Source organism: Neomonachus schauinslandi, chromosome 12, assembly GCF_002201575.2.
Source record: "Neomonachus schauinslandi chromosome 12, ASM220157v2, whole genome shotgun sequence".
Taxonomy (NCBI): domain Eukaryota; kingdom Metazoa; phylum Chordata; class Mammalia; order Carnivora; family Phocidae; genus Neomonachus; species Neomonachus schauinslandi.
Genome location: NC_058414.1, coordinates 55,016,885 through 55,154,993, shown reverse-complemented (window position 1 = coordinate 55,154,993; position 138,109 = coordinate 55,016,885). Strand labels below are relative to the sequence as shown.

The following is a 138,109-nucleotide window of genomic DNA, read 5'->3' as shown; positions in this document are numbered from 1 at the left end:
AAAGAAAGAAAGAAAGAAAGAAAGAAAGAAAGAAAGAAAGAAAGAAAAGAAAAGAAAGAAAGAAAAGAAAAGAAAAAAGAAAGAAAGAAAAAGAAACTTACAACCTGGGATAATATAAAAAAGATCTATGCCTCTCTGCAAATGAGAGCTGGCAAGGGCAAAATGAGAAACAGTCATCGTACTCAGCAAAGGGGACCCTGCATCATCTATAATGAGGCAATGGTATCACCAAGACCTTCAGAAACATCCCTGGAATTAATCTACTTAATATAAGCAAACTGGACATTTTGAAACTTGCTCCTGGTGGGCATGTGGGACTTTTCTGAGTTTGGACTGAAAGAGCTTTCCTCAAGTTAGATGATCCATATGGCACTTGACATAAGGCTGCCTCCCTCAAGAGTAACTACAACCTTCCCATGCACAAGATGCTTAATACAGATCTTAGCAGAACCTTGAAAAGCTCAGAGATCCAAAAAGCCCTCTGAGCACCATGCAAGAAGAGTCATCGCAGAGTCCTAAAGAAGAATCCACTGAAAAACCTGACAATCATGTTGAAGCTAAACCCACATGCAAAGACCATGCACTGGAACACCATTCTTTGCCAGACCAAGAATCACAAGTTCCAGATGGATAAGACAGTGGCAGCCTTAGAAGCCAAACGAGATAAGAAGGGGGATCCAGGCAAGAAGCTGTGGGAGTGAAGAAAGGAAAGAAGGTTGTTTGTGTTCAGAAGCCAAAGAAATGTTTGGTGAGAAAAAAGGCTGCAGCTACCAAGAAACCAGCAGCTGAGAAGAAGCCTGCAGGAAAGAAAAAAAAAAAAACCATCACAGAAAAAAAGAAGCCTGCTGCATAAACTTTGTTTACTCCATAAATGTCAAATCACTATGGGCAGCTAATTTTGAATAAAGACCTGATCAAAGGCAGGAGAAACATGAAAAAAATTAATAAATCATTTTAAAATAGATTAAAATAAAATCATTTTAATCTATACACATTCAATTCAGAAAGTAAAATTCCCTTTAAGAAGATGAGAAGGAAATAAATAAAAATATGGCTGGTAAAACTGAGACTTCATTCTCCCAGAGCACTGGTTTTAAATGTGGTCCTCCCCAATAGATGCATCAGAGATACTTAAGGGAACTTGTTATAAACATAGATTCTTCAGTCCTATCTCTGAAACACTGAAGCAGAATCTCTGAGTACGGACACTGGGAAACTTTCATTTTTTAAAAAGATAACCAGATGATTCTCATGCAGATTTAGGATCGAAATTACAAATCAGGAGCAAGATTTTGGTGAGTCATGCACATGGAATTATTAAGATGCCTGAAAATCAGGAGACACTCAAATACAGTCTGCATGAACACATACATGCATTTTTTTTATTATAGGATAGTTTTTTGAGGTATAATTCACACACAACAAAATTCAACCTTTTTAAAAAGTGAATAATTCAGTGTTTTTCATATATCCAGAGTTGTGAAACCATCACCACTATCTAATTAGAGAATATTTCCATCACACCAAAAGGACACCCATACCCATCAGCAGTCATACCCTCTCCTACTACTCCCCATCCCCAGGCAATCCCTAATCTACTTTCTATCTTGATAAATTTACCTATTTTGGACATTCCATAATACCCAGAAATGAAATGTTCAGATAAATGAAATCATACAGTATGCAGTCTTTTGTGACTGACTTCTGACATTACACTTTAATGTTTTTAAGGTTCATCCATGTTGTGGCATGTTTTAGTATTTCATTCCTTTTTATTGCTAAGTAACATTCCATCGTATGGATACACAACCATTATGTTTATTTTTTCATCAGTAGATGGATACTTGGATTGTTTCAACTTTTTGGCTATTATAAATATGCTGCCATGAATGTTCATGTATGAGGTTTTTGTGTGAACATAACTTTTCATGACTATTAGGTCATTAGCTAGAGTTAACTCGCCAGGCTATAAGGTAACTCCACGTATAACATTTAGAGGAATTGTCAAACTGTTTCTCAAAGCAACTGTGCCATTATACATTTCCACCAGCATTACCAGTTTCTACCAGTCCTCCTCAACAGTTGTCATCTGACTTTTCAATTCTAGCCCTCCTAGTGGGTATGAAGTAGTATCTCATTATAGTTTGATTTGCATTTCTCTAATGATTAATGACATTGACTATTGTCTCATGTGCTTATTGGCCATTTGCATATCTTCTTTGGAGAAATGTCTATTCAGACCCTTTACCCATTTTTACATTGGTTTGTTTTTTATTATTGAGTTATAAGAGTTCTTTATACTAAATACAAGTCCTCTAGAAAATATAGGAATTGAAACTACTTCTCCCATTCTGTAGGTTGTCTTTTTACTTTCTTAATAGTGTCCTTTGAAGCACAAAAATTTGTAATTTAATAAATTCCAATATATCTAATTTTTCTTCTCTTGTGCTTTTGGCATCCTATTTCAGAAAACTTTGTCTAACCCAAGATCACAGAGATTTACACCTATGTCTTCTTCCAAGAGTTTTATAGTTTTAAAGTTTTATTGCTTTACATTAGGTCTGTGAACCATTTTGAGTTCATTTTTGCATGTAGTATGAGATAGGGGTGCAACTTCATTCTTTTACATATCCAGTTGTCTCAGCATCATTTGTTGAAAAGACTTCTTTCCTTAGTAAATTGTCCTAAGACACTTGTCAAAAATCAGCTGACCATTATGAAATTTATAATAGAAACTCTCAATCCTATTCCATGGATCTATATTCTATCCTTATGCTAGCACCCACACCATCTTGATTACTATTGCTTTAGAGTAAGTTTTGAAATTAGGAGTGTATTCCTAGAAAAATTAGATTTTTTTTATTTGTTTTGGTTATTCTGGGTCTATTTCATTTCCATATGAATTTTAGGATCAGCTTGTCAATTTCTGTAAATATAGATGCACAGATTTTGATAGAGATTGTGTTGAATCTTTAGATGATTGGGGAGTATCTCCAACTTGCCAGTATTGTCTTCCAATCCATTAACATTACTTTCACTTTATTTTGGTCTTCCTACTTTCTTTCACCAATGTTTTGTAGTTTTAGTGTACAAGTCTTATGTTTCTTTTGTTAAATTTTTCCTAATTATTTCATTCTTTCTGATGCTATTGTAAATGGAATTTTTTTTTATTTTTACTTTTTTTAGATTTTATTTATTTATTTGAGAGAAAGAGAGAGAAAGGGAGAGCAAAGAGGGAGAGGGTGAGGGAGAAGCAGTCTCCCTGCTGAGCAGAAACCCGGACACGAGGCCCAGTCCCAGGATCCTGGGATCATGACTTGAGCCAAAGGCAGACACTTAACTGACTGAGCAACCCAGGTGCCCCTGGAATTGTTTTCTTAATTTCACTTTCAGTTATAGAAATTTCTAGAATGCAATTTATTTTTGCGTAATGGTCTTGTATCTGTAACCATGCTGAACTTATTAGTTCTAAAAGTTTTTTAATGGACTTAGATTTTCATTTTTAAGATTTTTAAAAGATAAATCTAAGTCTATTTTTAAGATTATCTATGTACAAGATCATGTCATCTGCAAATAGGGACAGTTTTACATCTTCCTTTTCAATCTGTATGCCTTTTGTCTTTTTCTTGTCTAATTGCCCTGGCTAGAACAAAATAGTCCAATGTTGAATAGAAGTAGCAGGAGTGGACATCTCTGTCTTGTTACTGGAAAGCATCCATAGTGTTTTACCATTAAAGTATAATGTTAACTGTGGATTATTTATAAATATTATTTATCAAGTTGAGGATGTTCCTTACTATTCTTAGTTTGTAGAGTGTTTTTATCATGAAAGGTTGCTGGATTTTGTCAAATGCTTTTTCTGTATGTATTAACATGATCATTGAGTTTTGCCTTTATTTTGTCAATACAGTATATTATATTGATCGATTTTCAAACATTAAACCTGCCTTGTGTTCTTGGGATAAATCCCAGTTGTTCATGGATATAAATAATCCTTTTTAAATGTTTCTAGATTTGGGAGGAGAGAAAATGGCAAAAGAGAAGGATCCTGAGCTTACCCTGTCCCAAAAGACACACCAAGGTAATAGCTACCTTTAGGCAACTAACGCTGAAAATGACTTGAAGACTGGCAGAACAGACCTTCCATAGCTAGTTGCAGAGAAAATGCCACATTAAAAAGGGTAGGAGGGGCAGAGATGCTGTTGGGAAACAGACCCCCAGAGTGACCAACCACAAATGGAAGGGACAACACAAGCAAAGAGAAGAGGATCAGACCCCACACTAGGTATCCCCAGCATTGGAGAACTGCATTGGGAAGATGAGTCCCCATAATGTCTGGCTTTGAAAACTAGGAGGGCTTAACTCCGTGATATTTAAAAATCAATGGGCTTGACTCCAGGACTCCAGGAGGCAATAGGAAACCAAGTTCCTGCCTTTAATAGCCAGCATACTAAATAATTCAGCCCAAGATACAGCACAAAAGCAGCACCTGGAGTATACATAAAGGAAATTTACTAATATCAGGATGTGTGCCAGAGGGGCAAACACCTGCAGATTTCTACAGGAATGAAAGTGCTAGTGGACACCATTTCTCCTCCTCTCCCCAAGCCTAGATAGCCAGACGTTTGCAGGAGCCAGGGCCAACACTCTCCATCTACCTTACCAGCGCCTCATACCCTCCCCCACTGTTCCCTTGTTGCCCCACCTCAACCCACCCACCTCAGCAAGCATCTCTCCAAAGTGGCTCCTACTCTACCACACACAGCAGGAAGCCTCAGCCAGGACCAGTGCCACTCCAAAGTGACTCCTCCCCTGGGGAGGCAGAGACAATAACTACACACATCAGTGTACCCCGTTCCTGCAGCCAGACCTCTTAGCTGGGTGTGCAGGGAGATATCCCTGTCTTTCTGTGGGCATGCAGCTATGGCAGAAAGGCTAACTACAGATGGCTATGCTGCCTGCTGGACTCACCTACCAATGAACCTGCAGCAGCTTCAGCCAATCCATTCAAGAGTACAGGGAGCAAAACATGCTCAGTATACCTATAGCAGGCAAAGCAGGCCATTGAAGCAAGCTGGGCTAAAAACAATCATGGCTTAGATACAAGAGGAGAGCACATGGAGCCCACACAGGGGACACCCCTGGAGTACCTGATTCTGGTGGCTTGGGGGGATTGCACAATAGGGTACCACAAGACCTCTTCTACACAAGGCCACTACTTTCAAGACCAGGAAATGTAGCTGACCTATCTAATACATAAAACAAACACAGAGAGGGGCGCCTGGGTGGCTCAGTCATTAAGCGTCTGCCTTCGGCTCAGATCATGATCCCAGGGTCCTGGGATCAAGCCCCACATCATGCTCCCTGCTCAGCGGGAAGCCTGCTTCTCCCTCTCCCACTCCCCCTGCTTGTGTTCCTGCTGTCACTATCTCTGTCAAATAAATAAATAAAATCTTCAAAGAAAAAAAAAAACACAGAGAGTTAGACAAAATGAGGAGACAAAGGATTATGTCCCAAATTAAAGAATAAGACAAAATCAACAGTCAAAGAGCTAAATGAAATGGAGATAAGAAATATGCCTGACAAAAAATTCAAGGTAATGGTCATAAAGATACTCACTGGATTTTAGAAAAGAGTGGATGAACTCAATGAGAACTTCAACAGACAGATAAAAAATATTAAAAAAAAAAAAAAAAAGAACCAGTGAGAGCTGAAGAATTCAATAACTGCAAAGAAAAAATAAACTAGAGGGACTCAAAAGTAGAGTAGAGGATGCAAAATGGATCAGCGATGTGGTAGACAGAATAATGGAAAGCAACAAGTCTGAGCAACAAAAAGAAAAATAATAAAACATGAGAATGGGTTGAGGGAAATCTGTGGCATCATCAAGAATAATAACATTCACATTATAGGGATCCCAGAAGGAAAAGAGAAAGGGAAGAAAATTTATTTGAAGAAATAATAGCTGAAGACTTCCCTAATCTGGGGTAAAAAACAGACATCCAGGTCCAGGAATCACAAAGAACCCCAAATAAGATAAGCCCAAAGAGGTCCACATCAAGACACATAATAATTAAAATGCCAAAGATTAAAGATAAAGAGAGAAGTGTAAAAGCATCAAGAAAAAAGCAACTAGGGTGCCTGGGTGGCTCAGTTGGTTAAGCAACTGCCTTCAGCTCAGGTCATGATCCCAGAGTCCTGGGATCGAGTCCCACATTGGGCTCCCAGCTCAGCAGGGAGCCTGCTTCTTCCTCTGGCCCTCTTCCCTCTCATGCTGTTTCTCTCTCGCTCGCTCTCTAATAAATAAATAAATAAAATCTTTTAAAAAAAAAAAAGAAAAAAAGCAACTACTCACATATAAGGGAAACCATATAACCTGATTTTTCAGCAGAAACTTTGCAGGCCAGAAGAGAGTGGCATGATATATTCAAAGTGCAGAAAGGAAAAAACCTACCACCAAAAATACTCTACCCAGCAAGATTACCATTCAAATTAGAAGGAAAGATAAAGAGTTTCCCAAACAAACATGTATTAAAGGAATTCATCACCACTAAATCAGCTTTAAAAAAATTTTAAAAAAAATTTTTTTTTTTTTTTTTTTAACTTGTACTGATACTACTTTATTTTTTTCAGTTGAGAGGTAAGTATACACATGATCATTGTTTTGGGGGTTTTCTTCATCTTTGCATACTTGGAAAACAATCTTTTTAACTGAAGATATTAGAAATCCAGCTTAACATCTATCGTTTTCAGATAGAAATTATTCTTAAGCTCTTCTTCTTCCAGGGAGCACACCCAGAAGCAGATAACCTCCCTCCTTTACACTGTGGTCCTTCTCCACATTATGTTTAAAGTCACAATAAGTCCTTCCCATGCTGTCACCTGGAACATATAAGGTTAAGTACCATATGTCACATTTTTCCTCATGTCATGAGGCACACTGCAGAACAGAAGACTTATTTGATGTTTTGTTGGCTTGCACCCTGAAGCTTTCTTTACAATACCTTCTATCCAGGAGCACAGAGAAGGATCTGATATTTATTTTCCCCTGTTTTGTTTCCCCTGGACCTTCCACGAGATATCTCAGCAGTAGAGCAGGCAACCAAACATTTAATCCATGAATCAGGAAAACTACTAATGTTTACCCCTCAAGTACAACTGAGATACTGGAGCTAAAAAGAATTCTTTAAGTGAAAAAGAAAAGGGCATAACTAGAAGAAAATTATAAAAGAAAAAAATGTAATGGGTAAAAGCAAACATGGTAAAGGTAGTAGATCAATCACTATTATAAAGCTAATATGAAGGTTAAAAGACAGAAGTATTAAATCAATTATATATAAAATATTAGTTAATGGATTCACAAAATAAAAAGCTATAAAGCATGACAATATATATATATATAATGTAGAAGGGAAATTTAAAATGTACTGCTTTTAGAATGTGCTCGAATTTAAGCAACCATCAGGTTAATACAGACTGCTGTATACTTAGGATGTTATACATGAACTTCATGGTAACCACAAATCAAAACCTGTAATACATAAATAAAAAATAAAGAGTAAAAAGCCAAGCATAACACTAGAGAAAGCCATCAAACCTGGGGGAAGAGAACAAGAGAAGAAAGGAACAGAGAAGACCTACAAAACAACCAGAAAACAATTAACAAAATGGCCATAAGTACATACCATTTGTAATTACTTTAAATGTAAATGATCTAAATGTTCTAATCAAAAGACACAGCGTGGCAGAATGGTTAAAAAAGAAAAAGACCCATCTATATGCTGCCTGCAAGAATCTGACTTCAGACCTAAGGACATACAGACTGAAAGTGAAGGATGAAAAAATATATTTCATCCAAATGGAAGAAAAAAAAAGCCAGGATAGCAATACTTATCAGACAAAATACTTTTTTTAAGATTTATTTATCTATTTTGAGAGAGAGAGTGAGCAGTGGCAGGGGGGGCACAAAGGAGAGGGAGAGAGAATCTCCAATAGACTCCACACCGAGCATGGAGCCCCACCATGTGGGGCTCGTTCTCATGACAGTGAGATCATGACCCAAGCCAAAATCAAGAGTCAGACGCTTAACCAACTGAGCCACACAGGCTCCCCCAAAATAGACTTAAAACAAAGACTGTAGGAGAGACTTCAGGTGTTACATATTGATAAAGGGATCAATCCAGTAAGAGAATATAACAATTGTAAAGATCTATGTACCCAACATAGAAGCACCTAAACACCTAAATGTAAATATTAACAGACATAAGGGAGAAATTGACGATAATAAAATAATAGTAGGAAACTAACACTCCACTTACATCAATGGATAGATCACCCACACAGAAAATCAATAAGGAAACAGTGTCTTTGAACAACACATTAGACCAAATGGACCTAACAGATACACACACAGAGTATTCCATCCAAAAAGAGAGTACATATTTGTTTCAAGTGCACATGAAACATTCTCCAAGATAGATCACCTTAGGTCAAAAAACAAGCTTCAATAAATTTAAGAAAATTGAAATTGTATCAAACATCTTTCCAACCACAATGCAATGAAACTAGAAATCAATTACAAGGAAAAAACTGAAACCTCTTCTTTAAACATTTGGTCAATTCACCATGAAGTCATCTTAGCCTGACCTTTCCTTTGTAAGAATTTTTTTTCTTCTTTTTTTTTTAAAGATTCATTCATCCATTTTGAGAGAGAGAGAGATCAGAGAGAGGGAGAAAGAGAATCTCAAGCAGACACCCAGCTGAGCACAGAGCCCGAAGCAGTGCTCAGTGCTCACAACCCTAAGACCATGACCTGAGCCGAAATCAAGAGTTGGATGTTCATCTGACCAAGCCACCCAGGTGCCCATGTAAGAATTTTCTAATTACTAACTCTCTTTCCTCATTATTGATCTACTGGGATTTTCTGCTTCTTCTTGTGTCAGTGTCACAGGTTTGTGTCTTTCTAGGAATTTGTCCATTTCAGCTAGGTTATCTAATTGTTGGCATACAGTTATTAATAGTATTCCCTTATAATCCTTTTTAATTCTGTAAGGTCTGTAGTGAAGTTTTTTTCATTTCTGATTTTAATAACTGGAGTGTTCTTTTTCTTGGTCAATCTAGCTGAAGTTTTCTCAATTTTGTTGAAGTTTACATAGAACCAACTTTTGGTCTCACGGATTTTCTTTATTGATTTTCTATTCTTTATTTCTGTTCACATCTTCATTATTTCCTTCCTTCTGCTTGTTTTGGCTTTACTTCGCTCATCTCTTTCTAGCTTCTTAACTAGATAGAAACTAAGGTTAAGTTAGGTTAGATTATTGATTGACATCTTCCTTTTTAAGTAAATTGTGGTCCAGCAGGTCTCAGGTCTCCACAATTGCCATGGTGTTGCTCAGCAAGCAGATAGCCCACTGGATTCTGGCCACATTGCCTCCTGGCATCATGGCTGAATGTTGCTGAAACTAGCTGGAAACCAATCTACAAACTGAACAAAAATCCTTGACTTTATTACTGCAATTCCAGAATTCACATCCTTAGGGACCACATTCCCTCTGTATAGTAAGCAGCAGACCATATAATTGCCAAGTTGAAAATCACACTTGACTAGCTGGTTAGAGAACTTAAAGAATGTAGTGGTATATCTGACAAAGAGCTACTCACAGTAGGTTTTGTCAGCAGAGATGATGAGGGCAAAGGTTGTCATGGGGAAATGTATTCTCAGATTAGGTACAGTGTTGGTCTGGAACTCAATTATTAGGTCTACATTCAAGGGCCCTTCAAACCAAGGGAAATAGTAATGGAAGACCTATCAGCCTATTTATGTGGGAATAAGAGGGGTGTTTTACACCAAGTATATGATGCCACATGTCACAGATGGTCATGGATGGTGAGGATTGAGTTGTAAGGCTCTACAGCAGTGGAGATCCTTAGGGCTGGATATACAGAGAACTCCAGTTTAATCTTCCTGCTATATTCCATCAAAAGCCACACCATTGGGGTGCCTGGGTGGCTCAGTTAGTTAAGTGTCCGACTCTTTTTTTTTTTTTGGTCTTTTATTCACCTCATTGTCTGACTCTTTGGAAAGACTTACCTTTTTTTTTTTTTTGTTAGTTATTTTTTTTTTCTCCTTAAGCGTCTGACTCTTGATCTTAGCTCAGATCTTGATCTCAGGGTCGTGAGTTCAAGCCTCACATTGAGCTCCACACTAGGCATGGAGCCTACTTAAAAAAAAAAAAAAAAGCCACACCATTAAGAGAGATATAAATCTTGACTCAATACCTCCTCCAAAGCTTCAGAAAATTAAAAATCCCTTAAGTTCACTGCAGTGTTCTGCCAGCTTTTTGATTCTCTCTATTTCAAGATTGACAATTTCTGATGCCACAGAGTTGTGAACTCAGGCATGGTTGCTTGCAGGATCTTCCTTTATGCTAAGAAGATGCACTGGGTAGAAGAGTGAATAGTAGTTCTCTGCAAGAATCCCATCTATAGCAGTTGGTCTAGGTCTGGGAGGAGTTCTCTGGGCACACATGTCCCAGCTCTTGCCTCACAAAAGAAGGTATCAAAAGGCATTCATATTCTCCATTTTAATATTTTCCAACTGATCCTTTCTATTGTCAAAAATGATGTCACCTGGCTGTATTCCACATTCCAGGCAACAGTGTTCCCAGAAAGTGCTCCCAATCTGAATGCCAGCTTTGCCAATGTTAACAGAAAGGCATTTCCTCATGCTGATCTGAAGGTGTCAGCACCATGTGGTAGTAATTCTAAATTGTGTCTCTTACAGACAGTACATAATTTAGTATTTTTAAATATACTCTTCCAGTTTCTATCTTTTGCTTAGAAAGCTTAATACATTTGTACTTAATATATTAGCTATGGTGCATTTTACATCTTTCATTTTGCTTTCTGTTTTCAGTTATGTCTTATAACTTTCCTGTCTCTCTGTATCCCCATTACTGTCTTCTTTACTGTCAGATATTTCTAATATACCATTCCCTTGTTTCCCCTTTATCACATTTTTAATTTTCTTAATAGTTTCCCTGGTAATTACAATTAAAACCTTACTTAAAGCAATCTAGTTTGGGTTAATACCAACTTAATTTCAATACCCACAATTTCAATGTTCAATAGCAAACAAAAACTTTGCCGCAATATACCTCCATTTGCTCCCCTCTCCTTTGTGCTATAATTGTCATACAAATTGTATCTTTACACATTATGTAAGCCCCTTAATACAGTTTTATAATTAATCAATGCTTTATGCAGCTTTCTTTTAACTCTGATAGAAGAGTTACAAACAAAAATATACTTATACTGTGGTCTATATTTACCTATAGTGTTACCTTTACCAGTGTCTTCATTTTTGTGTGTGGATTGAAGTTACTATCTAGTGTGCCTTCATTTCAGCCTGTATGTTTTTTGTAGGGCAGGTATTCTAGCAACAAATTCCCTCAATTTTTGCGTATTTAAGAATATCCTAGGGGCACCTGGGTGGCTCAGTTGGTTTAGCATCTGCCTTCGGCTCAGGTCATGATCTCAGGGTCCTGGGATCGAGCCCCGCATCAGGCCCCCTGCTCTGCGGGGAGCCTGCATCTCCCTCTCCCTCTGCCTGCCCCTCTGCCTACTTGTGCTCTCTGTCAAATAAAAAATCTTAAAAAAATATATATATATCCTAATGTTACTTATATTATTATGCCTTAATGCCTTAATATCACCTTCATTTTTGCTAGATATAAAATTTTTGGTTGAAAGGGTTTTTTTTTCTTTCAGCACTTTGAATATGTCATCAAACTGAATTTTAGCCCTTATTATTTCTAATGAAAAATCAGCTGTTACTCTTACTGAAGATACCTTGTACTCAATGAGTCATCAGTCTTGCTACTTTTAAGATTCCCTCATTAGCTCTAACTTTTAACAGTGTGATTATGACATCTTTGGTTGTAGATCTCTTCAAGTTTATCTTACTTGGAGTTTCCTAAACTTCATTAATATGCAAATTCATGTTTTTCATCAAATTTGGAAATTTTTCAGCCATTATTTCTTCAAATATTCTTTCTACCCCTTTCTCACCTCTCCTTCTAGACTCCCACTAGGCTGCTGGTATCCTTGAAGGTATCCCCACAAGCCTCTTAGTCTTTTTGGTTTTCTTCCTTCTTTTTTCTTTCTGTTCCTCATTCAAGATAATCTCAATTGACTCATCTTTAAATTCACTGACTTTTGTCAATCCAAATCTGCTCTTGAGCCTAATGAATTTTTCATTCCAGTTATTGTACTTTTCAGCTCCCTAATATCTATTTGATTATTTCTTATAATTTCTCTTTATTGATATTCTTTATTTGATGAGATATTGTTCTCATACTTTCCTTTAATTTTTTTCCCAGAGAGGGAGGGGGGAGGAAGAGAGGGATAGAATCTTAAAACAGGCTCCATGCCCAGCATGGAACGTGGCATGGGGTTTGATCTCACAACCCTCAGATCATGACCTGAGCTAAAATCAAGAGTCAGATGCTCAACCAATTGAGCCACCCCAGCACCCCTTCCTTGGTCTTCTTGTAGCCTTCAACTGTATCTTCAACCACCAAAGGAAGTTCAGGAACTTACTCAGTATGATGACCTTTAGACATGACCTGCACAGGTAAGGCTGAGGCAGCCAGGGCAGAGCAGATGATACATTGCTTAACCAGCTCAGCCACCCAGGCACCCCTCCTTTAATAATTTAGATATGGTTTCCTGTAGTTCTTTGAACATATTTAGGATAGATGATATAAACTCTTTGTGTACTAAGTCCAACATCCAGGCTTGCTTTTAGACAGTTTTTATGGTTTGCTTATTTTTTCTTGCACATGGACCATACTTTCCTGTTTCTTCACACATCTTTTTCTTCTTCTCAAAAGTGGACATTTTAAATATAACAATTTCCAACTTTGGAAATCAGACTTCCCCCTCTCAAACCTTTATTATTTTAGTTTATTATCTGGATTTAGTTTATTACTGTTTTATTGAAAATAATGATGATGATTACTTAATGACTTTCCTGGACTAATTCTATGAAATCTGTATTCTTTCCATGTTCAGCTTAGCTTAGTGGTCAGCTAATATTTGGACAGACATTTCCTTAAAATGCCTGAAGTTTCCCAACCTTTGCTGAGAGGCTGTATTTTGGAGCACACCTTCAACACCCTGGCAGTTTACCACTCTGCCTTAGACTTCACATCCTATTTTCCAGAACCTCAAGGTCAACTAGAGATGAAAGATCAGAGCCTTTGCAGGACATGCTGATAGCCCTGAACATGTCTACAGCCTTTTAGAACCCCAGGAATTCATTAGAGCTTTTCAATGCAGCCTATGAACATCATTCCCTGATTTTCCTATTAAATTGTTTTCCCTCAACAGGTGTTGCCACCTCAGACAGCTGTGATGTTAAACAACTGCCATAATTTTTTTCAACAAATGCCCTGGGAAAAGAGTTTTTCCAATGAAAAAACTCTGAGTCAAGTCAAATAAGGACAAACCCTATGCATGGGGCCTTCCCAGAGAGCTGCCAAACCGGTCAAATAGTGACAGTTCTCTGGCAATCGTGCTTTTTGAGGAGCTCGAAACATTCTGCCACTTCCATTGGCTGTTAAGCCACTGGTTTTCACAGCTAACATGACTGTGAGGCTGTTGGTTTACAAGGCTACTGCAGAGCTTGGGACAGGGAGATGGGATAGAGCAAGTTAAACATGACAAAACTTGCAATTCTTACCAAGATTCAGGTGTCTTTCCTTAAATATGTTCTTCAAATTGTTCCAAGTCCTTGATTAATTCCCAGAGTTCTGAAAAAATTGATTTTGACAACATTCTGCCAGTATTCTTGTTGCTTTTATGGAGGAGATTTTCAGAAGTCTTTACTATGGCCAATCCAGAACTGCTTCCACATGTAGTTTTAATGGCAGAAGATAGGGTTATACCAATAACTAAGAAACAATAAAGCATGTCATTTGCTGAGTTAAAAGAGAGATGCTAAGGAGAATTTAACAAATGTTGACATTTAAATACACCCTGAAATGACTTAGTACTGACACTATGAAATGGACGAGAAGCTTCCCATAAATTTTTAAGATTTTATTTATTTATTTACATATTTGACAGAGAGAAGTGAGTACGAGTGGGGAGAGGGACAGAGGGAGATGGAGAGGGAGAAGGAGACTCCCCACTGAGCAGGGAACCCGATGAGGAGCTCAATCCCAGGACCCTGGGATCATGACCTGGGCCATAGGCAGACAGTTAACCAACTGAGCCACCCAGGTGCCCCACCCATAAATTTCTTTTGAGAAGAAGTTTATATTCCTAGTTCTCTCCTTTTCAGTACCTTGATCTAAAACAGGACATTTTCTTCGCCTCCTTTACTTTAGTGAAATGTGCCATCCTTAACTCCTTCCTCACCTCCTTTATTTCCCTGCCCAAATCATACTCTCTGGTTAGCCATTTTACTCAAAAGTATAGGACTGTGTGATTCAGCTGCTCATAAGTTTATAGTAGTCTCATCTCTTATATAGCAACTCACAACTTCTATGATCTGTCCCCAAAATACTCTTCCAAGCCTATTTCTCAGCTCCACCATTAATGTCTTATACTCCGGCCAAAATCGTGCCTGTTCCTAAATCTACCCTTTGAGCTCTCTTAATTCCCTTGGCCCAATTCCAAACAAGTAAAATCCTACTGCTCCTCTAAAATGTTTCAAATGTCTATTCCTCAACCTCATCATTCTTCTCTTGCCTTCCTTTCTTGTAGTGCCATACATTATTTCTTTTCTTACAGCTTATTATATACTGCATCATTCTCAAACTGCCCATAGGGCAGTGAACATATCTTCTTGGCCTTTGCATTGCCTTTACACATATATATACACATATTTCAAGAAACACTTGTGGCATTGAAGAGATACTTAAAAATCTGTCTTTCCATCACACATCATCACTTGCCATTTTAAAACAATAAATAAAAATGCTAGCTTCGTATGCCAAAAAATCTGATTCTCACCCGTTTCACAAGAGATAAGTAGCTAGGTATTTGTGAAAAAAGGGAGCTCATCAATTTTGGCAAACACTAAATAAAACTAAACAGGTTTCAGGGGTGCCTGGGTGGCTCAGTCAGTTAAATGTCTGCCTTTGGCAGAGGTCATGATCCCAGGGTCCTGGGATCAAGCCCACACTGGGCTCCCCACTCAGCCGGGAGCCTGCTTCTTCCTCTCCCTCTCCCTCTGCTGCTCCCTGTTTGTGCTCTAATAAATAAAATCTTTAAAAAAGAAATAACTAAGCAGGTTTCTTTTCTAGACAAGTTTCTAGAAACTTCCTATCTAATATGCATAATCTCGAATTTACCATTATTTTCCAAACAACTAATCACAGAACTTTTTGTGCTGAACATCCCAAGGGTCTAGTGTTCAGCAAAACACATTTGGAAAATGCTGGTCTAATTCTTTATTTTAAACACTGGTATAAATAAAGTGATCTATTCTTTGTTGTCTTTAATTATCCAACTTTACTTTAAACCTAACTACTGTGTCTTTACAACTGAATCAGCTAAAATTAAGGTCTACTATAAAACAGGAAACCCAAAAAGTAGCAATGGCTTGAATATATGGCAATGGTTCTCTTTAGTATGCATTAGAATTACTTAAAGTGCTTGTTAAAACACAGATTTTCAGGCTCTACCCCTGGATTCTCATGTAGTAAATCTGGAATGGAGCCAAGAATTTGCATTTCTATTAAGTTCCCAGGTGCTGTTGAGGCTGCTGGTACAGGAACCATATGATGTAAGGCTTTATTCTCTCAACTAATATAAAAACCTGAGGCTAGTACAGAGGTTCCAGAATGATTAAGGACATCACCTCCTCCTAACTTGCTGCCCCGTCATCCCAGTCATGGGTTTCATCCTCAAAGTCACTTCATGATACAAGGAGGCTGCTTAAATTCTAACTGCCGTATTCACTTCTAGGCAATAAAAAGGGGGTAAAGGCAAAAGGGGTCATCTCCCAGGTAAGTCAGCTCCTTTAGGAGTCTTATCTGTAGGAACTTATTCAAAAGGCCTCAACTAATGTAGGAAATGGTAAATATAGTCTTTTAGCCAAGTACACTGGCATCCCAAATGAAACTGGAATCTATTACCAAGGAAGAAAGGAAGGCTGGGTTTTAAATAGGCAACTAGAGACTCTACCATACTACTTTAGTCTACATACACTTCAATCACCACGTTCAACTGGTCTGCCTTCTAATTATTTCATAAAATTTGTCGTGTATGTTTCATCACTATCTCTACTCCCCTAGACCCTGTTTTCATTATTTCTCATCTACTTTATTGTATTAGCCTCCTAAACAGTCTCCCTACCTCCTATCCTGGTAGTAGGTAGGTGGATTTTGAAGGAGCTAAAGCTGTTTAAAATTCTTCAATAATTCCACATTTTCTATAAAATGATTAGGTAGGTCTGAGCGTTTTATTATTTTGTACAAAGCCTTTATTCACCTATTATATGACTATTCCCTGCCTTCTATTTTATACTTTTAAGATTTTTTTTTTTAAGATTTTATTTATTTATTTGAGAGAGAGAATGAGATAGAGCATGAGACGGGGGAGGGTCAGAGGGAGAAGCAGACTCCCCGCTGAGCAGGGAGCCCGACGTGGGACTCGATCCCGGGACTCCAGGATCATGACCTGAGCCGAAGGCAGTCGCTTAACCAACTGACCCACCCAGGCGCCCCTATTTTATACTTCTAAATACAACAAAAAGTTTCTCCCTTCAGTGCTCTTATCATGCTTTCTCTGCCAATTAAGATACTCTTGCTCTTTCCACTTTATTACTCATTCTATAAAATGTAATTAACGTACTATATCTTCCAGAAAGCCTTCCATGACATCCCTCTTCCACAGTATGAGTACCCTCCTGTGTACTCCTATAAAGCTCCATACAAAGCTATCACTGATTTTTCCATATTGTATTATAAAGATTTGTTTTTATCTCTGACTTTCTCAATAGATTGTGTGCTTTGGAAATATAAGGACAATGTTTTAATTACCTTTATGTCCCCAGAATTGGGTACAAGGCCAATTATTTGTTGAATGTACCACCATCAGCGATTCATATAACTGAAAATCTGTATAGGATTTGTCCAATATCTAATAACCTTTTCTATTACAAGTATCATAGTCTACGCAATTTCAAAAAGTACTATAGACAGAAAATCCTTCCTTAACAACTCCAGTTAATTGAAATTTCAAACTACACAATTTTTTGCATAGCCAAACATCTTTTATTTTTCACAACTGGAATACCAAAGACACAACCCAACTAGCTCCAGAACACTTCCAGATTTTTTTGTTTATTTAACCAAACTAAACAAAGTTTTAAAAGGAACATCTGTAACAACAAAAAAATTACTAATCTATCAATCAAAGTTGGCTTCATCATTTCTTGTCTTTTCCTTATATTTATCCAAGTTCTCCATCTTTAATTCTTCTTTTTCTTTATATTGGGTATATTCAGTATCTTTCTCTGGGTTTGGAGTTGATTTCCCCTTTGGCACCAAGAAACATTCAGCATTCAAAACTTGCTCAGCAGTCATTGAACTTCTACAATAGATCAGGCTATAGAGGAGGGATTTGACATTATAATCCTGCAAGGAAAAAGACAGGTTACAAAACAAAAGTAAAACCAAAACAAAAGGACAAACCTGAAATAAGGAAGGAGGATCCATTTCAAAAACACTTTTAATCAATAATACAGAGCTAACATCAATTTTTCCTATTTAGATTTTATAAGATTTCTATAAAATTCAACTACTTTTTATTGGAATTATTACTCCAATAATAAAACAATGGACTTAAATCACAAGGAAAAACTGTAATAGGAAAGATAATCACAGTTGAAATATCTCAAAAACAAGTGAAATTCAAAAACAAAAACAAAAACAAAAAAAACATTTTAAGACTACCCTTTTTCCTCTTTTTTATGGCACTGATCAGTTTGACACTGAAAATTTTACAGTGAAGCTTCTTTGGAAGGGCAACCTTCTTTACTGGTCAACTGCCTATGGTTTCAGTTTTGAAGTGATCTCCAGGAACTCCTCTACCACCACTACCATTATCATCATCATTATGGGGAGCCAGAATTTATTAGGTACCACTATTTCAAGGAACTATTTCAAAGTTGTTTCTATTACCACATGTAAACAACACGTTAATACTGCTCTTTCATTATTTCCACCTGACAGAGCACCTGGGTATGCCTTTTTTCGGTCCCTCTATGATGACTGCAAACAGAACACACTTCACACTGAATAAAAATCACCTGTTTATTGCTACTGTCCTCATTAGACTCTAAGATCCTTAAGATCAGAAATTTTAATTTACCACTTCATCCCCAACAACTAGCACAGTGGCAGGGATACAGCAGATATTCAGTAAATACTTGATGAATGAATGCCAATGCCCATACTGGACTCTACAGAATATGTTTCTAAACATATTTAAAGACAGCACCTTCAGCAGGTATAACTAAAAATTACAAAATCTAGGGGCGCCTGGGTGGCTCAGTCGGATAAACATACAACTCTTGGGGACGCCTGGGTGGCTCAGTTGGTTAAACGTCTGCCTTCGGCTCAGGTCATGATCCCAGGGTCTTGGGATCGAGGCCCGCACTGGGCTCCTCACTGAGAGGGGAGCCTGCTTCTCCCTCTGCCTGCCGCTCCCCCTGCTTGTACTCTCTCTCTCTGTCAAATAAATAAATAAAATCTTTAAAAAAAAGAAAAAGCATACAACTCTTGATTTTGGCTCAGGTCATGATCTCAGGATTGTGAGAATGAGCCCCACATCAGGCTCCACACTAGGCATGGAGCCTACTTGAGATTCTCTCTCACCCTTTCCCTTTGCCCCTCTACCCCCGTGCTCACTTGTGCACGCTCTCTCTCTCTCTCTCTAAAAAAAATTTATATATATTGCTGGGAAGGTAAGCTGGTACAGCCACTGTGGAAAATAGTATGGAGGGTCCACAAAAAAATTTGAAATAGAACTACCATATGATCCAGCAATTCCACATCTGGGTATTTATCTGAAGAAAACAAAAACACTAACCCAAAAAGATACATGCACCCCCATGTTCACTGCAGTATTATTTATGATAGCCAGGATATGGAAACAACCTAAGTGTCCATCAACAGATAAATGGATAAAGAAAACATGGTGTAAATTAAAGAAGCAGCCCAAGTGTCCACCCATAGATGAATAGATAAAGAAGATGTGGTATACACACGCACACACACACACATACACACATGGGAATATTACTCAACCATAAAAAAAAATGAAATCTCACCATCTGCAATGACATGGATGGACCTAGAGAGTATAATGCTAATAAGTGAAATAAGTCAGTCAGAGAAAGACAAATACCATATGATTTCACTCATATGGAATTAAGAAACAAAACAAAGGAGCAAAAGAAAGAAAAAAGAGAGACAAACCAAGAAACAGACTCTTAACTATAGAGAATAAACTGATGGTTACCAGAGGGTCAATGTGGGTAGCGGAATGGGTGAAACAGGTGATGGGGATCATGGAGTTCACTTGTCATGATGAGCACTGGGTGATGTATAGAATTGTTGAATCACTATATTGTACACCTGAAACTAATATAACACTGTATGTTAACTATACTGGAATTTTTAAAAAATAAAGTGCTATTCTATGGCAAAAAAAAAGAAAATATGGTATGTGCATACACACACACACACACATACATACATACATACACACACAAACAATGGGAGCATTATTCAGTCATAAAAAAGAATGAAATCTTACAATTTGTGACAACATGGATGGATCTTGAGCATAATATACTAAGTGAACTAAGTCAGAGAAAGACAAATGCCACATGATCTCACTTATATGTGGAATCTAAAACAAAACAAAAATGAAAACTAAGGTCACAGATAGAGAGACCAGACTGGAGGTTGCCAGAGGCAAGGGGGTAGGAGGAGGGTGGGCAAAACTGGTGAAGGGGGTCAAAAAAGTACAAACTACCAGTTACAAAATAAATAAGTCATGAGAATATAATGTACAGCAGGATGGTGACTACTTAACAATACTGTACTGCCTATCTGAAAGTTGCTAAGAGAGTAAATCTTAAAAGTTCTCATACCAAGGGAAAAAAATGTTTAGAACAATGTATGCTGATGGATGTTAACTAGATGTTATTGTGGTAATTATTTTCCAATCTATACAAATATCAAATCATTATGAAACTAAACTAATATTATGTGTCAAACTAATGTTATGCATCAATTACACCTCAATTTTAAAAATGGAAAAATAATCAAGTTTTGCTACATGATATACGTACTTTTGAATATAATTAAACCACTTATGAAATTGTTTTTAAATAAAATCTATCTTATAATCAATGCAATACAATAAAGAGTAAAATAATAATATGTCCTTAAAAAATGGAGAGGTATTATTTTCCCAACTACAAAAAGTTTATCATTAAGACAGCAATTCTCCTTCAAATTAACCTATTCAAAATACTTACAAAGTAACAATGTTTTTCAGAGGACTTAACAAGTTGGTGCCAAAATTCATAAGGAAAAATAAAATGACAAGAATAACCAAGACAATGTGGAAGAAAACATAAGGAAGGAAAGTCAAAGCCCTCTCTCTATAAAGATACAATATTTTAAACCATGGAACCCCATAGTGTTGCCACAGGGATCAATAAACAAGCCAAAGAACAGAATAGAGCCCCAAACAGATTCCTGAGTACATGAAAACCTGGCACAGCATAGAGTGGCATTATTAATCAGCAGGGATAGACTGACTATTGAATAAATGGTGCTGGGTCAACTATCTGTCCACATATAAAAAAATTTTTTGAACCTTACTTCATATATACAAAAATGAATTCCTGAGAGGTTGAAAATATAGGGGGGGAAATAGAAGGAAAAGGCAAGTTCAAAAAATGGTAGATGAAGAATATTTACCAGAAAAAAATATAGTAAAGATTCATTCATTCATTCAAAAAATATTTATTTAGGTCTTACTATGTATCAACTACTGACACTGGGGATACAATGACGCATAACACAAAGCTCCTGCCCTTACTGAGGGTACAGGGCAAACAGAATTTTTTTTTAAACTTAATAAAATAATAACCTGTTTTTTAAAAGGACACATACATACATAGACCTTTCTATGTATGTATCTATGATGTATCTATGACTTTGGTTTTGGTTTTGGTTTTGTTTTAGATTCCACATATAACTTTCTGCAAAGATTCACAAGAAACTAGCAATACTTAAAATCTTTAAAAAAAAAAAAAAAAGGGGGCACCTGGGTGGCTTAGTTGGTTAAGCGACTGCCTTCGGCTCAGGTCATGATCCTGGAGTCCCTGGATCGAGTCCCGCATCGGGCTCCCTGCTCGGCAGGGAGTCTGCTTCTCCCTCTGACCCTCCCCCCTCTCATGTGCTCTCTTTCTCATTCTCTCTCTCTCAAATAAATAAAATCTTTAAAAAAAAAAAAAAAGAAAGAAACTAGCAATACCACTGGGAGAAGAGACTTGGGTAGCTGGGGAACATATCAATAGGGATGTGCTTCTTTTTGTAACTTTTGAATATTATATCACACACATGTTATATGAAGGAACATCTACTTGAAGGAACTACCTTCAAATAAACATAAGAGTTGTACAATAGAGAATGAATTTATCTGAACTTAAAAAGCACTTAAGCAAAGGCTAAAGGCCATCTGTTGGACCTATTACTAAAGAAATTCTTCTGGGGGCTGGGAATTAGTGAATTAATTATCCTCTAATATCTGTCAGTTACATAATTTTATTATTTCTCTCTACTTTTCATATGGCCCCTGTAATGTCTAAATTATAGTTCCCTTATATGTTTGGTAACTACATGTGATTACAAAATACACATAAAGAAAACCCCATTCCCAGCAATAACAGCTGCCTCAGATCACACAAATACTACATAAGCCAAATATTCTTCTAATTTGATCTCAATAAGCAGCTACCCACATTAAATAAGAACTTCTTATATTTATTCACCTTCTTTATACATAAACCTAGCAGAGGGCCTAGCACACAGCTAACAGAATATAACTGTGGTAGGCAACTTCTAAGATGTTGCCCATTGATCCCTACTTCCTGGTATTCACATCCTTACATAATCCCTTCCTCTTGAGTGTATGATTGACCTAGTGAGTTGGTTATGAAAAAACTATTTCAGTCTAGCTAACAGACTTTCTACTCCTTTCTCTGCTTATACACTTTGATGAAACAAGCTATCATGATGGAAATAAAGCAAAGAATTGAGGGCAACTTCTGGTGATCTAGAGGGGAAATGAATTCTACCAACAATCATGTGAGCTTGAAAGCAGATCTTCCTTAGTCAAGCATTAAGACAGCCCAGTCAACAGGGCGCCTGGGTGGCTCAGATGGTTAAGCGTCTGCCTTCAGCTCAGGTCATGATCCCAGGGTCCTGGGATTGAGTCCCGCATCGGGCTCTCTGCTCCTTGGGAGCCTGCTTCTCCCTCTGCCTCTCTCTCTCTCTCTGTCTCTCATGAATAAGTAAATAAAATCTAAAAAAAAAAAAAAAAAAAACAGCCCAGTCAACAACTTGATTGCAGTCTTCTCTGTACCCTGAAGCAGAGAACCCAAATAAGCTATGCCCAGATTCCTGACTCACAAACTGTAAGAGAGCAAATGTGTGTTAAGTCGCTAAATTTCAGGATAATTTATTACAATGTAATTTTTATATCAAGTCTGAAAAAGCAGGAGTTTCAAGTGTTCTCTTTGGATGAAGCTACAACCTCTAAGGTAGCAGTACTGGTATTTTTTTAATGACAAGAAATCTGTATCCTGTTTTTCAGAAATATAAAGTATTATCTATCACCTTCTTTGTTATCCCATTCTACACTACAGCCAGTAAGTGTAACAAACAATTTCATAGTCTCCCAAAAGTTGTCTCCAATGTTTTTTACTCTTATCCAAGAAGTATGGCAAAGCTCCTTAGTAATCATTTCTAATGTGTGCTTTTTAAAAGCTAACTTCATGGGACATTAGATGTTATAAAACACAGTTATTTCTGGGGTCAAATAAGTTAAAGGACTACAGAGTTAAATAAAACTGTATGTGTTCCTTCATTACAGTCCAAATAATCAAAATGGCATGAGACCATGTTAATCTGGAAAGAAGAAATAAAACTGTTTTTGTTCATAGACAGATGACATGATTGTCTATGTAGAAAATCTGAAAGTATCAGAAAAAAAACTCCTGGAATTAGTAACTGATTGTAGCAAGGTTGCCACATATAAAGCTAATATACAAAAGTCCATCACTTTCCTATATACAGCAATGAACAAGTGGAATTTGAATTTAAAAACACAGTACCATTTACATTAGCACACCAAAAAACAAAATACTTAGGTATAAATCTAACAAAATAGGTATAAGATCTACATGAGGAAAACTACAAATCTCTGATGAAAGATAATTAAAGAACTAAATAAATGGAGAGATATTCCATATTCATGGATAAGACGACTCAATATTGTCAAGGATCAATTCTCCCCAACTTGATCTATAGATCCAGTACAATCCCAACCAAACTTCCAGCAAGTTATTTTGTGGATATGAACAAACTGATTCTAAAGTTTACATGGAGAGGCAGTAAGACTCAGAATAATCAACACAATCTTCAAGAACCAAGTTGTAGAACTGATACTACCCAACTTCAAGACTTAGTATAAAGCTATAGTAATCAAGACTGTGATATTAAAGAATAAACCAATAGGTTAATGGCACAAAATAGACCCATAAAATATAATCAACTAATATTTGACAAAAGGGAAAAGGCAATACAATGAAGATAGTCTTTTTTTTTTATATTTTATTTATTTACTTGAGAGAGAGAGAGAGCACGTAGGGAAAGTGAGAGGGAGAAGCAGACTCCTTGCTGAGAAGAGATCCTGATGCGAGGCTTGATCCCAGGACCCTGAGATTATGACCTGAGCCAAAAGCAGACACTTAACTGACTGAGCCACCCAGGCACCCCAAAGACAGCCTTTTCAAGAAATAGCAGTGGAACAACTGGACATCCACATGCAAAAAATCAATCTACACAGAGACCTTATACTGTACACAAAAATAAACACAAAATGGATCACAGATCTAAATGTGAAATGCAAAACTATAAAATTCCTAAAAGATAACATAGGAGAAAACCTATGGGGCGCCTGGGTGGCTCAGTCGTTAAGCATCTGCCTTCAGCTCAGGTCATGATCCCAGGGTCCTGGGATCAAGCCCCGCATTGGGCTCCCTGCTCAGTGGGAAGCCTGCTTCTCCCTCTCCCACTCCCCCCTGCTTGTGTTTCCTCTCTCGCAGTCTCTGTCAAACAAATAAATAAAAATCTTAAAAAAAAAAAAAAAAGAAGATGACATAGGAGAAAACCTAGACGAAGTTGGGTCTGGTGATGACTTTCTAGATATAACATCAAATGCCATGAAAGAAAAAACTGATAAATTAGACTTCATTAAAATTAAAAATTTCTGCTCTGCAAAACACACTGTCAAGAAAATTAAAAGACAAGCCACAGATTGTGAGACAATATTTGCAAAAGACATTTCTGATAAAGGATTGTTCTTCAAAATATACGAACTCTTAAAACTCAACAATAAGAAAACAACATGATTTAAACATGGACCAAAGACCTTGCCAGACACCTCACCAAAGAAGAGACACAGATGGCAAATCAGCATATGAAAAAATGCTCCACACGTCATGTCTCAGGGAAATGTAAATTAAAACAAGATACCACTATACATCTAGAATAGTGACAATATCAAATGCTAGCAAGGATGTGGAGCAACAGGAATGGTAATGCAAAATGGCATAGCCACTTTGGAAGACAGTTTGGCACTTCCTAACAAAACTAAACACACTCTTACCATACAAGCCAGCAACTGTGCTCCTTGGCATTGACGCAATGAAATAAAAATTTATGTCCACACAAAAACCTGCACATAGATGTTTATTCATAACTGCCTTAAAACCCATAAAGCAACCTAGATGACCTTCAGTAGGTGAATAGGTTAAAAAAAAAAAAACGTGGTACATTCAGAAAATGGAGTATTATTCAGCACTAAAAAGCAATGAGCTATTAAGCCATGAAAAGATCTAGAGGAACTTTAAATGCATATTACTAAGTGGAAAAAAGTCAATCTGAAAAGGCTACATACTGTATGAGTCCAACTACATGACATTCTGGAAAAGGCAAAACTATGAAGACCGTAAAAAGATCAATGTTAACCAGGGGTTTCGGAAGGCAGAGATGAACAGGCAAAGCACAGAGGATTTTTAGGGCAGTGTAAATACTCTGTATGATTCTATAGTGGTGAATACGTGCAATTATACATTTGTCCAAACTCATAGGAATGCACAATGCCAGAGGGAACCCTAATCTAAACTACAGACTTTAGGTGATAATGATGTATCGATATAGGTTATCAACTGTAACAAATGTACCATTCTGGTGGGGGATGTTAATGGATAGACTATGCATATGTGGGAGAAGGAGGTATATGGGAAATCTCTGTACCTTCCTCTTAATTTCGCTGTGCTAAAACTGCTCTTAAAAAAATAAAGTCATAAAAACAATTATAAGATATTTTTAAATATTTTCTTTCTTAAAAAAATGGCATGAGAACTTTTAGAGCTTGATTATTATACTTCCATAAACTCATTTACTGCCATATTTATAACCTCTTAATATCTAGTCATATGGGACTATTCCATTCAAAAGAATTTAATATTTTCATGTCTTAGTGCAGGTTATTTATTGTCTTTACCTGGAATACCACCACTTCATTCTATCTCTTATAAACTCCTAATTCAATCTTGAAGATTCACCTCAAACTACTTGGTGGCATTTTCTACCTACGTCTCTTCTCTCCACCTTTCTCTGCAGAATTAAAAATTAGGTTCCTCCAAAGTACTTTCTTAATACCCTACTTAGAGATCTTGGTTGTTTACCTGTTCACATTTCTAAATTATTCATTTATTCAATGCTGCAATCCTGGTAATCCATCATCTAGTTCAATTCCTAGTGTGGAATAGATCCTTCAAATATGTTTGCTGAATACATACATAAATGGCAAAGCAATATGAATGACAGATGACAAAGAAAAGACACAGCTAGACACTTATATAAATTAGCAAAACATTAATTTTAATATAATATCTTGAAAGATAAAGCAAAGACTATTTTTCTTTAATTATTACTTACAATATTATATAATTTGTGTGACAAATGTACAATCCAGCAATATTCTCTAGCAGTAATTCTCTGGCAGTGGTCTAAGTAAGGCATTTGAATTTTTTTCAATATTTCTTTATTATGAATGCTATTTTGCATTCTTACAAAAAGCAGAAGTTATCTTCAGTCAAATATTTATGTTTACATTACTGTTACAACTACACCATATGTTTCCAACCAGTAAATGACAAAAAGGTCACATACCAAATGAAACTGATCCACTTTCGGGATTCCATCTTCATTTGTTTCAAATTTCTGATTTTGAACAGAAAGCTGTTAAAGAAAATGAGAATGGATAAATTCCCAATGTAACAAAATACCAATCCTACAGCACAGTCAAACCTGGAATTCTTCATATTCTGGAGAAAAGAGAAGAGCTCACCCAACACACATTAGCTCTTACAGGATAAAAACACTTTCATGTTAATAACTACTTGTTCACAGGTAACTAAACAGTTCTTGGGGCTCCTCAAATATCAGTCAGAGTTGATGAATACACTATAAGCAATTTCAATGCTTCCTCACTTAGTAGCTTATACAATGTTGATTTCATACATTAAGTACAAGGAAAATAAACAAGCATGTTTCTTTCCTCCCTAATACTTAACCTATGTTCAAGAAAAACACATTAAACTTTTAAAACTATTAAATATGGAGATTTCTTACATACACAAAATATTCTGAATCCTATGTATTCATCACCCAGCCCCAACAACCATCAACCTTATGCATAAACCTATATAAATTATTTTTGAGGTAAATCCTATCCATCTCATAATTTCATCTCTAAATATTTTAGTACGTATTTCTTTTTTTTTTTTAAAGATTTGATTTATTTATTTGACAGAGAGACACAGCAAGAGAGGGAACACAAGCAGGGGGAATGGGAGAGGGAGAAGCAGGCTTCCCGTGGAGCAGGGAACCCGATGCAGGGCTCGATCCCAGGACTCTGGGATCATGACCTGAGCTGAAGGCAGACGCTTAACAACTGAGCCACCCAGGTGCCCCTTAGTTCATATTTCTAAAAGTTAAAGTCTTTTATTTTGACACAGTATCGTCACACTAAAAATTCAGTAATTTTTTTTTTTAGTAATTCTTTAATACAGGCATACCTCAGAGATATTGTAGATTTGGTTTTAGACTACCACAGTAAAACAAATATCACAATAAAGCAAGTCAAATAAATCTTTTGGTTTCCCAGTGCATGTAAAAGTTGTGTTTATATCATACTGCAGTTGATTAAGTGTGCAGTAACATTATGCCTAAAAAAGCCTATATACATACCTTAATTTAAAAATATCTTATTGCTAAAAAATGCTAACCATTATCTAACCTTCAGTGAGTCATAATCACTGATCACAGATCACAATAAGTATACTAATAATCAAGAAGTCTGAAATATTTTGAGAATTACCAAAATATGACCCAGAGACACTATGTAAGCTAATGCTGTTGGAAAAATGGCATCAATAAATTTGCCTGACACAGAATTCTGTACCTTCAATTTGTTAAAAAAAAATGCAGTACCTGCAAAATGCAATAAAGTGAAGCACAATGAAACAAGACATGCCTGTATAAAATATCTAGTTTTCAAAAATTTTTTTAAGCTTTTATTTCTGAGTAATCTCTACACCCAACATGGGACTCGAACTTAGAACCCCAAGATCAAGAGCCAGCCAGGCACCCCCAGTTTTCAAATTTTTAATCATCCCATAAATATCAGAAATTATTTTACTTTTATATAGTTTACTTAAATCCAGACCCAAATAAATTCCATACGTTGTAATTTAAAAATGAGCAAAAGGACTTATGGTTTCTTCCTGCTCCTCACCACTAAGTAAAACTATGTCGGAAGTAACAGAACACAACCAAAGGAGGTCTCTGAAAGAGTAAAGAGGAAGACAAACTGGTTAAAGACCCCAGGACTGGAGTGTCTCATGATCCCCACATCCAAAACAACAAAAAAATGACTCAACTAGGATAAACTCAAATTAATGAAACTTCTGAAAACTAAGAACAAGACAAAACTTGAAAGCAAACCAAGAAAAACATTACCTACAGAGAAATATCAATTTGAATAACAAAAGATTTCTATGTGAAACCATGGAAACCAGAAGGAAGTGGCACAACATTTTTCAACTGCTAAGAGAAAAGAACTTTCAACCACAAATTCTATACCTAGTGAAATTATCCATGAGGAAAAAAGGGCTAAAATCAAAATGTTCACTGATGAAGGAGAACTAAAAGAATATGTCACGAGAAGACACATTCTTAAAGACTGGCTAAAGGAAGTACTTCACCCAAAAAAGAAATGAATTTTTGGGGCATCTGGGTGGCTCAGTTGGTTAAGTGTCTGCCTTCAGTCATGATTTTAGGGTCCTAGGATTGAGCCCCACATCGGGCTCCCCACTCAGTGGGGAGTCTACTTCTCCTTCTCACTCTCTCTCTGCCCCTCCCCCCACTCATGCCCTCTCTCTCTAATAAATAAAAAAAATTTTTTAAAAAAAGGAAATGAATTTTAAAAAGAGTATTGGAGCATCAAGAAGGAATAACAATGGAAAGAACAGAAATATGAGGGAATGCCAAAGATTATCCTTCTCATCATAAGTGTCCTAAATCAGATACAATGACTGAAACAAAAGTTATTACATTATACTATCTGATGCTTAAGACAATGATAGTTAAAAGTGGGTAGGGTGGGGGCGCCTGGGTGGTTCAGTCGGTTAAGCGGCTGCCTTCAGCTCAGGTCATGATCTCAGGGTCCTGGGATCAAGCCCTGCATCGGGCTCCCTGCTCAGCGGGAAGCCTGCTTCTCCCTCTCCCACTCCCCCTGCTTGTGTTCCCTCTATCGCTGTGTCTCTCTCTGTCAAATAAATAAATAAAATCTTTAAAAAAAAAAAAAAAGTGGGTAGGGTGAAGGAACCTAAACAAAAGGCTTCTACACTTCACTCAAAGTATTGAAACACTGATACCAATAGAATGCGATAAGATACATACATATATCGTAATATCCATACCAACCACTCAGAAAACTATAGAAGGCAATACACTCAAAACACCATAAATAAATCAACTCTTAAAAAATGTTCAAGTAACTCAAAGAAAGGCAAGAAAAATCAATGAATAAGAAACAGAACAAAACAAATAATAAAATGGTAGGTTTACCCCCAACATATCAATAATCACCTTAAGTGTTGCAACAACATGGATGGACCTAGAAAGTATTATATGAAGAAATAAGTCACAGAAAGACAAATACCATATGATTTCACTTATATGTGGAATCTAAAAAACAAAACAAACAAAACAGCGTTACATGCTGAAATAGATTACTATTTCCCTTATCTCTATTATCCTACATCTTCCAATGTACATGAAAGCTTTAAATTCCTATATTAAAACCCTTATAACTGAAATATGTAAACTGTGGCTTCTGTTTTCCTGACTGAACCCTGACTAACAGAGTCCTCACACTATGTCCTATCATGCATCAAAGCAAAGCAAACTGCAGTTTATAAATTAGAAGGCATTAAAAAGAAAAATCACAGGCTCAAAAAATGGAGTCACTCAGGTTAAGGTCCCATGTCACTAAACCATGACTTACTACCTAATTTTAGTAACTGCAGTTTCATTCACTCCCCCAGGAATGTAACCTCTAACTAACCCACATGGGAATTTCCTCGTCAGCACAAAGAAATTTACTGACAGATCCTCTCCATTCCCTATAGGAGGATGATCTTGCCTAAAACAATGGAATCTTTGCAAATAACTTTTTTTCCACTCCCTCTTCACCTTTATTTCTACTCCCTCTTCACCTTTAAAAGCCTTTTCTGTTCTGTAACACTTTGGAGCTCCCTTCTACTTACTAGATGGGATGCTGACCGGCTAGTGAACTGATTAATAAAGCTAATTAGATCTTTAAAATTTACTCAGTTGACTTTCAGTTATTTAACAAAGTCTTATCTTCTAAAAATCCTTATCTTCTAACAAGCTCTTACTAACAAGATACTGAACTAGTTTAAGAGATAAAAGAGAAATTTGAGAAGTCCTAAGATAGTAAAAATGCCAAAGCATGATTAACTAGAAGGGCGGGATGAAGGAGATGGAAGAGTCAAAGAAGACTACAGTTGTCAGCTTAGATGACTAGAAGAGACTGTTCGGGGAAGGCTGGGAGAAATGGGATAGTGGTAAAGAGTGCGCCTTCTGGAGACAGACTGGCTAGATTTTAATCTTGGTTCCATCTCTTAGCAGTCACTGGATCTGCACAAATCACCTAATTTCTCTTTGCCTCAGTTTCCTCACTCATAAGGCCACTGCAAGAATTAAGTTGGATAAATACTTGCAAAGTAACTGATACATAGTAAGCACTCAATAAGTGTGACCTATTTTTGTTTTTTAAATTTCAGGTAACTTGGGACATCTGCATTAGCAATGTGAAATGCTGTCTTTATGAGAGCCCCTAGTTTTATCACTAAGAGTAGTATGGTAATTAAACATTGACAATAGCTGAATCTGACTGAAGAGTATAAAGGGTTTCATTATTTATTCTTTGTTTTTGTGTAAAACTTTCCACAACAAAACAAAAACTAAGACAACAGCTTTACTTGTCCTAATTGGCCTGCTTTTATCTTAGATATAATGGTTGGTATGACAGACTAGATTTCCTTTCTTATAATTGCTAGAAGAAAGATTACAGCAATCCTAGTGATTTATCCACAGAAAATATATTCATCAAGGATGGGAAATAGGCTTGTTTTTCAGTCAATACTATCCCTCACGGATGCTATTTTGAGGTCATACCCAAGCTCAGTGAACATGAGCACGCTCACTTGACAGTGTCTGCTACAAGGAAGGAACGGCAGCACGTGAACTGTGTATTAGCAGCTCTCAACAGGTTTCTGTGGTGTGCATTTTGTTGTTGCTGTTGTTTTTAGATTTTATTTATTTATTTAGAGAACAGGGAGAGGGGCAGAGAGAAGGAGAGAGAGAATCTTAAGCAGACTCCACACTGAGCGCAAAGCCCAATGCGGGGCTCGACCCAGAGATCATGACCTGAGCAGAAACCAAGAGTGAGACGCTTAACTGATGGAGCCACCCAGCCATCCTGTGGTGTGCATTCTGTAGTACTCTCATTCATGGTTCAACTCTATATTCACACCCCCTTTTTTCTTTCTTTCTTTTTAAGATTTTCATTTATTTATTTGAGAGAGAGTGAAAATGTGAGAGATCACAAAGGGAGAGGGAGAAGCAGACTTGCCTTTGAGTGGACAGCCTGATGTGGGGTTTGATCCCAGAACCCTGAGATCATGACCTGATCCAAAGGCAGACGCTTAACCCGCTGAGCCACTCAGGAACCCCCCACACGTTTTTTCCTTTCTTTTTTTTTTTAAAAGATTTTATTTTTTTGACAGAGACACAGCGAGAGAGGGAACACAAGCAGGGGGAACGGGAGAGGGAGAAGCAGGCTTCCCGCAGGGCAGGGAGCCCGACGCGGGGCTCGATCCCAGTGCCCTGGGATCATGACCTGATCCGAAGGCAGACGCTTAAAGACTGAGCCACCCAGGCGCCGCCCCCCCTTTTTTTTCTTTCTTATCTACTTTCAATTTATCATGTCTTGCTCTGTTTTAAAGCACTTCTGTGAACTGATTGCCTTGTATCCTTTCTGGAACAAGATAAAGTATCTAGTAAATTAAGGTAAAGTTAGCCAGCAGGAAGGCATATGTACACAATTGGAAACTCTAGCAAGAGCATCAGATTACTGCCATAAATGTGGGAGCTACTAACAAATAAATGGTACTAGACACTATAAAAGTAAGTAAGAACACCCAAGGAAAGGGTACACAGTGAAAATTTTAGTAGAATGTGAGCAAAATCCTTGGGGACACTAACAGTTAACAGGAAGTAAAAAAAAGAAAAAAAAAAAAAAAAAAAAAGCCTAATCACAAGGGTCAAAAAAACTAAGAAGATGTGTCACAGAAAACAATGGGTAAAGGAATTACTGTGGAGTTTTTGTTTTGTTTTTTGATATACCAGACTTAATAACCCTATTTTTAGGCTGAAGGAAAGATGCAGAATAAAAAGAAATACATTGAAGATACAAGCAAGATAAAAGTTGGGTAAAAGTGATGTTCTAGAATAGAAGAGGAGAAAATGGGGTCAAGGCCACATGTGGATGGCTTGCACTGAAGGAATATTTTCTCTGAAACTGGACTAGAAGACAGAAGACGGGGTAAAGAAATGATTAGTTTGTAAACAGAAGAAATGAAATTTGAGAGAAAGCATATATAATCTCATTTTTTTAAAGAATGGGGCACCTGTGTGGCTCCGTCATTAAGCATCTGCCTTCAGCTCAGGTCATGATCTCAGGGTCCTGGGATTGAGCCCCACATCTGGCTCCCCACTCCACAGGAGGCCTGCTTCTCCCTCTCCCACTCCTCCTGCTTGTCTTCCCTCTCTTGCTGTGTCTCTCTCTGTCAAATAAATAAAATCTTAAAAAAGAAGAAGAAGAAAAGAAGAGGCAAGGTCTACTGAAAAGAATGAGGGTATGATTTCAATAGGTGCTTGAGGAAAGCAGTAAAAGTTTTAAAGTAATCTTTGAGGGAAATATGAGAATGAGCTGGCTGTGGGCAAGTAAAAGGACTAAAAGAAAGCACTGAGGACCCAAAAGAAATGAAACTGATGTGGTGGTGACATTGTGCAAAAGCATTCAGCTTCCAAGGTATAAAGGCATTCAAGGGATTCCAGCCAAATTAAGTAGTCCCATTCAGCATCAGTCCTAAAAAAGAAAATCTGGATATAATAGAACACACAAACATAAGAAGACTCTGAAAAGTTGAAAGAAGAAGGTGAAGTAGCTAGGGACACCTTGGAAGTTGAGGACTGACACAATAGTGAATTTCCTGAGTTTTCCTTTTGATCCTCCTATATCCCAGAGGAAGTGCTAGAGAAGCCTGCAATTCAGAAACACCAAGAGCGACGGATCCAAAAAAAGCCCATAGAAAAGCCTGCTCCCTCTAGCCAAAGAACTGGGAAGAGAGTGGTCCAGCAGCAGAAAAACTTTTTGGTAATATTCCCTACTCCAGCCAAATACCAAATGAAAAACTCTCCCCTCCCATCCACTGTCAGCGGGGCTGAGTGGGAAGCTGGACTTCCACCCCCACCATTAACAAAGAGGCAGAACAAGGCAGTGTGAGATGGCATTAGCTGGCACTCTAACTGGTACTGTCAGTTAGCAGGGAAGCTAACTTCCAATCCTACTCAGAAGCAACAAAGTGGAACAAAGCAATGTGAAGCAGTGTTAGTGAGACTCTATTTTCCCTTCTCCACTCCCCAAGTGTCAGCAGGACCCAGTGGAAAAGAGAACTTCCATGCTTACCAGGTAGCAACAAGGCACAAGGAAGTAAAACAAGGTGGTGGTGGTAAAGCAGTAATTTAAGTATGGTTCCTGCTCCCCAGTGTCAACAGGACTCAATGGAGAGATGAATTTCCACCACCACCCAGCAACAATGAGAAGAGGCAAGGCACTCACTGCAAGTCGGCATTCTGTTTTTGCTGGGGGGTCAGCAGAGCCCAGAGAGGAGATGAAGATCTAACCATATCTGAAACTGTACACTACACCTAACTGGGGGCCTGTCTGCAAAAAATGAAGGTTAAATAGGATGCAGAGTCTCAGAACATAATACCCAAATGTTCAGGATATGATCAAAAACCACATGTCAAACTCAGAACCAAAAAAATCCCAACCTGAGTAAGACAACCAACAGATACCAAGATGACACAGATGCAGGGATTATCTGACAGATTTTAAAGGAGCCACCATAACAATGCTTAGAGATCAATCACAAACACTCATGGAACAAACAAAATAATAACTCAGCAAAGAAAAAAACAGAAGATATAAAGAAAACCAAAAGGAAATGTTAGAACTGAAAAAGAACAGAATTTTTTTTTTTTAACTCATTGGACTGGCTCAATGGCATGAGGAGTATGACAGAGGAAAACACCAATGAAATTTAAAAAAAATAGAAAGTACCCAATTTGAACAGCAACCAAAAAATGGACGGAACCTCAGGAACCTGTGAAACAATAAAAGATCCAAAATGTATGTCATCAGAGTTTCAGAAAAAAAGAAGAGTGTAAGGCCAACAAAATACGTGAAGAAGTAATTGCTGAACCAAATTTTACAAATTTGGTGAAAACCATAAACCCACAAATTCAAGATGAGCAAGCCTCAAAGAGAGTAAACCCAAAAAATATATGCCAAGATACATTATAATCAAACTGCAGAAAACTAAAGACAAGGAAAAATTGTAAAAGTGCTAAAGAAAAACATCACATTACCAAGAAACAAATGATTTAAATGACAGTGGGTTTTTCATGAGAAACCATGAAGCCTCAAAGAAGGTGGCACAACATTTTTCAAGTGCAAAAAGAAATATAAACCTAGAATTCCATACACAGCAAAAAGTATTCTTCAGAAATGAAGGTGAAATCAAGATGCTCTCAGATGAAGGAAAACTAAGAATCTGTCATTGGCCGACTTATCTTAAAGAAGTGGTGAAAAGAAGTTCTTAAAACAAAGGAAATGACAAAAGAAGAAATACTGAAACATCAGGGATGAAAAAACAATAAAAAGTAAAAATATAGTTAAACAGAATAAACTATCCTCAAAAATAACACACTTTGGGAGGTGAACTCCTCCAAGCTCTCTGCACTTGGATCCAATAAAAAAGGAATGATGAGTCTCAGGTTCTTGACTGGGTCTCAAAGGAGGTCCAGAAACAGGAAATTTCTGTACAGAGGAGAACACTAGAAATATTAGTGGGTCCACTGAGTCTGGAACCCTTAAGTCTCCAGTATCCCATCTGCAACAATGAGATCAATTCCACTCAATCTGCTTATAATGTTAGAATCACTTCCAGATTTTAGGGGGCTGCCACCACCCCTTTTCCTTCTCCTAAGATTTCTTTCTTATTGGAATGTTCCTGACATGCACACATCACAGGCCACATAAGCTAGATCTAAAGCAATGACAGGATATGGAATATTATTTTTCCCACTGTCTCTTACTTTTGGATTAAGCATCAAAACAAAGCATAATGTGTGAAAAGTACACCTAAATTCTAAAAAGAAGTGTTAAACAAGTCCATGCAAGGCTTTCTAAGAAGAGGATTTCTCACCAAACAGCTCATAGAAGATAAGGTTAGCTATGCCTCGAAAAGCAGATTATATAAGAGAAGAAAAGGAGTAAAAGAGAATACAGTCTGTATGTTCTATGATGGGGTTCAAGGTTGATGAAGGAAAGAAGAGAAGCTAGGAGGTTGCTGATACAAGTGCACAAAACATTGGAGATTTAAGAGCAGTTATAGTAAAATGAGAGATTAGGGAATCCTGTCAAGATAAAAATGCACTGGATTGGATTCTACTTCTGTAAAAGAAAAATTACAGAGGATCACAAAATCGTGGTTTTAGAAAGTAACTGAAATTGCAAGAAGGTATGCATCTCAAGTTGTTAAGAAGGTCCAGAAAACCCAAGGTTAGTTGTTGAATGGATCAGTATGATTACTAACATCTCCTAGAAATACATTGAGTTGGAGTTTTTAAAAAATCTTCAAACAAGGCTCCAAAGAAATGTACAAGGAGACATAAATAAGAAATGAGTAGATGAACTCACCAAGAAAACATGGTATACTTAAAAAAAAAAAAAAGCCTACTACTTCAGTACATAATTGTGGCTAAAACTTAAACATTCATTCTGATACCATAAAGACATGCATTCAGTCAATTAATATGTGAGTGTCTCTTCTGCACCCAGCACATTGCAGATATAGCAGCAAGTAAGACACACAAGCTGCCCCCAAGAAGCTCACATTCTATTGGCAGAAGCAGAAAATAATAAACATAAATAAAAGAAATATATAGTATGTTGAGAGAAAACTAAAGCAGGGAAAAGGGTTGCATTTTAGCTAAGAGTAGGCTGAAAAAGTGTCATTTGAATAAAAGAAATGCACCATTTACTTCTCTTTAAATTATTCAGCTTCCTCACAGCACCCACACACAAACACAATTTTTGTGTTTTGAAAACGTTTTTTCAATATAACAATGTCAGAATTGCTCTAATTTTTACAACTGGCTTCCAACAAAGCCTTTAAGGATTTCACTGTAACCGGGGCCCCTGGGAGGCTCAGTCAGTTAAGCATCTGACTCTTGGTTTCGGCTAAAGCCATGATCTCAGGGTCATGATCTCAGGGTCATGAGATGGAACCAGTAGCGGGCTCCACGCTCACTCCAAGTCTGCCTTAGATTCTCTCCCTCTCCCTCCCTCTCCTCTTCTGCCCCTCCCCTACTCGCATGCCCACACACGCGCACTCTCTAAAATAAATAAAATCTTTCAAAAAAAGAATTTCATTGTAACCTAAAAAGAATTGAAGAATCTTTTTTTTTATCTTTTTTTTTTTTTTAAGATTTTATTTATGGGGCACCTGGGTGGCTCAGTCGGTTAAGCATCTGCCTTCAGCTCAGGTCATGATCCCAGGGTCATCAGGCTCTGCACTCAGTAGGGAGTCTGTTTGTCCCTATCCCTCTCCCTCTGTGCTCTTTCTCTTTAAAAATAAATAAATAAAATCTTTAAAAAACAACAAAACAACAACAAAAAAAAGATTTTATTTATTTATCTGTCAGGGAGAGGGAGAGAGAAAGCACAACCAGAGGAAGCAGGAGGCAGAGTGAGAAGGAGGGTCCCTGCTGAGCAAGGAGTCCAATGCGGAACTCAATCCCAAGACCCTGGGATCACGACCTGAGCTGAAGGTAGATGCTTAACCATCTGAGCCACCCAGGCATCCCAAAAATTGAAGAATCTTAATACAAATGACTTTAAGACAAAACAACCTTTCAAATGTACCAGTGAAAAGTTATGGTTTACTGGAGGTAGAAGGGTCATGAACACTCAAACACTAGTTTTCTGTAGTTGAAAGCAGTCTTCAGAATATTTGCATCATTTAATCTGGGTATCATAACAAAAAATAACTCAAAACCAAAATATCTTATGATGTGACCAAAATATCTAGTCTATTTTACAGTTTTAATATCAAATAAGCTGTTATTTTTATTTTTGCTAATTCTAAAACTTTTAAAAGCCAGTAATAGTCATCCATTCATGGCCGTGGAAATATGATCCTTTGATAATGAATGGTTCCCGTTTAACTCTGAATAATGCCTTTTCAAACACAGCCCGTAGGTCTTGACTTCCTGTCATTTCATAAATTTTGCACTGTATGTTTTTGCTATAACTTGCCTAATTCTTTGAGAAGATCAAAGTATATATAATCTTTAGTACTAAACTAACTTTCCTATCAATAAAATAATTATTTTGAAATAAAAAGAACTTGAACTAAAAAAAATAAATAAAACTTTTTTAAAATATCACAATAGCTCCAAAAAATGAAATACTTAGGTATAAATCTAATAACAAACATATAGGATCTCCAAGCTCAAAATACCAAAAGCCGATTAAAAAAAAAAAAAATCAGGGCGCCTGGGTGGCTCAGTTGGTTAAGCAACTGTCTTCAGCTCAGGTCATGATCCTAGAGTCCCAGGATCGAGTCCCACATCAGGCTCCCTGCTCAGCAGGGAGTCTGCTTCTCCCTCTGACCCTCCCCCCTCCCGTGTGCCCTCTCTCTCTCTCATTCTCTCTCTCAAATAAAATCTTTAAAAAATAAAATTTAAAAAAATCAAAGAAAACCTAAATAAATGGAGTTCATGGATCAACCTGGTAAAGATGTCAATTCTCCCCATATTGACCTACAGATTTAATACAATTCCAATTAAAATCACAGCAGGGTTTTTGGTACATATAGGTAAGCTGTTTCTGAAAATGTATATAGAAAGGTAAAGATATCCAAATAGCTAAAACAATTTGATGAAGAAATTCACACTAATTATACTACCCAATTCTTTTTTTTTCTAAATGGGGTGATTTAATGAATAATACAACCTAAATATAAGGACTCCAAGCCAAGAGTATAAAATTAAGGCAGCTATTTTATTTTGAACAAGAAAGTGGCATAAGCAACTCCACGTATCCTCCCACTAATATGAGAGCTTGCCCCCAACAGCACTCCCCGCTCAGTTCTGGAAGAGAAGTGTCTTCTACCTGGCAAGTACCATCATCAACTATGACACCTTCTTACAAAGTAGGCATGGCATCAACCAACATCTGCTTACAAAAAACCAGGTCCAGATGGAGCAGCGTGGCACTTACATTTGGGGAGACGACTCTCATTCAGGTTAAAGGTGAACACATGTGCTGACACAGGGTTGCTGACCACTGATCTTGAATTAGGTAAGATGAATGAGATTTGTCCACATTCTCAGTTTCTCCCACGTAAAAATCACTTTTATAATAAAGTTCCTTTCATTAAAACATACTCTAATCAAATAATCTTGCAAAGGAAAGCTCACCTAGCCCCAAGTCTACAATATAAAAGCAAGGGAAAAGGACTGGTTCTCTGTTGTGATCATGTTCAGGACATTCACAAGGGCAAAGGGTGAGCTAGGTCCCAGAAGCACCTCTACATTGTCTGATCCAAAATTTCCATGTACTGCCCTCGAAATGGTCAGCCAGCCAGTTGTACACCATGCACACCAGTTCTCCCACAAATAGCCCCATGGCCTTCATGTAGCTCCTTTCCTCCAGTGTGAAGTGGCGATAAATCCCTGCAGAAAGAGTTATCATGTTTCCTTCTTCCATGAAAATGAGGTCCACTGGTCCTCTTTATCTCTCACATCAAAATACCCACTGCCATCCAAGATGTAGCAGATCTATTCATCATCCAGGTGCAAATGCTCCTCATAGAACATCTTAATCTTTTCTTCATAATTTGGTAGTTTATCTTCACATATGGTTATTATATCCATCCAGGAGTAGTTTCTCTCTCTTCAGATCTTCTCTAATTCTTGATCCTTCTCATATTTGTCAGCAGCCAGCTTCCAGTAAAGAACTCTGAGCCAGCACAGCTGCTCCAGGCTGACGAGATGGCCGGGCATGGTGTGGTGGGGCCTCCTCTGGTGGCTGGTGGACTCATCCATGTACCAGGCCTGCACCATGGCTGGGCCGGGCTGCCACAAGCAACCGCACCTGCACAATGGCCCAGGCCCAGACCACTGACCCTGTACCTACTACCCAATTCTTAAGACTTACCATAAAGATACAATAATCAAGACTGTGTGGTATTAGTAAACAGATAAATATATAGATCAATGGAACAGAATAAAGAGTCCAGAAACAGACTTACACAAACATGACCAACTAATGCTTTACAAAGATGCCAAGGAAAGTCAGTAGAAAATAAGTCTTTTTGGCCATCTTGGAGTCTGTGGAGGCCTGCTGGGAACAGGACTCCTATAACACCAAATAATGTCTAGAAGGCTGTGGTCCAAGGCCATTTTTGCTGGCTATAAGCGGGGTCTCCGGAACCAGAGGGAGCACACAGCTCTTCTTAAAATCGAAGGTGTTTATGCTCGAGATGAAACGGAATTCTATCTAGGCAAGAGATGTGCTTATGTGTACAAAGCAAAGAACAATACAGTGACTCCTGGTGGCAAACCAAACAAAACCAGAGTAATCTGGGGAAAAGTAACTCGTGCTCATGGAAACAGTGGCATGGTTCGTGCCAAATTCTGAAGCAACCTTCCTGCTAAAGCCAGTGGCCACAGAATCCGTGTGATGCTGTACCCCTCAGGGATTTAAATTTAATGAAAAGTAAATAAATAAAGGTGTAGATTTGTTCTCTTGTATTTTTGTTTAAAAAAAAAGAAGTCTTTTTAACAAATGGTGTTGGAACAACTGGACATCCATATGCAAAGAACACAGACATTGACATAAACCTCACTCCTTAAACAAAAACTACATTAAAATTAATCCTAGATCTAAATGTAAAGCATTTAACTATAAAGCTTTTAGAGGGAAATAACAAGAGAAAATCTTCAAAGGACTGTATGCCAAAAATAGTCAACTATATTACATGTTAGTTAAAAAATAAAGTTTTAGAGGTGCCTGGCTGGCTCAGTTGGTAGAGCATGCAACTCCTGATTTCAGGGTTATGAGTTCAAGCCCCACATTGGGCACAGAGATTACTTTAAAAAATTAAATTAAATTAATTTTTAAAAGTCCTTAACATTAAAGAAGAGCAGAAATTCAGTACAATAGTATACGGACTCATATAGAGCTCTTTACTACCATTTGATGAAGAAAGAAAATAGATGAAACAAAGACTATTACCATACATAAATGATATTTTATGACAGCTCTGAGGAACACAAAAATATACAACACATTTACTTTCATCCCTTTGATGTAAAGAAGAAACAGATTACTGAAGCAATGATTAAAATGATGCCAGTTTAATTATTTCTATGACTATGATGGTTCTATGAAACTGAGCTCTAAATACACAAGCCAGCAAAAGGCTAAAACTTGTAAATAATTAAATGGGGAGATTCCCAATGATTTTGGTAACAGCTTTACTGAGATATAATTGATGTTCAACAAACTACATATATTTAAAGTAATATGATTAGTTTTGATATATGTATATACCTACAAAATCACCACAATCAAGCCAATGGAACTCAGTGATCATGCCAAAAAATTCCGTCATGCCACTTTGTAATCCATCCCTCCCCCTTCCCCTCTACCCTCAGACCCCAGAGCATTAATGATCTCCTTTACGTCACTATAGGTTAAGTGTACATTTTTCACAAGTTTATATGGCTTCTTTAGCTTGGCAGGATTATTTTAAGATTCTTCCATATTATTGGGTGTATTAATAGTTCTTTCCTTTTTATTGCTAGTAGTATTCCAATGGATAGACAGCAAACTGTTTATCCATTCATCTAGTTGATGGATATTTCAGTTGTTCCTAGTTTTGGGCTATTACAAATAAAATGTCTTTGAATATTTGCATACAACTCTGTGTGGACATATGCTTTCATTTCTCTTGGCTAACTACCTAGGAGTAAAAATGGCTGGGTCACATGGCAGGTATATGTTTAACCTTTTAACAAACTGCCAAATTTTGTTTTCCAGAGTGGTTGCTCCACTTACACTCCTCTCAGCAATATATGAGAGATGCAGCTGCTCCACATCTTAGTCAACACTTGGTATGGTCACTCTTTTTAATTTCAGGCATCCTTGTGGGGGTGTAGTAGTATATTATTTCAGTTTTAATATGCTTTTGCCTAATAACTAAAGATACATGTTTATTTACCATATAGATATCTTATTTCATGTCTATTTAAACAATTTTTTTTAAACTGAGTTGTCTTATTTTTGAGTTTTAAGAGTTCTTTGTAAACGAAATACAAGTCTTTTGCAAATACTTTCTCCCAGTCTGTATGTCTTGACCTTCATTTTTGTAACAGTGTCTTTTGAAGAGCAAAGTTTTAAATTTTGATCAAATCCGAATTACTGATTTTTTTCTTTTATACTTGATGTTTTTTAATATCCTATTACAAGAAATCTTTGCCAAACTCAAAGTCAATAAAATTATCTCCTATGTTTTATTCCAGTTTTAAAGACTTAGGTTTTAATAGTGATTCTAAGGGGCATATGCACCCCAATGTTCATAGCAGTAATGTCCACAATAGCCAAAATATGGAAAAGAGCCAGATGTCCATCCACTGATGAACGGATAAAGAAGGTGTGGTATATATTATTACTCAGCTATCAAAAAAATGAATTCTTACCATTTGCAACGACGTGGATGGAACTAGAGGGTATTATGCTAAACAAAGTAAGTCAATCAGAGAAAGACAAATATATGATTTCATGCATATGTGGAATTTAAGAAGCAAAACAGATGAACATAGGGGAAGGGAGGGAAAAATAAGATGAAATCGGAGACAAATCATAAGAGACTCTTAACTATAGGAAACAAACTGGGGGTTGCTGAAGGGGAGGGAGGTGGGGAGCTGGGGTAAGTGGGTGATGGGCATTAAGGAGTGCACTTGATATAATGAGCACTGGGTGTTATATGCAACCAATGGATCACTGAACTCTACATCTGAAACTAATAATATACTATCTGTTAATTGATTTTAAATAAAATAAAAGACTTCAGTTTTACCTTTAAATCTAATATACACTTAGAGTTAATTTTTATAAATTGTGCAAGGATTAAATCAGTTTTTTTATATATAGATATCTAACTGTTACAGCACCATTTGTTGAAGATGATCCTTTTCCTCACAGAATTGCCTTGAAATCTTTGTCAAAAGTAACTGATCATATATTTCTACTATTTCATCTATTTCTACTGCCTTTATTCTGTTCCATTGATCTGTATGTCTAACTTTACACCAACATCACAATGTTTGATTCCTTATAATTTTATTAAGTCTTAAAATCAGGTAGTTTAAATTTTCAAAACTGTTTTAGCTACCCCAGTTCCTATGTATTTTCATATAAATTATACCTGATTGTCAATTACTGTTGAAAAAATAAAAGGGCCTAGAAATACTTTTGTTGAAATTGTATTGAATCCATAGACCTATTTAAGAATTCACATCCAGGGGTGCCTGGGTGGCTCAGTCCGTTAATTGCCTTCGGCTCAGGTCATGATCCCAGGGTCCTGGGATGGAGCCCCACGTCAGTCTGACTCCCTGCTCACTGGGGAGTCTGCTTCTCCCTCTCCCTCTGCCCCTCCCCCGCTCATGCTCTTGCTCTCTCTCTCAAAAATAAAATCTTAAAAAAAAAAAAGAATTCACATCCATACAACATTCAGTCTTCCAGTCCATGACCATGATGCAGCTCTCCATTTATTTATGTCTTCTTTAATTTCTCTCAACAATACATCATAGTTTTCAGGGTATAGGTCTTGCAAATTTTTTGTCATATTTAGCCCTAAAAATTCCAAATTTTTGATACCCATGTAAATGACTTTTTAATTTCAATTTCCTATTGTTTGTTGCTAGTATATAGAAAGTTAATTATTATACTGATTTTGCATCCTGCAACCTTGCTAAACTTGTTAATTCTAGTAGCTCTTAAGTATATTCCTAAAGTTTGCACATAATTAATCATGTCATCTTTGAATAAAAACAGCTTTACTTCTTCATTTTTAAACTGTGTGCATTTTTATTTCTTTTTGTTGACTTATCATACTGGCTAAAACCAGGATCAGCAAACTATGGCCTGCACACCAAATCTTTGCCACTACTTTTTGTGTATAGCCTATAAACCAAGAATGGTTTTCACATTTTTAAGTGTTTAAAAGAAAATTAAAGAATACTATTTCATGGCACATGAAAATTATATGAAATTCAAATTTCAATGTCCATAAATAAAGCTTCATTGGAACAGAGCCATTCATTCATTTACGTGTATTTATGGCTACTTTCCACAGCAGCAGAGACCATATGGCTCCCAAGGCCTAAAATATTTACCATTTGGCCCTTAATAAAAAACTTTGCTGACCCCTGGGGTAGAATCTCCAGTACAATGTTAAGCAAAAGAAGTAAAAACAGACATCCCCTCCTTGTTAATACTCAATCCCTCATAATTTGTAGGAAGAAGAAATTTAAGCCATGGATAAAAAAGCAGCTACTTGATTTATAGTGAAAGCAGGAACACTTACTCAAGGCTCATTTAACATTTCTTTTCCACATGCATGAACCGTTTATAGATTAATATAGGACAAAATCATCTTTACTGTTAATCTTGACTTTAATAAAACAATAGCATGATATGTAAAATATGTATCAAGCCAATTGGTAGTAAGTATACAATAGATGATAGGAAGTATATAGCTTATGATAAAACTTTTTTCAAAAAGGGAAGGAAAAAAACAATTTTCTACTAATTTTTTTTTTACTAAAAAGCTACCACTGCTTTTTATCCAGAGGAGTATGTTCAGGAAAACCACTATAAAATCATCACTTTATATACTTAAATATATATAAATATATTTACACATATTTATATATTTTTTTATATATGACTAATCTATTTCAATAAAAAAATAACATACCCATAATAAAAGACAGCCATAAGCATACAAGTCAGAACTTGGAGAAGCAGGCTTTCCCATTTTCAGTTCAGGTGATATCAAACTCAAGTCACCGATTACCATGTTCACTGAGGCTCGCTGACTCTACAAAAACAGTAAGTTAAATATTTTAGAGGCAATACAGATGAGGTAGCTTCTGTGAAGTCCTCTGCATTTAATCAACACAAAAAACATTCATTTGAAATATTTTGTTCTCTCTTGCTTTCAAATATTTTTACCCAATATCTGCTATTACAAATTGCTCTTAAAATCAGTCTCATAAAATTAACAGTGAGACTTTGGTTACATTTCACATTACAGCCTCAAGTAGATTCAAAACCAAGAAACACCGATTATTTAAACATTTGGAACCTCTTTTAAAAATAAAGTTCATAAAGGCAAGAAGGAGTGCTATTTTCTAATTTTGAAAATTCTAAATAGCTTTTTTAAAAACTGGAAGTCTACAAAGTACTTTCCTTCTTTATTGATTATTTTCTAAGTATACCATTTCTTATGTGTCAAAAGATGTTCAGTGATAAGAACATGTCTGGACTCAGACAGACCTTGGCGGCAATTCCCACACTCCCACTTACTTGCTGTGTGACCTTGGGCTTTAACCTCTTTGAGCCTAAATTAACTGTAAAATGGAAATAATATCTATCTTACAGTTACTGTAAAGATAAAGATAATTAGCACAATAATTACCTAGTACATATCACTAAGAGTTAATTATCTCTTCTCCTCCCACTACCTCTATCCTTGCTTCTTACAGCGTAGTCAAAAGTCCTGTAGCTAAGGCATAACCTGAGACCTTGTTAGAAATGCAGACTCTCGGGCGCCTGGGTGGCTCAGTTGGTTAAGCGACTGCCTTCGGCTCAGGTCATGATCCTGGAGTCCCGGGATCGAGTCCCACATCGGGCTCCCTGCTCAGCAGGGAGTCTGCTTCTCCCTCTGACCCTCCTCCCTCTCATGCTCTCTGTCTCTCATTCTCTCGCAAATAAATAAAATCTTAAAAAAAAAAAAATTTAAAAAAAAAAAAAAAAAGAAATGCAGACTCTCGCCCAGAAATTTGCATATTAACAAGATCCCAGGTGATTCATATGCACTATAAAGTCTGAAAAGCAATGATCGTGACAACAGACTATCTCTCAAATTTTTCTTCCTGATTAATACTTCAATCTGAGAGCAGTAAGAAAAGAGTGGAGCAAAGGTGAGTTTAATAAGTATTTCAGAGTAAGTAATTTTAAATGAAGATTAAAACGATGTTTTGGGAGGGGCGCCTGGGTGGCTCAATTGTTAAGCGTCTGCCTTCGGCTCAGGTCGATCACCACATCTGGCTCCCTGCTCAGCGGGAAGCCTGCTTCTCCCTCTCCCACTCCCCTTGATTGTGTTCCCTCTCTCGCTGTGTCTCTGTCAAATAAATAAATAAAATCTTAAAAAAAAAAAAAACAACGATGTTTTGGGAGATAATAACAGTTGACAAATCAGCATAAAAGAGGAAAAATAATTCTTGGAGTAGTCATGTGTGTACATAGTTGTGCAAATGGCATGCTCAAAAGGTAAACTAACTATGATCTCTAAGAGTTGAGAACTTTTTTAAACTCCTAATTCAGTCATTTTTCTTAGGATATTACCTTAATTTTCAGATAAATTAATATGATAAAAAATATTTCAATAAGTCTACTTTGTATAAATCTTTCTTAATCCAGCATTTCATTATAGTTCTACATTTTCATTTTCTCCTTTTTTTTTTTTTTAAAGATTTTATTTATTTATTTGAGACAGAGAGAATGAGAGAGACAGAGAGCACATGAGAGGGGGGAGGGTCAGAGGGAGAAGCAGGCTCCCTGCCGAGCAGGGAGCCCGATGCGGGACTCGATCCCGGGACTCGATCCCGGGACTCCAGGATCATGACCTGAGCCGAAGGCAGTCGCTTAACCAACTGAGCCACCCAGGCGCCCCCATTTTCTCCTCTTTTTGACTACCATATGAAAACCACTAAGACTACATATACACCAATGGCATTACCCTATGACTTGCAAATGACCAAAGTATAAAGCATTAAGACTTACACTAGTCAAAAGGGAACTGCTCAGACAATAAAATGTTAGCAAGAATGTAGAGAAACTGAAATCCTCATACATTGCTGATGAAAACGTAAAAAGATGGAGCCACTTTGGAAAATAGTTTGGTTCCTCAAAAAGTGAAACACAGAGTTACCATAGAGCAAAACAATTCCACTCCCAAGAGAAATGAAAACATATGTCCACACAAAAACCTGTATACTAATGTTCACAGCAGCATTATCCATAATAATCAAAAAGTAGAAACAACCCAGCTGTCTACCAACCGATGAATGTAAAAACAAAATATGGTATATCCATACAACAAAATATTTGGGCATTTTTAAAAAGGAATGAAGTTTAGATACATGCTACAAGACACCTGAACCTTAAAAATGTTACACTAAATGAAATAAGCCAAAGGCCACATATTGTATGATTCCATTTAAAGGAAAGGTCCAGAATAGTAAATCACAGGGACACAAAGTGGATTAGTGGTTTCCAAGGGGCTGAGTAAAGGAGGAAATGGGGAATGACTGCAAATTTGTATGGGGTTTCTTTTTGGGGAGCGTTAAAGTTGTTCTGGAATTAGATAGTGGTGATCAATACACAACTTTGTGAATATACTAAAAACTAGTACTGAACTGTACACATTATGTGAATTGCATCTCAATAAAGCTGTTATTTTAAAAAAGAAAACTGCTTGCCCATTCTACGAAAAAAAAAATGACAGTATGCTCTTCCATTGTCTAAAATCTCCTATCTTTAGGGGTGCTGGGTGGCTCAGTCAGTTAAGCATCTGCCTTTGGCTTAGGTCATGATCCCACATGAGGCTCCTTGCTCAGCAGGGAGCCTGCTTCTCCCTCTCTTCCCCACTCTCTGTCTCTCTCTCAAATAAATAAACAATAAAAATAAACTTTAAAAAAAACTATCTTTACTAATTGCCTGTTCTGAGGCGCTAAAATTATGACACCAAATTAGCAGCTAACATAGTTGAACCATCACTTAAACTAAATGGAAAAGTCCAAGGTTCCCAAGTTTCTAAAAATATCCCATTAATCAAAAATTAGCGAAATATGTATATCCATATTTAATCTACTGGTGGGAGAGGGCACCAGCAGAAGGGGATAGGAGATGGCCACCTAGTTTTCCTTGTGTATTTACAAGCAATTAAATATTTCTTGATGATGATAAAATAATTAATCATTAGTGCTGTCAGTGCCATTGACTGTAATGTTAGGTTGCTCCTAATACTTAGAGTTAAAAAATATAATGCACAGGGGTGCCTGGGTGGCTCAGTCATTAAGCGTCTGCCTTCGGTTCAGGTCATGATCCCAGGGTCCTGGGATTGAGCCCTGCATCGGGCTCCCTGCTCCTCGGGAAGCCTGCTTCTCCCTCTCCCACTCCCCCTGCTGGTGTTCCCTCTCTCGCTGTGTCTCTAACAAATAAATAAAATCTTTAAAAAATATATATATATATATATAATGCACAGATTTAGAAACTCTTGTCCTAGCACCTAGCTGGTAACAGTTAGTTGCTTACACTACATGACACTACATACCTTAACCAAGACAGAGGTCTTATAATAAATTACCATATCATGTAAAAGGCTGAACTAATGTCTAATAATATTAATGAGGTCTAGAACCTATTTGTAAAACCACAATACTTTACCACAGATTTGGTGAAGTCAAAATCTCCAACAATTCCTTGTTCACGATTTAAAGCAAATACATTGTTCTGATGAAGTGATCCATGAATTATGTCAGCCTTGTGCAATATATGCAGGCCCTGGGCAACACCTTTCATGACCTTTAAAGCTTCCTACAGATAAGTACACACAAAAGATGTCAGGAAGTCGGCAAATCATTTTAATATCTGAACCTTTTCTTTAATTAAAAGACTTTTCCAGGAGTGAGTAAAGCTTCTTCCAAATGAACCTTTAATAAGAATACAGCATAGAGAAAAAATAGAAGACCAGAAGCCCTGATTATGTAATATCATACACATATAACTTAAAACACTGAGTCTCTAAGAAGACTTAGATTACAAATGAGCATATATAGCATCTAGAAAAGAGACTAAATACTGTTACCAGGTAAGAAGAATCAAGGCATCCTCTATTTTTATTACTAATTCAAATTCACAATGTAAATTAAAGCTGTCACTTAAGCACTTATAATATCAAGTGCTATACTACACAATTTACATACAGCACAGCTTCATGGTTATAAGCATGGACTTTGGTACCAAAAGACCTAATTTCAATTCCCATCTCTGCCTCTTATTGAGGACCCTGTGCAAGTCACTTAATCTCTGTGAGCCTCATTTTTCTCATCTATATATAACAGGATAACTCACATCACAGGATTGATGTGACAATTACATAGCATAATACCAGTCAAAATTTTACATAGTATATAAAGCATATACTATGCCCTCTAATATTAGGGGTTATTTTCTCATTTAATATATCCATGGAAATAGTGTTTTTTACTTACTTCTGAAGTTAAAGGCACACTGGCTTGAACAGCACTCAGGTTTGCCCTAGGGTAGTATGGGACCATCAGATAAGCCATAGGATCAGACTAAAAGCAAAACAGAATGAAACTCAAAGTGAAAAATTCTTCAATGTATTTTTAGTATACATCAATTATACAAGGTAACTTTTTCTTTATGTTAAAAGGAATGGACTACCTCTCTAAAGCTTGGAGCTAAAACTTATTATAAATAAAATGTTTTCTGCAAGAGATTAGCTAAGAACTTTACCTTACACAAAAATAGGAATATCAATGGTAGTAACCCAGACTCTTCTTTAGCTTCTCTCCAAGCTCTGTGATAGGCGGCTGCTCTCTGAATCACCCTAGCTTCTGTGTCCACATCTACAGAATAGCCCTGGTACCAAAAAGAGATGCAATGGTAATTCCAACATTAAAAATCTTACTCTAATTACACATTATTTCAACTTAAACATAGTGATTTTTATATAATTTAAATTATATCTAATTTTATTTTTTAATTATATAAGTACCTTTTCTATTTGCCTTGAATGCTATAATTTAGAAAGGAAAGAACAATTCTACCTATACCTTTTTATTTTATGTTAGTCATCATACATTATATCATTAGTTTTTGATGTAGTTTTCCAGGATTCATTGTTTGCATATAACACCCAGTGCTCCATTCAATATGTGCCCTCCTTAACACCCATCACCAGGCTAACCCATCCCCCCACCTCCCTCCCCTCTAAAACCCTCAGATTGTCTACCTATACCTTAATATACATTCTATAATGCATTGCTACTAGGGCCAAATTAATTATCCTATTATGATTAACAGTTTCCCAGCTCAAAAAAGAAATCAAAGAACAGAAAATTGTACTGGCAAAACAGTTGAAATTTCAAAGAGCAGTGTAAGTAAAGCAAGAATTTTAAAAGGCTGTTGGATAGAATGTAGTAAGTTCACCCAAAAAAGAAAAGCCAAGTATATCCTATTAAAGATACGTATTATTTAGGAAAATGAGGGAAACTCTGAATTCAAAATTAGTTCTGGCAACTAAGTAGGAAACATAAGCATCATGCCAGTTAACTCATATAATTTTTTTAAGGGGGGGAGGAGAGAGAGATGTGAGGGGGAGGAGGGGTAGAGGAAGAGGGAGAGAGTCTCAAGCAGGCTCCATGCCCAGGACCTTGAAATCTTGACCTGAGCCGAAATCCAGAGTCAGATGCTTAACCAACTGAGCCACCCAGGCGCCCCTCAACTCATACAATTTAGAAAACAAGCAGTGGATTTTTACTTTCCTGAAAATAATACCACCAACTCCTCTTTATACTTCTGAGTCTTCCACAGGTCAGAACTTAAACTTACCTTTAAAAGAATTATCTGCCCATTAACCTCAGAACAAACTAAAGGACGCTTGCTGCTAAGTTCCTTCATGGGCTCAGCATCAAGAAGATCCCGTTCCAAACTCATAGTAAGAAGACCACCAGAGTTCTAGGCACAAATTTTTATTACAGTTAAAGAATCCAAACCATCCCAGTACTTTTAAATCATCAACATAACTAGTTACATGCTATGAGATGATTTGGACATCATCAACCCTACTGGAGAAACCAGTAAAATAAAAATACTGAAAGCTTCCTGATTTTTCCAGTTCCTGGCTCTTGAAGTCCTCTCACCCAAATTGTAATCAACATACATTTAGCGGCTGCTACAGTTGTAGAACAAATTCCGAATATGATTGGGATTAACCAGATATGTATCCAAAAACCCTGATGTTTACTTGGAAGACTTCATGTGTTTCCTAAAAATATTAAAATGATGACAGATAAAAAGAAGGCTGTAGAATGGGAATGAGAAGTATAAAAATTATGACTACTATGAAGTAATTCTAACACCTCTGCCTCTGTTTGAAGTGGAATCCTTGAAAGTGAAAATGGTTTTCAAATATTTTAATTCTATTAGGTATTTCTGCCACTTTTTAAAAGGAATACATTTTTTGGATAAAACCTATCAACAATTTAGATCAAGGTAAATTTTATTGTGGTGTAATTTTAGTAAGAGGGGCTGTGAAATTATTTTCTGGCTTTTATTTTTATGTGTTGTCAATATTATTTAAGTAAACCACAAAATATAATCAACCTACAGAGGTTTCCTGGGCATACATCACTCAAACATCTTAAAATCATTAAAGGAGTCCATGAGCTATGATTAAAACATTTTATAATCTTTCACAATAAAGAGATCAGCACACTTCTAAAAACTAATTTTCAAGTCCTACACAGCACCACATACTCACTCATCCATCCTACATGAGTGTCTAAGCTAAAGTTAAAGAACTGTGAAGAAAATCCCACATTATTTTAAAGTCTAGTCTGGAAAAATTTTACAGTAATTGCTTTAACAATTTAAGGGGACTTTAATCTTACATATTCATGAGTTCATAACTCTATAAATACAGCCATTTCTGTACTACCTTTAAGCTATTATCATGAATTTAATGACAATATTAAAGAATAGATCTTTCACTAGTCCTTCATCCTTAGCAGGCAATATAAAACACAGAGCTAACAGATTCTGCCCTGAGAGCCAGAGTTTACTAATCCTGCTCCATACAGGCCTTCTGTCCAATACACTGATTTCCCAGGCTTTGAATCCTGCCTGCCTAGAAAACTATGCCCATGTCCACATCTCTACTTAACCAATTCTCTAGAATTCCCAGCCTGCTTTAACCTAAAAGATATATTCTGCTTAAATTCCTCATGACTGGCAGTGTCCTGCCTTTATTCTAACTCTTGAAACAATAGCTAAAATTGCTTTATCATTTCAAGAAATAAATACCTGTAATTCAAACAAGTGTCATGCAATGTACTGAATAGACATGAGGAAAAGAGAAAAACATGCAAATGAATACAAACGTTAGAATACAATACGCCAATACTAAAGATAGTCTTGAGGAAAAGTTCTAACAATACCCAGAAACTATTCATCAGGAAATCTTCATAGTAAGGACAGCATAAATTTAACATTGACACACAATTTAATATCATCACTTTTCAACCCTCTACAGAGTAGTAATTCTCAGGGGCAACAAAGCTTACCATGTACTTAAGTAACCCTATTTCAGGATAAAGCAGAGGCAGCTCAGGGAACCATTTCTGTACCAGGCTATTCAGCTTCTCCTAAATTTAAAAAATATTTTTTATTATAAATCAACATATATTCAATTGTGACATGTTGCTCTTCAGGAAAAAATAACATACCACTATCTCCCTCACTATAAATCTAACAAGATACACAATCTAATAAGATGTATAATCTAATAAAATATATAATCACTGATTTTGCCTTCTACTACAAGAGATATCAAATGAGGGGCGTCTGGGTGGCTCAGTCATTAAGTATCTGCCTTCGGCTCAGGTCATGATCCCAGAGTCCTGGGATCGAGCCCCACATCGGGCTCCGTGCTCAGCGGGAAGCCTGCTTCTCCCTCTCCCACTCCCCCTGCGTGTGTTCCTTCTCTCGCTTTGTCTCTCTCTGTCAAATAAATAAATAAAGAGATATCAAATGAAAACCAAGAGTCATCCTGGGTCAAAGTTACCAGCTTACTACCAGAACAAAAACTTAATTATCAATTTTATATTGGTATATATATATAGGCACAATATCTTGCCTAAGATCAAAGTACACACTCACTTCCAAGATAAAATGAAAATGTATGTTGATAACATCAATTTGCATCATAAAATTGTCATTTCTCAGAATATTAAGAATACACTGACATTTTAAAATAATAGCTATTTCATTTAGGAGGGGGAAAAATCATAAAAGCCTTGAAAGAAACAGCAAATATGCAGCTCTACAAAAGCCACTTTGAAGTAAATGTGAAAACTGAGGATCCTTAGAAAAGTCATTTGTCACAATTATTAAGTAAAACTTCTAGACACTTGTCAACTCACTGGGAGATAGCTATTTTATCCAAGGTTCATAAGGTGAGTAACTAAGCACACACAGTCAGATGAATTTGCTAAATAAAACATAACACTTAGAATGTCTATTATTTTTTTTATTTTATTTAAATTCAATTAATTAACATATAGCATATTATTAGTTTCAGAGGTAGAATTCAGTGATTCATCAGTTGCATATAACACCCAGTGCTCATTACATCAAGTGCTCTCCTTAATGTCCATCACCCACTTACTTCATCCCCTGAACCCCCCCCTACCTCTATCAACCTTCAGTTTGTTTCCTATAAGTTAAGAGTCTCCTGTTTGTCTCCCTCTCTGACTGCCTATTATTTTCATTGTATTTTTATTGTTCAAAGCAGTGTCCACCTTACTTGTTCCCCCATAACATCCCTGAAACATAAAATGTATCACTTCCATTTATTTATTTATTTATTTGTGAGATAAAGAGAGGCTGTATACCGAGCAGGAGGGGAAAGGCAGGGGGAGAAAGAATCCCAAGCAGGCTCCACACCCAGTGCAAAGCCTGATGCAGGGCTTGATCTCACAACCCTGAGATCATGACCTGAGCCAAAATCATAAGTCTAACGTTCAACAGACTGAGCAACCCAGGCACCTCATATTCTTTCCCTTTTAAAGAGAAAATACACTGACAGACTCTCCCAAGGTCACAAAATATTAGCATAAAAGTGGAGACTTAAAGATGTAACTTCCCGGGACGCCTGGGTGGCTCAGTTAAGCGACTGCTTTCGGCTCAGGTCGTGATCCCAGGGTCCTGGGATCGAGTCCCGCATCGGGCTCCCTGCTCCGCAGGGAGCCTGCTTCTCCCTCTGCCTCTCTCTCTCTCTCTGTCTCTCATGAATAAATAAATAAAATCTTTAAAAAAAAAATTAAAAAAAAGATGTAACTTCCCCCCAAAATTCAGGTAGTTGCATTTTGTTATATTCTTCAACTAAATTATGCTGCCCCATTAATGTTTTCATTGCAGCATTAGGTTAAAAGAGTGTTGATTTAGATTTTATTAAAGGAAAAAATCTTTAGCTCCATGTGAAACAGAAATCAAGCAATATGTACAAGTATGTTTGTGCTATAATCTCAGAAAAAAAGACTAAAAAGGAAGTTAAGTGAAAAGTTAACAGGTACTACTACTGTTATAACTGAATGGAAAAGTCACAGGTGGTATTTTTTCTTCTTTATAATTTTCTGTGATTTCCACATTTGGTACAATGGTTATTAATTATCATCAGAAATTAATTTCTAAATTCACATAAACATTACTATGCAAACATAACTATGCTAATATAATCTCCAGTCTTGTCATTATAGTGCACTTCATAAAATGGATATATGAATTCAATTTCTACAATAAAAACTAATTCAAAACTTCAAAGAATTAAATACTTACATATTCCTCCTGCTCACGATAGATTTCCTGAAAGACACTATTGCGCAACTGAGCTATTTCTTGTTTTATTTTCTCAATTTCAGATCCATCATGGTCATCAGACTTTAACCAGAAAGAAAAAAGTGACCTTACAAGCTTATTAAAGTAGACCGAAAACAAGTCTTCCTAGTAAGAATGCAACTTCTATGGCAAATCACTCTGATTTCTATGTGTCCTTCTGTATCTAGCAGATAACAGACCCTCATAACACTTACTTTATTCTAACACTGACTTTTCCCAAACCTACAAAAAGGAATAAAAAACAAAGACATAAAATCAACACAGATTTTTCTTGTCTCTTGATTTGCTATAGATTTTCTCTAAGAAGATGACCACCTGCCATCATAAAGTAAATGTCAATAATAGGAACCAAAATACAACTAAATTCTCTGGAACTGTTTTCTACATGAGATTTGGTTAAAAAAAAAAAGAGAGAGTAAATGTATGGTGTGTCTATTAGAGGACAGACAATGCAGGCCTCAAAAAGACTTCTTAAAATTTAACTCCAACGATAATAAACAAGCCACCTTAAAAAGTATATATGTTTTCTATGTTATATTTCTCCAAAAATTAAACTAAAAAAGACCCGATTCCCCAGAGTCCAGAATAGAATGAAAAACTGGAAAAATCTTAAACCATTAAATTAGTTTCACTCCAAGTCCAATTAAGTGCTCCAAAGAGGAAGAGCCAACTCAAGTTGCATTAAGACATAATGTAGATTCCTTTTGTTAATTAATCAATCCTCAAGGGAACACAAAGAATTACCAGTTTATTCAGTTTCAAACTGAAAGAAGGAGGTTAGTCCAGATTAGAGTGTCTGAATTCTTCCAGTTCTATTATCGTATGAAAACAACTTAGAATATTTAGGAGGAACAGTAAGTCCAGCCATTAAAAAGAGAGCTAACAAAGAATATCATGATCTTAAAAATACTTTATGACAAAATTCTACCTTTAGGGGAATACCTTGCATGTAGTAGATTGTATTAAGTATTATAACAGTCTAAATCAAAAGAATTTTTAAATTGTTCTAAAATATTTGTTACTAAAAACAAAAGCAGCCATGTAAAATGTTTCAAAGAACATTTAATGACATGGTAAAATGTTTACACTATTAATGTAATAATCTTACATACACAGAAAAAAAGATAAAAATATATAAAACAAAATGTAAATAATAGTTCTATATTTTAAAGAATGTATTTACGCATTATTTTCAGGAATCAGAGTAAAATGAGGTACACATGGAATTTCATAAGAACCAAGTGTTTCCTTACTTCTTCCAAATTATTCTTTTCAACCAATTTCCATCTCAGTCGAGCTTTTAAGTTTTTCAATGTCTTTTTAATGGACAGCAAGTGATCCACATTGGGGTTCTTATTTAAACATTCGATAATCTGCTTCTTAAACTAAGTAAGAAAAAAAGTTATTATATTTTCAAAGCATAGACAACAATATTTATTGAAGTCACTTACTGACCATTGCTTATTTCTCTACTAAGATTCAACTAGTATTTACTAAGTTCAGATTGAAATAAGAAATTCCACAATTTTGAAAAAGACAATCTACTAACTGATTTCTTAGTTATCCACATTTCTATCCAGGAGAATATGAGTCCCAGCAATCAGAGTAGCAAAGGTAAGAAAAATATTTCAAGCTGAGAGCTACAGTGAGACATCTTTGCTAGATACTATGCAAACTGAATTTCTAGTGAGGATATAAACTAAAATTACCTTCCCCAAAGTAGTGTGACAATATGTTACCAATTTTTAAGAATGTTGATTCCTTTTGACTTAGTAATTAACAATTTTTAGGAATCTATCTGAGGAACACACAAAATTATGCACAAAGATTACGTACAGTATTGTTTATGGCTAAAAATAAATAGAAGTAACCTTAACATCTAACACAGATGAATGTTAAATAATATTGTACATCTATGCAAGTGATGATGCTTTAGTTGCTCAAAATGACAGTATCGAAGAATCATTAATTACATGGGGCAGTATTCATAATATACCATTAAATGAAGAAACATTTTCAAAACAGTTTACAAAACAATGCAATGCACATGATATATGTACATATATATAAGTCACCATACAAAAAGAAAATACTCTGAAACTAGCCCTGAGTATCTATCTCTTAGGCTAAGGGGATTATAATCAATGTTTTTATTTCTTATCTTCCTGTATTTAGCAAATTTTCTACTGTAAACCTGTACAGGCATAAAGATAATGATGGTAGAGATTAGGTTTTATTTTTTTTTAAGATCTATTTATTTATTTTAGAGAAAGAGAGAGCATGAGCAGGAGGGGCAAAGGGAGAGGGAGAGAGAATCCCAAGCAGACTCTGCGCTGAGAGCAAAGCCCAATGTAGAGGGGTTCCATGCTATGACTCCGAAATCATGACCCAAGCCGAAACCAAGAGTCAGACATTCAACTGACTGCGCCACCCAGGTGCTCCAGTAAAGGTTAGGTTTTGAAGAACTCAAGGAAATCAAGGATTTAAGACAATCCAAAACTTCAACATATTTTTATCAATTAAACCACTATTTTCACTGTAGGGTGAATTTAATTACACACCAGCTAACTATACTGTTTTTCTAGCAATAATAGTTACCTATACACTGGATATTAAACTACTTGAGAAAAATTTAAGTATTAAAAAATTCAAAGGATCAATATAGAAGACCAAAAAAATAAAGCATAATCCAACCTCAATACTGTCCTCATACTTGGATTGTATTGTAGCAATAAGCCTTTCCTCTGAACGGATCTTTTGTAGTACTTGACTATATGTATTTAAAATGATCTCCTTGTCTGCATCACCTTGCTCCTAAGTGAAATAAATCATACACATAGAATTATTCACAAAAGAGTATCCAAAATAATTTAAACCTCCAATAACAATGAACAGACTTTAAAATAATGCCTTTAAAAATTCTATTTTTTTCAAAATATTTCTTAAATATGTATCTTTTTCGAGACAGAAGAGAGACTGATATCAAAGATGTTCATGTAGAAAATTCTGCTCCCATCACATTATTATTCCTACAGCTTTCTAGATTAGTGTTAAAGGAAATCAAGGATACCACTACACTAAACTTAAGAACTAAACAACACATAGAATTTCAACACTTTACTTTTAGAAATCATCTATTAACAACCACTTCTAAAATCAAGTCTGACAAAGAGGTACAAACTTCCATTTATAGAATAAATAAGTCATGGAGATGAAAAGTACAGCATAGAGAACATAGTCAATAATATTGTAATAAACAGTCTTGCAAGGTGACTGACAGTGACTAAGATTATCCTGGTGAACACTGAGTAATGTATAGAAATGTCAAATTACTATGTTATATACCTGAAATTAACGTAACACTGTATGTTAATCATACTTCAGCAATAAAATAAAGTCTGACTAAACCATCTAAATACTATTAAAAATAGACTTTAAAAATAAGGAAATACAGAAACGTATTTTTCAATGCCAACCTGAAAAAACAGCAAAAGGTAAAAAGAAACAAGTAAAAGGAACAACATAACCAATGAGACTTTGGTAAACAGCCTGAAAAACTGGGAAAGAGTCCCAGTGAGCAATAACAACATTATGAAATGCTCTTTTGAAGAGCTACACTAATTTTTAACTTGGCATGACGATAGGGAACATACACAGAACAGAAAGGGAGCTACTAATCATTCTTGTATATACACTTCCAGAGCTCTCCCAGATTTTATTTTAATTTTTCACAAATTCTAAAGTCTTTTCTTACAGTCATTGGGTATGATGGACTCAAGAATCAAATGACACAGAAAGCTGATACACTCAGATTAAGAGGAGTTTTCCTAGAATTAAACATTAGATTTTATTTTTTTAATGTGAAATGTCCTATTAAAATGAAAATATCAGGAGATGGGTATTAAGGAGGGCACTTGTTATGATGAGCACTGGGTGTTATATGTAAGTGATGAATCACTAAATTCTACTCCTGTAAGCAATATTACACTATATGCTAACTAACTAGAATTTGAATAAAAATTTGGAAGAGAAAAAAAAAGAAAGTACACATCATTTAACAAAGTGATGGTTACCAGAAGGGAAGGGGGTGGGAGGGTGGATTAAATAGGTGATGGGAATTAAGGAGTGCACTTGTCAAGATGAGCACAGGATGATGTACAGCAGTGCTGAATTAACTGTACTGTACACCTGAAACTAATATAACCCTGTATGTTAGCTAACTGGCATTAAAATAAAAACTTAAAAAAAAAATGAAATTATCACTCTGTGGAAGAATAAAAATTTGCATTGTGTTTGGATTAGAACTTGACAACGTTACTATTTCAAATAGGTCTGTAAGAGGAAAACTAAGATCAGTCTTCATACTTTCTAATTAGCAAGAAAAACCATATTGCTTCAAAGGAAGCAGTAATAAAGAATATCAACTCACAATCAGAGATATCTCCAGCTCTTTGCAGACACTTGACTCAGTCTTCTCTAGAATTTCATCAAGACTACTGATTGTGTCTTCAGAAGTTCGTGACTCTTCCACAGAGAGATCAAAAGCCTCATTTGCAAAAAATTAAAACATGAAAGTATCTCATTTAATTATTTCAATTAGTATTGTGTCCTTATACCTAGAGCAAAGCATTAGCCTATGCACTGGGCAATGTGGGGGAAGTAAGGATACACAAGAAAGATAAAGTACTGCCCTCCCAAAACTTACGCATCAAAAAAGAAAAAGCACACACATATCACACACATAAAACACAGATTTTTTAACATAATCTGTGGTTAAGAGACATAAAAGGAAAAGTATGAAAAAAAAAACCAACAAAACAGAAACGAGACCAAGACTTTGTGAGGACAGTAAAAGAAGCGGTCTGACTAAAAGCTGGTAAGAACCTTAAATGCTTAGGTGAAAAGTTTAAATCTGATAGGTAGTAGGCAGACAATGTCAGCTCTTTAATAAAAAATACCAGGTATATGATTATACCTGGTATTTAGTGATGACCTACTAAGTATTTAGGAATCTGGAGATTAAAAATTAAAGATTAAACCCAGATGACTTCCATCTCTTTAGGAAAACAAAGGTATTTTCTACCAGGATACAGACTTTATAATAAAGTGTTAAATAGAATAAAATCATGGGCCCAAATTATAATATAGAACATAAAAGTCATAAGCAGTCACTTTGATTTCAGAGATTAGATATGTGATTATGGAAATCTGGATTTGGGAAACAGCTATGGAAATGAAAGAAAAGGATGCATGATAGTTAACCTAAGCAGAAAAACATTCTGATCAATAACAAAAGACAACAAAAAATAACTTAGTTAATATATCCATTAAAAAGTACCAAAATGAAGAGTTCTGGAGGTAGCTGGGAGATTAAAGACTTTTTTTCCCCAAAACAAAGCTAGAAATGCATATATGTAAGTCATTCACACAGATAAATGACACCTTGGGTGTCTCTTGCCCTTGCTGAGAAGGTTGTAAAACAGAGAGAAGAACAGAGAAAACAGAATCAGTAACAAAATGAGGCTGAAATTTAATTAGGGTTCCAAGTATATTAACACAACACTACATGCCCCTACAGCTTTTGAAAAATTACATGGTGTTTTTAAAATAATAAATAAGAATAAATAAGAACTAATAAGAATAATACACAAAATATCATTTCTAATATCTAGTATCAACCGAGACTAGTATTCTCCATTTGTTAGATATCTTTAAGATATTTAAGATATCTAAAACTTAAAAGACTTAAACACTGTCAATTAACATATTTTCAGCATGAGTAGTTAGCCAACTAATGTTAAAACACACGTCTCGCTAAAAAAGAAACTAAACAAAGAAGAAAGCTCTACTACCATCTAAAGCACATGTATATACAATAAGACCCTTATCTCTGCACTATAGCTATAGAAAATACACTAGACTTGTAATAAATTCCAGTGATACTATCTTATACCTAAAATGGTTTATGAAGCTATTTTTCATATGTTCCTAGAGAATACAAATATGTAAATCCTTCACTCCTCCATCCCAGCCCTCTTCCCCTCAATCCCTCTCTTCCTCTTCCTTTCTTCTCCTCAGAAAAGAAGTAAATTATACTTGGAAAATTATTAAAAAACCCATATTCCCTGGGCCAACAACACTACAACACCAACACCACCACTGGGCAAGAGCTCTTATTACCTTTACGGTGTTCTGGAACCATGCTACAAGACGTTGTAGAGAAACCTCTGTTTCACTTCTAACATTGGTGAACTCCTCTCTTTTATCACACTTCCAGTCATAAAATTTCTTAAGTATTTCTTCAGAGTTTGTCCCTTCTTTGGCCTGTCCATATACTGCCTCTAAAGAGGTTGACAAATCCTACAGAAACAGATTTCTGTTTATTAACTTCATATTAGGATTCAAGCAGCATCTTAAAATCTATGAGACAGAAAAGTAGTATGTTGAGGGGTGCCTGAGGGCTCAGTCAGTTAAGCATCTGCCTTCGGCTCAGGTCATGATCCCAGGGTCCTGGGATCAAGCCCCACGTTGGGCTCCCTGCGAGCCTGCTTCTCCCCCTCGCTCTGCCTACTGTGCTCTCTGCCAAATGAATAAATTTTTTTTAAAAAGTAGTATGTTGAATCTCTATCCTTAACAATCTTATAAATAAAACTTAGAAACATTAGATATGAAAATATAAAACTACCCAGAAGGCAATTTATTTGGACTATAAGAGTAAAAGTTAGACAAATAATTCCAATTAAGGAAGATACTGAACATATATATGAACTTAAAAAGCATTTTAAAAAGGACTAGAAGTGATAAGACAGCCTAGTAGCTCTCTCTAGGAATAAAACTCCAGAAATGTCACTGAGACAGAGGAAAGCTTAAAAATATCCCAGAAATTTTTATCACAAAACTTTAAGATACCTTTGGAAAGACAGAAGATAATTGGTGCTTAGCAATGAGCAAGTCACTGCAAAGCTGAAGAAGGCTTGTACCACAGCAGAAAACAGCATGTGGGAAAAGAGAACCTTCTTCATATGCCCTTCTCTCTCACACTGTAAAGCAGTAGCACAAAGCAAGACGCAATGGTTTATACAAGTACAGTACAGGAACCTAGATGAGGCAAAAACTGATAACCGGTACAGAAAAGTTGGCTAGCTCCTAAGCATTTTCTTTTCTTCCCTTTTCCCCTGAATACCAGGTAGCATTTACACCCAAGGGTAGTAGCCCCTGAAAAAGAGTAGTGGCTGAGGCAGAGAGACTGGGAAGTCCACTGAAGATCATCTAGAAGAAAAGTCTACAGGAAGTAGTTGAGCCCAAAATGTAACCCTAGAAGCTCTGAGAAATAACCTCATCCTATTCCCTACACCCACCTGAAGTCTTTGAAGTTACATTTCAAGCTTTCATCCCACCCTATCCCATACCTACACAACAGCGCAGAACTAAGACAGCTTATAGTTCTCCAAGGGAGTAAGAGATCTTTGAGGGGAGGTACAAAGGAGGATGAAATGTGTGACTAACAGAACTCTGAATGGAATGTAACAAACTAAGGCACCTTATAAAAAAGGAAGCAAAAATCAAGAACTTGAAATAAGCATAACAAATACTCTCAACAAAAAGAAAGAATACTGAAAACACAAAGCAAAACCAAGTACTTATAAACAATAACCAAATGAAGTTATTAGGTATAAAAGAAATAATCTTTGAAATAAAGAACACAATGCATTCACTATGGCAAAAAGGATACAGCTAGAGAACCATTTAGTGAGCTAGATGGTTAAGTCAAGGATTCTTCAGATCCCCCCAAAAAGACACAGAAAAGGATAAGATAGAAAAAAAATGGATTAACAATTAAAATATGTAGAGGATAGAAGAAATTTAAATGTCCATCTAACAGAAGTCCCAAGATAAGAGAAAAAGTAAAGGGGTGGGGGGGAAGAAGGGATAGTATCTTAAGAAATAATTATCAAATATTCCCTAGAGTTAAAGAAAGATATAAAATCTCAGACTGAATTGACTCAGATTAAACCTAAACTTTAGTGCAACTTAGGAACAAAGTCAAGAGAAAATACTAAAGTTTCCAGTGGAGAGAAAAGGTCACAGAAGAACAAAAATCAGACTGATAACAACTATGGGAATAAAAAGACAATGGATTATTATTGTCAAAAGTTTGAAAGAAAAATGGACTTTGGACCTAATATTTTATAGCCAATGAAACAAATGTTTAAAGTGCTTAAATGCAAGCAATTGTTTAAATGTTTAAATAAGATATCCTGAGACAGGGATGCCTGGGTGGCTCAACTGGTTAAGCATCTGCCTTCAGCTCAGGTCATGATCTCAGGGTCCTGGGATCAAGCCCCGCATTGGGCTCCTTGCTCAGCAGGGAGCCTGTTTCTCCCTCTCCTCTGCTGCTCCCCCCTCTCCCCCTGCTTGTGTGCTCTCTCTGTCAAATATATAAATAAAACCTTAAAAAAATTAAAATTAAAAATAAAGAGGGGAAAAAAGAAAAGATAAACAAAGCAAATAATAATAAAAAAAATAGGTAGAAAAGGAATTTTTAAAGGAAACAATATTTTAACACTATAAAAGGAAAAATAAGGTTACATAAGGGTTAAAAATACAGTTTAAAATACGTGACAATCAATAAATACATTAACACCCAACAATACAGCACTGAAATTTTTTTAACAACTTAAAGAACTAGAATATAAAACAAAAATATCTCAAAACTGATAAACTGATTAGACCAAAAACTAAGCAAAGATACAGAAGATTAAGGGTTAAAATAATAGCTATAAATCAGGAACTGTACACCAAGAACACCCGAAATGTACTTTCTTTTTTAACTTATAAGGAACAGTCATGAACAATCAACCATATACTTTAGGCCACAAAAGAAGTCTCAATAACTGTTGAGGAAATCAGAAATCATGAACTTTAATTTCTTTGACCTCCATTATTAAAGTTAAGTTTTACTTCTTCAGTACTTGAAGACTATAAGTAAATATCAAACTACCTCACCAAAATAGAGAGAAGTTCAAATAACATTCTGGTGACCGGGGCAAATAGTAGAAAGGGAAACAAACCAGATACAGCAAAAAGTCTCTTAAGATTAAACTTTAAGAAGAAAAGAGTTTTTAAAACAATCTCGGTTCCAGGGGCTCCTGGGTGGCTCAGTCATTGGGCATCTGCCTTCAGCTCAGGTCATGGTCCCAGGGTCCTGGGATCGAGCCCCACATCGGGCTCTCTGCTCGGCGGGAAGCCTGATTCTCCCTCTCCCACTCCCCCTGCTTGTGTTCCCTCTCTTGCTGTCTCTCTCTCTGTCAAATAAATAAATAAAACCTTAAAAAAAAAGAAATCTCGGTAGCAAACCTATGTTTACTAACAGTTCATGAGAAGAAATAAGCCTTTACAGGATAAAGTAAAAATTGCACTGTAGACAGGTACATTCTTACTACACCATTCCCCTTTTGTATGCAAAGGTTACTTCACTATTCTGGAAGAACTTATACTATACATGGTATCATCTAAACTACATCTTCCTCCAGGCAGACAGAAAGAGACAGTGCCCAGATGTCCCTGAATATCCTTTTCTCCAACTCTCTAGCAAACACATTCCCTGTAGTCCAAAATAAGTCAAGGATGCCAACTAGCACAGCCACGATTTAACTTGTTCTAAAGATGCTGACCAAAGCAGTAAAAGTTCAAAGATACATAAAAGTAGATGGAGAAGAGGGTTACTGTTTTCAAATGATATGACCATAAAGAAAGTTCAAAGAATATTAATAGAGAAATGAGAACTAAAACAGTTCAGGAGAGTTGCCAGAGACATCAATATATAAAAATCAACAGTAAAAAAATAATAAATAAATAAAAATCAACAGTATTCCGCTACACCACCAAAAATAACTAAGAAATGGAAAGTAAGATAATATCCACAAAAGCAACCAAACGTATACATACCTTGGAGTTAAATGAAGAAATGCCAGAGGGCTTTTAGAGAAAAATTTTAAACATCATTAAAGGACATTAAAAAAAAGATCTGAATAAGTGAAGAGAAAAATTACGTTAATAGGTGGAATGTTTCATAACACTGCCACATATGCCCGTTCACTCCAAATTAAAGTCATTGCTGAGATGACAGGATAAGGCTGAAGAAAAGGTTCCATAACATCCTATAGCTATTGTAGTCTAGCCCCTGATCCTGGATCAGGACTCCTCTCCTAAACTCTTGACATGTGACCCTACCAGATTTTCTGCTAGAATGCAACAGACAGCAGGGACTCACATGCCCGCTACTGCTTGTCTCCATGAGTTTTCCCAGTGAATGTCACTCTAGCAAGCCTGATGTGTCCAACCATTTTACCTTATTTGCAGGATACACAAATATACATAAACATATTTAATAGACTGAAGTAACACTTCAATTAAAAAGAAATTAGAATTCATCAAAGAGAAGAAAAATTTTTGCAGCCATCAGTACTATCTGAACTCTCAAGGTAAATGCCAATTTCACCTCTCAAATGATAAACATATTTTTTGATAAACATATTTTAATGTACATATATCTTTTCAAATTCTAACCTGCAATGTTTTCAAGCGTTTATTAAGAGGTAACTCATCTACTTCCAGAATAAAAACTTCTACTGCCATGTTCAGTTTCTGTTGCACTTCATTTCTTTTGGCAATCAAAATATTTCCTTCATTCTGGAGAAAGAAAACAAAGAATAACCATCATTAATACACCAGGTGTTTTTTTTTTTTTTTTTACACAGTGACCTATGTCAAAAAAAAATGGATGTCTTGGGCGCCTGGGTAGCTCAGTTGGTTAAGCGACTGCCTTCGGCTCAGGTCATGATCCTGGAGTCCCTGGATCGAGTCCCGCATCGGGCTCCCTGCTCGGCGGGGGGGTCTGCTTCTCCCTCTGACCCTCCCCCCTCTCATGTGCTCTCTCTCATTCTCTCTCTCTAAAATAAATAAATAAAATCTTTAAAAAAAAAAATTGATGTCTTAAAGTGAGTAAAATTTAACATTACATTCTCCAAACACAGTAGTTTTTAAGACAAATATCCCTCTCCTGAAATCACCCAACTCACAAAGAGCTTTCTTTCCCTTAATTAGAGATAAGACATTCAATAATCCTGCTCTAATTTTTCCCATTATATGTACAACACTGAAATTTTTGTTTTTCTTAAGAAAATTATACAAGTTCCTATTATTATTTACATACTACCTCCCTCCTACTCCCGTTCCACCCTCAATTCCTTCATCTACTTATCCTTCAAGATTCAATTAATCTCCACCATGGTAAAACCTCCAATTAGTCTAAGAGGCTATGTTTGGAAATAGGCATATAAGAGAGATCCAAGAACTCTATGCATTATCTCTATTACAGTACTTATCAAGCTATATTGAAACTATTTATATGTATATCCCATACCCAAGAGAGAGGATCATGTCTTAAACAAATTTGTGTCTCTGCTACCTATAACAGGTCTGCCACATACACTTAAAAGGTTGAATTTTAGAATATTCTTTGTTGTGTAAGCTCAACCAGACCATTTTGTAACTATATAGAAAAAAGAAAAGAATCTCTTCACCAAAAAAATACATGGCAATCAAGTTAAGGTACTGTGCAAAATACATAAATGAAAATAATAAGACCTAAATTAAGTTCAATAAGGGAAATAAAATGGTGGGGCACCTGGGTAGCTCAGTCAGTTAAGTGTCCACCTCTTGATTTAAGCTCAGGTCATGATGTCAGGGTTGTGAGATCAGGCTCTGCACTAGGCATGGAGCCTGCTTAAGGTTCTCTCTCCCTCTCCCTCTGCCCCTCCTCACCCCCTCTTTAAAAAAAAAAAAAAAAGGCAACTCTGAGCAGCAGTTGTAACTGCTGTTATTCAATAATCCACTCTTCAGTCTATCAAATGAACTTTAGAGCAATGAAGCCTAAAATTAAGCCCTGAAACGTTAGCAGTCAGCAGAAACAAATACCTGCTTAAAAAAAAAAAAATCACATGGGCACCTGGCTGGCTCAATCTGGAAAGCATATGACTCTTGATCTCTGGGTCATGAGTTCAAGCTCCACATTAAGTGTAGAGATTACTTAAATAATTTTTTTTTTTAAATCTACTAGAGGGGCGCCTGGGTGGCTCAGTCGGTTAAGGGTCTGCCTTCACCTCAGGTCATGATCCCAGGGTCCTGGGATCAAGCCCCACATCAGGCTCTCTGCTCAGCGGGAAGCCTACCTCTCCCTCTCCCTCTGCCTGCCACTCCGCCTGCTTATGCTCTCTCTCTCTGTCAAATAAATAAAATCTGTTTAAAAAATATTTTTTTGAAGTAGTGTTCCATGATTCATTGTTTGCGTTTAACACCCAGTGCTCCACGCAACACATGCCCTCCTTAATACCCATCACCAGGCTAACCCATCCTCCCACCCCCCCTCCCCTTTAAAACCCTCAGTTTGTTCCTCAGAGTCCATAGTCTCTCATGGTTCGTCTCCCCCTCCAATTTCCCCCCCTTCATTTTTCCCTTCCTTCTCCTAATGTTCTCCATGCTATTCTTTATGTTCCGTAAATACATGAAACCATACGATAATTTACTTTCTCTGCTTGACTTATTTCACTTAACATAATCTCCTCCAGTCCCATCCATGTTGATGCGAAAGTTGGGTATTCATCCTTTCTGATGGCTGAGTAATATTCCATTGTATATATGAACCACATCTTCTTTATCCATTCGTCTGTTGAAGGGCATCTCGGCTCTTTCCACAGTTTGGCTATTGCGGACATCACTGCTATGAACACTAGGGTGCATATGCCCCTTCTTTTCACTACATCTGTGTCTTTGGGGTAAATACCGAGTAGTGCAATTGCTGGATCATAGGGTAGCTCTATTTTTAATCTTTTGAGGAACCTCCACACTGTTTTCCAAAGTGGCTGTACCAACCTGCATTCCCAACAGTGTAAGAGGGTTCCCCTTTCTCCACAACCTCTCCAACATTTGTTGTTTCTTGTCTTGTCAATTTTTGCCATTCTAACTGGGGTAAGGTGGTATCTCAATATGGTTTTGATTTGAATTTCCCTGATGGCTAATGATGAAAAAAATCTACTAGAATACCAAGCCTTGGAGCTATGTTAAGCCCTCTCCCTCTCTGTCCTGAATCACTTTCCTATGCTCAAACCATAAAAACAACAAAACAAAAATTAAAATGCAGTTCTTTTTCATCTTATTACATGAAAATACATCATGAATTACTTTAATATTGACAATACAGTTTAAATGGAAAGAGAATACACTTTGCAGTCAGACATACCTAGGTTCAAATACCATATTAACATTTAGCACTATGTAGTCTTCAGCAAATTCCTTAAAACCTGTAGGACTCAATTTCCTCATTTATAAAATAAGAGCAAAACTGTCCATTTTAAAAGTATAAGAAAAAGTTTATAAAGTACCTAATAACATTACCTGTGTCTCATATAGATTCAAAACTTTCAGCTTCTGTCACTTTTTTCTTACATAATCAGAAATAATCAGTTAGGGTCTAACATGTAAAATGACACAAATATAATCCCTTCTCCAAATTTAACACTCCTGGCATTTACAAAGGCCTAGTTATTCTGTTCACTCCTCACTTAGAGTCAGCTAGGTTGCCAACTATTCAACCTAGGTATGAATAAGGCTTTTGGGGTACAATCCCCAGAGGTAGAAACCACCAATAATTCAATGGGGCAACTCCAAACACAAGTACAGAACTCATAGGTACTATGGAAAGCTATGATTGTGGTAAGTATCTTTATATGAAAAACAAGGAGTTCTGTTCAGCTCAATATAAAGTAAAAATTGTGAGAGGAAATATACTTGTACCTATGCTAATAAAGATTTCATAGGAAATAATCTGTTCTTCATACCCTCCCCCACCCATTAATAACCACCTCTCAATAATGGGTGGCTTAAATAGCATTTAATAGTAAGGCAGAGTCCAATACTGCAGCATAAAACACACCATTTAGACCCCAAAACAAGACACATTAGCAGGTATCACAGCCACCCTAGCTTATAAGCTTCATCCCCCTCAAAAGCCACCATCTTTTATAGGCATAGCTTCCAAAGTTCCTCAAGGATGGTATGCCCAGTTGCAAGAGCCCCCACCAAGTATTTGTAGTTTAAAGTTCCTCAAGTCCAGATATAAATTATCAACTAGGGAGATTTACCTAGCCAATGCTGCCTAGTAACATGACTGAAATACCATTTTACCAAATTACCAAGGGAAGAGAGAAGGAATTGACCGATGTTCAATTGTTCATTCAAAAGGGGAAAAGATTTTGTTAACACTTTATCCACAATCACCATTTATCTATCCTATCTTTTTTTAACAAGGCAATAAAATTAGGAATCAAATTATTAATATGAAGATGCTGTAAAAACTAAATATTTCATACAAAGTATTACTATAATATCTACAATCCCTCTTTCTCAAATGATATCCCCTTATGATCAATAAATAAAACCATAATAGAGAAAAATTCTTGACCCACCACATTTTCACAAGTTCGTATGTTCTCCTGAGCAAGATTGTATTCTGCCCAAATTCTCTCTAATTCAGTCAAAGAAGCTGGGGTAGTAAAGCACTCTTCATCTAACACTTGCATAGCATCTGAAAGGTCATTTCCAAAATGAACATTGATGTTGACACGTCTATTTAAAAACATAAGCAAAAAGGAAAAGATCAAGAAATTTGCAAGTTGATGTGAGAAAAAGTTGCACTTAAATAATAATGGTCTAAAGTTAAAACATACAACATTGGCTATGAAGAGGTACTTGCTAAAACCTTATATAAAATCATAAATTAACTGGTATAACTTGTAATTAAAAATATATTTGATTCATGGGGCACCTGGGTGGCTCAGTTGGTCAAGCGTCCAACTCTTTTTTTTTTTTTAGATTTTTTTATTTATTTATTTGAGAGAGACACAGCGAGAGAGAGAACACAAGCAGGGGGAGTGGGAGAGGGAGAAGCAGGCTTCCCACTGAGCAGGGAGCCCGATGCGGGGCTCGATCCCAGGACCCTAGGATCATGACCTGAGCCGAAGGCAGACGCTTAACGACTGAGCCACCCAGGTGCCCCCCAACTCTTTTTTTTTAAGATTTTATTTTACTTATTTATTTGAGAGACAGCACAAGAGGGAGTATGGTCAGAGGAAGAAGCAGACTCCCTGCTGAGCAGGGAGCCCGATACGGGACTCGATCCCAGGACTCCAGGATCATGACCTGAGCAGAATGCAGTCGCTCATTCAACTTAGCCACCCAGGCGCCCAAGCATCCGACTCTTGGTTTAGCTCAGGCCATGATCTCAGGATCATGGGATGGAGCCCCACGTTGGGCCCCACACTTGGCAGGGAGTCTGCTTGAGATTTTCATTCTCCCTCTCCCTCTGCCCCTGCCCCCTGCTCATGCTTACACACACTCTCTCTCAAATAAATAAATAAATCTTAAAAATATATATACATTTGAGCAAAAAATCAAATAAAACTTTTATCAAAAACTTTTACATAGGGGCACCTGGATGGCTCAGTCAGTTGGGCATCTGCCTTCGGCTCAGGTCATGATCCCAGGACCCTGGGATCGAGCCCCGCATCAGGCTCCCTGCTCAGCGGGGAGCCTACTTCTCCCACTTCCCCAGCCTGTGCTCTCTCTCTGTCAAATAAATAAAAATAAAATCTTAAAAAAGAAAAAAACTTTTACATAAAGGACAACTTCAAAAGTCTGCAGAACTTTAAATGATATCAGATACACCTTCAATGCTGGTATACAGTTAGATTTCTGAATAATTCTTTAAAAACGTTAGACTTAGGGCACCTGGGTGGCTCAGCCGTTAAGCGTCTGCCTTCAGCTCAGGTCATGGTCCCAGGGTCCTGGGATCGAGCCCCGCATCGGGCTCCCTGCTCTGCAGGAAGCCTGCTTCTCCCTCTCTCGCTCCCCCTGCTTGTGTTCCCTCTCTCGCTGTGTTTCTCTCTCTCAAGTAAATAAATAAAATCTTTAAAAAAAAAAAAAGTTAGACTTAGCCAATCCTGCTTACTAAGACTGCAGGCACGTTAGTCCTTGTACCCTATTAAGCAGACTAGCATTTGTGGAGTTGAAAAAAGGAAAAAAAGCAATTGGAGAAGCAGGCCAGCTAGCAAAACCAACAAGGTCCATCCATATTCTTTTCTCTAGTTTCTAACTAGACTGCCACCATTCTAATAGCACATTATTTCCTCAAAAATGCACTAAAACATATTGGATTATTTTGGTCCTAAGTCTGTCTCATAGCTGTGGCAGTGTAGCCACTTAATTTTTGGTAGTGCATGAAAAGTTGATCAGGCTCTAGAGGGACAAAATTACTCAAACTATCTAGAGGCTTATAAACCAGATGACAACTGATGGATTTATACTGGAGAATATAAATTTCCACTGGACAAAACACCAACACACAGTTTTAATTCAGATGACCATCTTCTTATTGTTTCAAAGTATGTGAGAAAATGAATTACTGATTTAAGTTCTTTGTGTAGCATGAAAAGGGAACTAGGTTGTCTTGAGAACTATTTTTTTTTCCACATTCCAGAAAAGAGTGACCAATTATCCCTAACCAACAATAAGGCAATCATCTATTAATATAATACCTAAACAAATCATATAGAGAGTCTGACAAATGCTGAATAAACTCTGCACAAGACTTGCTAACCAATTTCTTCTCTTCTGATTCCATGAAGACCACTTTTCTTCTGACTGTACGAAAACCACTTTTTTCTTTCAAATCTTTAGTTTTGGTATAAGCCTAAAAATAACACAAAGCAATACAATGGGCATAGTAGTTTCCCATAAAACTACCACTTAGAACTTGGGTTTTTTAATTTCACTCTCATAGATGACTTTAGAACAATATAACTCCATGTAGTGACAAAGGAATGCTGACACAAACACTATAAAACTTATCTCAGAAGTATTTCTAGTTTCTCTCTTTAAAGGCATAAAAATATAAAGATTAAGTATCAGGGTGCCTGCGTGGCTCAGTCATTAAGCGTCTGCCTTCGGCTCAGGTCATGATCCCGGGGTCCTAGGATCGAGCCCCACATCTGGCTCCCTGCTTGGCAGGAAGCCTGCTTCTCCCTCTCCTACTCCCCCTGCTTCTGTTCCTGCTTTCTGTCTCTCTCTGTCAAATAAATAAAATCTTTAAAAAATAAAAAAAATAAAGATTAAGTGTCAAAGGAAAAATGGTGGGCATATAATTTAAACAAAGCATTAATTAATTAGCAATTATTTTAAATTATCCTTCTCAAGGTATCCGGGCAGCTCAGTCAGTTAAGCATCCGACTCTTGATTTCAGCTCAGGTCATGACCTCAGGGTTGAGATTGAGCCCCAAGTCAGGCTCTGTGCTCAGCACGGAGTCTGCTTGAGATTCTCTCTCTCTCTCCCCTTTCCCTCTGCCCCTCCCTCTACTCTCTCTCTAAATAAATAAATCTTAAAAATAAATTAAAATTAAAATTATCCTTCTCAAAAATATGCTTTTACCTACCTAATTTCTTTCAGTATTTCAACCTTAGCTGCCAGATTTTCCATTCTGGTACCTACACGAGTCTTCAGAGTGCTTTCTAAATGTTTAGTCAAATCCATGGTAGTCGCTTTCTCTTGCTGCAACAAGAAACAAGCACATCCTAGTGAATCTCAAACAAGAAATTATATTTCTACTGTCACTTAAATGATTTTAAGGCATAACTAAAATTTTAAAGGTTAAAAAATATTGGGGTACCTGGCTGGCTCAGTTGGTGAAACATGCAACTCTTGATCTCAGGGTCATGGGTTTGAGCCCAATGTTGGGCATAGAGATTACTTTAAAAAAACTGGGGGGCGTCTGGGTGGTTCAGTCGGTTAAGCGTCCAACTCTTGGTTTTGGCTCAGGTAATGATCTCAGGGTCATGAGAGTGAGCCCCACATTGGGCTCAGTGTGAAGTCTGTTTGAGATTCTTTCTCTCTTCCACCCCACTCATGCTCTCTCACTCCTGCTCTTAAATAAATAAATAAATAAATCCTTTAAAAAGGGATTTTTTTTAATGTTTAAACCACAGGACAACTGATTTCCCTACTGGTTGGGATCTGAAAAAGATAATCTATTCCAGTCTTCTGCCTTCACACAGATTACAGACTCATCTTTCATTCTAATAAAAAGCCAAACAGAAACAAATTTCACATATTTTATGTCTTAATACTTAAATTTTAAAAAGATAAAAGATCCCTAGAGACACCAAAAGATTATCAATGACAATTTATTTTTTTAAAAAGTCCTGTGTCATTTTACATTACAAAACAATCAAAAACATCACTTCTTTGACCCAAGCTAGATTAAGCTCCCTGATTCTGAGTGGTATCTCAAATTCAAGTCTACCATGATTATCTAAAATAATGTATAGAACAGTAATATGAATAAAGACTTGGCAGTTTTAATCTAATTATACTCCAAACCAGATATTACATAAACACAAAAATTTTACTCAGTATTTGAACAACATGCTCCTTAGTCCTCACATTCTCTCCAATTCTTCAGTTAAATAAAAAGAGAGAACCAGAATATACTGAATGCTTATGCTTATTACTAGTATGCTACACTCAGGTATGTTCATGCCCTTCTGCTCCCTTTTTTTTTTTTTTTTTTAAAGATTTTATTTATTTATTCATGAGAGACAGAGAGAGAGAGAGAGAGGCAGAGGGAGAAGCAGGCTCCCAAGGAGCAGGGAGCCCAATGCGGGACTCGATTCCAAGATGCTGGGATCATGACCTGAGCCGAAGGCAGACGCTCAACCACCTGAGCCACCCAGGCGCCCTCTGCTCCCTTTTCTTGAGTAGGATGACCATGAAGAATCAGTTATGTTTGTTCTTAACTCTGTTTATAGCCACTGGAATTGTTATTATAATTACTCCAAAATTATATAAATCTAAGAAATTAAATAAATCTAAGAAAAAAATACATAAATCTAAGAGTGGGAAAATAAAAAGTTGTTAAATCGGGTGCCTGGGTGGCTCAGTTGGTTAAGCGACTGCCTTTGGCTCAGGTCATGATCCTGGAGTCCCAGGATCGAGTCCCGCATCGGGCTCCCTGCTCGGCAGGGAGTCTGCTTCTCTCTCTGAACCTCCCTCCTCTCATGCTCTCTATCTCATTCTCTCTCTCAAATAAAAAAAAATAAAATAAAAAAAAATAAAAAGTTGTTAAATCTTTGAAAATGTACTTAATGTTTCACAAAGACCTTAAACAAATCTTTAATACAAATTACTAATGAATTGTATGTGAAAGAGAACTATAAAATACTGAGGAAAAGAATCATTTAGATCTAAAAGAATTGTGAAATTAAGCTGGTTCTCAAATATCTTGAGATTATTAGTCCACTTGTATAAAAAAAAAACACCAAACCTGGAAATCAGATAAAAACAATGAGTATGGTTTTTAAGACAAAGAACAAATAAGATAAACAGAAAAGATGGCAAATTCAAACCCAACCACATCAATAATTAAGGTAAATGAAAATTAGCTTAACATTCCAATTAAAAGATAGGAGATTATAAGTCTGGATGAAAAAGCTCAGATTCAACTATATGTTGCTCATAAGACACACTTATTAGATAAAAAGAGATATAAAAATTAATGGGTGGAAAAGATATACCATGCAAACATGGCTATGTTAATATCAGGCAATGTGGACTTCAATACAGGGAGCATCCCCAGCAATAAATAGGGTTATTACATAAAGATGATTCATCAGGAAGACACTATTCTAAATGTGTATGCAACTAATAACAAAGTTTCAAATTCACAAAGTAAAACTTAACAGAAAAAAGGAAGAAACAGACAAAACCACAATAATATCTGAAGATTTCAACACTCTTCTCTGGGTACTGATAGAACAAGTAGACAGAAAAATCAATCCGGATACAAAAGACTTCAACAACACTATCAGCTAATTCGATTTGATTTACAGAATACTCCACCACACAACTGTAGAATATACATAATTTTTTATTTTTTAAACTTTTTTTTCTTTTTTTTTTTTAAGATTTTATTTATGTATTTGACAGAGAGAGATAGCGAGAGAGGGAACACAAGCAGGGGGAGTGGGAGAGGGAGAAGCAAGCTTCCTGTGGAGCAGGGAGCCCAATGCGGGGCTCAATCCCAGGACCTTGGGACCATGACCTGAGCCAAAGGCAGATGCTTAACGACTGAGCCACCCAGGCGCCCCTACACATAATTTTTTAAAGTACATGGAACACCTCCAAGACAAATCATATGCTGGATAATAAAGCAAATCATAATAAAAGAACTGAAATGACAGAAAGTATGCTAATATCAAGAGATTAACTAAAACTCAGTAACAAAAATATACTGGGGGAGGGGTGCCTGGGTGGCTCAGTCATTAGGCATCTGCCTTAGGCTCAGGTCGTGATCCTGGGGGTCCTGGGATGGAGCCCCACGCCAGGCTCCCTGCTCAACGGGAAGCCTGCTTCTCCCTCTCCCACTCCCCCTGTTGGTGTTCCCTCTCCCTCCCTCACTGTGTCTCTCTCTGTCAAATAAATAAATAAAATCTTTATATATATATATATATATATATATACCAGGGGAAAAAAATCTCCAAATATGTGAAAATTAGACAATATACTTCTAAATAATTGATGATTCAAAAAAAATCACAGAATTCTAAAAATATGTTTAATCAATAAAAACAAAGTATCAAAATCTGTGGGCTATAGATAAAGAAGTACTTAAAAGGAAGTATCTTTAAATGTTGTAAGGAACAAAAGATTAAAAACGATAATATGAATTTCCATCTAAAGAAGATTAAAGGGCAAATTAAAGAGGAAGGAAGGCAATCATAAAGTAAAAAAATCAATTAATTAATTAAAAAAGAAATAAATTCTATGGGGCACCTGGGTGGCTCAGTCGTTAAGTGTCTGCCTTTGGCTCAGGTCACGATCCCAGGATTCTGGGATCGAGCCCCGCATCGGGCTCCCTGCTCAGCGGGAACCCTGCTTCTCCCTCTCCCACTCCCCCTGCTTGTGTTCCTGCTCTTGCTATCTCTGTCTCTGTCAAATAAATAAATAAAATCTTTAAAAAAAGAAAGAAAGAAAGAAAAAAGAAAAAAATAAATTCTAAAAACCAACAGATACAGAAATCAGTACTTTGAAAACATTAAGAACTTCAGGTTTCTGGTCCAGCATGTAAAAAGCCTGGAAGTCACTACACCATCCTAACAACAAGTAAAAAGCTCAACAAACAAAAAATCAACAAGCCTTCTTAGATCTTTAAGAAAGATGAGGTCACAGGGCAAACTGCTGCCCCCAAAACTGGAGAGACAGACAGGGAAATAAAAGCCATTCACAACTCATATGGAGCAGCAACCTCTGAGGGAACCAGTCTGGAGTAGGTAAACCTCAACTTCAAATGACAATTGCAGAAGACTCAGTGTGAACAACTCAGAGTTAAAAACTCCAGGCAGACCCGGTCATCAGGATGCCTCCACTTTCACCCCCAGGATCTCTACCACATTCTCACAGTATAAATATAAGAGAAAAATCCTCTCAAGCTTCCAAAAGGGAAAGGGGGAAAGGAAGCATTTTACGCTAGAGTATTCTGTTCTTAACAAGATCTGACCTCAGGGAAACTATTATTTTTTTAAGTTTTTATTTATTTATTTGACAGAGAGAGAGAGAGAAATGGCGCATGTACCGAGATGGCGCAGGGTGAGTGGGAAAGGGAGAATATATACTAAAAGACAAAAAACACAGAGGAAGAGACAAAGCAAGAATCAGAATCAGACTCAGACATGGCATGGATAGATGCTCAACTGTCAGGACCAGAAATTTTTTTTTTTTTTAAAGATTTTATTTATTTATTTGACAAAGAGAGAGATAGCGAGAGCAGGAACACAAGCAGGGGGAGTGGGAGAGGGAGAAGCAGGCTTCCCGCTGAGCAGGGAGCCCAATGTGGGACTTGATCCCAGGACCCTGGGATCACGACCTGAGCCAAAGGCAGACACTTAACGACTGAGCCACCCAGGCGCCCCCAAGACCAGAAATTTTAAACATGATATGATTAATACGCTAAGGGCTCTAGTACTTAATTAGACAGCATGCAAGAACAGATGGGCAATGAAAGCAGAGAGATGGAAATTCTAATAAAGAAGCAGAAATACTAGAGATCAAAAACACTAGAGCAGAAACGAAAAATTCTGATGCACTTATCAGTAGACTGGATGTCGCTGAGGAAAGAATCTCCGTAATCCAAGATACATGAATGCTATATGTCCACAAAAAGACCTATACAAAAATATTCACAATGGCTTTATTCATAACAACTAAAAACTAGAACAAACACCCTAAATACAAACTGTGGTATATTGCTACAATGGAATACTACTCCGTAATAAAAATGAACAAACTTCTAATATACACAACATAGATAAATCTCACAACCATTATGTTCAGTGAATGAAACCAGATCCAAAAGAATACATATCAGAGGATTCCATTTTTATGAAGTACAGGACCAGGAAAACTAAACTATGGTGATATACATCAGAACAGTGATTGCCTTGAGTGGGAGGAAGAGAGATTAGACTGTAAGGAGGCACCAAGGAACTTTCTGAAGTGGAACTGAACATTTTATATCTTGAGTAGGTACAATAGATGTCCTGTAATCCATTTACACTTTTTGATGGAAGAGGACAGGGGAACACCCCCAGAGAAAAAAAATAAAAGGCAGGTGACTAATCTCCCTATCAATTAGACCTTTAAAGAAACAGACTATTTTCTAAGGAGAGGAGACCTTATCTCTGAAATGCCCTTCCTTAGTAGGATATCTCCAGATAAAAGGTTAGTTATGGGGCACCTGGGTGGCTCAGTCGGTTAAGTATCCAGACTCTTGATTTCGGCTCAGGACATGATGTCAGACTTGTGAGATAGGGCTCTGTGCTCAGCAGAGAGTCTTCTTGGATTCTCTCCCTCTCCCTCTGCCCCTCCCCTCTCCCCAGCCTCGAGCGTGTGCTCTCTCTAAAATAAATAAATAAATCTTTAAAAATAAAAATAAAAGGTTAGTTATAATGGACAGAACCCAAGATTTATGGATTTATGAGGCAGAGCTCCCTGGAGAATGCCACATATGGATTTAAAGACTGAAAATTGAGTTCAATTACCAATGGTCAATGATTTCATCAATCAGACCTAATGAAATGGTCATTTAAAAACAAAAACAAAAAAAAACCCTCCAAATAATTAGGTTTTAGGGAGCTTCCAGATGGGTGAACAAACCCATGTACTGGTAGAGTGGTAGGCTAAATATCCCCAGCTTCCCTACTCCACCTTTCACCCCCATCATATATCCTTTATAATAAAACTGTAATCGTAAGTACAGCACTTTCCTGAGTTCTGTGAGTTGTTTTAGTGAATTATTGAACAGGGGAGTAGGGATCACAGGAACTCTCAAATTTACAGGCAGAAGTGTAGGTAGCCTGGGAACCTGATTGTGGCTGGTATCTGAAGTGGTAGAAGTCGTATGGGACTGAGTCCTTAACTTGTGGGGTCTGTGCCAACTGCTGGATATTTAGTATCACAAATGAATGGTACGACATCCAGTTGGTGATGGTGAATTGGAGACACAGTGTTAGGATGGCACTTACACATTTGAAAAATACACAATATTGAAAAATACACAATATTCTTGGGGGAGAAAAAAATGCTCTGAATCTGAGCAAACCTTGAGATCTAACTACCATAAAAGGAAATACATGCAGATAAAGGAGACTCTTAAGCAACACAAGGATGCAGATTAAGCAATTTAAGAGATTTATCATCCAAAATGCAAGGCACAGGCCTAAACTAGGATCCCAACTGGAAGAAGCTAAGGGACATTCATAGCTTCCCTTCAGGAAATCTGAACACTGGATATTAAAAGATATTAAGGAATTACTGTTAATTTTTAAGTATGAACAGTATTATGGTTGTCTTTTTCGAAGTTATTCTCTACCAGAGGCACACACTAAAGCATATACAGTAGAATATTATGAACGGGATTTGTTTTAAAATAACTCTGGTCCGCCTAGGTGGCTGAGTTGGTTAAGTATGTGCCTTCAGCTCAGATCATGATCCCAAGGTCCTGGAATCGAGCCCTGCATCAGGCTCCCTGCTCAGTTGGGGAGTCTGCTTCTCCCTCTCCCTATGCCCCTGCTCATGCTCTCTCTCTCACTCTCTCTCAAATAAATTTTAAAAATCTTTAAAAATAAATAAATAAATAAAATAAAGTAACTCAGGAGGTATAGTTTTTTTTTTTTTTTTTTAAAGATTTATTTATTTGACAGAGAGAGACACAGCGAAGAGAGGGAATACAAGCAGGGGGAGTGGGAGAGGGAGAAGCAGACTCCCCATGGAACAGGGAGCCCGATGCGGGGCTCGATCCCAGGACCCTGGGATCATGACCTGAGCTGAAGGCAGACGCTTAATGACTGAGCCACCCAGGCGCCCCTAGTTTTTTTTTTTTTTTTAAAAAAGACTGCCCATGTGTCTAATAATGTAAAAACCGGCTGATGAATACATAAGGTTAATTATTCACATCTCTCCTTCTGGAATGTTTGAAATTTCCCACAGTTAAAAGTTTTTAAAAGAACATAAAAGGAAATGTAAATGAGCAATCATTAATCTTTCAAACATTCAATGAAATCCAAAGATGATTAGTTTGGAGTGTAAGAAAAAACTTCATCTGTAAACAAATATAAAGAAAAGAGAGAATGAGAGAGGAGGAGAGAAAGGGAAGAAAACAAAAAGTGACAACAAATTAAACAAAGAAGAGCAGATGAGTATACAGATTACCCAGACGGTCATTCTTTACCTTACACCAGTGAACATACCATACCTGCAGCTCCTGGGCAGTCTGTTCTACTTTGGATTCTAGAACTTTATAACTTTCAAGAAGAACCTCCTTCTCTGTTTTAAGCCTTTCATTTTCTTCAATCAGCTTCTGGTCCTGCTTAATTTTTGCCAGGCTGACATTAGACCCTAAATTAAAGTCTCCAACAGCCAAATTTTCCCTATTAAGAACAAATTCACTCATTTTAAAAACCAAACTGTGTAAGGCTGACAGAGATCATAAATCTAAACTAAATCATCCTGAGCTTTTTATACCATAATATAAAGTTAACTTCAAAAACAATGCTGCCAACACTCAAATATATGCCAACTTGTAGCAATATCAACTCCAGCAAATACAGTAAAAAGCATTCTTTATCAGTTTCTTCCAATTTCTCCTCCCCATCAACCCCACTCCATTTTACAGCTTTCTTCTAAGATCCCAAAAACAGCTACATAACCCAAGACATGGCATCATGGCTTGGATCATGATACAGAAGTTTATAAATGGTTTGGTACTTAGAAACATTAAACATGGCTTTCTGCTTCAAATTTATAATTCGAGATTGTCTAAAAAGTGAATTCCCTTTGTAATAATCAAATTCCATCATAACAAGTTACCACAGGAAGAATAAAGAGTTTCTCTTTTGTTAAAAAGGAAAGGTAATTCCCTAAAACTCATTAAAATATTCTTAAAGCCACAGGAAAACTTCAAAGTTTATCTGAAATTCTAGCTTTGCCTGAATAATTGATTTAGGGGTATATTTTTTTGATAAACATATTCAAAAGAATTAATATGAAGAGCTGGTATGTGAACTTTAAACAACTGAGGCATGATTTTTCTTTCAAAATGGCTTTTAATGAAAATATTCCTGCAAAAGCAGACAGGAATACATGTTTGAGAAAAATAGAAATGAGTACCATCCCTCAAAATCACTGACATAGATGAAGACTCCAAAAACATAAGCCTTGACTTCTACTATGACAAGAGCTTCTACCATGAATTAGAAACTAGTTAAGACTAAAAACCCCATGACAGTCTTACTTTGGAAATGTCACATGATTTCCTGCATCATTTTCATTCTTCAGGTCAAGAGTCATCCTCCCACTTAAGCGCCCCTTTGGCCGGGTGAAGGCTGACTGGTTTGATCTATGCCCCCATGAGGGAATGGGGCTTTTGAGGTTCCTGAGGACAAGATGACCAGGATCTGATTTTTTTTCCTCACAGGTGTTAGTGCTGGAAGTGAGCTTGCATTTTTCTGCAAATCCTTTTTTAGCCACCTCCTCCCCTATATCCACACTGCCATACTCAGCCTGAGCAATAACTGTTCCATCTTGATAGGTTGCTTTAATTCTCATTTTTATCTCCTTTTCAAAAATCAAGCTCCCCAAAAAGGTTCTGCCCTAAGAAAGATGGGGGAGGAAAAAAGTTGTAAACCAACTACACCAACATGTTTTTCTTCACTTTATTTTGTTTCTACCCAGTTTTTCAAACAATCATACTCCTTCATTCTGAAAACTCTATAAAAGCACTCTTACCTTGTTATTGGCTATATGCAAATATACTTCTCCATTTGTATGAATATATTCTAATTACACATTTAGAGGAGAAATCTTCCTTTCCAGAAGTAGAATTAATACCTGTATAGGCAGCCATATTTATAAATTTTAAAATGTGTACCAATTAAATACCCTAGAATAATTGTTTTAAACCAAGCAGATGGTGTTGACCATTTTGATCCCAATGAGATGAAATGGTGTCCTGAGGAGTATAGCACATAAAAATGAATTCTGGTATCTAGAAAAGGCACTCAAATTCAAAAAAACTTTAAAAATAGTTTTACGGGGGCACCGGGGTGGCTCCGTCAGTTAAGTGTCTGCCTTTGGCTCAGGTCATGATCTCAGGGTCCTGGGATGGAGCCCTGCAACAGCTCCTTGCTCAGTGGGGAGCCTGCTTCTCCCTCTCTCTCTGCCCCTCCCCACCCCCTGCTTGTGCTCTCTCTCTCTCTCAAAAAAAAAAAGAATAAAAAATCTTTAATAAATAAAATAAAATAAAAAATACATAGAATTACAAAGAAAATTATTTCACTGTGATACATTTTAACCCCAAGTTAAGAACCCCTGGACCTAGAAGGGTGCATCCGAAAGGGCAGAAGGTGGTAAACGGTAAATGCTCATCATTAACCATCCAAAAAAAAATTTTTTTTAATCCACAAACCAAAATGACAACGTATTTTAAGTTTACAAAAACATGGGCTTTGTAAATCTTTCAAATCATAAAATTTTTAAATACACACATCCTGAGAGGCTTGAATTTACCAAGAATACCAATATAGATAGCAAAGATGGTTCAAAAGGCATCACCAACAAATGAGATCAAGCAAACAAAGCTAACCAACTCAAAATATAGTTCATAGAAATATATCAGATTAAGATTTTGATCAATCAGAATGTGGTTTTGGGTTAACCTCTTTCATACAAAAACCCTTGGTTTCAACAGATGTAACAATGTTGGGGTTCAGGAGCAAATGGTCAAGAAAGAATTTTTGAGATGTCTTCTCAAAAGGTGGTTTTATTAAAGCATGGGACAAGATCCGTGGGCAAAAAGAGCTGCACTGGGGTCATGAGGAGTGGCCCATTATATAATTCCAAATTGGGAGGGGGTCAGGGAAAGCGTAACTCTCTAAGGAATTTGGAAGCAAGGTTTCCAGGACCTTGAGGGGCTAGCTGTTGTTAGGAAAAGGTCATTTGCTACTGTCTAGTAAAACCTTAGTCATGAGACCCTTCAGATGTCTATCAGTGGGCCATAAGCTTGGAGGATGATTGCTAACATGTATCTTGGGGGGAAGGGGTGGGTAGAGATAAAGGAAGTTTCCAAAGGAATTTTTACATGTTAAAGGAGACTTGCAGGATTTTGGAAGTCAGGCTAATGTTAAGCTAAGGTTGCCTTTTGCTTTTAGCAAAGTATGAATATGGAGGCAGCTGAGTTCCTAGAGGAAGGGCACTCTGCCTGTCTCAAGGGCTTGTCAATGGCTGTAAATTTTAAGGAAATTTAATTTTTTTTCCTTTGCCTTTGTTCACATCATCACCGTCATGCTGAAAGTCTATCTAAAATCAAGTACAACTTTCTACTCCTAACCAATGTTAATGGAAGTGACAGTGTCTGAAAATTATTGCTGAAATATGTAAAATTCTTAATATTTCAAGAAACTCTGTCTTTGGGCAACATATGTATTTAAGTGGAAATAATCTACTTTCCACAAGAGTTCTAATTACCTAAAGCTGAATGCTCTAAAGGCATACTACTCCTTGTTTAAAATATGTTATGCAAAAATCTGATTTTTAGACTTTTCCCTGAAGTCAAATTCCATTTAGTTATTGTCACCAATCACATTTAGTTGTTCAACAAAATTCTCCCTGAATTATACATAATCACAAAGACAGAACCCTAAACTTGGAATAAATTCTAAGTTCTCCTAAATTCTGACAAAAAGAATGACCAAGTAGATGATACATGGATTTTTTAATATTATACTTTACCATAAAAATATATATTCTACATATTCTTTTTTTAAATGTCAAATATTTAATTTTTATAGTGAGAAATGTGTTATAGTTCCCATTAAATCTTGCATGCCGGAAAGAGAGATCAATTTATTTATTTTTAAAACATAGTTAGGTATTTAAAAGGCATAAATAAGATTTATCTTTTAAATAAATCTGGTCACTGGGGCGCCTGGGTGGCTCAGTCGTTAAGCATCTGCCTTCGGCTCAGGTCATGATCCCAGGGTCCTGGGATCGAGTCCCACATCGGGCTCCCTGCTCCGCGGGAAGCCTGCTTCTCCCTCTCCTACTCCCCCTGCTTGTGTTCCTGCTCTCACTATGTCTCTCTCTGTCAAATAAATAAAGAAAATCTTTAAAAAAAATTAAATTAAATTAAAATAAAATAAATAAATAAATCTGGTCATTGTTTTAGAACACAGAGCTTTCAATGATTAAAAAAGGATGATGTCATTTTTCTAAGACGTATCTCATTGTGTTTCCCAAACTGGTAAGCTTTATTCAAAACCAAGAAAGCATCACTTGCTTTCTATTTTAATTTACCTAATCTTGTCTGGATATATTAGAAAACAGGCTAAAAAGCCTTTAATCTTTTATTTATTTATTTATTTTTTAAAGATTTTATTTATTTATTCATGAGAGACAGAGAGAGAGAGGCAGAGGGAGAAGGAGGCTCCCAAGGAGCAGAGAGCCCGATGCGGGACTCGATCCCAGGACCCTGGGATCATGACCTGAGCCGAAGGCAGACGCTTAACCATCTGAGCCACCCAGGCGCCCAAGCCTTTAATCTTTTAAACCCAAATTCCAATCTCTAGCTCTCATTCCCTGATTCTACATAAAATTTTCAAAATAAGGAAGGCATTTAGGGCATAAATCTTCATGTGATCTTCAGCATTTGTAACCACTATTCTGAGTATCAGTTTCAACTGTGCTATAACATGGGTATCAAAGTGTTGGTTTAAAACGTACTGAGGGTATTTTAGTGCCTAGGTCACCCTCTGGAAGTGTCTCTCCTCTCTCTCTCTCTTAAACTAAATCCCTACTATTCATTCATTTGTTCAAATGCTAGATAAACTGGATGCTCATCTAACACCTAACAGGCAAGATCAAGGAGATCAGGCATAGAAAAATGAATAAAATATTATCTCTACTAAGACAGTCTTATCTCTACAAGCTCACTATCTTGTGGGGGAGGGAAAAATGCAATTCTAGGTACCTTATTCACTGAATGAAACAGCTACAGGGAAATGGGTGGTGGGTATTAGCAAAGACTTTAGATAGGAAATTATATTTGAGGCTTGAGCTGAGAATTAATGGCTAAACATGGGCTTCCTAAGCAGAGACATTCAAGAGTAACTATTTTCTTCCAGAAAACAGCTAATAGTCTTTTTACCGAACATAAGGATGCAAATACAAATAATACCACCTGTAAAGAATCTATGAAGCATACAAAACATTCCCCAATAACTAAAGTTTACTCCTCAGTTCCAAAACTAACTTTTAAAAATGACCTTTTATTCTTGATCCATATTTGTTTCAATCAACATAAATTTTGTATCACCCTACCATGAGAACAGCAACAGACTTGAGTTCCAGCCCTCACCCAGCCATAATTAGCTTCATGACTTTAAATACTTAGTCATGTAATTGTTCTAGACCAGATTTCTTTATAAAATAACAGGGTGAGAGCAGAGGAATTCTAAGGTCACTAAATGTAAGATTCTAGCGTTCTAGGCATACAAGAAATTCAAAACAAGCCCCTACCTTGGTCAAAACATCTAGATTAAAGGAAAACATAAAAAACTTCAGATTTTAGGGCGCCTGGGTGGCTCAGTCGGTTAAGTGACTGCCTTCGGCTCAGGTCATGATCCTGGAGTCCCGGGATCGAGTCCCGCATCGGGCTCCCTGCTCAGCGGGGAGCCTGCTTCTCCCTCTGACCCTCTCCCCTCTCGTGCTGTTTCTCTCTCTCTCAAATAAATAAAATTAAAAAAAAAAAAAAACTTCAGATTTTAAACCAGAAATTTAGGGGTGTAATTTCACAATATCTATGTACTTCTGAAAGTCTGAGTTCCAAGTACAGAAATGTTTCTTATAAGTAACTATACTGCAGACAAAACTATGCCCAACAACCTCCAAGATTCTCAAAACAAAACAAACAGAAAAAAAGAGGCAAAGAGGTTTGTGAATTTTACTATTCCACATAAGTCATTTGAGCTGCTAAATAAAAAAATGCAAATCTGATTACTTAGCAATAATATCTCAACAGCATTAACACGCACCAAAAGAACATCATTATTGCACAGATTTAAAAGGAGGTAGAATTCCCATTAAGACTACCCCTGAAATTATCAGATGGCTGCCAGAATTAGGTTACTAACCCAAACTTTAATGGAAATGGATACAAACTAGAATCTATGGATACAAACCTAGAATCTAGATAGAACATCATTGAAAACTACTACACCAAACAGTATGAACCCTTGCCAAAATGATAAAAATCTGATTAATTCACAACTCCACTAATTTCAGTTTTGTGATATTTATGGCCAGGGCTAGGTTAAAGATCACTTTTATGTAATAAATACTGCCTCAAAAGCAAGTCTCCATTATAAAAGACTCTTCTAAGCTTTCACATGAGAAGACACTATTTACACTTATTATGTAAATATATACACATATACAACTCTGATCATCACGAATGTTTACCTAGCAAAGATGAGTACAAATAATTGCTTTTGAATCATTATATAATTCATAATTTAATTAATTACTTTTAATTATTCTATAATTCGTATTTTTCACTAATTTATACAGGCCTTTATATTTTAAAAAATCAGCAGAATTTAACTACATTTATATTTTGTGTCAAATACATAGCTTTACTTCCATTAACAAAAATATTTAAAATCTGTGACTTGCCTGATCGAACTGGGTAACTTCTTGGCCAGAAGGAACCTGTAGTCCCCAAAGTCTGTATTTTTTGGCAACACTAGAAAATTGCAGATCCAAAGGAATCTCAACTATATCAGATCGATTTAGAATTTCAGTATTTCCATAGTCAATGTATCTCACCAGACACTGGGAAAAAATGAGACAAATACTAACACAGAACTTAGATTGAACATCTCCAAAGAAACCATCAATTTGCTGCTTTCTGTTAATTACCTGTAATTACCTCAGGGCATTTTACCTCAAATTGATAAAATGTATTTAGAAACAAGACCTCCAACAATATCTTCAGAATAAAGAAAATCCATGGTCCATGAGATCCCAGTAATCTCTGTTTGGTACTAGTTAACTAATAGTATTAGTTACTTATACTAGTTCCAACAGTACCATTTCTCACTATGGTTGTTTTTTTTTTTAAACAGCTAGTAAATAAACATAAATCTATGAAGCTTATGGCTTCTCCTATCTCGAATGTTAAAATCAATTAACATTCCTAAATTCAAGTTGGAAACAGTAAAATCTGAAAAGAAAAGCAAAATTATCAAACTTCCTTGGGTAAAATTAAACCCATCCCAGGTGTTTGACCTAGGAAATGTATCAAAGTCACCCTCACATCCAGCTCTACATTTAGAAAGTAAAAAGAAAAGGAGCTTATCACAAGGTCAAAAGCCATCTTGCCCCTGAATTTAAAAAAGTTAAAGCCAAGGGGCGCCTGGGTGGCTCAGTCGGTTAAGCGGCTGCCTTCAGCTCAGGTCATGATCCCAGGGTCCTGGGATCAAGCCCCGCATCAGGCTGCTTAGCAGAGCCTGCTTCTCCCTCTCCCTCTGCCGCTCCCCTTCCTTGTGCTCTCTCTCTCTCTCTGTGTCAAATAAATAAATAAAATCTTTTTTAAAAAAAGTTAAAGCAAAGACAATATATCATCTCCAGTTGTCAAACTGTGAGGAAAACATCTAATTAGAAAGGTCTATTTCACTAAGATAAACCATTACCTTGGACAGTATTAAATCATGAAATTTTTCTTAAAAAGTTATTCTAAGCGTTACTCAAATTGTTTCACCTTATCATCTCCTTATTACACTAAGAAAAATATCTATAAAATATATACACATGAGAAAATATTTTAAGTCCAGTAAAGCAGATACAGGAAAAAAAACAGTAAAGGAAAGCTTACAGAGATGCTTTTACACAGCCTGCCATATGCAATTGCCACCAGCTATTCAGAATCTCATCTCCACAAATCCCCTTAAAATCTCCCTCAAGTTCATAATGTAAAAACTCAAATAGCTAAACACAAAGAAAATTCATCACATTTAACCAAAGCATTAAAAGCAGCAAGTCAATCGTCATTAACAATATGCAAATCAACTAAGCAAAAGATAAAAAGAACCTCTTAAGGACAGATCAAATGTTCTTTTCTTACTCAATCTTAATAGATGAACTTTTTTTTAAAGTTATTTAGGAAGAACCAAACATGATGATTAAGAACCATTGGTCAGTAGGGGAGCCCAGGTGGCTCAGTCGGTTAAGCGGCTGCCTTTGGCTCAGGTCATGATCCCAGGGTCCTGGGATCGAGCCTCGCATCAGGCTCCCTGCTCAGTGGAGAGTCGGCTTCTCCCTCTCCCTCTGCCTGACTCTCTGCCTACTTGTGCTCTCTCTCTCTGTGTCAAATAAATAAATAAAATCTTTAAAAAAAAAAAAAATTGGTCAGTAAACATAATCTACAAATTATGTAATCTACTCTTGGACAATCTTCAATGATTATATGACAACTTAAATTCAGAAGAATATTCCTGAATCTGACCTGGATTTTTTTAAGCAATTCATTTCTTTTCTGTTCACTAGGGGGAAAAAAACATGTTTAATCAATTTATAAGTTCAATTGAACCAGATCTTATTACTACTATGTATAATCAATGAAGGGCTAAATAAGCATCAAATTTTGGAGCCAAAATAATCATTATTCAGGGCAAAAAAAAAAGAAAAAACTGAACACTTGTTCCTGCCTTTTCATCACTGATGATTTTCAGTATTTTGCATCTGTACCAACATTTATCTTCAGAAAATAATCCACCATAAATCTATAAAGAGAAAAAGAAAGTAAAATTATTTAGCATTTTAATGATTCAAAGCTTGTTAAGTAGATCAGAATAATGGTTAGCATTTATTAAGCACTTACTATCGGGCAATAAGCACTTTATATATAATAACTTATTTTATTCTCACAGCCATACGAGGTAGGTACATTGTGTTCACCATTATATGCCCAAAGTCATAAGCCAGTAAGCAACAGAACCAGGATTCAAATTCAGGCAATCTGACTCCAGAGTCCATAATGCAATTCTGCTTCACCCCCCCCGCCAAAAAAAAGAGGAAAGACATAAAAACAAAATTCAAAAAAAAGCATAAGCAATCAGAGTCTTAAAATCATGCTGTTTTAATGTCTAAAGACATAAATGGTACAATTAATTATTCTTAAAATATAAACATGCCAAGTACATGCCACTTAAGTCTAATTCTCAACCATTGGGATCCACGTGTCCTACCAGCCAAGAAAGATTTTTATACTTTACTTTATATATAAAGACTCTAGTGCTATTAAATGGATAAAATTAGATAATATCCTTAATACTGAATTTTCATTTAAGTTTATATTTTAATTTAATTATGTTTAATTTAAAAAACAAAAGAAAATTTACATACTTATGTCAATTTCTCAACCTCAGCACTATTGACATTTTGGGACAGGGTAATTCTTTGGCAGGGAAAGGGGTCAGGGGCTCTCTCTGTCCTGTGCACTACAGGATAGTTAGCAGCATCTCCCTTGGCCTCTACCTAGATGCCAGTAGCACCCCCTCCAGTTGTGGCAACCAAAAATGTCTCCAGACATTGCCAAATATCACCTGGGGTGAGTGTGGGGGATACAAAATCACCCTAGGTTGATAACCACTTTAAATCATACATTCTCAATGGGGTAAATCTTATTCCCAAGGAGTGAAAACTGGTTCAGGGGTGGGCGGTGTCTTTAATATTACAATGGTTTGTATCCCTTCAAAGTTGACAACTGACACCTGACAACATAAACAGATATACAGTATATCTGTGGTGTTAATATGTCTTGAGGGGAGGAGAACCATTAGGCGAAAAATGCCTTAGAAGGTCATAATGAGGGGCACCTGAGGGGCTCAGTCATTAAGCGTCTGCCTTCGGCTCAGGTCATGATCCCAGGGCCCTGGGATCAAGCCCCACATCGGGCTCCCTGCTCGTCGAGAAGTCGGCTTCTCCCTGTCCCACTCCCCCTGCTTGTGTTCCTGCTCTCACTCTCTCTCTCTGTCAAAGAAATAAAATCTTTAAAAAAGAAAAAAAAAGGGCATAATGAAAGGCTGAGGAACACTGATTTAAGTGAAGTATAAAAATTACTTTTAGGTGTATCACTCTGAGGTAGGACAAATTCAGAGATTCTGAAGCAAAAGACATATACATATTAAAATATAAAAATCCTCAACTCCCCAAAGCAACAAAGTACAAATCAATTCAGACAAAATGGATATCTAACAAAGCAAATGTTACAAAGGATAGGTGTGTTCAATTAGCACTTAACTCTGGTTCCCTCAGCTAACACTCAACAACTGGCAGTCAAGAGAGGACACAAATGGCATGGTACACTCTCCCAACCATCTAACTACATTTTTCAGCAAGCAAAAAGGTTTAGTAGCAAAACAGCTGATAATCAACAGCCTTAATCAATTTCAAACTCTGCAAAAGGTCACATTACCTTTAGTCAAGACTTTGTAATAATACGCCATTAAGTTTAACAATTCAATATAAGACAAGTGACAGGGCGCCTGGGTGGCTCAGTGTTAAGCCTCTGCCTTCGGCTCAGATCATGATCCCAGGGTCCTGGGATCAAGCCCCGCATTGGGCTCCCTGCTTGGTGGGAAGCCTACTTCTCCCTCTCCCACTCCCCCTGCTTGTGTTCCTGCTCTCGCTATCTTTCTCTCTGTCAAATAAATCAATAAAATCTTTAAAAAATTTTTAAAAAAAGACAAGTGACAGAAATGGGGTATAACTGCAACCCAGTCCAGGTAGGAGTGGGGATACTCAGAAATCCAGAAATAGAGCTGGGACTCAACAAAGTTGAAGAATCTGAAGTTCTTGACTCTGTTAGTGTGAATAATCACAACCATCATAAATACAAGTTTATCCCAAAGAGATTTGTCTTTAAAACACAGAGAGTCACCTGGGTGGCTCAGTCAGTTAAGCATCTGCCTTTGGCTCAGGTCATGATCCCGGGGTCCTAGATCAAGTCCCACATGAGGCTCCCTGCTCAGCGGGGAGTCTGCTTCTCCCTCTCCATCTGTGCTCTCTCTCTCACAGTAAACAAAATCTTTAAAAAATAAATAAATAAATAAATAAAACACAGTCATAACCAAATATTCACTCCCACTGTCCCTGGTTCCAATCTGTTCTCTCACAGCTCCACTATTTATAGTCCATGACCTGCCTACATGATGAGAGGAAGAGAACCAGTCAATCACTATGGAAAATTTATAAAGTATAATCCATTCATAAGTAACCAGAGGTGGCTGAGTAATCATTTATAATAAGAAATCCATTATTTAAACTAGTTTGAATTTTTTGTAAAGCAAGTATTTTGCATTCAACAGAGGAAAAGTGGTTATGTCTTAATTTGTAACACTACTAAACACAGTTATAGGCTACAAAGATGCTTTAAAAAAAAACCTAAAAATTTACAAATTACACTCCCTTATCCATTCTAATGTTCAGCTACATTCTTTCCTTCTAATTTCTTTTTACATATTTTTATATATACCATTGGGGTATATATAAAAATAGAAGCAAATTATTAAAAGAAAATCAAAGTACATCAAAAAGGATAAACGATAAGACTTCCTTCCCAACACTCAACAGGGACTGCTGAAAATAATTTTACATTTACACTAATTTTACATATATGCTAAGATATATTTTTTATTTACATAAATGGGGTCATCTTACATACACTATTTTAACCACCTAATTCCATATCAAAATATAAAACCTAGCCCTCTCATTTAAATAACCAGAGCTGGGGCACCTGAATGGGTTGAGCATCTGCCTTCTGCTCAGGTCATGATCCTGGGGTCCTGGGATACAGCCCCACGTGGGGGGGGGGGGTCTCTGCTCAGCGGGGGAGCTGCTTCTCCCTCTCCCTCTACCCCTTCCCAGCTCTTGCTCACACGCTCTTTCTCTCTCTCTCTCTCTCAAATAAATAAATAAATCTTTTTAAAATAAATAAATAGGGCGCCTGGGTGGCTCAGTTGGTTAAGCGACTGCCTTCGGCTCAGGTCATGATCCTGGAGTCCCTGGATCAAGTCCCGCATCGGGCTCCCTGCTCGGCAGGGAGTCTGCTTTGCCCTCTGACCCTATCCCCTCTCATGTGTTCTCTCTCTCTCATTCTCTCTCTCTCAAATAAATAAAATCTTTAAAAAATAATAATAATAAAATAAAATTAAATAAATAAATAACCAGAGCTTTGAGCTGCATAATGCAAACAAGGCATTCATGGCACAAAATTTAAAGAGGCACTCACTCTTGCCTTAGAGTGCCTCCTTAAATTTTAATTTTAATTTAAATGCCTCCTCATCACTCTCATACTTTGCTGGTAAGAATGAAAACTGGTTCAATACTTTGCCAAACTATTTGGCCAGTATCTACCCAAGTAAAACATGCCTACTGTATGACTTAGCAATTCTACTCCTAGATATATACTCAAAAGAATTAAGTTAATACAGCCAACAAAAGCCTATGTAAGTATTTCATAGTAGCTTAATTCACAGCAGCCAAAAACTGCAAACAATCCAAATGCCTACCAAAGGACAATAAATTGTGGTGTATTTACACAATGAAATCTGCATACCCTAAAAAAGAACAAACTACCAATACACAAGTACGCACGATAATATGGAAGAATCTCAGAAATTCTGTTGAAGGGCGCCTGGGTGGCTCAGTTGGTTAAGCGACTGCCTTCGGCTCGGGTCATGATCCTGGAGTCCCGGGATCGAGTCCCGCATCGGGCTCCCTGCTCAGCGGGGGGTCTGCTTCTCCCTCTAACCCTCTTCCCTCTCGTGCTCTCTGTCTCTCATTCTCTCTCAAATAAATAAATAAATAAAATCTTAAAAAAAAAAAAAAAGAAATTCTGTTGAACTAAAGAAACCAGATATACGCCATGAGAGATGATGGACTCTGAAAAACAAACTGAGGGTTCTAGAGGGGAGGGGGGTGGGAGGATGGGTTAGCCTGGTGATGGGTATTGAGGAGGGCACATTCTGCATGGAGCACTGGGTGTTATGCACAAACAATGAATCATGGAACACTTCATCTAAAACTAATGATGTAATGTATGGGGATTAACATAAGAATTAAAAAAAAAAAAGAAACCAGATATACACAAAAGAGTAAATACTGTATGATTTAAGAACAAGCAAATGAATCTATGGTGACAGAAGTGAGAATAATAATTAACTCTTGTTAGAGAGACTACTGTCCAAGAATTGACTGAGAAAAGACCTGCAGGCATTTTTTAGGAAGATGGAACTGTATCTTGATCTGGCTGGTGATTATATAGATGCAAACATATGTAAAAATTCATGAAGCTGTACAGCTAAGACATGAACACATTACTGTATTTAAGTTATACCTCAATTTAAAAAAAAGAGAAAAAGATCATCAAACTCTTCTCCATAAAGATTACTTTTACAGATTTTTTTTGTCAATCGGTATCAAAGGCAAGGATTCTATCTTGTTCACCACTGTATTATCAGTGCTTATGACAGTACCTGGTACATAGCATATAGTCCGTAAGTATTTCTGAAAGAATAAATTTACTATAACTACAGTTTACGTAAGGTCTAAAAATCTGCCTCTTCTTTTCAAATACATCAAAAATTCCAACAATTATAAAATCTAAGACATAAAGCTATCTAGAGAGATGGAATAATTATATCCAAGAATATGGCTCACCTTCTTTGGATCAAGATTCCCAAAAACTGAATTGGCATGGGGACAAACTTCAGATAATGAGCAACCAATCTTCATAATGTCCTTATTCCTACTCATACTCTAGAAGAAAGAATAGTACATTTTAAGATTCAGTAAATTATTATTTGACAGTGTTATATAATTGAGAGTTCTTTTTTTTTTAAGATTTATTTATTTATTTGACACAGAGAGAGAGAGAGTGAGAGAGAGAGCACAAGTAGGGGGAGCGGCAGGCAGGCAGGGGGAGAGGGAGAAGCAGGCTCCCTGCCAAGCAAGGAGCCTGATGCGGGGCTCAATCCCAGGACCCTGGGATCATGACCTGAGCCAAAGGCAGCGGCTTAACCAACTGAGCCACCCAGGTGCCCCTATAATTGAGAGTAATATTAGACTAATACTTAAAAGATTTTGGAGCTTTAGCAATTAAATCAAATTCTTACAGCAGTATTTTTCATAATCCAAATGAGTTCTTTATAAGAAATGGTTCTAGGTATAGAAAATTTTTACTTTGCAGTGAGTTCAAATTACTTGGAATTCAAACTAAGATACCAAATACTATTAAATCATAAGAGGAGGTAACTTTAAACAACTACCTCTGGATTGTACTTTAGATCAAATTCTAATTGCTCAAAATGGACAGCATATTTTAGTCAAATGACATGAGTCTTCTCATATACTTGTTATCGTATAAAGGAAACATGTAAAAAAATTCAAAATGTATATAATCCTCTATACACAAATTCTGCAATCTAGTTAAATAAAATCATTTCTCATGGATGTAGGCTAACAATTTGAAACTCCTTTAGGTGTACACTAGGATTGAACAAATAAGTAAATACACCACAGATAATGAGAGCCAGGAGGAAGAAATTACAATCAAGGGGGAAAGGCTAGTTATGAGCCTACACCGTTAGATTAGGATTGGAAGGTATTCGTATGAATTCATAGTATGCGTGAATGTGTGTGTATACATGTTTGTGTGCATATATATGCATATATGAAAGGAAGACACACAAAAATATAGATGTGTATATGTGTAAGTTTTTATACATATATATTTCCCAGCTCAGTCTGCTGAGAGGGCCTAAAAGCAATGACACTCCAGGACCAATAAGAACACTCAGTGCCCAGATCTTGATTTCTAAAACACCATTCTCCAATAAAAGGAATCAGAGTTCCTTGGAGAGTGGTAGATTTCAGGACTAGGACAGGGAAATAAAAGATGATCCTGGAACTTCTGGTGGTGCCAGAAAGTAAAGAAATGTTCAAAAATGAAATGGGGACATGTTTAAAGGGCGCAGCAGCCAATGTGAACAATCTCTTGATACCCAAAGCTAGAAAAATTCAAACAACAAAACAGTGGTAGTATTGGATTATAACCCATGGAATAAATAGCCATGAGTCTATACTAATTTAAATAATTGAATAAATGAGTGGAGAAGATACAGCTCTTCCTTACAGAAGAATTCCAACTAACAAATGCAGAAGGAATGAGAGAAACAGAAAATAATTAGGCAAAGACCATAGTAATAAATAATAAAATTTGTGGATGAAAAGTTGAAGGAAAACAAGATTAGATCTCAATGTATCTCCCTCTAAAGCATTTATTAACTACAAAAGAACAGTAACTTTCAAGTGAAGAAACCCAGCAGTGAGCACCTTAAGCAAGTGGAGCAAGCTCAACATCATCAATAATGATGTATCAATATCATGAATCCCCAATATGATACACTAACAAGGACACAGTATCACTTCTGTAGTATTACTGCTAATCTATTTATGAAAAACCATCAAACAAATCTAAACTGAGGGATATTCTATAAAATAACTGACCAATACTCATCAAAAATGTCAGTCATGAAAGACAAGGATAAATAAAAGAACTATCAAAAGCCGGAGGAGACTAAAAACACATGACAACTAAATACAATGTGGGATCCTGGAACAGAAAAAAGGCAATGAAAAAACAGCTGAAATCTGAATAAGGGCTGAGTTAATAGCACGATACCAATGTTAATTTCCTGGCTTTGATAACTGTATTACGGTTATGTAAAATGTCATCAGTAAGGGAAGCTAGATGAAGAATATAAAGAAAGACTGTACTAACAAAACGACTCACACGTGAAAAAATTCTCAACATCACTTGGCATCAGGGAAATACAAATCAAAACCACAATGAGATACCATCTCACACCAGAGTGGCAAAAATTAACAACTCAGGAAACAACAAACGTTGGCAAGGGTGCAGACAAATGGGAACCCTCTTACACTGTTGGTGGGAATGCAAACTGGTATAGCCCACTCTGGAAAACAGTATGGAGGTTCCTCAAAAAGTTAAAAATAGAACTACCCTATGATCCAGCAATTGCACTATGAAGTATTTACCCAAAGGATACAAAAATACAGATTTAAAGGGGCACATGCACCCCAATGTTTATAGCAGCAATGTCACAAAAGCCAAAGTATGGAAGGAGCCCAGATGTCCATCAACAGATGAATGGATAAAGGTGATATATATATACATACATATATATATATATACACCCATATATATGTATGTACATACATACACACACACACACACACACACACTGGAATATTACTCAGCCGTCAAAAAATGAAATCTTGCCATTTGCAATGACGTGGATGGAACTAGAAGGTATTATGCTAAGCAAAATAAGTCAGAGAAAGACAAATACCATATGATTTCACTCATATGTGGAATTTAAGAAACAAAACAGATGAACATAGGGGAAGGGAAGGAAAAATACAATAAGATAAAAACAGAGAGGGAGGCAAACCATAAGAGGCTCTTAATCACAGGAAACAAACTGAGGGTTGCTGGGGGGGAAGTGGGATGGGGTAACTGGGTGATGGGCATTAAGGAGGGCACATGAAGTAATAAGCACTGGGTATTATAGAAGACTGATGAATCAATGAACTCTACCTCTGAAACTAATAATACACTATATGTTAACTAAATTGAATTTAAATAAAAAAATTTTTAAAAAGACTGTACTAATTTTACGAACATCCTGTAAGTCTAAAGTTATCCCAAAATAATTAAATATATATATATATGTTCTTAAGAAATATATCAGCAAAATATTCAGTAAGGCTAGAAAGAACATGATTATCTCTGATGACTGAAAAGAAACTCTGAAAGAGCCATTCCAAAGACATCGTGATAAGTATCAGTATCACCATAGAGTAAAAAAGGGAACTGAATTTAAACTGATCCAAAACACATTACAAGCAGCCTTTGTGAATAAAACCCCAGAACTAACTCTCTCAAGTTCAGAATACACCAAAATATTCTGCATAATTAGATCTTATACCTATCTGGACTAAAATAAATGGAAGCTCTTTCTTTCAAATAAAGGTGAAGGTCAAACACTTAGGATTCCTTCAGCTGCTACTCATCCCACTGGGCCTACCAAAAATTCTGCAGTGTACTCATATAAGTGGCTTATAGGGCAGAAATCCAGTGGCAGAAAAGCAGAGAATATACATGAGCAGATCTTCATCTTGATCTGCCTCCACATATTAGTAAATCTCTATTTATTCTTTATTTATAGCTATTCCAACTCCAATCAAATTTTACAATTTGTGCATCTGCCTTTGGCTCAGGTCATGATCCCAGGGTCCTGGGATGGAGCCCCATTCTGTTGGGCTCCCTGCTCAGTGGAGAGCCTGCTTCTCCCTCTGCTGCTCCCCCAGCTTGTGCTCTCTCCCTCCCTCTCTCTCAAGTAAATAAAAAAATTTTACAATTTGCTTCTTGAAATAATCATTCAATTCATGTGAATGCCACTAGTAGTTTTAACCCTTAATCTCATCCATTTATAACATGTTTCCTAACTTCTTAAAATGTTTAAATTTCTACAAGTCCTCAACTTCGTGGCTGAAATAAGAGGTTGGCAAATTTTGGCCTCTGCCACTTGATTTGGTAAATAAAGTTTTAATGGATCACAGCTCCATCTATTTGTTTACGTACTATCTATGGATGCCTTTGCACTACAACAGCAGAGTTGACAGGTTGAATAGTTGCTATAGACTATATGGCCCACTATCCTTAAAATATTTACTATCTAATCTTTTACAGGAAAAGTCTGCTGACTCCTGGTTTAAATAATAGCTCCAAATTCAATCAACAGCTTCACATAGCAGTCAGCTGAAATCAAAGTTTATAGCTGCACTGACCAATTACAACAGCCAATACCCACTTTAAATAGAGCTGGTCTGATTTGAGATATATAAGTCTAAAATACATACCAGACTTCAAAACATAATATGAAAAAGGAAAATTAAACATCTATAAATATATCTGTGCTGACTGCATTTTGAAATATTTTAGATATACTGAGTTAAATAAAATATATTTAATAAAACTGATTTCACCTATTTCTTTTTACTTTTTTATGTGTCTGCTAAATTTCAAATTACTTATGTGGCTCACGTATTTCGACTGAACAGTGATGATCCAGAAAAATTTTTTTTGTAAGAGATGGGGGAGGGTTAGAGATTTTTTTTTTTTAACTTTGGTATTTTTTTTTTAAGATTTTATTTACTTATTTGAGAGAGAGAGAGAGAGAGAGAGAAGGGTCAGAGGGAGAAGCAGATGCCCCGTTGAGCAGGGAGCCTGATGCGGAACTAGATCCTGGGACTCTGGGATCCTGACATGAGCCGAAGGCAGTCACTTAACCGACTGAGCCACCCAGGTACCCTTAGAGAATTTTTTTTTTTAAGATTTTATTTATTTATCTGAGAGAGAGAGTGTGCGCACAAGCAAGGGGAGCAGAAGAGGGAGAGGGAGAAGCAGGCTCCTCACTGAGCAGAGAGGCTCATGCGGGGCTTGATCCCAGAACCCCAGGATCATGACCTGAGCCACCCAGACGCCCCTTGAGAATCTTAAGCAGGCTCTACACCCAGCATGGAACCCAATGCGGGGCTAGATTTCACAACGCCGAAACCAAGAGTCCACGCTAAACCGACTGAGTGGCCCAGGTGCCCCTAGAAAATCTTATTTAAGCTATGAGCTTAAACATATTGATCATCTAACCTGGGACACAGTTGCTATTAATACAGTGACAACAGGCAGAGAATATGTGCACACCCTTTAGAAAATATCTGCATAAGCAGAGATATATTTACCACAAGTTTTCTATGAGTATCAGCCTTCTACGGTGTTTTCTATATAGAAGTAAAAACTCTGGGTTAATCATATTCTTCCACAAGTTTTCTTCTCACAAACTCTATTTCCCATATTGTCAAATCATTCCACCCCACAAGAGCTCTTACACCACAGGAAGTATAAACAAATGTCATTCCCTTCCCTCCCACATAAAATGTAGTTCACAAAATTAAAAATTAGTGAGTAATTGTATGCATTAGAGGGATTCACCTTCTTAAATTCTGGAACATAAGCATTTTGGTGCTTTGCTTTATATTTAAAACTAAGCAAAGTTATCTGACTTGAAGTCTGACAGTAGGAAATTATAAATGTTCCACTAGTGCTTCCAATTTTATGATGAAAAAACTTCTGTATCTCAAACTCAAAATTAAGCCATTAAAAAAAAATGACATTTGAAAACATAGTATCTTTTAAGAAACAATATTATAAAAGACCCCTAGATGGGGCTGTAACTTCACAAATACAAGTACCTTGGCATATTCAGTAATTTATGCAGCCTAGATTATTGGTATTAAATTGAGTGTAATTCTGAAACCACAATTATAATCTTGCTTTCTTTTTTAAGTCAGTGTATTATGAGTACACTACTCGTAACTCAGGTAGTAAGTCTCAGCTGCGGCCATTTGTCTTCTAATAATGTCTTGTGTTAAATAATACTAAGAACAATTAGGCACTCTTATATGGAACCAGAAAACATCCCAAATAGCCAACGGAATGTTGAAAAAGAAAACCAAAGCTGGTGGCATCACAATCCTGGACTCTAAACTCTATTACAAAGCTGTAATCATCAAGACAGTATGGTACTGGCACAGAAACAGACACATAGATCAATGGAACAGAATAGAGAGCCCAGAAATGTACCCTCAACTCTATGGTCAACTAATCTTCGACAAAGCAGGGAAGAATATCCAACAGAAAAAGACAGTCTCTTCAACAAATGGTGTTGGAAAAACTGGACAGTCACATGCAGAAGAATGAAACTGGACCACTTTCTTACATCATATATGAAAATAAACTCAAAATGGATGAAAGACCTAAATGTGAGACCGGAATCCATCAAAATCCTAGAGGAAAATACAGGCAGCAACCTCTTCGACCTCGGCCACAGCAACTTCTTCCTAGAAACATCGCTAAAGGCAAGGGAAACAAAGGCAAAAATGAACTATTGGGACTTCATCAAGATAAAAAGCTTTTGCACAGCAAAGGAAACAGCCAACAAAACCAAAAGACAACTGACAGAATGTGAGAAGATATTTGCAAATGACATTATCAAAGGGCTAGTATCCAAAATCTATAAAGAACTTATCAAACTCAACACCCAAGGAACAAATAATCCAATCAAGAAATGGGCAGAAGACATGAACAGACATTTCTCCAAAGAAGACATCCAAATGGCCAACAGACACATGAAAAAGTGCTCAACATCACTCAGCATCAGGGAAATACAAACCAAAACCACAATGAGATACCACCTCACACCAATCAGAATGGCTAAAATTAACAAATCAGGAAATGACAGATGTTGGCAAGGATGTGGAGAAAGGAGAACCCTCCTACACTTCTGGTGGGAATGCAAGCTGGTGCAGCCACTCCGGAAAACAGTATGGAGGGTCCTCAAAAAGTTGAAAATAGAGCTACCCTATGACCCAGCAATTGCACAACTGGGTATTTACCCCAAAGATACAAATGTGGTGATCCAAAGGGGCACCTGCACCCCAGTGTTTATAGCAGCAATGTCCACAATAGCAAAACTATGGAAAAAGCCCAGATGTCCATCAACAGATGAATGGATAAAGAAGATGTGGTGTATATATATACAATGGAATACTACGCAGCCACAAAAAAAATTAAATCTTGCCATTTGCAACGACATGTATGGAACTAGAGGGTATTATGCTAAGCGAAATAAGTCAGTCAGAGAAAGACAATTATCATATGATCTCACTGATATGCCGATTTTAAGAAACAAGGCAGAGGATCATAGGGGAAGAGAGGAAAAAATGAAACAAGACAAAACCAAAGAGGGAGACAAACTGTAAGAGACTCTTAATCTTAGGAAACAAACTAAGGGTTGCTGGAAGGGAGCGAGTGGAGGGACGGGATGGCTAGGTGATGGACATTGGGGAGGGTATGTGTTGTGGTAAACGCTGGGTGTTGTGTAAGACTGATGAATCACAGACCTGTACCCCTGAAGCAAATAATACATTACATGTTAATTTAAAAACTTAAAAAAAAAGAATAAGTAGGCACTGAGAATGACAAGGGTATCTATATTCTGGGGTTTTTATTTTTGTTGGGCAGGACCTGGATTAGTGGAGAAAGGGGAGGAAGTAGAGGGAGGAGGAAATCAACCAGGCTATTTACCTGGGCCCAAAATGTTACTGCATCTTCCACATGACTTCCAACCACATCTTCAACTAAAACCAAATCAAAATGCAGTGAAAATTAGAAATTAATCAAGATCATGTAGCTCTTACATCCAAAAATAATTTTGTGTCAGTACCTTTATTGTAATGCGTATCTTCATCCATCTGGACAATTCCTGAAAAACTAAAACAATTCAATACCTTGAATTAAGTTCAATAATCTGTCCATTCACAGTGAATAAAGACTATATATAATGTTTGAATTCCTACAAGTATGTTTTGTTCCTAAATAACCAAATTTCAAACTCTATCAAAAATGACCTCAGAGATCTTCTTCAATAATTAATTCAAATAAAATAATTCAAATAAAATTTGAATATACTATATTCTGCAATTTCATCATATACAACCTATCTTTACAATTCTCTCTTCAGCCAAGCTTTTACAAATTTACACTGTAGTGGATATCCAGGCATATTGTGATCAGTTACATAAATCAATACTTCAGAACAATGTGCATATTCTTTAAAAATAATTGATGCCCTCCCAAAAGGAGAGCAGGACTTCTACAATTCAAACAAAAAGAAACACTGCAAATATATAGAGAACAAATGCTTCAGACTGGTAATCAATTTTATTTAAAAGGTACAGTGGTGTCTACTTTTGAAAATACCCTGCAATCAAAGGCTGCAAAATGAATCAAATTTTGCCCATTACATCAAAACTAATTTTCATTACATAATATACTTTCCAACTCCAAAATGTTTCAAAATAAATGGTGACTAGTTTATGATTTTATCATTAATACACTAAAATACTGCACTTTACATGCCTAAGTGTTAGTTCTTTGAAGGAAACTGAAAATACAGACTTTTTAAGAGCTTTAAAAGTTAAGAACAGTGCTACACCAAAGTTTCAAATGTTCGCTCAACTATGGAAAGAGAAAAATTAACTGTCACGGAAAAAAAAGTCAAAGAAAAATTTTTTATTCTGATTTTTGTTACACCTTGTTTTTTTCACATACATTAAGCACCATGAGTATATCTTCAAAACAAGTATCGTTCCTCCACTAATGGTTAAAAAAAAAAAATTTTTTTTTTTTAGTTGAGCAAAAAGTTGTAATACCAAGTTGGAATCTGCTTGGAGAGACTACATTTCTCTGGACGCCATTGCCTTAAATTTAGTAAAACTGAAAATGTCTGGAAATCCCAAGAAACTATAGTTTCATCTCAAAACCTTATTTTAAAAGTGGTCAAAAGACTTTACCCACGATAATTATGAAGAAACTGATGCAGCACCTGCTTCCCGCAAAATTGGATTACCAGATGGCACTTCCAAAACTCCAATTCATGGCAAGAATTTGGAATGAGTGAGTCCAGGTCGCTCCTCGACCCATTTTATGAGGGATTTTGAAGTTTAAATGGCACAGAATTTGCGGGAAGAGAGAATTCCACCCCACTACAGGCCTGAGACCCCATCTCCACTAAGAACACTCAGGCCGGAGTTATCTGCAAGCCGGTTTCGCCTCCCAGCACCACAACTCAAAAGCTGGGCTACCAGTCACCCCCAGAAGTAGGCGGGCGATTCCAAGACTGAGGAAGGCCAGGAAATGGGCCTCGCCCCATACTTGGGAGACTTAAACGGCAACCGTGGGTAAAAGACGGTACTTGAAGCGGCCGCCATCGAACCTACCAAAATGACTACTACTGACCTCACACTTTCCGCCACAGAAGTTCTAGAAAAGCGCCCTCGGCCCCACATACTGGGCCCTCAGCCCTCCGCCTGCCACCGCAGCTAGCCGTCAGCCCCCTGCCGCGCACGTGCAAAGACTTACCGCGCGCGCAGAGGCCGCTCAGGGGCTGCGCTGCGCTTGCGCGCACGGCGCTGCGCCATCACCCAGGCTTGCTGGGAGCCGCCGCTTCGTTCCCGTGGTCACAAAGCCTGGGGCCCTGGGCGGGGGCGCGGCGGGGCGGGCGGTGGAGCGCGCTGGGCGGGGCGCGCTGGGCGGGGCCACGCACGTGGAGAGCTTTGCACAGAGTCTGTGCAGGCCAGGGACTTCTGGGCCGCTTCGCACCTCACAAGCTGGCTTGATGGCAGCTTTAATTTACAAGGCTTCAAATTATGACGGAAGATAGTGGTTTGGATTTTATAGTCTTTACTAATTTGCTCACGCTGATTTCGATTTTAAAAGAGCCGAATTAGAAGTATCCCCAACACTCGTTTTACAAGATGGAAAGTGAGTTCAGTAAATGAAAATGTAATTTTTAGATTAGTAGCTTTACAAGCATTTCTCAGCCCAACCTTGGCATCAGAGCCTTCTCATGTTGCAGTTTTTTCACGACACTAAGGGACAAAAAGTAATATAGCTTAGCTGTGCAGTTATATGCAGATCTTATACTTTGTGGCAAACCTTGCACAACAGTTGAAAATGATCTCCGTTAATTTTTAGCAGCTTGAAAAAAAATTTTTTTTAGCAGCTTGATTAAGTTATGATTGACATGCAATAAACTGCAGGTACTAACATTGCATAATTTGATAAGTGAACATATGTATACATCCTCACAAGGTAACAATCATTTCCTTCACACATCCCCCAAAGTTTCCTCATGCCCCTGCAAAATACTTGGCTTCCCCCACCTACCCCATATGACAGGTTCTGCTTTCTGTCACCCTAAAGTTTGAATTTTCTAAAATTTGATGTTAATGATACCATGCTGCAAGTACATTCTGATTTCTTTCATCAGTGTTGATTCATCCATTTTGTCATGTGTATCAACAGTTTATTGCTCATTATTGCTCATTATTGCATGAATATAACACAATTTATCTACCTTTTGATTAGACATTTTTTTAACTTTTTTTTTTTTTTTAGGTAGGCTCTATGCCCATCATGGAGCCCAAAACCAGACTTGAACTCACGACCCTGAAATCAAGAGCTGAGATCAAGGGTTAGACAGTTAAGGGACTGAGCCGTCCAGGTGCCCCTTGGTAGACACTTAGATTGTTTCCAGTTTGGGATTGTTTCAAATAAAGCTGCTATGAACAATCATGTGCAAATCTTTGTATGGGCATAGGCTTTCATTTCTCCTGGGTTAATACCTAGGAGTAGAATGGTGGAGTGATATTGTTATGTGTTCAAATTTTTAAGAAACTGGTAGACAGGGTTGTGAGTTCAAATCCCACATTGGGTTCCACACTGGGTGTGGAGCCTACTTAAAAAAAAAAGAAAGAAAGAAAAGAGAAAGAAAAGAAACTGCTAGGCTGTTTTTACAAAGTAGATTTACTATTTTATATGTGTACATATAAAAGTTTAAGAGTTTTTAAGAGTTCTAGTGGCTCCATATCCTCACCATCATTTTATATGTTCATTGTTTTTAAGCTCAGACATTTATGTACAATGGAATCTCCTTGTAGTTTTAATTTGTATTTCTCTGTTAACTAAAAATGTTGACCATCTTTTAGTGTTTATTTTCCACCCGTACATCTTCTTAGATAAATTGTCTGTTCAAACTTGTTCCCATTTTTTATTTTATTTTATTTTATTTTATTTTATTTTTAAGATTTTATTTATTTATTTGAGAGAGAGATTGAGAGACAGAGAGCAGGAGAGGGAGGAGGGTCAGAGGGAGAAACAGACTCCCCGCTGAGCAGGGAGCCCGATGCGGGACTCGATCCCAGGACTCCAGGATCATGACCTGAGCCGAAGGCAGTTGCTTAACCAACTGAGCCACCCAGGCGCCCCTTGTTCCCATTTTTTAAATGAACTATTTTCTTAACTAAGTTTTGCAGTTCGTTATACTGTGGATATAACTCCTTCAAATTTGCAAATATTTTCTCCCAGTTTGTAGCTTATCTGTTCGTTCTCTGAAAATGGTATTTCAAAGAGCAGAAGTTCTTAATTTTTATGAAGTCCAATTTATAAGTTTTGTCTTTTATGGATCATGCTTATGTGTTGTATTTAAGAAATCACCAGAGGGGTGCCTGGGTGGCTCAGTTGGTTAAGTGACTGCCTTCGGCTCAGGTCATGATCCTGGAGTCCTGGGATCGAGTCCCACATCAGGCTCCCGGCTCAGTGGGGAGCCTGCTTCTCCCTTGGACCCTCTCCCCTCTCATGCTGCTTCTCACTCTCTCTCTCAAATAAGTGAATAGAATCTTTACAAAAAAAAAAAAAGAAAAGAAAGAAGAAATCACCAGCTAACCCAATTCACAAACGTTTTCTATATTTCCTTCTAGAAGTTTTATATGTTTAATTTAGGCTTTGTTTAGATCCATAATCCTTTTTGAGTTCACTTTTGTATAAGATGCAAAGCATGCATCAAAGTGTATATTTTTGCATTTAGACAGCTAGTTTTTCCAGCACCATTTGTTGAAAATGCTATTATTTTTCCATTGAATTGCCTTGACATCAGTGTCAAATATCAATTGACTGTATTTGTGTAGGACTATTTCTGAATTCTCTATTCTATTACACTGATCTATTTGCTTTCTTTAATCTTTCTTTAACCACATCATCTTGATTTCTGTAGTTTTATAATAAGTCTTAAAGATAGGTACTGAAAGACTTCCAATCTTATTCTTTTTCAAAGTTGTTTTAGCTTTGCAATTCTGTTTGAATTTTAGAATTCACTTGTCAATGTCTACCTACACACATGAAGTCTGCTGAGATTTTTATTGGAATTACATTGAATCTATACATCTGTTTGAAAATTGACATCTTAACAATATTGAGTCTTATGATCTATGAACATTGTATATATCCCCATTTATTTAGATATTCCTTTATTTCTCTGAGCATGTTTTGTATTTTTCAATATAAAAGTTTTGTACATCTTTTGTCTAATTTACCCCTCAGGATTTTTTATGTTATTGTAAATGGTATTATTTTCTTAATTTCAATTTCTAGTTGTTTTGTTGTGAGTATATAGAAATATAATTTTTGTATATTGATCTTACTTTCTACATCCTTGCTAAATTCACTTATTATTTCTAGTGAGTTTCTTTTTTTTTTTTTTTTAAAGATTTTATTTATTTATTTGACAGAGTGAGACACAGCGAGAGAAGGAACACAAGCAGGGGGAGTGGGAGAGGGAGAAGCAGGCTTCCCACTGAGCAGGGAGCCTGATGCGGGGCTCGATCCCAGGAACCTGAGATCATGACCTGAGCCGAAGGCAGACGCTTAACGACTGAGCCACCCAGGTGCCCCGAGTTTCTTTTTTAATATATTTAATAGGATTATCTACATATATGATGTCATATGCAAATAAAGACTTTTACTTTTTTCTTTTCCAATCTGGGTATCTTTTATTTCTTTTATCTTTCTTTACTGCAGTGGCTAGAACCTCCAGTAGGTTGAATAGAAGTGCTGAGAGCAGTCATCCTTGCCAAGTTCCTAATCTTAGGAGGAAAGCATTTGGCTTTCGGCGTTAGATATGATTTAACTGTGGGTTTTTAGTAAATACCCTTTATCAGATTGAAGAAATTACCTTAATTCTTAGTTTGCTGAGAGTTTTTATCTTGAATGTGTGTTAAATTTTGTCAAATACTCATACACCTATTGAAGTGATCATGTAGTTCTTTTTAGTTGGTTAATATGATGAATTCCGTTAATTTTCAAATGTTAAGCCAAACTTCTATTCCTTGGATAACACCCACTCGATCATGATGTATTTCCTTTTTACATACTCTTGTATTATATTTGCTAAAATTGTTAAGAATGTTTGCATCTATGTTTGAGAGCAATTAATCTGAAACTTTCTTTTCTTGTTATGTCTTCGTCTGGTTTTCATATCTGAGTAATGCTGCCCACATAGAGTAAGTTGTAAAGAATTCCCAACTTCAATTTTCTGGAAAAGGCTATATAGAATTAGTAATCTTTAATCCTTAAATATTTGGTAAAATTTTTTTTTTGAAGATTTTATTTATTTGACAGAGAGAGAGACAGTGAGAGAGGGAACACAAGCAGGGGAAGTGGGAGAGGGAGAAGCAGGCTTCCCGCGGAGCAGGGAGCCCGATGCGGGGCTCGATCCCAGGACCCCAGGATCACAACCTGAGCCGAAGGCAGACGCTTAACGACTGAGCCACCCAGGTGCCCCAATATTTGGTAAAATTTACAGTGCAGCCATTTGGGCCTGGAATTTTCTTTGTGGGAAAGTTATTATGTACAAATTAGTTTCTTTAATTGATATATGGGATAATAGTATACAATAGAGTAATCAGGTTATCTATTTATTATTGAATGAGCTTAAGTTTTTGTATTTCAAGAAAATTTATCTATTTCCGTCTAAGTTGTAAAATTCATTGGCATGAAGTTATTTATAACATTCCCTTATTATCCATCTAATATCTGTAGAATATGTAGTGATGTCATCACTCTCCTTCCTCACATTGATTATTTGTGTGTTCTCTATCCTTTGCTGATCAGTCTAGCTGTTACCAATTTACTGGTCTTCTCAAAAAACCAGTGTTTTGTTTTATTCATTTTCTCTATTGCATTTCTGTTCTCTATTTCTGCTCTGGTCTTTACTATTTCCTTTTTCTTATTTATTTTATTTGCCCTTCTTTCTCTGGTTCCTTAAGGTGAAAACTGAGGTCACTTATTTGTGATCTTTCTTTTCTGATATAGGCATTTGGTGCTATAAATTTCCCTCTATGTACTGTTTTAGCTGAATCCCACAAATATTGTTATGTTTTCTTTTCATTCAGTTAAAAGTACTTTGATTCCTTTATTTTTCTTTGACCCATGGATTATTTAGATATATATTATATAACTTTGCAATTTTTGGAGATTTCCCAGATATCTGTTATTGATCTCTAATTTAATTCCATTGTGGTCAGAGGACATCATGATCTGAATCATCTTAAAAGTACTGAGACTTGTTTTGTGACCTAGAATATGGTCAGTCTTAGTAAATGTTACCTGTGCATTTAAAAAAAAAAAGAATGGCAGGGGCGCCTGGATGGCTCAGATGGTTAAGCGTCTGCCTTCAGCTCAGGTCATGATCCCGGGGTCCTGGGATCGAGTCCCGCATCGGGCTCCCTGCCTAGCAGGGAGCCTGCTTCTCCCTCTGCCTCTGCCTCTCTCTCTCTCTCTGACTTTCATGAATAAATAAATAAAACATTAAAAAAAAAAAGATTAAAAAAAAAAAGAATGGATATTCGATTATTGGGTTGAGTGTCCTATAAATGTCAATTACACAAAGTTGGTTAATAGTTGTTCAAGTCTTCTAGAGCCTCACTGACTTTGGGCCTACATAACACTTTGGTCAAGGGAGGCCCCTGGGTCATTAACTCTGACCCAAGCCTGCAACATCTGAGAAGTATCTGGGGCATGAAGCAAGAGCTATCAATGTAGGTCCAAGGATTCTATCAGCTTCTAAGTGTATCTATCCCAATTATGTGTATTTAGTTACTTCAGAAATAAAGAGTGGGGCCACACCCATTATACCCACTGGGATGGACTTTGGTCAGGACTCCATTTATCACTGGGCTTGCATAAAACCAGAGGACCACAATTGTGTTTTGGGTCCTTTGGGATCCATATTAGCTCAGACCTTATATCCAGAAGTCCTTGGTTGAAAAATCTGAGTATTCTTCTTTCTCCACTGCATAGTTACCCTGGTAAATGGCTGCTCCTTTGGGGAAGGATCAAGGTGATGTTTATCATATACACTTGAGGACCCTTCCTCAAGGGATTCTGAGCTTTCCCTTCCATCAGTGCCTGAGATCTGAAAACTAGTTGCTAGTAGTTATACAAGTGGATATACAAGTCAAGTAGCATCCTAATCAGCTGTCCTTCTGTCTTGCCCTTTGGAACATCATGATCTTAAACTCCTTCACAGATCCATGCCTTGGTACCCATTAATTATGTTCATTGGGCATCTCACAGTTAGGTTCCACAACGTGGCCTTCCACCTTTCTGCATCCCATCATCTACGCCGATATCAAAGAGCCCAGGATCATGGCAGCATCTGCTACCATCAATTCGAGCCTGTAGAGGTCAGCCACAGCCACGCTTCTCAAAGTTGCCAGTTCACTCTTCACCATTACATTGTTTATTGCCTTACTTATGTCATCTGAGCCTTCCCAGGAAAAACACTCAAGTGGTAGCTTCTCAAGTTTCAAACAACAAATCCACTCTAACACTGCAACTTCCCTGAGCTTTATGACCCCTTCTTCAATACCATGCCAAATAAATTCTAGCATTTCCACCATATCTTCTAGATGCCATCCTAGTAGTATGTTAGGACCAAATCCAGGTATCTAAGGTATTAAAACCCAAGTCAGGGGCGCCTGGGTGGCTCAGTTGGTTGGGCGACTGCCTTCGGCTCAGGTCATGATCCTGGAGTCCCGGGATCGAGTCCCGCATCGGGCTCCCTGCTCGGCAGGGAGTCTGCTTCTCCCTCTGACCCTCCCCCCTCTCATGCTCTCTGTCTCTCATTCTCTCTCTCGCAAATAAATAAAATCTTAAAAAAAAAAAAAAAAAAACCCAAGTCAGGAGTTTAAGTGCTACCATGTTACTCTCTCCTATCAGGCCTTATATTCCATCCCCCTCCAACCCCTTGAGACCTACTCCCATGCATGTTTCCTGGGTTCCTGCCAATACATTTTGACCAGAACCTGCAGTTCATTCAGACTGTAACTTATCCTCCTATAGAAAGGACTGTATTTCCCCACTTAGGGTATGCTGAGACCGGATCCTAGTCTTCGGTATGGAGTTAAGGAGAGGTAGCAGGGGTGAGTCTTGAGGAGGACAAGTATCATCTTACAATGCAAGTGCCCCAGATAAATTCTTTGCAGGGTCTCCAAGCAAGTGAAGGCTGCTCTCCATCAGCAAAGTGGAGGAGGGGAGACCATTTCTGTGGCTCAGAGAATCAAGGAAACATGAGGGTTCAAGATTCTGAGGCTCACCGACACAAATGTTCCCATCCTATGATTCAACATTACAATCTTTTCCTGTCAGCACGCTGACTGTTGGAGGAGATAATCGAGGCTGCGTCTTCAATTTCCTTTGTACCCTTGCCACCTTTACTATTTGGACTGGACTGTCAGCACATATTGCCAGCATTGACGAGGCAATTTTCCTTAAAAGGTGCTATAGAGGCAGTCTGGCTTTCACAGCATGGCTTGACTTAAATAGCTAACAGGAACCTATGTCATTTTCTTTTTCCAAGGTTGTTAAAGCAGTTAACAATAACTAACCAACACTTTCATCTTTATAATTTCCATTAGTCCCATTCCACCGTAATGCCACAGCTACTATATAACCTAATACTTCACCTTCTGCCCGCACTCTACCCAAATCCAGTACAGTAACCGTGACCCATCCACATGACAGGAGTTATCACTATGCCATTTACCACTAGCTGTGGTCTTTATTGTCATCTGCCCAGTGAATGATCCAGTCACAGAATCGCATCCAGAGGGTTTGCTTCCTAAGGCCATTCCTGGTACCCATCTTGGCCTGGGTTTACCCACCACCCAAAAGCAAAGCCTAAGACAAATACTCACATACAGGTATTTATTTGAGAAGTAATCTGAGAGAACCTGAGGGATCAGAAAGGGAGAAATTAGCGAAAGCTAACGTGGTAAGAATGTATTACAAAGTTGGCCACTGCTATGGGTGACTGGTACTCAATCCCAGGGGATTTTCTGAGGAAACTTATGAAAGGCATCTCAGAATTCTCCTCCTAGCAGATGGGAGAGAGAGCATTTACCCATAAGTCAAGGGTGGTCCCAAGGTCATTAACTCCCCCATATCTTTCATACATCTGTGATGCAGAAGGGCTGCAGTAGGCATCCCAAGCCACACCGTCAGAGGATCCCTGGAGAAAAAAAAGCAAGGGAATCATGAAATGTTCTCAAGATGAAATGCCATCAAATGGCTTCCATGAGAAGCTGTCAGAAGACTGCCTGGGGCTTTCCCTCTCCCACAATACCTCACACTCTTCCTTTCCAACCAGGGCCCGGCAGAATGGCTCCCACAAAGAAGGGTGGCGATAAGAAGGGCCGTTCTGCCATCAACGAGGTAGTGACCAGAGAATACACCATCAACATTCACAAGCGCATCCATGGAGTGGGTTTCAAGAAGCATGCCCCTCGGGCACTCAAAGAGATCCGGAAATTTGCCATGAAGGAGATGGGAACTCCAGATGTGCGCATTGACACCAGGCTCAACAAAGCTGTCTGGGCCAAAGGAATAAGGAATGTTCCATACCATATCTGTGTGCGGTTGTCCAGAAAACGTAACGAGGATCAAGATTCACCACTGGTTACCTATGTACCTGTCACCACTTTCTACACACTGGTTACCTACGTACCTGTCACCACTTTCAAAAATCTAGACAGTTAATGTGGATGAGAACTAATCACTGATTGTCAAATAAAGGTATAAAACTGAAAAAAAAAAGAAGCCTGCCTGGAAGTGTTTCACAGCAGTCCTGGAGTAAGAGGTGGGCCAAGAGGTGGCACACAAGAAGTTCAATACAGTTACATACAATGCATAATCAACAAAACAACTTAAAAATCAGTAGACACCACTAGAAAATGATTATATAATTTTTAAATACAGTTTTTTATTTAAAAACATAAATCAAGATTACAACATTTAAAAAATTAAAAATAGGGATTTTAACTTACTATTTTTAAACAACGCTCATTATATATTTGTTCAAAACCCAAAATAACATACTTAATTTTTTAAATACCCTCAAAAAGTTAAATTATGACAGACTAAAAACAGTTACTGTATTTTCAGGTTTTGACTAATATGAAAATAACCTCATTTGTTAGGAGAGATAAAAAGTATATACAAAATATTAAATCATGAACTTTGATAAAAGTAACGAAGTATTTTCACTTGTTTAAATAAATTAAGGAAAAAACCAAAATGACATTTTTACATAGTAAAAGAAGGAAATAATTTGAGAGAAAATAAACTGCATTATATTTAAATAAACACAAACAAGACCTATTTGGATGATGGTTTTAATTTTCCCAATAGTCTTCATGAAGGTTTTGTACTTGATGGCAATGATGCTTTTCCTTTCTGCTTAGTGACCTTTTCCATTTTTATCTGTAAAATTAAAATATTTGTTGATAAAATAATTTGTAAAACATTCTAAAGAAAAAAAGGTTGTACACACCTTATTTGATTCATGTCTCATTCATCACAGCCATTTCATACACTTATTTAGCAGTGATTAAGCTTCCAAAATCTAAAGCAAAATCTAATAGTCGAAGGGACCTAATTGCATTTTTTAAATATGGTATGATTTCAACTTTGCAGAAACATTTTAATAAAAATAACATATAGGGAATATTGTTTTGGAGAAAATTAATAAGTTAACTTAAATGCCACTAAAAAAATTGTTTTATGAAAGCCTAAATATCTAACCTTAATCCAGTCTATGCACATTCCCTAAAGAACACACCTAATGCAGCTGGATAATCTCTGGAACATGGATTGCTTTAAGGATAGTTTCCTATAATTCTGGTTTTTACATTTCCACAGTTACTTCCCTGAAGGTTGCCCTCCAGTGTAACTGAAGCAAAGAAGCAGCTTACATACCCTAAGTAGTGGCCTTCTGACCTTTAGAAACATTGAAATCCTTTCTATGGGAAAAAAGACCGCAGAGAACACAAAGCCCACTTGCCTCTTACAATTCCCAGAGGCAGCACCCACTGCCTTATCCCTGTAAGAGAAAGGGACAGAAAGTATGGGGCATGGTAGGTGGAGGGCCTCCTACCTTCTAAGGTGATAGGAATAATATCAAGAAACCAGAGGGGACCTAGTAAAACCAGTCTATGCAATCTCCTCAAATTGTAAATAATAACTTCCCAATAATAAAATGTATATATCTCACCTCCCTCTCATCCCCATTTTTCCCCCTCTCTCTCCTCTCTGAGTTGGTTGGGACCCTCATTCAAAAACCCTACATTCATATCACTCTTTTATACTATATTAGTCAAAAGGTCATCTGAAGGACCCCCAAAGGAATACCCTATACTAAGGCAAAGATTATAGGCTTTGGACTCACCAACAGTTTTCTCATTTGGAAAAAAAAAAGGCCACAGTAATAGGTACTTCTCAGGATTGTTCTAAAAGTATAAATGAGATCATATATATAATCCAGGTACTTAATAAGCAATCAACAAATGCTAGTCCCTTTTCCTCTCTCATTTAGGGCCAAGTGTTAGATTTATAGTAACATCAAAAAAGGGACAAGATGCTAGGGGCACCCGGGTGGCTCAGTCGTTAAGTGTCTGGCTTCGGCTCAGGTCATGATCCCAGGGTCCTGGGATCGAGCCCCGCATCGGGGTCCCTGCTCAGTGGGAAGCCTGCTTCTCCCTCTCACACTCCCCAGTGCTTGTGTTCCCTCTCTCTGTCAAATAAATAAATAAAATCTAAAAAAAAAAGAGAGAGAGAGAGAGACAAGATGCTACACAACCAAACCAAGCTAAAGCAGGGCTTCCTCACTTGAAATAGTACTTAGCAATACATGCATCTAATCTAGTGTGTGAAGAGCAAAGATACCTCCTCCTGCTCCTTTGTTTCTTTTTCAATTTCCTGGCACTAACAGCAATAGCACCTTGCACCTACTTCACATTTGATAATTGTTTCCTTAATAAAATTGTCCTTTCTTAGAGATAAGAGAACAAGGGTCATTCACAATGGAAGAAAATAACTTGACCTAATATATAAAAGAAGCAATGAAGCAACTCTTTAGTAATACCTAAAAGTAATTAGTAAACTATGTTACCACAAAGGCTTCAATCATCAAAGCCAACTCACACTTATGGTAGATTTTTCCCCACACTAAATGTTACCATTCCACCAGGATGCAAGCAAAACGAGATACAGACATCGCACTGCCTTCTAAAGGGGCCGTGACCCATCATCAGATTCAGGTTCCTAATCATCCCTTTTCCCTCAACGGTGCATATCTTGTTTTTTCTGGAGTAAAATTCAAGTACTAACAACACATATAGTACATGTCTGCTTAGAGGAAATTGTTTAGGTTTGAGCTTCTTAGTTTTTGTATGCCATTAATCACACAGGCTGGAAAGTTTATAAGCTGTGTCTCATAAATCCATAAATCACACAGGCTGGAGAGTTATAAATGACATCTTGTAAACCCATAAATTCTAGGTCTATTTAAAATAAGCAGTCTGGAAAAAAAATAAAAAATAAAAAATAAAATAAAATAAAATAAGCAGTCTGGATTGGCCACGTATATCCTCTAAAACAATCCCTCCCCCCATTATCTTCCCACAAGCAAATACCACTGGCATGTTTTCAAGGCAGTCAGCACGACCCAGGCTTCTGGAGGAGGGAAGGAAGGAGTTCTAGTACCCTGTCCCTCATCAGCCTAAGAAGGAGAAACTAATTCAGCTGTGAACTCGTGTATTCCAAGAATGGAGACTGATGTGATTAAAAGTCTAGCCTTAATGATGCTATAAAAAGAGCATTCTCTTTCCTCACCCTGGCCATTTCATCTCCCTCCCTGAGATCCTACTATCTCCTCTTTCTCTTAGATGAGAGCTCTCCAGTACGGTAGCCACCAGCCACATGTGGCCTACTGAGCACCTGAAATGTGGCTGGTGTGACTGAGGAAAATAATTTTAAGTTTTAATTTATTTAAATTTAGACTTATCCAGCCACACATGATGAATATCTGCAACACAGGTATAGAACATTTTCATCACTGCAAAAAGTTCTATTTCTAGCTCTGCCTTAAATCATATCCAGGACTCTCCCCCTCTACTTCAAAATTCCTCATCAGGGAAACCAAGCTGATCTCTCTGTCCCCTACTCCCTTCTCTTCCTCTTGGAAGGTGAATTTACTTAATGGTCTCCTTTCTCCACACCTTCGGCTACTCAACAAGCTACAACAAAAAGTGACAAGAGTGTCTTTACTTTCATGGCACTGATTACCCAGTTGGAGAGATAATACACACCCACAGAGCAACTATAAAATAATCCTAAGGAAAGCACTTTGAGGAATGTACCATATGGCTGGATACCATCCCCCATACCTCATCAAACCAACATACTTTCATCTGGCAACAAACAAAAACAAAACTCTCAAATATGAACACTGCCATGAAACATATCAAATGTCTAACCATATGACATGTATGAAAGTGAATATCAATTAATACGTGTTTCTTTTTTCAATTCTCCATGAATATTTATTGAAAACTTATTACGTACAAGGCACTGTAGTTGTTCTGGGGAAAATATAAAGAAGAATAAAATACTGTTTATCCCTAAGGAGTTTATAGTGTGGTAGAGAATGATGCAAATTATCACTACTGAAAGCTGGGAACACATCAATACTACAGTTGTTGAACCCTGGGAATTGCTTAAATACATTTATATTTAGTGTTCAGTTTCTTTTTTTTTTTTTTTTTTTTTTTTAAAGATTTTATTTATTTATTTGAGAGAGAGAATGAGAGAGAGAGAGAGAGCATGAGAAGGGGGAGGGTCAGAGGGAGAAGCAGACTCCCCGCTGAGCAGGGAGCCCGATGCGGGACTCGATCCCGGGACTCCAGGATCATGACCTGAGCCGAAGGCAGTGGCTTAACCAACTGAGCCACCCAGGCGCCCTAGTGTTCAGTTTCTTAAAGGCTAATGGGTAATTTAACTTGAGTCTAGATATACCTTGAATGCACTGAGAAGAAGAAATATTACATATTAAGAATTCAAGATACAGGGGCACCTGGGTGGCTCAGTCAATTGAGTGTCCAACAAGAGTTGATTTCAGCTGTGGTCATGATCTCAAGGTGTGAGATCTAGCCCCACGTCAGACCCCTCACTCAGCGGGGCCTCTGATTCTCTCTCTGTCCCTCTGCCCCTCCCCCCACTTGTGCATGCATGCTCTCTCTCTAAAATAAATAAATAAATCTTAAAAAAAAAAAGAATTCAACGTACATATAATTTACAAATCTGATAGCTGGTGTTTATTGTTGATAATTTTATCTATATATTTAGTCAATCCTTATGATCATCATAAATTAACTAGTATATTATATATCATATTATTCATTCATCCTATTTCTCTCTGAATCATTGTAAGTCTCAAGGCCTAACACCAGCTACAAGTAAAGACTTTAGAAATTATTTTTTTTTAAGATTTTATTTATTTATTTGACAGAGAGCGAGACAGCGAGAGAGGGAACACAAGCAGGGGGAGTGGGAGAGGGAGAAGCAGGCTTCCCGCGCAGCAAGGAACCCCTATGCAGGGCTCGATCCCAGGACCCTGGGATCATGACCTGAGCCGAAGGCAGATGCTTAACGACTGAGGCACCCTTATAAATTATTTTTAATGATGATCCACAATCAATATGTAATTCTACTGTGTCTTTGTCACAAGTTAAATGCTTAATATAAGCAGATTTCACCATAGACTTACCCTTTCTTGGTATCGTCTTTCAAAGAAAGCCATATCATCCTCTTCAGGTCTCTTTAAGGAAGAAACTTGACTGCTTGTACCTACTAATAAGGAAAAAAAAAAATTCTAAGTAATATATTTATGGAATTACAAATTCTGCTGAAATTGAAAAAAAAAAAAAAAAACAGAAAGATAACTTTCCTCTTACCAGTGATTTATTTTTCAAACCAGAACGGTCTAAATGGTAATTGATCCTACTACCTAATTCCCTTGGGGGGAGGGGAAAAGGGACAGGGAGAGAGAGAATCTCAAGCAGACTCTCCTCTGAGCCCGGAGCCTGACATGGGCCTTGATCCCAAGACCCTGAGATCATGACCTGAGCCAAAATCAAGAGTCGGACGCTTAACCAGCTGAGCCACCCAGGCGCCCCTACCTAATTCTTTAGAAAGCAGAGCATTGCAAGACAAAGTAACTTTTATTGGCAAACATTCTCCTAATGTGCAACTGGTGCATATTAAATAACAACATATCGCTATTTCACACAAGAGCCCACTTAGCTTTGTTCAACTATATTTTAAATTTTATAACAAAACTAGAAATTCACATAACACCATAACAGATAATGCACAAAAGTAATTACAGAAGATTTGTGCCATGGTCTGAATGTGTTCCCCTCAAATTCATATGTTGAAATCCCAATGCCCAATGTGATGGTGTTAGGAGGTGAGGTCTTGGGAGGTGCTTAAGTTATAAGGGTGGAGTCCTCATTAATGGGACTAGTGCTCTTATAAAAGGGACGCCACAGAGATCCCTCAACTCTTCCACTATATGAGGACATCATGAGAAGGGGCCAGCTGTGGATCAGGAAGAGGGCCTTCACCAGAATACAACCATGGTGGCGCCCTGATCTCGGACTTCCAGCCTCCGGAACTGTGAGAAATAAATTTCAGTTGTGTATAAGCTACTCAGTCTATGGTATTTTCTTAGAGCACCTGACTGGACTATGGCAGTTTGTATAAGCAACCAAGATACTACCTGCTTTGAAATTTTTCAAAACTAACTTTAGTCATTTTCCATGGTATTCACTTTTTAAAAACTAAAACAAGCAACTAGTTTAAGTTGTGAACGGAATTTAAAATTGCTTCAGGAAAGAAAATCAAGTTTTCTTTGTAGGTGCACTAAGAGCTCGGTTCCATGGAAAAGTTCACCTTCATTTCAGGTGAATGTGTTGGTTGGGTCCCTTCATATCCAAAACAGAGTATCAACTTGAACACATGTTCTGGTTTTTAAAGCATATAAATTCACCCTCAACCAGCAACACAAAAATCATATCACTCCAGACAATCACCACAGAGTATAACCACACTCCGTCAACTATCTAACAAAAGCCTTGTTGAGAAAAATACAAAAAAAATGCTTAGAATATGTGCTATCTATTCATCTCAAAACTCTGGGTCTTTTCCCTGAATCATGTTGGATCATTTGAGCTAAGCTGCTTATAGAATCACCTTCGTTGAGTTGCATTTTAATGGTATATTACCATTTATCTGGTAAAGTGGTATTTTACCATTTTTATCAAAGTGACTATCAGAAATAAGCAACCATATGCTGCATTTGCTGAAAAAAAGGTTTTTTTAAAATAGAGAAGATTTTACATAGAAAATCACAGCATTTATTCAAGTTAATTCATTTCATTCAATAATCTGCCATATTGTTACAGTCACTGTTAATATTACTGTCATTGCTACTTCTCTTCGAGAGGACCATGCTTTTAAAAAATTTGGGTTGGATTTCCATGATGTTTAACTCTATGACTAAAAATCTTTCCCCTTGGGCGCCTGGGTGGCTCAGTTGGTTAAGCGACTGCCTTCAGCTCAGGTCATGATCCTGGAGTCCCGGGATCGAGTCCCACGTCGGGCTCCCTGCTCAGCAGGGAGTCTGCCTCTCTCTCTGACCCTCCCCCCCTCTCATGCTCTCTATCTCATTCTCTCTCTCAAATAAATAAATAAAATCTTTTAAAAAAAAAAATCTTTTCCCTTACTAAAAGGCAACCCCTTCATCACAAGAGAAACAGGAAAAACTGAAATTTAGTTGTAGAAAGTGATCTCCACCAGAAAGAATTCATAGTCCATAATGTTTCAGGGTTGTACTTTTACTTAGGGCCTCTTTCTGGGGGGAGGAGTTATCGCTCCTAGATGTTTGCTTAAAACAGAGAACATGCCCTACTGCATTAAGAAGGAAAATAAGGTCTAGTTCCTAGAGAACAGGCACATGATCTTCCAAAGGAACCCTAATGGTTCCTAGGTGAGAGAGTCATTCTGCCAAGGTCAGGGGACAGAGTCAGTGACCCTCCTGCCCTGATCAGTCAGCAGTAAAAAGGTCTAACCAGGTGAATGGGACAGGTAGTAAGTAGCTTCCAGTTAGAATCTCTAGCTCAGGAATGTCTGTGTTTGAGTAAGCTGGACCTGGAGGGAGAGGATACAGAGTCTGGAGAAAGTGACTAAGAATTGGCAAGTGTCAAAAAGATACAGGTTTCCTCCAGGGGACCCACAGAAAGGGGGCACCACCAGTCAAGGGTGGCCCTGTGCTTTTCTTTGAGAAGAGAATACACTGAGTGGGTTCTGCAGTTTTCATAGAACAAGTGGAATGATACTGAACAGTGGAAAGTTAATTCAGAGTTTCTGTCCATGGTTCAGAAAACACTGATAGAACACCTGTGTACAAGGCAAAGGGACAGTGCTGAAAAAAAATCAAGCTGTCTAAGATGTGATCTTGACCGGAAGGAGCCATCTAGCAGTGGCCATCAGACCCCTGCACACCATGGAGTGCTGTGTCCTTGGGGCCACTTGGAGGGAAGGATGGCTTTCTGGCTGGCACGATCAGGGAAGGCATTCTCGATCCTCTCCTCTTGGTACTCAGCATGTCCTCTGTGCCTCTAGGTTACTGCTTAGCCTGGCCCAGTCCAGGCACTTGCTTATCTTCCTTATCTTTCTTGGTGTGTGAGAAATGGAAGTCTGAGAGGATAAGATCCTGCCTCACAGGTGCCTAATGTGTGTGGAATTGATGTGTCCTGGGAGTGTCATTCCGTCTTGGTTCAGAAAGGTGGAAAAAATTTGGGGAAAGGAGAGCTAAGATGGGGTGGTAAGGGTATGGTGTTTTAGTCAAAAGGTGGGAGCAAAGTTACACCAACAAGCAGTTTTAGTACACGGTTTAATCCAGATGATAGAAAGAGCACCAACACTACCTCAAGAAGGTAGGTGGAAGGGGTGCCTGGGTAGCTCAGTCATTAAGCGTCTGCCTTTGGCTCAGGTCATGATCACTGGGTCCTGGGATCGAGCCCCGCATTGGGCTCCCTGCTCCACGGGAAGCCTGCTTCTCCCTCTCCCACTCCCCCTGCTTGTGTTCCCTCTCTCGCTGTGTCTCTGTCAAATAAATAAATAAAATCCTAAAAAGAAAAAGGAAGGTAGCTGGAAGCCCTCGGCCAAACAGGTGAGTCTGCAGAATTGGGAAGCTTAAATCTTTCCCTATTATCTAGTCAAGCTCAACCAGGGCGTATGAAAAGATAATGAATAACTAGAGGGTCTTCACTTTCTGAAATTAGAAAGATCAAGTAAACTCAGCAGCCCCCAGCAGCCCCCTCCCCTGCCCCCAAAACAGTGAAGTTGAATGTCAAAAACATACAGAAAGCTTTTGGATATCTTCTTTAAGTGCGTCTTTGGCGTTTTGGTCTATAAGCAATCAAGATGGAGAGAGATACTATCCCAAAGAAAAAAGCTTGTAGGAACCACAGTAGTTGAGCCTGACCATCCATGATGCCTTTAGACTTACACAAAACCATGGTTACAAGGATTCTCCCACGTGAATCAGCCAGGCAAGCCAGTGGCCACTGTGTAGGAGGGTGTGATATGGTCCACCAAGTCCTGAGTGAAGAGGCCCAGGGGCCCCAGGCTCTGATAAGGGATACTCTGAGGCCAGAAGACAACCCACAAGAAATAGCCCAGCGCCAGGACAGTGACCAGAGAGAGCAAACGTCTGGCCGGACAGAAATAGGCGGAAGAAGCCTCGGACTTCATCTTCACCATCTTGAAAGATCTACACACTGAGCCTTGGGATGGGGAACCGTCTCTATCCCGCCCCCGCCCCACACCAAGAAGGCCTGGGTAACCGGTTTCTCAGGACCGCAGGGCAGACAAGTGTGCCTGTCTTCTGAAAAAAAGTTCTGACGGACCATGTCTGCCTCAGACCTCATCAGCAGCAATTACATCAACCTTGAAAGTTGACACAACTGTGTCCTTTTTCTTGGTTTTGATTTCTCCTATCTATATTTTAACATTACTTTGTTGGGTGTTTGTGTAAGCAGCCCTAAAGTCCCTTGTGGATAAAGTCAGGGTACATGAAAAGGTTGCATGAAAATACTAATAAAAAGAAAATCCTCATTTAAAAGTATTTGTAAATATTAAATACCTAATGCACCATAAAAATTACTTCTTCAATGTTTTTTTCTTATTTTAATAAAGGAAATAGAATACTAGTGCTTAAAAATGAATAAAATTCATATATATGTGTAATGCATATGTACAATTTACATGTATATGTATAATTTATAAATGACAAAACCTTTCTAACCTAAACTTATCACCGGATTACATCCTGCTTTTGGGAGAGCCACTAGATGACTCTCTTATTCAGACATCAAAGTAATAACGTGTAAGGTTTTAAAACTTCAAATTATTGTATTATTAGAACCTCATAATTCTCAGATTTAGCAATTTTCAAAAAAAAAGCTTCTTGCTTTTTCTCAGTCCAAGGCCAATATAAAAATAAAATGATAACCAAATTGTGGTAATACTGAGGAAAAAAAGATCTAGAAAATGAACAATCTACATTCTTATTTACTACATCCAAAAATATTTGTCAGTTTAATTTCATTACCATCTGTCAGTGTTTCTGGAGAAGAACTAGATGATGCTTGAAATGCTTTTAGAAATGGGTGGTCCATGGCTGTAACTGGAGAGTCTAAAAATTCAATTGAAGGTGCACCTAAGAACAAAATATATGAAGAATGAAAATTAAATCTCCATTTGTTGGGATACAAAAAAGCTACTTCAATGCAAAATAAATTAGAACCTCAGAAGAATAATTAGAAAAAACCTTTCTATAAAAAAGAAATTTTTATTTAGATTTTATCTGCCATATAAAGTAAAGGGAATTAGGTAAAAGTATGTTTGTATTTCTCAGAGATATTTTTCACAGAAAAAAAAGTTATGCATGAATGTAACTATGGCAAAGAGGTACAAAACCTTAATATAGTCACAAAAATATTATCAAAAGCAAGACATTCATGACAAAGAACCTATAGTTGAAGAGGGCAGAATAACTGTATTTTTTACTCTGTTCCTCACTGGGAAATCATCTCAAAACAAAGTCTGAAAAATAAAGAAAAACTCAATGAAATGAGGAAATATCCACAACCCCACACCACAAAATTACAAAGACCAATTGCTAAATACATTGACTTTTAGACCAAAAAGAAGAAAGCTATGGAGAAAATTTATAAGTGCTCTATCTTCTTCACAAACCACCACCTCCCCTACATCCCTCTCCCATAGAGCGGATAGAGGGAAGGAAATGAGTCCTTCCTTATAACCTAAACAGTGTGGGACAATTGCTCATTCTTTCAGTTTCCTGCCCCCTCCTTCCCCAGCTCCTCTCTGGTGTGGCTGGACGGAATATAAGAGAAGGCGCTCGGGGCCACCGAGGTCCTTGTGCTATCCTCTGGTTGCTGCATGCACTGCTGATCTCAAACGCTCAAGGCTGCTAAGTGGTGATTTAGTCTCGCAGCTTGGTAGGGCCTCACACTTGTTCTCACTGCAAGTATGGACCCCTTGATGCCTGCCACTTCCTCTACGAATCCCCCAGAGCTCAGAGGACCCACCTCTAGCTCTGCTCGGGATCCCCTTGCTATGACAAAAGTCATGGCAGGTCCACTGCCTAACGGCTCAGCTGCCTTCCAACCACCCACCCACTAGGAGCTGAGCATTATGGACTCCTTCTGCATCATAAAGGAACCAAAACAGCAAGTTGTCACCTCTGTCCAGGACTCTATATGGCTGATAGAACAGATGTCCCTCTGGCCCAGGCTCCCCTACAGCAGAAATCAAGACAAAGACATCTTGTTTCCTCTCCTCACTCTCACTTTCCCTCACCCCACCTTCCTTCAGGGGCCAAAAGCGGGAGGTTTTCTCTCTTTGTTATAAAGATGCCTAAGTGATAAAATACTAGAAGGCACAAAAAGGCAAAGATGCGAGCTATCCCCACTATTACTTAGCACTGTTCTGCAAGTACGAGCCCTGGTAATTAGTCAAGCATAAGAGCCAGAAATACTGGAAAAGGCAAAAATACCGTGATTTACAACATCAACCAAACATTTATTTTAAACTCTAAGATTAAGAAATAAAGGACTAGTAACAAAAACAGCATAAAACATTAGGTTTTTTTATAAACAAATAATAATCAGCTAGAAAATATAAAGGAAGGAAAAACCCTACGTATCATAGCTATAAAAAAATGAAATACCCACAAATAAAATTAAGAAAATTAAGAAATAGACTGAGGACTTCCATGAAGATAACTTCAGAATTCCACTCAGCTACACCGAAGACAAATGCAGAGACTCAACATTTTAAAATATCAATTCTTCCTACATTAATCTATACATTCAACATGATATCAACTAAATAATAGAAGTTCTTGTAAAAATAGAATGTTTTGTAATAATAGAATGTTGTCAAAAAATAATGCCAAAGTTCTGAAAAAATTAGTAAGAATAAGGAAAATTTTTTTTTTAAGATTTTATTTATTTATTTGAGAGAGAGAATGAGATAGAGAGAGAGCATGAGAGGGGGGAGGGTCAGAGGGAGAAGCAGACTCCCTGCCGAGCAGGGAGCCCGATGCGGAACTCGATCCCGGGACTCCAGGATCACGACCTGAGCCGAAGGCAGTCGCTTAACCAACTGAGCCACCCAGGCGCCCGAATAAGGAAAATTCTTAAGTAATGCAATGAACTTATAAATATTAATTTATTATAAAGTTTAGTATTGAAAACAGCATGGTAGGTGCACAGAAATAGACAACAATGAGGCAGACCAATTAGCCCAGAACAATTTCTGGTTTGAACCCAACCCTACCATTTACTAGCTGAATAATAAAGAACAAAATGTTGTACTTCTCTGTGCTGAGTTTCCTTATCTGTAAAATAGGAGTAATAATAGCACCTAACTCAGTTATTGTGAGGACTAAATGAGTTAATAGATGTAAAGAGGCTGGAAAGACTCGCGGAAGTCAAAGTTGCAATTGTCATCAACAACATCATTATTATCATTATTTTTTGCCATTGGGAACTGGATTTTCTGTAACTGTTCCATGAGCTTAATACAATCATGCACCCATGAAAATTGAAAAATGATTTATTTACGAAATTTAACAAGCTAGTCGTAAAATTACCTAGAAGAGGAAATACACAGATACACCAAGGGAATCTTGGGGGAAAAAAAAACCGCAAACAGGAGGCATTTACCTGTGTTTATCAAAACACACTATGAAAAATAATAATTAAAAATAATATTGGCATAAGATAGACAAATAGGCCAATGCCACAAAATAGTGAGTATGACAGAATATGAGAAAGGTAAAGTTTCAAATTATTTGGGAAAGAATGGTGTTTGGATAATTAGCTATCAATTTGGGCAAAAACTGAAGTTATATATACCCCACACTTTCACAAAAATGTATTCCAAATTCATGAAAAAGCTAAACATAAAAACAAAAAAATTAAGTATTAAAGTGAAATGAATGTGAACATAATTATAAAATTGCCTCCAAAATTTAAAAACTGTATAAAAAATAAAAAACAAGGACAGAATAGAAGAAAATATCTGCAAAAGAAATGACAAAAGAGGGGCGCCTGGGTGGCTCAGTCGGTTGAGCGTCTGCCTTCGGCTCAGGTCATGATCCCAGGGTCCTGGGATCGAGCCCCGCATCGGGCTCCCTGCTCAGCGGAGAGCCTGCTTCTCCCTCTCTCTCTGCCTGCCGCTCTGCCTACTTGTGCTCTCTATCTCTGTTAAATAAATAAATAAAATATTTAAAAAAAAGAAATGACAAGATTAGTATACAGAATATATAAGACCGCCTATAAATAAATGAGAAAAGATAAAAACATAAAAGTGAGCAAAGTATATAACAGACAAGTCACAGAAAGTAAAACGGCCAATAAATACCAGAAGACTCTCATCTCACTAATAACCAGGGAAATCAAAATCAGATTGAAACAGTAATATTTTCACATATCAGACTGACAAAAAATTGGGTTTGACAGTATCAATGATCAGCATAAATGTGAGAAATAGGGAAGCTAAAAAATCTAGAGGAAGTATAAACAAGTACAGCATTTTTGGAAGGCAATTTGACAGATGTATTAACAAAATTTCACACACTTCAACCCAACAATTCTACTTCTCTGTATCTACCTTAGGGTCAGATTTATGTAGCATACAAGGAAGCAAGTTCAAGGATGGTTTTGGCAGGACTAGTTGTAAAGGCAAAAAAGAAAAAAATGGAAACAATCTAAATGCCATGAACAAGGTTTAGAAAAACTGACAGTATAGCTTAGAAAACCTGATAAATTGACAGCGTGGAATATTATGCAGGGGTTTAAAAGAATTAAATAGATTTGCATGTTCTGATATGACAGGCCTTCAAATCTTTTCCAAGTTAACAACTATAAAAATATAAGCTAAAAAGGAAAATAAATGATTAATTGATTACAGCAAATTACCCTCTGGGAAAGAATCTGGGGTAAAGAGAAATGTGTTCAAGGGGGCCTTACAATACTTCATTTCTATTGTTTGAATCTTTTACAAGAAAATATTCATTTATATTTATGTAATTTTTGTACTGAAAAAAATTGAATACAAACAAGTGCATACACACAGACGTATTTAAAGTAGATAGGAACCGGGCGCCTGGGTGGCTCAGTTGGTTAAGCGACTGCCTTCGGCTCAGGTCATGATCCTGGAGTCCAGGGATCGAGTCCCGCATCGGGCTCCCTGTTCGGCAGGGAGTCTGCTTCTCCCTCTGACCCTCCCCCCTCTCATGTGCTTTCTCTCTCTCTCAAATAAATAAATAAAATCTTTAAAAAAAAAAAAAAAGTAGATAGGAACCGTATTCTTCTCCCCAATCCTATTCAACTTCAGAAGAATCCAAAAAAAAAAAAAAAAGAATCCAGCTACCTTCAATAGTTCAAGATATATCCAACTGAACTTTTCCCTATATTACTTAAAACTTTCATGTGTACAAGCAGTGCGTGCATACATTCTTATAAACGTGATAACATGTAGACACACGCACAGGCATATGCACACACAGACATAAGCCTGTTTCCAAAATGAGATGGCTATCAGAGCAAAAAATTACATACAGTAGGCAAACAGGTAAAGTGCAACATATCAAATAAAAGAAATATTCAGCTATCACAAACAACAGGGTTGTGGGTTGGGATTTGGGTACAAGTATTGCGGTAGGAGTGATCTTTTTTCTTGTTTTCTACAAGGACCATGTATTGTATCGTGGCAATAAAACCTTTATAAAAAAAGTAAAAATCCAATGAGAGAATGTTTTCTGGAAAAAAAACTGAAGAATATAAAGTGTGAAACAAATATAGGGCTTCGCTATTGTCAGCACACATAAAACACCACGACAAGCTCACGTTTCATCGGTCGTCACTTACCAAGCCCACTGTCATCTAACCGCACGTAGCCTTCCGCCAGTGAGCTGAAACCTGTTAAGCCTCCCATTGCCGCATAAGGAACATCCTGTCCCACTGGCTTGCCCTGAGCCAGTCTTTCTTGCTTAGTTTCCACCACTGTGTCATGAGCATACGCAGGCTGACCACAAGCACAAGTGAAGCAACTATGGAATCCTGAACACTTGGAACCTGAATCAAGATGTAAAGGGAGTTAAAGGTCTTTAAATATAGGTACTAAAGTGTCTGCCCTAAAAATGCTCAGCTTGGCCACAATCCCCTGGATCTGGATCCCTTATAGGCTGTCCTCTGGCCTCTAAAACTCTAGCCTCCAGCCCCCAAACTCCCTCCCAGCCACCGCTCTTCTGTAAGATGCTGAAGTGAGTAAGGTAAGATAAGGTGTGTAGCGCGGGGGAAAAGCATCGGAAAAACCAACCAGGGCTAAAAGAAATTGCGCCAACACGGGAAAGCCAGGAAATGTAGGCCCTCTCCTCAAATATGGAGTTAAAAGCAGGTGTGGACAGCCCAGTGGTAGGACCAGGTGAAGAGATCATGTGGAGGCCTCCCTGTGGATTAAGGCCCCATAAAAGCCTTATAGGAAAGCCAACCCAGGACAGAGAAAGGACACAATGGAACAAATACTATTTAACAATAAAGAGCAAAGAAGTACCGATACATGTTACAACACAAATGACTCATACAGACTTTATGCAAGTGAAAGCAGCCAGTTACAAAAGGCTACGTATTCTATGATTCCATTTATATGAAATGTCTAGAATAGGCAAGTCCATATAGACAGGAAGTAATTATTGGTTGCCTAGGGCTGGGGAGAGGAAGGAATCAGGAATGACTACTAATAAATATGGAGTTTCTTTTGGGGGTGATGAAAATGTTCTAAAATTGACTGTTGTGATGGTTGCATAATTCTGAGTATATTAGAAAACCACTAAATTGTACCCCTGAAATGGATGAGTTATTTGGTATGGGAATTACATCTTAATAAAAGTGTTATATATTTGGGCGCCTGGGTGGCTCAGTTGGTTGGGCGACTGCCTTCAGCTCAGGTCATGATCCTGGAGTCCCGGGATCGAGTCCCGCATCGGGCTCCCTGCTCAGCGGGGAGTCTGCTTCTCCCTCTCCCGCTCCCCCTTCTCGTGCTCACTCTCTCTCTCTCAAATAAATAAATAAAATCTTAAAAAAAAAAAAAAAAACAATATTGAAGTGGAGGCCAGAATACACCATTAACAAAATTTTACATACACTTCTTAAAAAATGTGTATGGGAACAAAGGCACATAATAAGTTTTATCCAACTACTTCCATACTTAGCCAGTGAAATGCATTTATTCCTGCCACTGTCATTAAAAATGTTTTATAACATATTTCAATTCCTTTTGCTTTTCCCATCAGCCTATGTTTTAGGCAATAACATTATAATCTGCCAGCAAATTATAAAAACTTTTTTCAACTTATCAGATCAAAGAATTTAGTTGATAAAATTCCCATTCAAAAATTTAAATCTGGGTCACCTGGCTGGCTCACTTAGTAGAGCATACAACTGTAAATCTCAAGGTTGTGAGTTCAAGCCCCCTGATGGGCATGGAGCCTATTTAAAAATAAATAAACTAAAATTTAAATCGAATCACGTCTAGGTATTCTTTAAAATCTATTACTATCATTTAACCTATTTGAGTCACATGAGATTAGGGCTTATGAGTGCAAAACATACAAATAACTCAGAGTTTTTCCGCGAAAATAACATTTTAGAGTGGTTGTCCATTTCTGAGTTGTTTAATATTGACTATGCAGCTGAATAAAACTGGCACAAAGTCGCATTAAATATCCAATACAGAAAGACAAACATTCTGTCGGTGTGTTTATAACAGTGTAACTCACAGGCATTGCATAGAAAGCCGGGGGCAGCGCTGTGCTGATCCGCAAAGTGCTTGCACCTGCAGCGAATGGGCTGGGTGCCGTTCAGAGGGACGTAAAGGTATGCCCTGCACCTGCAGCCGCTCACTCGGCAAGGGAGACTAATGGGGCGTTGCTGTGGAATCGTTTCAAAGTCAGTTTTATGTTGTTTATACCTAAAAAATAAATAAGATAAAAGAAACAAAAACAATGCAGGGATTGCTGGAAATTACAATCTCTATTCTGTTAAACGCAGAGTATTCTTTATTTTTATTTTCCTGTTCTTGTTAGTAAGGCGAAAATAAACTCCCTTACACTCTTTCTGTCGCTCCGTCACAAATTGCTTTGGTCGGAAAAAACCTTCACTCTTTTAGATTTTTTAGTTATTTAAGAAGAATTTTCACAGCAATATACAAAGAAATATAATTCCCTTTAAATACTTACCACTAAAGATTCTTTAATATGGAAGCACAACCTAAGAGTGTGGAAAAATTTCTTTAAAAAAATTATTTTTATCAAAGTACATTACTGAAATTTATTTTCATAGGTTTGCTATTTAAAACTGAAATGAGTTCAATAAACATACATGAATGTAATTTACTTCAATATAATTTAATTTTTAACTTTTAACTTCAAAATAAATTGTCAACATTTTTAAAAGCCAAAGCTCTCTGTTAAAACACTGTAATTTTCGGGGCACCTGGGTGGCTCAGTTGGTTAAGCGACTGCCTTCGGCTCAGGTCATGATCCCGGAGTCCCGGGATCGAGTCCCACATCGGGCTCCCTGCTCAGCGAGGAGCCTGCTTCTCCCTCTGACCCTCCCCCACTCATGTACTCTCTCTCTCTCTCTCATTCTCGCTCTCTCAAAGTACATAAATCTTTAAAAAAAAAATTAGTGTTTTTTTTTAATTATAACCATTTTTTTAAAAGATTTTATTTATTTGAGAGAGAATGAGAGACAGAGAGCATGAGAGGGAGGAGGGTCAGAGGGAGAAGCAGACTCCCCGCTGAGCAGGGAGCCCGATGCGGGACTCGATCCCGGGACTCCAGGATCATGACCTGAGCCGAAGGCAGTCGCTTAACCAACTGAGCCACCCAGGTGCCCAACACTGTAATTTTCTTAAATAGACCACTCACTTCCTGCGCTTAAGGTGATACTCAATAAAATAATATTAAATTTACTATTCTTAATATTAATCTAGGTAGTACAAGTTAAAATAGCAATGAGATACCATTTTTCACTTAGCAAAGAGAACCAACATTTTTTTTAAACTATACATAATTCACAATGCTGTCAAGAGTGTTATAGAAGGGGGCGCCTGGGTGGCTCAGTCGTTAAGCGTCTGCCTTCGGCTCAGGTCATAATCCCAGGGTCCTGGGATCGGGCCCCGCATTGGGCTCCCTGCTCCACGGGAAGCCTGCTTCTCCCTCTCCCACTCCCCCTGCTTGTGTTCCTGCTCTCGCTGTGTCTCTCTCTGTCAAATAAATAAATAAAATCTTAAAAAAAAAAAAGTGTTATAGAATGACCTTTCTCATTTAATGTTTCAAGAAACTGAAAAAGATCCATCCATACCTTCCATGGTTTATATAATTTCACATATAGCATTTCCTAATTTATATAATTGTCAAATCACTGTTACACACCTTAAACTAACGTTATATATCAACTATACTTCAATAAAGATAAAAATAAAATCATCAAATTTAATAGTAAAAAAAAAATCCTTTAACCCAGAGTTCATTTTTCAAAAATATACCTCAAGAAAATAATTCTGTGTATAAAAAGAGTTGTGTGCATAAAGACAGTATCAGCAACAGTACTTACAATAGCAATACACACACATACACAACATATTAATAAGGGAATGAATCAGTAAATCAATAGACAACAGTTTTTAAAATTTCTAGCAGTGAAATCCCTCCTGCAAATAAAATCTCTTACAGAACTATAATATATAAAACAGTAAAAGCAGAATTGGTTAAAGCAAGGGAAAGAGCCAGAATTAGAATCTGTCCTTCCTCGAACCTGCCCTTCCGTGTGGTACCACTGAGACTCCCTCACAGCTCTGGGGAACACACAGTGAACACCACTGGACTAGCTAGAATATTGAGCAGGTATTAAAAATCTTATTTGTGGGGGCGCCTGGGTGGCTCAGTCAGCTGAGTGTCTGCCTTTGGCTCAGGTCATGATCCCGGGGTCCTGGGATCGAGCCCCACTTCGGGCTCCCTGCTCCGCGGGGAGCCTGCTTCTCCCTCTCCTCCCAGCTTGTGCTCTCTCTCGCTATTTCTGTCTCTGTCTCTCTCTCTCTCTCAAATAAATAAATAAATAAAAGCCTAAAAAAAAATCTTATTTGTGATTACCACATAACAATGTGGAAACATATTTCTGTGACTCCGTCATTAAAAACTTGTTCAATATTTATACGCACACATCATTTACAACCAAATGAACTATGTAAAGAAAAAATACATGAATATAGTAAAATGTATTGATGGCAGCTAGTTTTGGGTGGTGAGTTTTCTATTTTTCTATATAATCTTCATTTACCTTAATAATAATTATAATATTTATAATAGGGAAAAAATAATAGTTTAGACAGAGATCTCACTGAGTGACCAGTACTGAAGAACTTTTCCATGGAAGTTGGGTTGGGTTCATTTTGAAAATTAATTCCATGCTACATAATTATACATGTATGAGACTGGCACTAAATTTGTACAAGAATAAATGATAAAACCAACACAAATTTACCAAACTCCTCTTGAACTCCGAAAGATCTCAACATAACCCTCATCCTCCATTCCTCCAAAGTGTTTTTAGTTGGGGTTGCCAAATAAGTTTCAAGTCAATCTATATACAACATTACTTATCCTAGCAACTGCTTAACAACCTTTGGCAGATGGCAAGTCTGTATGTAAATAGCAACCATACAAAGAGACTCTCATGAGAGAGCCCCAGAAACTATGAGAACAGGGCGGTTCTCCTTGCATGCTTTGTTTGGAACAGAAAGTTAAAAAGTTGTTACCTGAAAACACATAATAGATTCAATGATTTTTCCAAGAAGCAGCTTTGTCCTTTTGAGCTTTACAACTGTGACCTGTGACAGCAGTAAAATGTAAAGTAGAACACAACAAACACAGCCAAATGCAAACCTCAGGTACAGGCAATACACATCAGTGACTGGAGCCTCCTGCATCTTCTTCCCTCCACATGCCTTACTTGGAAAAAGACCATTTGTAATAAGCTGTGTGCTTGTATTTGTTTGTTTAAAGAAAGGTATCAACACAACACGTTTCTTTTTTTTTTTTTTAAGATTTTATTTATTTATTTGAGAGAGAGAATGAGGTAGAACATGAGAGGGGGGGAAGGTCAAAGGGAGAAGCAGACTCCCCGTTGAGCAGGGAGCCCGATGCAGGACCTGATCCCTGGACTCCAGGACCATGACCCAAGCCGAAGGCAGTCGCCTAACCAACTGAGCCACCCAGGTGCCCAACACAACACGTTTCTTAAAGTACAAAGGGAGATTAGTAAATTTAAGGAGAAATGCTTCTATTTGTAGACTGTTAACCTGTTCAGTGTGGGTCAACTCAAGCAACTCTTAAAGCAATTTTGCATTCTGGTGACCCACCCTTTACTAACTTATCCAGCCATGGGAGAAGTCGACCCCTGGCAAAGCTGCAGGGGCAGGCACCAAATGCAAGAGAAGAGATGCTTAGGGTGATGGACTCCATAAAGAGTTGTAATAGGATAGAAGAGAAATTTTTAATTATAACAAAAAAATAAAACCACTTTAGACAATTTCTAGGGTATTATATAAAAGTCTACTTTTAAATATTTCACAATTATCACAAGTAATGTTATTTTTAGAAGGAAGATACACTCTGATACAGTTTTATATTTTCTAATTACCAGAAAACTTAGCAATATCTTACCTATGTGTACAAAAACACAGTGTCTCTGGACCCACAAGCTTACAATCCATTCCAGTTGGTGATCGCCAGCTCACAAATAATCTGTTCTGTAAGCGCATAGGTAATACCTTTTTTTTTGTATTCTTCATACTCTTCAGGAGTAAAAAGTTTCCCTCCATCGTCCTCACCGACAATTCTACAACAAAAACTTCTCTTAAGCCTTGAATATTTATTTTCCAGGTCAAAAATACTACACTCTAAAATTAAACTATACTTGTATAGTCAAAAGAAATGTTTCTTCAGATTTGATTTTTTACTTTAGGCTTATGTTAATAGCAAAATTACACACAATAGGAATAAAGCTTTTCTTTCCCAAGTAAAAGAGGATTCTAAAATAAATAAAAGTCAATGAACTCATGACATCTGACTTTATTGATCCAGGTTTACCACTGGACAATTACCACAAATTCAATCTCAGTTTCTCCTTTGATTCTGAAGCAAACATGCTCATTCTTTTCATTAAAAGCTAGAATCTAAACTGCTAAAAATTCTAATATTTTCCTCCTTTAAAAACAGTACTCCCCCGAAAAAACAACAGTGCAAAAAACATCAGTGCAGAAGACATGGGTAATGCGAACCCAAACCCTGGCCAGGAGTTTAAACCCACAAATACCCTTGGATCTGCACAAGCTCAAAGCCATATCTATATTGAGTAATCATCCTTTAATTCCAAAACTTTGACTTCAAAGTTTTATGGGAAAAATTAAGCCACCAATATTGCTTAATTTCTGGAGAAATTAAGAATTGGCATCCCTGGAGAAAAAGGAAGCACAAGTAAAAGAATTTGTTCAAAACTGAAGAAATTTCTCCTTGAAAATATCGCCCCTTAAAAGCCATGAAAAGATGTTGTTTGTAGACTGTTACTTAATTTTTTGTGCAATCCATACCTTTTTCCATACTTTCAAGCCTTTAGCTGAGGTAGATAAATAAAACCAATTCAGAAGCTATGAAACCATCACAACCTTCTTCCTTAATTAAATAATTTAGATACACAATAGTTAAAAAAAAAGGGGGGGCATTTTATTCTGAGAAAAGTTTTGGATCATTTCACATTATAATAGCTACCATGTAGCGTATCAATAGGTACTGGGAAAAAAAAGATCAATGCAGGTCTTTAAAGATAGAGATCATTTATATTTGACTGCTAAACCAGCACAGCTCAAACTTTACAGTAGTTACAGAATCCCCAAGGGATCTAGTTCAGATGCAGATTTAGGTTAATAGGTCTGGAGTGGGCCTGAGAGTGTGCATTTCTAACAAGCTCCCAGGTGTTGCCTACACAGCTGGTCCATGATTGCTACACTTTGAATAGCAAGGCTCTAACTTTTATAGTGAACTATTCCAGGTTATTTATATTTGCAAAAATAATTTTCCACCAGTCTTAACATTTCTGGACCAGGCAAGAGACCATAGCTGGAGGCCCACAATCCACATATCTAAACATCTAAAGATCTAAGTTATCAATCAACACCAAGGCCCAGCAACTTGCTCCCAGGGAAAAGCCCTGGAGACCTGGAGCCTAAAGAAGCCGGCCCAGCCCTGGTGAGCGCTGGGTGGAAACTGTTCTGGGCACGGGACTCATGGCCTTACCTGGACCCACCGGACCCGGGGATGAGGCCTGACCCATGAAGCTCCTCATTCTTACTTGTCTGGCTCAGAATTACCAACCATTTCTAGGTGCTCCCCAAAACTACACCACCGAGACAGTCAGAAGGAGTGACGGTCAGCTAAGGAAAACCGTTTGCCCTAACAACCCTGGGTGTTTTGGGGCGACCACCTTTAAGCCGAGCAACCCCTCTCGCTCAGGTTTTCAAGGCCGCTGGGATTTCCCAGGCAGCAGTGATTTACCTTACTTCCCGTGTATGTACACACATTATCCTCTCCCCCACCCCACCCCCGGCCAAACCGGCCCCCCCACCTCCTCCCGGACCCCGCCACCCCTGGCGCCCTCAACCCCACATCCTCCTGCTACAACCTCTTCAGGAATTCCTATTACCCAATCTCCCAACTGCCAAAAACCTTTCTTGGGAGACCGGAAAAAAAAAAAAAAAAAAACACGTTTCCGCAGGTGCATCAGCCTTTGTCAGGGCCCAGGGCAGCGAGTCTCGTCCTCAATCCAAAGGGGCAGCTACGTTTCCATTTCCGTGAGAGGAGTTTCTCCGGAACCACCGAAACTACCCCAGTCTGTCTTTCTCCTAAAACCAGCACCTCGGGGTTGGGAGCACGTTTGGAAGTTCACGACATACCCTACTACTAAACTAACATGCAAACGACGTCCGCTATTTCTTATAAGGCCCGAGTACTCACGATGTAACTCTCCAATGGCCATTCAGAAAAAACAGTTGGACCTCTACATAAATTTAAGAGTTAATAATCCGTCTTGGAAGGGGTCGAAGCGGGAGACCTCTTAAACAGCCTCGGAAGAGACTTATTAGAACTACATGTCATTACAATATTTAATTACAAAAAGACGAAACTTAAATCAAGATAAGTAAGCCTCCCCCAGCCTCCCCCAGCCGCCTGGGAACAGATTCCCGGAGCCCCAGGGGGCGGGCGCCGGGCCCCTGTCCGCGCCCCCCGCCCCCCAGCCCCCGCAGTCCTCCGGCAAGGGGGACGCGGCCCGCCTGGCTTCTCCTGGCCCAGCCGAGCCGCAGCCTCACCTCCGATACTCCAGGTACTCGCCCACGGCCGCGGCGCCGCCGGAAGGCAAGGTCAGCCGCTCCATAGCCGCGGGAAACCAGAGGTGCCCGCCCCGCGCGGGGGCGAGCCGACCTCGGAGCAGCGAGACCGGCCCTGCCCCTCCCCGGCCGGTCGCGCCCCCTCCCGCCCGCCTCCCGATTGGCCGGCCCGGGGACGGCGGCGGACGCGCAGGGCGCGCGCTTCCACCTGGCAGCCTGCTCTGCGCCGGCGAAACCTTGCGTCTCCTAGTGCAGCGCACGCCGCTCGGATTGCTGTTTTCCGCAGGCACAGACCTGGTGCCGCTTGCCTTTCCCGGGCTTCGCAGGTCTCCTTGAAAGGTAACAAGTGACAAGGGAGTGCAATGCCTTGCATATCATGGACGCACAGAACATGGCTTATTTCTTTGTGCAGAGCTTTTCGCTGACTTTGTGGCCCGACTCCCCAGATTCCCCAGAAGTGTTTTCAATACTGGCGTTTAAAAGACTGCGTGTAGGGGCGCCTGGGTGGCTCAGTCGTTAAGCGTCTGCCTTCGGCTCAGGTCATGATCCCAGGGTCCTGGGATCGAGCCCCGCACCTGGCTCCCTGCTCAGCAGAAAGCCTGCTTCTCCCCCTCCCACTCCCCCTGCTTGTGTTCCCTCTCTCGCTGTGTCTCTCTCTGTCAAATAAATAAATAAAATCTTAAAAAAAAAAAAAAAAAGACTGCGTGTAAAATCAGTAGCCCTGAGTGCGTCCAGTTTGGGTGGCACTAAAGCACCATGTTCTTCCAAGGAAGTGAATAGCGGGTTTAAGGGGAAACAAATAGAAACAATTTAGTTAAGATTTTTTACACCTTTGAAAATATTCTCCACAAAAATATTTTTTAAAGATTTATTTATTTTAGAGAGAGAATACAGGGGAGGGGCAGAGGGAGGGAGAGAGAGAGAGTCTCAAGCAGAGTCCACGCTGAAGCGTGGAATCCCATCCCGGTGGATCTCAGGACCCTGAGATCAGGACTTGAGCCAAAACCAAGAATGGAGGCTTAACCGACTGTACCACCCAGGTGCCCCAACATAAAATCTTTTTTAAAGCTGAATTACTATGGGATTGGCTTATCAACCCGGAAAAGGAGTAGGAAATCCATCACTACTCAAGGAGTCCCTAAACTCTGAGGCTCCCTACAGATCACCTTGAGGGCTCTCTACAAACTGTCTGTGAGGAATAATGGGCAAACAGTAAGAAAAATAATTCATTGAACTACAATACTTAATTTCAAAGTACTTTCCTGAACACTGTGTTTCAGGTCCCAAAGACAAGATATTATGTAGGCAAATTGTTTATGTGCCCCCCCCCACACACACACTCCTTCCTTTTTAGTGCTCTTTTTTTTTTCCTTTCCAAAGTCAGTCCTCCTACTCAGGGAGGTCCCAGTCCCACTTTCACATCCTCACTAATTTTTGTTAATTACTCTCCACCAGAATGTTATCTCATAACTCAGCTTAACCAATAAAATTTGAAGTCTCCCAAACACTTTAGCATTTTATAGAGACAAAGAGCTTTCAACAGCCAGATAAAGGAGTGATCCTAAAATGGGGTTATTTTAGGGGAAGGAGCCCTACTCTCCCATCACACCTTGTGGGCGGCTGCTGCCAATTTTATCTCTTTATGAGCACCTACCTCTGCTTTTTTTTTTTTTTCAAGTTTTACTTAAGTAATCTTTCTACCCCACGTGGGGCTCGAACTCACAACCTGGAAATCAAGAGTCACATGCTCTTCCAAATGAGCCAGCCAGGCACCTCAACTGCCCCTGCTTTTAAGCAGCAGCTAAGCTAACAAATATAAATAGCAGAAAGTGCCAGGCTATGTAAGCATATAGAAAAGTGGCAGGGGAGTGTCTATGTAGACAAGTACAAGTTAATGAGTCTAGAGGGAAATAGTTAAAATAGACTCTGCAATTGTGGACTCTTCCAGGAAGATGCTGGGGCAGTAAACTCTGACCAAAGAAGTCAATGAAAATATGAAACATGACAAATAAGACTATGGAACAAAATAGAAAATGTTATTCTAAGCTTTTATGAAATTGGCACCTTTGCTAATTAAGATACTATATATGGTTTTGACCTCTGCTTTTAAAAAAAAATATCATGGAACTATAATTACCTCCCAAAAGTTGCCTTAATTGATCTAGGAAATAAGATGGACAGAGGGACATAAAATAGGGACACTTGCCTTGGTAAGTATTAGATATTTTACAGATACAGTCCTCATAAAATAAGATCGGAATTATCAGCATTTTGCAGTGATGTCTAAGTTAGGGATGTTTTTTCTGCAAATAATAAAATAAACCAACTAACAGTGCTTAATTAAACATAGGGGTTTTTGTCATTGTTGTTGTTGTTAATCTAAAGAAATACTGAAGTAGGCGGTTGCAGGCATTGGTTCAGGGCGTTTTCCCCGTGGTTGCAAGAGATTTTGAAATCATATCCAAATTCAAGAAAGAAAACAGGGGCAACCAACATCAGCTATTCCTTTTTATCGGGTAAGAAAGAGTTTTCTTAGAAGCCCCTCTAAAGCCTTTTCACGTGTGTGTCATTGTCCAGAACTATGTCACATGGCCACTCCTAGTTATATAAAGGAGGCTGGGAAAATGAGTACAGTACTTCGATTTCCCAGGCTTTATGAGAGAGCAGGTCAAGGAGAGGGTTAAAAACATGTATTGGTTAGTTAGACCATAAGATGTCATAACTCACCCCTTGAATTGCTTAACACCCAAGCACACCTTTCTTCCCATGCAGGTATTTTGCACTGAATGCATTCATCAGACCCCGAAGGAAGGCAACCCAAAGTTTCAGCCACCTATTGCATGCACCTTGAAGTTTGGGGTCTCTGCAGTCTGCTCTGCCATTCACTCTTAAATGGTTTGTCAGTTGATAGCTGGAAGACAAGACAGCTATTTGCCCCCCTCACCTTCCCCAAAATACCCAATATTACAGTAATAACAGTAGAATAGAATAATTACAATAAAAACTCTCATTCAGAAAAGGGGCGAATGGGAAATACACAGAAAACACTAGTCCATCGCAAATACCAAATCCTGCCAGGCAGGAATAGTAATGACTCCAAGTTCCAGCAGTGAAGAAAATTCCTTGCATGACCCATCAGATTGGGCAGACTCTGATTCTGCTCTCTGGAAGGATTTCCCTTATCAATCCCCTCCCAACCCCCAGTGTACCTCTTTGGAAGATGTTCTTATTCTAAAACCATCTATGGCAGCATCTGACGTGGGCATTGGGGAAAGTGACTTTCCTGGGAGAAATACACAACTTTCACAGTCCACTCCGCATTGGTGCAAATGCAGGATCCAGAGGATGGTAAAGGTGGAGGAATCATGAGCTTCCCAAGCAAGCTTGAGATTTTGAGGGCTATATAGTTTCCTCGAAAATTTAGCAGGCTTCAAATTTCTTTTTTTTTTTTTTTAAGATTTATTTTAGAGAGAGAGAGAGCAGGTGGGCAGGGGCAGAGGGAGAGAGAGACTCAGACTCTACACTGAGCACACAGAGCCCAGAGCAGGTCTCAATCCCACGACCAGGAAGGAGATCACGACCTGAGCAGAAACCAAATCGGACACTCAACCAACTTTCCACCCGGGCACCCTGTTTTTCTTTCTTTTGATCAACCGTATGTATGAGTGACCACAGCCAAACACCTGTGAGACAAAATCAATTTCTCTCCTTTTCAATTTCTCTCCTTTTTATTTGAACTCTATTATACATACAAAAGCACATATACAACATATATGCACAGTTTAGGTTTTCAATAATATTATGAACATCCACGTAGTCATCATTCAGCTTAAGAAATAACCAATACCATGGCATGCCTGAGTGGCTCAGTCGGCCAACTGTCTGCCCTCAGCTCAGGTCACAATCCCGGAGTCCCGGGATCAAGCCCCGCCGTGTTGGGCTCCCTGCTC

General features: G+C 37.6%; 2 protein-coding genes and 4 pseudogenes across 3 annotated transcripts; 3 read left to right on the top strand and 3 right to left on the bottom strand.

The window, feature by feature from the left end:
* Positions 1-853, top strand: part of LOC110580117 — a 1,962-nt pseudogene extending 1,109 nt beyond the window's left edge.
* Positions 854-17,423: 16,570 nt separating this feature from the next.
* On the bottom strand, positions 17,424-102,169 carry STK31 (serine/threonine kinase 31). Of its 2 annotated transcripts, XM_021689790.1 has the most exons (24): positions 102,120-102,169; positions 100,546-100,592; positions 100,407-100,459; positions 92,837-92,935; positions 87,820-87,894; positions 85,787-85,945; positions 80,352-80,710; positions 79,314-79,488; positions 71,943-72,058; positions 68,922-69,081; positions 64,966-65,088; positions 60,577-60,756; positions 58,826-58,942; positions 57,091-57,210; positions 55,650-55,781; positions 54,337-54,438; positions 52,065-52,145; positions 50,332-50,457; positions 49,234-49,359; positions 48,966-49,052; positions 48,139-48,288; positions 44,384-44,506; positions 26,562-26,630; positions 17,424-17,651 (listed from the first exon to the last, which is right to left on the bottom strand). In XM_021689790.1, the coding sequence occupies exons 1-24, from the start codon at positions 102,167-102,169 to the stop codon at positions 17,424-17,426; spliced, it is 3,057 nt and encodes a 1,018-aa protein (XP_021545465.1). The 2 variants fall into 2 exon arrangements, with proteins under 2 accessions (XP_021545465.1, XP_021545466.1); XM_021689791.1 differs by lacking the exon at positions 26,562-26,630.
* Positions 38,908-39,461, bottom strand: LOC110579858 (annotated as a pseudogene).
* Positions 39,731-40,104, top strand: LOC110580139 (annotated as a pseudogene).
* Positions 102,170-110,375: 8,206 nt separating the features above from the next.
* Positions 110,376-110,772, top strand: LOC110580096 (annotated as a pseudogene).
* Positions 110,773-111,348: 576 nt separating this feature from the next.
* Positions 111,349-134,247, bottom strand: FAM221A (family with sequence similarity 221 member A). Its single transcript, XM_021689740.1, is given in 8 exon segments — positions 111,349-111,479; positions 115,822-115,904; positions 120,733-120,840; positions 125,585-125,791; positions 127,495-127,685; positions 131,443-131,558; positions 131,560-131,617; positions 134,142-134,247. Coding segments are annotated over 8 exon segments (897 nt in total). The 5' UTR covers positions 134,207-134,247; the 3' UTR covers positions 111,349-111,410.
* Positions 134,248-138,109: the final 3,862 nt, after the last annotated feature.

Excerpts from the sequence above, each read along its gene's own strand:
- STK31 (XM_021689790.1), bottom strand. The coding sequence starts at position 102,169 with ATGTGGGGCCGAGGGCGCTTTTCTAGAACTTCTGTGGCGGAAAGTGTG. Across the intron at positions 85,946-87,819 it reads AAATCATCAGTGATGAAAAG|TGTCTGGTGAGATACATTGA; the intron begins GCAGGAACAAGT and ends ATTTTTTCCCAG. Across the intron at positions 52,146-54,336 it reads ATCGTGAGCAGGAGGAATAT|GAGAAGCTGAATAGCCTGGT; the intron begins GTAAGTATTTAA and ends TTTTAAATTTAG.